Raw genomic sequence first — 141,833 nt, 5'->3', positions numbered from 1 at the left:
GGGGTAACTCCTGGCTCTGTGCTCAGGAGATCAAATCCAGGGATCAAACCCCGATTGGCAAATGCCCTGCCCGACTCATGGTACTGTCATTCCTTCCCTTTCATAAACGTGTTAAGAATATTTTTGTTTAAAATGAACGTATTTTAATATCTTAAAACTTTTCCTATTTGAATTCTGAGATACAGCAGCCTCGAAGTTTGAGCTTACTTTGAGTAAAACTGAGATATTTGTTTTTTCTTTTTTCCTGACACCATCAGAAACTTTTAGTATCTTTATACTTTATGGATAAATCCAGAAAGAAATTGTTTCTCTCTGTAATACCGTATTTGGAAATTGGCCATATTACCCAGGCGTTCCCTGGAATGTCAGAGACAAGACTGCATTAGGAATTAATATTGACCAAAGAGTCAATGAAGCAAATAACCTGATGTCTTGCTCACAGGGTTCCAGTCTGAGGAGAGGGCAATGAAGGGAGCCCCTGGCAGGACCAGAAATCCAAAACAGAGGTGATGCAGGCAGAGTGAGCCAAATGATATGATTCTGGAGCCCTGAGAGTTCATTACAAGCTCAATCTAAAATTCCTCCGTGAAAAATTCCAAGAAAGCAAATTAAAAGCATCTGCAGGGTCTGTTCTTCCGGTGCTTCTGCAGAGCACCCAGTCAGGCTATTACAGCTCATCTGAATTGTGGTGCGATCATTTGGTAGAACAGGATGGGAGCTGGAGGAGAAAAAAATCATTCTTAGTTGGTCTTCACTGATAAAGAATTGGGGGTTTCCCTTTCTAAAGACGGTGAAAGTGGAGATGAGGATGCAGAGACCACCAGGGTGTCTAGCCTTGGGTAGAACGTTGCTGGTTTTATGAACCCGGACCCCGGGGGCCAGGCTCATCTGTGCCCCTGCCCTTGCTTTCAGCCCCTCCTCTTGGACTGGGACACTCTTCACAGGCTCCTATGTCCTTCCTGACCAATCAGTTCTTCTCCTTCACACTCCCACCCCAATCCACTGGATCAGCTCCAGAGAACGTCAGGACTCCACAAGAACACTCCACTCCCACCCCATCTACCCCCGCACCCTCCAGCAGCGAGATGGCCCTCTTCTCCCCTAACCCTCCCCTCCACGGACCCTGGATCCCGGCTCGTAGTGTAGCAGGAATGTGGCCCGAACCCATGGGAATGTGGACTGTGGGAATGTGAGGCTCACGAGAGATTCCTCTGTGAACTGACTCTGAGCAGTCCCCAGCTGTGTCCAGCCAACAGCCAGTGAGGAGAGAACCTCCCTGTCCTGTCCCGTTCTACTTTCTGCTTCTGTGACCACTTGCTGAGGGCCACGATCATTTAAGCTGGTCACATTTTTGTTCTTGGAGCTCAAACTCTGGACATGACTGCGCCAAGCCCTGGTCAACATGTTTAATAAAGCTGCTTCTGGAGAGGGCTCTGGTGCCTCTCTCTCTTGCCACACTGTCTTGACACAGAGGAAAGAGGAAGGCGATTTCTATTACAGACTTGTCCTGTCTCAGAAGGAAGTAGTTTACCAGCATAGTAGCCCAGCATCCCAGAAAGTTCCAGAATGGAGGTCTCCTGGTCATGGGAAAAAATTCCACAATATCTACAACTGTAGATCAGGGTCCCCCCCCCCCCCCCCGCCGCCATTATCAGGGCTTGACTCTCTCACACCTTTACTATAAGGACATTGGAGTCCTGGAGCTGGTGACCCATATAACCCACCTGCATGGGAGAGACAGAAAATGATGAGTCCCACTATTGCCAGCCTTTCAGGCCCTTTCCCACCACCATACCTCACCAGAGCGTCTGCAGCCACTTCAAAATGCAGCTTATTAAACTGGTTAGATTTTAGGAACTTGCTTCATTTTATTACTATTTTTTGTTTGCTTTTTGGGTCACACCCAGCGATGCACAGGGGTTACTCCTGGTTCTCTGCACTCAGGAATTACTCCTGGCAGTGCTCAGGAAACCATATGGGATGCCAGGAATCAAAACCTGGGTTGGCTGCATGCAAGGCCAATGCCCTACCCACTGTGCAATTGCTCCAGCCCCGCTTTATTTTATTTAAGTGTGTTCAGATTCCAATTACATTCATTGGTTTCCTTTTCTTCTTTACTGTTTTTATTTCATGTGCCATGGTTCACAATACTATCGATGGCAGAGTTTTGTACCATTTTGTACTAAAAACAAAACCACAGCACGACACCCTCCACCAGAGGATATGCATTTCTCCAGCACTGTCCTAGTGTTCCCCGTGTTTTTCTCCCAGATACTCCTCAGTGGCAGCCTCCTACTGAAGACCAGTTTTCTGTTGCATTTGAACATCTGTTATTCCCTTACTATGTTTCTTTCTATCCTGCATCTGAGAGGTCATTGCCATCTGTCCCTCTTCTGACTAACTTCACACAGTCTGATCTCTCCAGATCCATCCACACACCAGAAAACCTCATGATTTCATCTTTTCTTACCGCTGGGTAGTACAACATTGTCTAGATGTACCATGGTTTCTTTATCCTATCATCTGTTCTTGGGCACTCAGGTTGTTTCCATATTTTTGACTGTTTTGAATAGTGCTGCAATGAGCAAAGGAGTGAAAATGTCTTTTCTGAATAGGATTTAGGGGCCCTTGGGGAGAAGGCCATGAAGTGGAATTGCTGGGTCATACATAGTTTAATTCCTAGTTTTTTGAAGTTTCTATGTTGCTTTCCCAAAAATGGTAGGAACTAGTCACACCCACTGGTTTTCACAAGCCAGTCTCCTGCCCCCATGCCTGGCTGTCCTCGCCAGGGCCCCTTGAAGGGGAGCGAGTTGAGTTTCCCTCCCCGCCCCGACAAGGGCTCCGGCAGCTGAAGACCTCCAGAACCAGCCACCACCATGCTGAGACCACTCTCTGCACACATGAAGGTACTGTCAGAGGAACAGAGGCATGCGGGTCCCGGGGTTGAGATCTCCAAGCCTGCTCGGATCAGGGCTGAGCAGCCTCCACCCAGATCCTCCAAATTCCAGTAGGCAGGGGTCACACCCACCAACTGGCCCCCTGGCGCTGTGTAATCCCATCAATGGCCAAGACCCAGAGACTATAAAACCCAGCTCCCGGAAGCCGCAAATGAGGCCGCGCGACATCTTATTATCTCATTCCTACTTTGGACAAACTGGCAGGCTACCAAATGTAACCTGCTCACACGGCAGAGTCTGGCAAACTCCTCGTGGCGTACCCAATATGCCAAATACCAGTAACAACGATGGGTCTCATTCTCCTAACCCTGAAAGAGCCTTGAATATGGCACTTAAAAAAAAAAAAAATCTCAGGGCTTGGACGAAGGAGACGTTACTGGGGCCTGATCGAGGCAATCGACGAACAACAGGATGGTCGTGATCATGATATAGTTTAATTCCTAGTTTTTTGAAGTTTCTATGTTGTTTTCCCAAAAATGGTAGGAACCAGTCACACCCACTGGTTTTCACAATGGATATTTCTCTTCTCCTTCAAAAAGCAGAAGATTAGCATCAACTTAGGGCAGTGGGGAGCGTTTTCCAGAGATGGGCAGTATCCTGAGATCAGATCTGGGACCCTTTTAACCCAGACCACCAGTACCTGTACTGTCCCAAATCCATTCTAAGCGGCAATGGCCTTTGGAGAGGCCTCCCAGTAAAGCACACCTGTGGGGACCTTTTCTTGGCCCGGGATGGGGGTTGCTGATGGACATGAAGCATTTCTCCTGGGGAAGGTTCCTGCATTCTGGCAGGAGGGAGGTGACCCCGAACCCTGGACTGAGGAGGTCTGAGGGCTCTTCTCCCACATGAAAGCCCTGGTGACAAATAACACGGAAACGTTCCAGCCCCAACGGGCTCTAAAGGGCCTTTGTCTCATCTGAGAAATCCCTTTATGAAACGCATTTCCCACCCGCTGGCTCCTTCCCTGTAGGTGGAGAGGAATAAGTTGACCATTGTGGGGAAGGATGGCTGAGGGGAGGGGGGGAAGGACAGAGTTGCATTCCCTCGCAGGTCAGTTTGCGGGGGGGCACGAAGGCAGCTGCGGGATGGGTGTGGCCAAGCTGAGGGGTGAAATAAAGGGCTGGAGAGTTCAGACAGGGGAAAGGCGTTTGCCTCGCATGCTTGGCGCAGACCCTGGTTTGATCCCCATCGCTCCATAGCGTCCCCCAAGCACTTCCCGGAGTAATCCCTGAACACAGAGCCAGGAGCAAGCCCTGAGCACTGCCAGGTGTGGCCAAAAATATGAAAACAAAGCAAAAAGCAATAAGATGAAAAGCCCACAAGATTCTTCCGAATAAATAAGGAGGGAATCCAGTAAGTAAGGGCTGGAGAGATGTCTTGACTCCCAGCATATGTGGCTCTGGGTGGGAGATATTTCACACAAATCCAACCCTGGGCACCCTTGGGGTCCCCAAGTACCATGAAGTCAATCCTTGGTGCCCTGCACACCCCTGGGTGCCAAGGGGAGACCAGAGAGAGGGACCATGCAGGAATGAGGAAGGGCAGGCTCGAAGCCTTCCCTCCATGCCTGGATCCTGCGTGAGTTGGGATGTGGGGAGCCCCTGTATTCCACGCAGGACTGGGGAGGTCCTCTCAGGAACATTGGCTTCTTCCTTCCCAGTGTGGAAGATCTCTCTCCACCCCCTTCCCTATTTCTCCACCATATTCAGCTCTGGTCCCTCTGGGCTGAATTCGCCCACAGTGAGCCAGAGCAGAGAACCACGCAGCTGGTCTCAGCAGTGCATTCACCGTCCCTCTCCCTGACCCCCCCCAGAGCCCAGCGGGTCATACCTTCCTCCTCTCTCCCTCCTCTGAGCGGAGCTGCACTCTCTTTCTGCTCTTCCTGCCTGCTCTGCATGGCCTCCCAGTGCCATGCACCTCCCTGATGGGTACCCAGCAGGATGCCACAGCACAGCCCCTCTGCTCCCTGCACCCCACGCTGCGGACTAGAACTGCTGAGCGCGTGGCTTCATCCTTGGAAGACAAGGCCGGTGTTGGCGAGTCTCCTTCCTGGGTTCCTGGCCCAATCCTCTGACGGACTCTGGGCCAGGACTGTCCCTCACGGCTCCAGGAACCACCCCTGCCAGACAATCCTCCGCCCTTGTGCCTGGCTCGTCCTTGGGCAGGGTCCCTCACTCGTGGGCACCTGGGCACCATGGGTCTCTTGCAAAGAGACACACAGTGATGACAAGGCCCTATAGGGCACTGAGAGGAGACCTCCCCACAGGCCCTTCAGCTTCGCCATGGAGTGTCCTTCCCAGAAGCCCCTCCCCACAGAGCTCAGAGCCCAGCTGGGACCCCAGGATGCTCTTCCCAAAAAGCCTCCGGAACCCAGCTGTCAGTGTGGGAAAACCCTTAGACCCTTAGAGGGCCTTCGTCAGAACTTGCAGAGATCAGGCAGCTCACAGCCCTCACGGCAGCCGCTGATGGTGTCGTGATGGCCCCCAGGGGTCTGGGTCATCTCTGCTGGGCTGGGTTCCTGGGAGTGTGAGGCTTCCCTGTGGCCTGCCTGTGCCCCTCCCGCCCCCCCACTCCTCTTCTCTGCATCCTCACCAGGCGCCCATGGTTCCTCCTCAGTGGGCGGCCCCTGAGCCACCAGAACAAATCAGAAACTGTTGCCGTCCTGGCAGCGGCCCTGCTGGAAGGGCTTTGAAGCCACATAATCAGGGCGCAGAGTTCCTGGCACTGGGGGGGGAGGGGTCCTGCTCCTCCTGTAGCAAACGGGGGGTGGGGGGGGAGCATGCTGGTTCTGACTCCCCAGCACTAGGGTGGCAGGCTCAGGAACTCTCTGACCTGGAGGCACTCTGGCTTCTGCAGCCCCCCACCCCATCAGCCCTGATCTCCCTACGCTGATTGGATAATCACGCTATGTCCCTCCTTTTTGCTCCAGACCCCACCTTCCACGTAGACACAGAGTCCACGTGCTGCAGGGATAGACTCCAAGGAAGAGGGACCTCAAGTCCTCCCAGACTTGCACTCCCACCTTCTCTGTCCTCTCCTTCCAAAACCTGAACTCCTGCAATAGTGCCCCCGGGAAGCGGTGTCACCCCAACCACATGGCGGGAAAGGAGGAAAGGGAAAGCTGGCACTGTGCAGCCCCCCCGGCCGCGTCTTGGCCTAGGCGGCTGCCATCCACCATCCCAGGCAACTCTGACTTTGCCGAGTTCCACTGACCTCTCGGGATACACCGGCCAGGGGGGAGGGAACAGAGCAAGAAGCATGAGCCTGGAGGCCAGTCAGCGCCTTCGAATCCAGCCCTTCACTGCCCTTTCACTGCACGCCTGTGCAGGGAGAATACGCCGCAGCCACCCCAGGACAGCCGCATAGACAGCTTCCCCCTCCCACTCCCCCCACTGGAGCCTGCTCCAAGCCTGGGATAAAGGACCAGCCACGGGGTGGGGGTGAACAGGGCTGGATCCCGGCACCTGCCAGTGTGTGTGTCAGCACAGCACCCCAGGGGTCCAACAGCCCTGGCCACGTGCCACAGGCCACACAGCCAAGAGAAGGACATTTAAAAGTGTTTAAACTCTTTAATGAAAAGAAGCCCCTGCCTACTCTGCACCAGACCCCTGGTGTGGGGGCTCGGCCGACCCCAGGAGCACTTTCCGCTCAGGGCCCCTCCCCCACGGCAGTGCAGAGAGGGGGTGAGTGACGCTAGCTGAGGACAGGCCAGTCACATCTTCCCTATGCTCGTTGGGGTCTGCAAGGGAGGGGCCCCAAGGTGGGCCTGGCCAGCCTGGCCTTGTGGACCCTTCTTCTCCGCCCCTGCACCATGCAAAGGCAGCCGGCCGGGGCTCCTCTGCACCCCCTCCTCACACCTGCCCCTGACTGTAGCCCCCTGCCCACCTGAGGGTTCCCTGGGGTTCCCTCCTGCACTGTCTTCATTGTCCTCCTCTGCCCCCAAGCCAACAACCAGCCACTTCCTGCACTGTCTACACTGCAGGCGCCACCCACAGCCATTCCTGCTTTCCCACCCGAGTCTCCTCACACCCACACTTTCACTTCCCAACACTCTCACCAGAGATTTTCTTGCCCCAATAGTTTCCTTTGAGGGAGGGGCACACCCAGCGGTGCTCAGGGTCCTGCACTCAGGGATCAGGGGACCATATGTGGTGCCAGGGGTCAGGCCGGGTCAGCTGTGTGCCAGGCAAGCACCCATCCGCCCCATGCTATTGGTCCTGCACTTACCCCGGATATATTTTAGCCTGATATTTTCTCATGCCAATACTTCCTCTCCCTGATACTTTTTCACCCAGCACTCTCTAGCCCGATACTTGTCGCCCCAATATTTTCTAACCCAATACTTTCTCACCTGATACTTTCTCGCCCTGATGCTTTCTCATCTGATACTTTTTCGCCCGACACTTTCTCACCCTGACATCTCACCCCATACTCCCTCTGGGCCCTGCTGTGGGGGGGACACCCAGAGGACTGGAGCAGAGAAGCCGCTTTCCTGCCTAGCCTGGGGCCAGCCTGGACTTTTCGCACCGTCAGGGGCTCATCCCGGCCACCAGGGAAACCACACGCTGGAGACGTGCAGGAGAGAAGTCAGGGTCAGAGAGGTGGAGGAGCCCGAGGAAGAGGCTTGCATCCACCCATTGGGCACCCCAGGACCTGGCAGACACCCAGCCTCACTGTGAGGCTCTGACCCACCTCCACAGCCAAAGCCGGAACAGGGAGCAGGGAGGGAACCAGGAGAGCAGAACGGGGAGGGGGTGCCTTGGAGGGCAGCGTGAGGAGGGTCCCTGAACTGCTGCGGGAAGCCAGGAGCCAGCCCGAGGGAGCGAGGGTGCGAGGGAGCCCGAGAGCCTCCAAGAGGGACCCCACCCTCTGCTTTCTCTTCTCTTCCCTCTCCTTTCCTCCTCCTCTTTCTCTCACTCCCCTGCCCCCTCTGCTCCACCTTATCCCTCCCCTCTCCACATCTCCTCTTCTCTCCACTCCTCTCCCCCCTCTTGTCCTCTCTTCTCCTTCCACCCTTTCTCAGGCAGGACAGGACTGGAATCTCAGCACCAGCACTGGGAGGACACACAGGAGGAGGCGCCCTGTGTTCTCAGAGACGGAAACCCAAGGCCTAGGACACGGAGGGACCCCCAGAGTCACCCACACCAACCAGATGTGAGGGGTGACTGGGGATGGGGGCCTTCCCTCCCCCTCTCAAGGAAGTGCTCTGGGGTCGCCACACCCCCCCCCCCCCCCCCAGCACAGCTCCCTGCGGGGACTGGGAGTGCTGTGCAGATCAGACCAGTCCCCTTGCCTGGGACTCAGGGCCAGGCAATCTGCATACAGGCATCCTGGTTGGTGCTGGGGTTGGAAGGGGTGCAGGTAGGAAGCTTCCATGCAGGGCGCAGGGACCCAAGACTGCAAGGAAGGGGCTGAGAGAGGAGAGGAGAGGCAGGACGAGCAGGTGTGGAAGTAGGTGTGGAGGAGGTGTGGAAGGAGGTGTGGGTACAGGTGCAAGAGCAGGTGTGGGAGGGGGTGCAGGAGCAGGATGGGGGGCCGGGCCAAGAGCCTGGGCTGGTCTGTGCTGGTTGGGGCAGGACGGGGCCCCTTGCTTGTCCTGGGTTGCTTCTTATTCGGCAAGAGAAGATTATTGGGAACAGAGTTGGCACCCAGTGCCTAGAGAGGGGGCCATGGGCAGGAGCCCCAGAGCCAAACAGCCAAAGCTCCCTCTAGTGCCTGGATGTGTCTGACTGCAGGCAGGCACCTGGGCTCCACAGACATGGGAAAAGGGACCCTCAGCAGGGGGGATGGTGAGCCTGGGAGGGGGGCCCACACCCAGCCCTGCAAGCTGGCCACTCTCTGGGCGCAGGGCTCTGCTTGACCGTCCAGGGCCCTGCCCCAGCCTCCAGGTGACTGGGGACACACCTCAGGGGACACTGTGGCTCCGCCCATCTCCTGCCCACCAGGGCTCCAAGTTCAACCATGGGCACCGCATGGTTCCCCACCACACACTGCTGTAGGGGTTAGCCCTGGAGACGTTCAGCACCACCAGCTCAAACATTGAGCTGCCCAGCCCAGTTGGTCAGGACTGCAGGGAATGCTCCAGACCCCTGATTACTGCTTAGACACTCCCGGCCAAGAGGCGGAGTCCAAAAGCATGAGCTCACCACCTTGAAATGGACAAGCCATGGAGGGGTACCTGGAAGGCTCCACACGGGAGAGGGGACTTGGGCACCTGCCTTGCATATGTAAGAACTGAAGCTTGATGCCCAGCACTGCCCATGTGATCCCTGGTGTCAGGAATGTGACACCCCCCGTCTCTGGGACTCCCCCCACGACAACAAAGAAGGCTGCAGACCCCTGAACACTGTGGGTGACTTTGGGATGGACTGGGCATGCTTCTCTTCTGTGTGCCTTTTTGCATTTGATTTCAGAATCATTTTAGGGGGGAAATGGTTTCTCTGGAACAGGACATGATGTTCTTCCTGAAGTGCTATAAAACTCCTCAGTACTCCTGCACCCAGGGAATTCTCTTCCAGGTTTGGGCAGAGAGAGTACAGACAGGAGACAGGAGAATCCTGGGTGCTGTGGGACTTCCCTTCCCCTCAGCTTCCTCTCTGCCCACCACTGCAGACAGACACACACACACACACACACACACACGCACACACACGCACACACAAACACATGCATAGACATACATGTACACAGTGTGCATGCTCATACGTGCACATACACTGTGCATACACAGGCACAATCACAATTACAACCATCCTGTTATTCGTCGATTGCCTCGAGCAGGCCCCAGTAACGTCTCCTTCGTCCTAGCCCTGAGATTGTTTTTTTTTTTTTAAGTGCCATATTCAAGGCTCTTTCAGAGTTAGGAGAATGAGACCCTTCATTGTTACTGGTATTTGGCATATTGGGTACGCCACGGGGAGTTTGCCAGACTCTGCCATGTGGGCAGGTTACATTCGGTAGCCTGCCAGTTTGTCCAAAGTAGGAATGAGATGATAAGATGTCCCAGCTTCCGGGAGCTGGGTTTTATAGTCTCTGGGTCTTGGCCATTGATGGGATTTCACGGCGCCAGGGGGCCAGTTGGTGGGTGTGACCCCCGCCTACTGGAATTTGGAGGATCTGGGTGGAGGACGCTCAGCCCCGATCCGAGTAGGCTTGGAGATCTCAGCCCCGGGACCCGCGTGGCTTTGTTCCTCTGCCAGTACCTTCATGTGTGCGGAGAGTGATCTCAGCATGGTGGTGGCTGGTTCTGGAGGTCTTCGACTGCCGGAGCCCTGGTCGGGGTGGGGAGGAAAACTCAACCCGCTCCCCACCAAGGGGCCCCAGCGAGGACAGCCACGTGGGTCCCGGGGCGGAGATCTCTACACCTACTTGGATCGGGGCTGAGCATCCTCCACCCAGATCCTCCAAATTTCAGTAGGCAGGGGTCACACCCACCAACTGGCCCCCTGGCGCTGTGTAATCCCATCGACGGCCAAGACCCAGAGACAACAAAACCCAGCTCCCGGAAGAGAACAGCGCAGAGTCTCCTGCTCCCGAGCCTGGCTGTCCTCGCCAGGGCCCCTTGGAGGGGAGCGGGTTGAGTTTTCCTCCCCGCCCCGACCAGGGCTCCGGCAGCCAAAGACCTCCATACACAGGCACACATGAACACAAGTACACATGCGTGCACACACATGACAGGGCCTCCTCCAGCTTCCCAGATGTACCTGCCTGATTGCCTGTTCCCCACACCCTCCGCTCCAAGGGCACCTCTGTGGGGCTGTGAGGAGGCCATGCCCCAGGCTGCGTCCAGGGTGGGGTGCTCACATTCCCCATGCAGTCTTTCCTCGGGAACCCCTTAGGTCCCTAAGGCCTGGGAGAGCAGCTCTGCCCAAGGCTGGGGAGACAGGACAGAAACTGGATTGGGACGTGCAGGGCAAGTGGGAGGAAAGTAGAAAGGGTGCCCCTCCGCTAGCAGATTCCGGCTTTGGCCTACATCTTCCTCCCCCACTAACATCCGGTCTGGACTTGCAGATCTCTGCTGACCCTGCAGGTCAATTTCCCAAGAGGAAAAATGCATGAACAGTGCAGCAATTTTTCATATGCATACTCTGAACTTCACCGCACTGCTTTCTCAAAACAGTCCCAGCAGGCGGTCGAGCAAGCAGCAGCTTGTAGAGAGAGAAACTGAGAGTTCACGGGGTCCCCTTTGGCTCAGCCCTGCAGTTTGGAGCTGGACATCCTGGCATAGCACACCAGCCCTGCTGCTTGAATGAGCGCAGTCACGCAGCTCTTATCCTTGCAGGCTTATGCTACAGGTCTCCTGCATCCCCCTTGAAGCGATTTCTTGATAGCACAGTTTATCCTACATGCGAAGGACAGCCCCCACTGAGGGACCCTGAGAAAAGAAGACAGAGTAACAACGGGATGGGGCAGCCTGGAGGGAATCCCTGCCTAGGAATGCAAAAGCCCCGCCCAGGAATGCAAAAGCCCCGCCCAGGAACTCAAAAGCCCCGCCCAGGAACACAGAAGCCCCGCCCAGGAACGCAGAAGCCCCGCCCAGGAATGCAGAAGCCCCGCCCAGGAACGCAGAAGCCCCGCCCAGGAACGCAGAAGCCCCGCCCAGGAACACAGAAGCCCCGCCCAGGAACGCAGAAACCCCGCCCAGGAACGCAGAAGCCCCGCCCAGGAACACAGAAGCCCCGCCCAGGAACACAGAAGCCCCGCCCAGGAACACAGAAGCCCCGCCCAGGAACACAGAAGCCCCGCCCAGGAACACAGAAGCCCCGCCCAGGAACACAGAAGCCCCGCCCAGGAACTCAAAAGCCCCGCCCAGGAACACAGAAGCCCCGCCCAGGAACGCAGAAGCCCCGCCCAGGAATGCAGAAGCCCCGCCCAGGAACGCAGAAGCCCCGCCCAGGAATGCAGAAGCCCCGCCCAGGAACACAGAAACCCCGCCTAGGAACACAGAAGCCCCGCCCAGGAACGCAAAAGCCCCGCCCAGGAATACAGTAGCCCCGCCCAGGAACACAGAAGCCCCGCCCAGGAACGCAGAAACCCCGCCCAGGAACACAGAAGCCCCGCCCAGGAACACAGAAGCCCCGCCCAGGAACACAGAAGCCCCGCCCAGGAACACAGAAGCCCCGCCCAGGAAACAGTAGACTTGACCAGCAGTGCCCAGCGACAAGATTAGAGGCTGCTTGTCATTCCCCAGGGAAGTTCCATGGCCTCCTGCCTTCCCAGGTTCTAGCTTCAGCATCGACGTGATTCAGCAAAATCCTGCAAGAACAGGAAGGGCTTCCAGCAGAGCTCACTGCCGAGCACACGGCCCAGAGGAAGCGTCTCTAGCCCCATCCTGCTCACGGAGAATAGAGGCTTCACAAAGCTAAAGGGAGCTGAATGCTGCTCTACCCCAAGCTGTTACAAATGGAGCCTGTGAAGTGGGGTCCTCGGAAGACAAAACTCTGGCTGGAGGCTCTTTGATTAAGAGTCCTCTGCAGACAATGGGCGTCTGTCCCCATGAGGTTCAGATTCAGGGTGATGTTGGGTCACGGTTAATTTACATACTAATGGGACAGATCAAGCTACAGAGACCAGTGAATAAAATACGGGGACATCTGGGCTGACAAACTATGTCTGGTCGCAAGAAAATGTGGTGTTCGCACATACAGTGCTCAGAAGTGAGTGGTAGAGCACCTGCCTTGGGTTGGGGTGGGTGGGGGAGGAGGGGTACGATTTGTGGGTAAGGAGCCCACTGGCACTGCCAAATATACATTTGAGCATAAAGTGAAATGCCCAGAAGTGAACTTTTTAAGTCAAGTTCATTTTGAGGAAGTATGTTTCAGAGAAAAATGCCAGACTCTTCTTCACCCCCAGGGAGGGGGCTAGAACCTTGCCTCCTGGGCAGGACCAGCTGGCCAGAACCCAATCCGAAGGTCAGGAGCATGAGTGGCAGAGACAGACCATAGAGGAGGATGCCACGGAAACCAGGACGGGGGTTGGGGAGACACACCTGCTGGGGGAAGCTCTCTGCTCCTGCCTTCTCCACATTTCCTCCCCTGTCCCCAAACAGAAGGTCTTTTCATCGGAGTCTTTTCACCTCCTGTGAAGTTGGGTGGGCTCTGAGCAAAAAAGGCTTTTCTGAACCTTAGCATCCCAGACTAGATGAACAGACCCGGGACCGAGGGAGAGGTCCCCGACCTCCTTGAAAGATCGTATGCTCAAACAGGGTAAGATTTGTATGTGGGGAGGAGACTTGGGAGCCGGGCACTGCTCTGTGTGTGAGAAGGGTCCTGGCAGCCGGGGTCGGGTGCAGCTGGCACTATGGCAGCCTTTGCCCGTGGCCTGTCCTGCTTCATTCAGGGTACGCATGAGCCCATGGGAAACTACGTTTCTCGACTTCCCTTGCAGGTAGTTCTGTGATGTGACCAAATCCTGACCAATGTGAAACAAGCTGATTTTGTGACTGGTGCAGGGAAATTCCATTTTTGCCCTTTTCCCAAAACGCGAACAAGAGCGGGAACATTCCCAATGGGCTTCTGTCACTGGTTTGGTCCCAGAGGAGACCTGAAAATGGGGCTCAAGTGGGTTTCAAATTCAGAACACAAATAAAACAGGAGCGTATATTTCTATCTACCTTGCTTACCAGGGTTTCTTAAATTTTGTGTAAGCTGCTGGTTGCAAATATTCTCCTCTTTCACTGGAAGCTGAATGTATGTTTTTGCGGGGATGGAGAGGAGGGGTTGGTGCCACGCCTGGCAGTGCTCCTGGCTCTGTGCTTACTCCTGGTGGTGCTAGGAGACCACATGAGATGCTGGCGTTGGATGTGTGGAAGGCAATCACCTAACCAGCTGGACTGTCTCTCCAGGCCTGAATGTGATTCTTAAAGATACAGGTTTGCTCTCTGTGAGTCTTGATTTCAGCATGGGGGTGCGGCGGGGGGAGGGGGGGAAGTCCACATAACCTACACCTGAGGCTCCGGGTAGGTGCTGCAGGCAGTGGTCCTGAGGCCTGGGCCCCGCGCCCCTGAACACTGAGCCACAAGGAGCCATTGGGCACATCCTACTCTGGCCACGCCCGTGCTTAGGAGGCTGCAGTGCCTCAAAGCCAGAGGCAGACATCGTCTAGAGGCTCAATCCACCCTGGGTCTGCTTTTGCTGATGCTACTAACCCCTTCACTAGCCCCCAGAGAGACTCGAGACACCAGGGCCGAGGCAGGGATGCTGGCATGAGCCAGGTGAGGCACAGCTGTGGATCAGCAGAGCGGGGGCAGCGCCTACTGCTTGGTTCCAGGAGAAGCTTCCTACTGCAGGGCATCCCACCCGACCCCAGAATAGGAAGCCACTGGGAGACCAGACCAGCGGGGTGGTTCGAAGGGCTGGAGAGAGGTGCTGCTTGGGTTCTGTCCTGAATACCACATGGCTCCCCCAAACTGTACCCCCAAGAGACAAACAGGTCACACGGTGGGTTGGCCAGGGGCTGTGGCGTGCAAACCCCTGGCCGAGAAAGAGGTGTGGACACAGAGGTCCTCCCTGCACCCGCTCCTCTCACCTCTCTCTGCTCTTCCCAGGGCTCTGAGAAGTAACGTCCAGCCCACATGTCCTCCTGAGCATTCCTGTCCCCATTTTCACTGCCGCTCAGGGCCCGACCCAGACGCCCATCACAGCTCTTAGAGCTGGGCCTGCCAGGCACTTCCCCACCACGCTCCATCTCTCTCCACCATCAATCTAGCCATCTCCCCATCAGCCTGGCTGTCTTCCAATCAGACTGCGTTGGGTTGCTGTGGGGGTTCTTGTCCCTCTCAGGGGTCCTGGGGGCAGGAGGGTTCTCAGGGTCAGTGATCCTAAGCCAGCTGAGCTGGGAGACTCAATATCAGGATGGGGTGCAGCTTGGCCCTGACCCCAGCATATCTGCCTGTCCCACTCCATGGACACTGACCAGGGTGCTGACCATGGGCACCGACCAGGGCACTGATTCAGGACAGGCTGTCGGTCTTGGTCATGAAGAGATTCTATTCCAGAAATCAGTTCAGAGTGAGGCTTAAATCCAGCCAGGCATCACCACAGTACCTGGAGGACATCACCGCAGAGCCCTGGAGGGTGTCACCATAGTATCTGGAGGGCATCACTGCAGTGTCTGGATGTCATCACCACAGTGTCCAGGATGGTATCACCACAGTGTCTGGAGAGCATCAACCTCAGTGTACAGGATGGTGTCACCAGTGTCTGGAGGTCATCACCACAGTGTCTAAGATGGTGTCACTGCAGTGTCTGAGGGCATCACCACAGACTCCTGTAGGGTTTCACCACAGTGTCAAGAACATCACTGCAGTGTCCAGAATGGTGTCACCACAGTGTCTGGAGGGCGTCACCACAGAGTCCTGGAGGGCATCACCTCAGTGTCTGGAGGGTGTCACCTCAATGTCCAGGATAGTGTCACCTCAGTGTCCAGAATGTTGTCACCTCAGTGTTCAGAATGATGTCACAACAATGTCTGGAGTGTATCCCCACAGTGTCTAAGATGGTGTCACCACAGTGTACGAGGGAATCACCACAGAGTCCTGAAGGTGTCACCACAGCATCTAGAAGACATCACTAAGACATCACTGCGGTGTCTAGGATGCCTCATGTGCTGCAGAGACAAAGGAACCAGCCCCAAGAGGGTGTCACTGCAATTTCTGGAGGGCATCACCACAGAGTCCTGGAGGGCATCACTTCAGTGTCTGGAAGGTATCACCGCAGTGTCTGGAAGGTGTCACCTCAGTATCCAGGATGATGTCACCACAGTGTCTGGAGGGCGTCACCGCAGTGTCCAGAATGGTCTCACCACAGTGTCAGAGGGCATCACTGCAGTGTCCAGGATGGTGTTCACCGCAGTGCCTGGAGGGCGTCACCTCAGTGTCCAGAATGGTGTTCACTGCAGTGTCTGGAGGGTGTCACCTCAGTGTCCTGTGTGCCCACATGCCTCAGGTCCTGCAGAGACAAAGGAACCAGCCCCAGGAAGGAAATGTCAAGTGGGTTGACTCTGCCCATCCTGCGTTCCCAGAGGTACGCTTCCCCCCTCCAGCACACCCCTCACTCTGAGAACATTCTAGTTCCAGGCCCCCAGACAGAGCAAGCCCCTCACACAGTGGCACCCCAGCTGACTCTCAGGGAGAGTCGGGGTGTCAGAGAGCTCAGATGTAATTTGTGGAGAACTGTAGTACTGCCCAGAATGAGAGGGTGCCCGACCCAGGATGCCCAGACAAGGGGTGCAGCTGCTCCTGACTGACCTAGGGGTGCAGGTGCAACCAGGAGCCCCCATAAGACACCTACCCCTCCTCTCCACAAGAAGAAAACATCCAACCCCATCAAAAAATGGGGCGACAAAATGAACAGAAACTTTCTCAAAGAAGAAATCCGAATGGCAAAAAGGCACATGAGAAAATGCTCTACATCATTAAGCATCAGGGAGATGCAGATCAGAACAACAATGAGATATCATCTCACACCACAGAGACTGACCCACATCCACAAGAACAAAAGCAACCGGTGCTGGCGTGGATGTGGTGAGAAAGGGACCCTCCTTCACTGCTGGTGAGAATGCCGACTGGTTCAGTCCTTTTGGAAAACAGTATGGATGATTCTCAAAAAATTAGAAATTGAGCTCCCATTTGACCCAGCGATACCACTCCTGGGAGAGGCAAAAGAGTCTAGTCGAAGTGACATCTGCACTTGTTTGTTCATTGCAACACTCTTTACAATAGCCAGAATCTGGAAAAAAACCTGAGTGCCTGAGAACAGATGACTGGTTAAAGAAACTTCGGTACATCTACACAATGGAGTACTATGTAGCTGTTAGAAAAGATGAAGTCGTGAAATTTACATACAAGTGGTACTACATGGAAAGTATCATGTTAAGTGAAATGAGTCAGAAAGAGAGGGACAGACACAGAAAGATTGTATTCATCGGGGAATATAAAGTAACAAAATAGGAGACTAACACCCAAGAATAGCCGAGATAAGTACCAGGAGGTTCACTCTATGACTTGGAGTCCAACCACACATGCTAGGGGAAAAGGCAACTCATATAGAGAAGGGAGCACCAAATAAATGGTGTTGGAAGGATCCTCCCAGGATGGGAGAAGCATGCTGAAAGTAGACTATAGTCCGAACAAGATTGCCACTCAATACCTCTTTTGCAAACCACAACACCCAAAAGGAGAGAGAGAACAAAAGGGAATGCCCTGCCACAGAGGCAGGATGGAATGGGGGGAATGGGGGGTGGGAGGGATACTGGGACCCGTGGTGGTGGAAAATGGGCACTGGTGGAGGGATGGGTACTTGATCATTGTATAATTGAAACCCAAGCACAAAAATTTGTAAGTCTACAACTGTACCCTTAGGGCTGGAGCGATAGCACAGCGGGTAGGGCATTCGCCTTACAAGCGGCCAACATGGCCGACCCGAGTTCGATTCCTCCGCCCCTCTCGGAGAGCCCGGCAAGCTACCGAGAGTATTCGATATGCCAGACACAGTAACAACAAAGTCTCCAATGGAGACGTTACTGGGCCCGCTCGAGCAAATCGACGATCAACGGGAGGGCCTTTACTTTTACTTTTACAACTGTACCTCATGGTGTTTTACTAATAAAATTTTTTTTAAAAAGACACCTACTCCCTCCTTAGCAGGCTCTGGAGAATCAGCCCAGCTCCCATCCTCAGGCAGGACTTGGGACAAGGACTCAGCCTGCAATTTGGACCGATCCTCCCCAAAGCCACAGCCCACCCTTGCTTGCACCCTCCCATGAAACCCTGACCATTCTCCAGCTGCCTTCGTTCGGCTCACCTTTCCTGAAGCAATCAGCCCCCGTGAGAAAGTTTGCGGATCCGACATCTCTGATCAGAGCCGCCCCCCCCCCCCCCCCCCCGTTTGCTCCCACACACACCCTGGGCTACATACAGAGGACCAGGGGGCCAGGTGGAGACTCCTGGATCTACCAAGTGCAGAGAGGTGCGAGGCCCCTCAGGCTGTATCCCAGACACGTGGGGTGCCGTGGCCCTGCCTGGCAGTGAGACAAGAAAGATTCGAGAATGGCAGCGCCTTGCTTTTTATGGGTCACGTTTGCGCTTACTGGCTTGTAGGTGGCTTGGTAGGACCTTCATGCCAGACATGTTGGCCTACACCAGACTCAGGGTCATGACAAATCTCCTGTTTGATTCCCACTGGAGGAAGTATGAATCTTTCTCTTGAGTGGTTGCCTTAGTAGAAGTCCATGTACCTGCCTGAGCACCTACCCGTGGGCCTACCTGGGTTCCCACCCATGGACCTGCCCATGGACCTGCCCATGGACCTACCTGAGAACATGCCTGTGTGCCTGCCTGTGGACCTGCCTGTGGGCCTGGGTACCGACCTGAGTGCCTGCCCTGGTACCTACTCACATAGCCTTGTCTTCTCCTCCTGGACCTCAGGTGTGCCCGGATGGGGAGCAGGGAGCTCCCTGCGAGGAAGCACTTCCTCCCAGCAGCTGCAGGTCTCCAGGACCCGAAGCTGCTGCTAAGAGTCAGAGGCCCCACCTGCCTGCAGCTGGCTCAGTCCTGGGCAAACACTGGGAACGGGAAGGGAGACGAAGGCAGCCAGCCTCTGGCCAGGAACACTCGCCCAGCTCAGTTTTCCATGTCCCTCGGACCCATTGTCCACATCATCCACAAACAGCCTGGGTCCCACTGTTCTTCTGTCCCCCCAGCATGACAGGAACCCAGGAACCCTCTGGTCAGAACCTTCTTGCACTGACTTAGTTTACTGAAGAAACTTCTGGGTTCATGGAGTCTCTTCCCCACCTGTAAATATGGGGCTATAGTGGCGGGCGGGGGGGGAGGTATGTCTGGTGTGTGTATGTGTGTGTGTGTGTCTATGCAAAATTATACATGTAAATGTATGGGTGTGTGCTGTATGTTTATAGATGTCTATGTGAGTGTGGTGAGTGTGTATGCTGCAGTATTTGGGTATGTGTGATATGAGTAATGTGTATGTTTTAGTGGTGTGTGTGTGCTGTGTTACGCCTCTATGTGTGGTGTGTGTAAATGTGCTATGTGTCTGTATGTGTGCTGTGTTTTTTTGTCTATGACCATGAAGTGAGTGTGCTGTGTTGTGTGTCTGTGACTATGAAATATATTTGCAGTGTTTGTGCCTGTGACATGAAGTGTGTGTGTGTTGTGTGTCTATGACCATGAAATGAGTGTGCTGTGTTGTGTGTCTGTGACTATGAAATATATTTGCAGTGTTTGTGTCTGTGACATGAAGTGTGTGTGTGTTGTGTGTCTATGACCATGAAATGAGTGTGCTGCATTGTGGGTCTATGACTATGAAGTGTGTGTGTGTGCTGTGTTGTGTATCTGTGGCCATGAATTATGTGTGTGCTGTGTTGTGTATCTGTGGTCATGAAGTGTGCAGGCTGAACATGCGGTGCATGGCACATGTATGTGGCATATGCACACACACTAACAGCACAGAAGGAAGGTGTGTGTCTACTCTCCTGGCCTGTCCCCCCAGCTCCTAAGTCAGCCTCGGGGCCTGTGGGGTCAGGGCTGCGTGTCCCTCTAGGTCAGTCGGCGGCTCCCCTTCCCGCCTGAGCACTCCCGGCATCTGAGGGACTCAGAGGAAAGAAGAGAAGCGGGTCAGGAGGACAGGACGGACCAAGCTGAGAGCAGGGAAGGCCCAAGGCACGAGCCTGCAGCTCCAGCCCCCGCCCGGCCCCTCGCCTTCTGCATCTCTCCGGAAGCCGAGCTCAGCACAGATGTCGGAGCCTGGGGACAGTGGGCTTTTGTCCATGGGTCGCTGATGCTGGACTCGGGGGTGCTGGGCCCCCGTGCCCTGCTCGGGCTGCTCCAGTCCTGACCCTCCCCACCCCCACTCCCCGGAGTCTTCTTGTTTCTCTCTTTAGCTGGAAAACAAGGGCCAGTTTCCTAGCCCCTCCTCATGCAGCTTCAAACTCAGTAACGTTTGGTGATGGAAACAGGAACTCAGGGCACCCCGACTTGATCGTGGGCAGCCTTGCACCCTGAAATGCCATGCCCCAGGCTCCCTATCTGTACCCCAACCCCTGCACCCTTGACCCATTTGGCTCCCCATTTCCTGTGCCCCATCCCCTGAACCCCCTACCCCATTCCTTGTTCTACATCCCCATGCCTCCATTTCCTGTAACCCCATACTCTGTCCCCCACAGCCCGTGTGCCATTTCCTGTTCCACCATTTCTTGCACCCTGCCCTGCACCTCTCCCTGTGCTCTCCGTGTCCCATCCCCTGCACCCCCATTCTTCCACCCAGCACCATCCCCTTCAGTGCTGAATGTGTGAATTGTTGTCAGTGGAGTGACAAAGACTCGATCAAAGCTGGAGACTGGAAGTCACAGCTGTCTCCTCTGAGAATAAGAGCTGACAGGATGAGGGGTGAGGGCAGCTCTGGGCACCGGGCAGAAACTCAGCCTCTGCCTGGCGTCTGCAAAGGATCCACTCAGCCCGACCACCCACAGCTGCTGCCTGTCCCTTCTGGGACATAGGGCACCAGGGCCAGGAGCAGGAGCACTGCCATGTGTTAGCGGCTGCTCTGGGCAATGGTGGAGCTGGGATACCCAAGACACAAAGCAATGATCTGGGACAGAGCCATGAGCCTGCTGACCTCCTCCGTGCTACCATCCCCACCAGAGAACAGCCAAGCAGGGCACCGGCCGAAGCAGGCACCAGCTGTCCGCAGAAAGAGCCCAGAACTCTGGGGGTCCGCACTCACCCACTGCTGGGCCCAGGAGGCAGCCAGCCCACTTCCTGCTCCTGCCACACCGTGGGGGAGAGGACCCCTCACTGCAGCCACACCAGCTGCCCCTCCACCTGTCTGCACCCAGGAGACACCCACTCAGAGCAATAGGGAAAGCAAAGCAGGTCACAACTGACTCAGGGAAGAGCACTGGAACAGGGCACCCACACGTGTGAATATCTGTGTATGGGTGTGTGCACACAGCATATTTGTATGTCTATGGGTGTGTGCCCATCTGCATGCGTGTACACATACATGTTTGTGCCCATGTGCTTATCGGAGTATATGTGTGCATGTGTGCACTGACTTGTGTATATATGTGTCTGTGTTAGTATGAGTGTGTGTGCGTGTGGGTGCACATATATTAGACCATGTGCATGCATTTGTAAGCATTCACACACATGAGCAGGTGCACGTATGTCAGCCTTGTGTGTGCACACATACCAGCATTTGCATGCATGTGCATGTGTGTGAGCATGTGACTTGTGTGTGTGCGTGCATGTGTTTGGGTGACCTGAGCTTCTGCTCTCACCCATGGCACCTTCGTGGTGCTATTGACGACCGCCAACTCCCCTGGGGCTCAGCCCTCACCTCGCCTGCTTGTACGACCACACATGTACATGTGCATGGCTTCTCCAAGGAAACAGACTGTGTTCTCATTCTCTCTTCCCTTACGCCCTCTCTGGGACTGCCCAGGCTGAAAATCCTGAGACCCAAGATGTGCCCGGAAGTGGGAGGCACTGGGGGAGCAGCCCTCCCCCTGCCCCACCCCCATGCTGCCCCGGGCCTCACACTCCCCGCTCACCAGCAGGAGAGACCACGAGGCCCCTTTAGAAGAGACAGAGTCGCCTATACACACATGCTGGCGTAGTGCTGGCAGAGCCACTGAGGCTCAGGCCTCTGGACACACAGCGGGGTCACAGAAGAACCAGAGGCCGTGCAGGGTCCACCCGGGTCAGAGCAGCAGGCCACATCAGTCTCCACCCCAACACTGCCCTGTCCAATCCTCGTCTCACCCGACCAGTTGCCCTCCACCTTGTCAGCAAGAGGCCCCACAGTGGGCAGGCATGCAGAGGCTAAGGGTCTGAAGGGGTGGACACCCCAGGGGGCCTCCCAAGGACCCTCAAGGCCGACTCTTATGGGGGCTTCTTCATCACTGCATCAATGGCCTGGAAGGCAAGTGGCCCTGGTTTCTTCTTACACTTGAATCACCACCGCAGAGAGACGGCGGATGGCGAGGCTGCTGGGACTCCAGTGAAGGGATCTGAGCTTCGCTGCAGAGGCCAGAGACCTTCCCTCCAGGCGTCCTGGGCATACAGGGGCACAGAGCATCAGGGCAGTCATGGTGACTGTCCTCCACCTGCCAGCGAGCACCTGGCTGGCCTGGAGGACTAGGAGACCCAGTCCCAGTGGTGCAGGCCGGTAGGCTGCTAGGTCCTTTGCTGGAGAGGGCACAGGCAGCTGGATGCAACCCTCTGCCCCAACCAGGTGGCAGAACCCAGGCCCCCGGCTGAGGCATTGCACAGGGGCCCATAGCGTCGCCCTCATGAGCTCTGCCTGCACCCACACAGCCCGCTGGCCTGGCTCTCGCTGAGGGTCAGGAGGCGCCCACATGCCTCAGCCAGTCCAGTGGGCGGGAGGCAACAGGAAGCTCTCTGGGGAGTGGCGGGTGCCACCCACAGCCAATAACCACCCAGCCCCTGCAGACCAGCTGGTGCCCCCCACCAGGGACAAAGGGGCCCCACGTAGATCATCCCCCAAGGGGGTGGGGCAAGAGGAGCTGGGCAGGGGGGACTCAACCCCCAGTAGCTGAACCCCACTTTTCATGGAACCCCCACACCGTGCTGAGACCACCTCAGTGTCCACCGGCCCCCCAACTCCCCACCCACTGAGAGTCAGGTAGAGGAAAGTGAGTCCCTGTTCTCCCCTGAGCCTCAGGCATGAGGCATCTATGCAGTGGTGCCCCGGAACCCCTCCATCCCCCTACCCCAGCCAGCCCTGTGAGCTTCCTGGAAGCCCTCCAACCCCAGCCAGCCCAGAAAGCATGCATGCGGAGTTCCAGGAATGGCAGGGGTAAAGACTGCCTTTCACCACATTTTAGGTTTATTTTTGCAAAAAGTGGGGCGCAACCACTATGTGTAGCACTGTAGCACTGTCCTCCCATTGTTCATCTATTTGCTCGAGCGGGTCCAGTAACATCTCCATTGTGAGACTTGTTGTTACTGTGTTCGGCGTATCAAATACATCACGGGTAGCTTGCCAGACTTTGCAGTGCAGGCAAGGTACTCTCAGTAGCTTGCTGCGCTCTCCGAGAGGGGCAGAGGAATCGAACTCAGGTCGGCCAAGTTGGCCGCGTGCAAGGCAAACGCCCTACCCGCTGTGCTATCACTCTAGCCCATCCGCTATGTGACGCCTTCTTAAAGGTTATGAAACAGTCTTGGCTTGAGAAAGCAGGAGATGGGCTGGAGAGACCAGAGAGAGGGTGGACTCTGGCCTCAAACACTTCCATCCCTGGCACCACACATGGTCCCCCAAAGGCCCTGGGAGTGACCTCTGAGTGCAGAGCCAGAAGTAAGACCTGAGCGCCGCCTGGTGTGGTGCTCCAGTCTGTACTAGAGTGATAGTACAGCAAGGGTGCTTGCCCTGCCCGTGGCTGATCCAGACTTTATCCCCAGCATCCCATATGATGCCCAGAGACAACCAGGAGTGATTCCTAAACACAGAGCCAGGAGAAACCCCAGAGCACCAGCGGGTGTGCCCCCAAAACAAAACAGCAACAACAGCAACAAAAGAAATGAAATTGGTTCTGTGACAATTGTCTCTCTGTCTCTGTCTCTATCTCTCTGTCTCTGTCTGCCTGTCTGTCTCTTTCCCACCCCCCTCTGTTACTACATCGCTCTCTTGGCCTTCTTTTGGGAGACCGAGTCATATGATTTATTCATTTTAAAATCAAACCAGCAGACATTGCTCTGGCCCATGTGAGTTGAGAAACCTTGCTCTGAGGGCGCGAGCCTGGCCCTGCCGGGGTTGGTCACCAGGACTGAGAGGGTGACCTTCAGGGGGGCCTGGCCCCCAAAGGGCAGGGCGCACACAGGAACCTGAGCTGCCCACACAAGAGAGGCCACAGAGCCCAGCTTCAGCACGGGGCCCTCAGCCTGTCCTCCAGGACTCTGGCTCTCAGTCCAGTGACCTCAGCCTCAGAACAGGCTCATTGCTCCTGCAGGAGGGGAGGGGAGGCCAGACGGCAGCTGCCCTGAGGTGTGGGTACCAGCATCTGGCTCAGCCAGCAGGGGACCAACCAAATGGGCAGGCCTGGGACAGGACATTACCCACACCTGCATCATCACCCTCACTTGCTTCCATCATCACCCACACCTACACCATCACCCACACCTAAGCATCACCCACACCTACAGTATCACCCACACCTGCAGCATCACCCACACCCACGCCCCCCACAACCATACCCCCTCACCTGCCCCCACACCTGGACCCTCCACACCTGTTCCTCCCACACCCACACACCCACACCTGCCCCCCACAACTGCATTCCCAAATCTGTACCACAAACACCTATACCCCCCCACCTGCACCCCCACAGCTACACACCCACACCTGTACCCCCACACCTGTATCACTCCACACCTGCTGGAAGCACAGAAGGGGGAACCAGGAGCCACACCCACCTCCCCTCCAAAGCCCGGAAAGGAGAACAGCACAGGGGGTCTAAGCTGCAACTCATCCTGCTTCCTTCCCTCCAGGTCAGGCTGGGGTCCCGTGCCCTCGGGACATGAGGCCTCGATCTCTCCGGCCACCTTGTCATGGGGTCCCCCACCCTGCTCTGGGTGATGCGCCCTCTCCTCTGTCCCCTGCCCAGAGACAAGTGTGGGGAGAGCATCAGGAGCCATACGCGGGGTGAGACCCAGACAGACCCGGCAGAAGAGCGTGGGCGGTCCAGAAGTTGAGCATGTCACACAGTCAGGCTTGTGGGTTACAACAAGCTCTTTGAGTGTTGTCTGCGTAGATTGTAATTCTACACACACCATTGTGACTACGTGGCGTGGATCCTAATTAGCCACAAGAAATGCACTGTTGAAGGCATGATGGATTGCGCTGGGGAAACGGTTCATACGGCTCCTGCTCTCTGGCCCCATGCAGCACCGAGCAGTGGCCATTGGAGACATGAAGCTGAGCCCAGGAGCCACAGGGGCCCCCTGGGTGCCCACAGCAAGGCCACCAGGCAGGCACCGAAGCATCACCCACCCCTGCAGCATCACCCGTCTCTGTGCCCATCCTTCCCAGCCCTGCGAGCACAGTCAACAGCGGTGACAGTGTGGTCCCTGGCATGGAACTATGGGACAGGAAAGGGCAGGGTTCATGAGTCACCGGCCTAACTCGAAAGGGGGTGCAGGGTTGGCAGACACCAAGAAAGGAGCTTCTCTCCACACAGGCTGGACAGGCCTGGGCCACCTGCCCTTTGCACTGGACACGCTGCACACAAAGTCCAGTACTCCATAACACAAGCTCACAAATCACAAATCACAAATCATCCTGTTATTCGTCGATTGCCTCGAGCAGGTCCCAGTAATGTCTCCTTCATCCTAGCCCTGAGATTATATTCAAGGCTCTTTAGGAGAATGAGACCCATCATTGTTACTGGTATTTGGCATATTGGGTATGCCAAGGGGAGTTTGCCAGACTCTGCCCTGTGGGAAGGCTACATTCGGTAACCTGCCAGTTTGTCCAAAGTAGGAATGAGATAATAAGATGTCATAATAAGATGTCACGCGGTTCCAGGATCTGGTTTTTATAGTCTCTGAGTCTTGGCCGCTGATGGGATTACACGGCGCCAGGGGGCCAGTTGGTGGGTGTGACCCCCGCCTACTGGAATTTGGAGGATCTGGGTGGAGGATGCTCGGCCCAAATCCAAGTAGGCTTGGAGATCTCGGCCCCGGAACCCGCGTGACTTTGTCCCTCTGCCAGTACCTTCATGTGTGCGGAGAGTGGTCTCAGCATGGTGGTGGCTGGTCCTGGAGGTCTTTGGCTGCCGGAACCCTGGTCGGGGTGGGGAGGAAAGCTCAACCCGCTCCCCTCCAAGGGGTCCCGGCGAGCGAGGACAGTCAGGCGCGGGGGCAGAAGCTCAGGCAGCCTGAAATCCCATCGCACTGTCAACAGATGATGCATTCACGGACAAAGAAAAAACACAAAGGATTATCTGAGAGCAGGCAGATTCTCCAGAGATGGAACAGGAGAGTCAGACTGATTGCACACAGCATCATGGAAAGCAGCTCAGCAGAATAGAAACGCAGGCAGTGGGGGCAGAACCTTCCAGAAAACACAGGATTGTATCATAAAGCCTTTGACTGGGGGACTGAGCTCTCTCTGCTCCCTCATTCTTTCCCCCTTTACAGTCAACTGTGAGCGTAAGCCACACAGTTGGAACCATCACTGCAATGGCCAGGTCAGCATTTGACCAAGAAGTCAACACCAGAAGGGCTAGAGCGATAGCACAGCAGGTAAGGTGTTTGTCTTGCATGTGGCTGGACTGGGCTTGATTCCTGGCATCCCACCAGGAGTGAGTCCTGAGCTCAGAGCCAGAAGTAACCCAACCATCACTATGTGTGACCCAAAAAGCCTACATAAATATTTTTTTTTCAAAGAAAGAAGTCAACATTGGAAATAGGCCCACCCTCAGCATAACATGTGGGCAAGAGTCCGATCCAAAGATGGCCCTGTCACAAGGCTGGCCCCCCGAGGATCTTCCAGGCTTTGTGACTTAGCTCCTCCTCTATGCCACCAAATCCAAGACACTCCTCCAGAGCCGCAGATGGTGGTGGTGGAGAGGAAGAAAAAGTAGGTGGAGGTGGGTGGTACTGATGATCCCCGTCATCAGTGGGGAGTGATGGCAAAGATAGTGTTGGAAATGATGGTGGAGCTGACGATGAAGTTTAGGGACATGGAGCTGAAGCTGGAGGTGACGGTGATGGTAGAGCTGGAGATGCTGGGGGAACCGTTTAGAGATGGAGATGAAGGTGGTAGTGGAGAGACTGGGGAGGGATACAGGTGGTATTATAGTTGGGATGGGGGTGACGGAGGTGAGATTGTTGGTAGAGTTGCTTGTAGCTGGCTGGATGCTGCTCAGGGCCCACCTCCCCTTCTGGGTCTGCATGTTGGTAAGGACAGAGAGACCCTCCCCAACCGGTGCAGACTGCCTGTCCCTCACAATTCCCCCTCTACCGCCACCATAACCTCCACCTCCTTACCACCACCACAGCGACCATAGGTGCTTTCATCCTGGCCACTGTCACCGCCACCTCCACAGTGTCCACCAAAACATCCTCCATCTTCACCTCCATCACCAACACCAGCATCACTCTCTCCACCACCACCACCACCACCACCACCACTGTCACCATCTGCATCACCATCGTCTCCACCCTCATCATATCCACCACCCAACCCCACCTCCATCCCTGAGACAAGAGTGACGGTGCAATTATCATCTTGCAATTATTATCTCCATGAACTCATTATTTGTGTCACTTTATACTTAAGAAATGTTTTATCTTGATGTATTGTTGATCTAAAAATCACCTCCCTGTGAGTATGGGAGCATAAGCCATCTAAGAAGGTAACTGGGAGCCAGACCTCAGAGTGGCTCATTCTCAGAATGGGGCAGAGACAAGTAAGTCATAAACCATAAGCTATGAGTAGGACAGAACAGAAGAGCTAGGCCAGCCTGCTTGCCCAGTAGGAAGGGGAGAGAGTGGTGAAACTCAGGATTAAACACAGAGACCCGGCAACAGGGCTCCTGTAAGCCCCATGCGGTACCCTTCCTACCAGTCATGAAGCTTCGTTCCTTTGCTCTTCTCTTTGTCCCACAGGTTATCTATGTTGCCAGAAATTCCATATACAAAGATCTCTGTGCCCTGCTCTGGGCCATAATTTCAAACCTGTTGCCTGATTAAAGTCTCTCCATGTTGATTTATTAAATCTCCTTGCTTTTCCACCTTAGGATTCACTCTGTGTACTTGATTAGAAGTCTGTTACAACACCACCACCCATATCTCTTCTTGGTACCATACCCTCTCTGACTCAGTAAATTCTAGGTGGAAATAGAAGATCTGGATTTGGAGGCTGGAATGTGATTGTAGGGATGGGGGGGGGGTCACATTGTTTCCGTGCCCTCCTGTTGAGTTAGGGTGATCCCATGTGCCCTCGCTACGTTCCTGGGATGTGCTCTGGGACTGAGGGACATTGTCGACCTCTGAAACCCTGTAAATGTGTTGTTGTCACAGTTTTCTACCATTACATGGACACAAGCTACCACAACCACAGTAAGGCTGTGACACAGGTGATGCCCTCCAGGACCTTGACCAAATGAAGGATCGGGACACAGGAAACTACTATCCACCTGTGCAGGATGGTTTCAGTGCATGTGGCACTCCAGAACATGAACCCCTGCTCTACCCATTTGCCCTGATGAACTCCCCTTCTCTGTGCTCAGGGTGATTCAGCTGCACCTCCTGCAAACAGAGATCCCACAGGATGGAGGCTGAACTTCCCAGCCTGTCAGGAACTCTTGGACACTATGCTCTCCTTTGTCTCACTTGCCCTGGCCCCCTCATCCTGATTCTTTTTAGTCACTGTCCCAATGCACAATCTACTCTGCAGTCCCTTCTTTCAGCCCTGCAGCAGCGAGAAACCAGGAAAAGTCAGAGGCCCAAGTGCTATGAATGTGGGCTCCCAGTGAAGAAAGACACAAGGCACTGGACTTAATGCATACTCGAGAAAAAAAGAGAGAGACAGCAGAAGAGAGCCCAAGCTTCAGGAGAAATTCTCACTGCTGGGCCAGACTGATCTTGACCATTTTAGTGAACAGTCTTCAGAGACAAACCAGGGCTCTAGCTTTTCTGAAGACTGAGTGTGACTATGGGGAAGTGAGGGAGAGGAGTGGGGGAGAGGCCTTGGAAACCCCCCTTTCAGATTCCATGACCTTCCAGAAATTGATTCTGCCGGGTGACCAGAGCAGGATCGTGCACACAAAGCAAGCGGGCAGAGGCTGGAGTAGGGGGCAGAGGGGACACAGACTACTGGCCCCTGGGACCCCCACAAAAACTTGTCAGCGTAGAGAAGAAGAGATGCAGCCCTGGAGGTAAGAAAGCGAGAGATCATGGAGAGGCTCTTCCAAGTATTGCCCACCTAAAAATCTCCAAGTATCACCCACTTAAGGAGTCCATGGACCGCCACCCCGAAAGCCAGCCCTCTGGGGGTCAAAGTCTGCCCTTGTCGCCCAACTCACAGCACCTCATGGCATGTCCCACTTCAACAGTGAAGCACATATGTGTCAGAAGTGCACATGTGGAGAGGAAGGAGAGGACATGAGAGCACGGTGTCTGTGCAAAGGCCACAGCTCCTTGCTGAGTTGTCTCAATGTCCCCCATCATCGAGAAGGAAAGAAAAATGTCCTCCAGTCCAACCCAGAGGGAGGAGGTGCGGGAGGGAGGAGGCACGCTGGCCATGGGGCGCTGAGCTAAGCAGGGGTTCTGCAGGGGGAGGTTAGCGGAGCTTTGAGCAGTGGCCCTGAAGACCGAGGGCCAGCAGGTGACTACACGGACTGCCACATGGCCAAGAGGAGCTTGACCTCAAGCATGTCTGCTCAGCCGCCCTCTGTCCTGGTGGATAAGCAGGCCCAGGAGAGGGTCTGTGTCCCAGTCCCAGGATGACAGCCTGGGGTTTCTGGCAGATGAGGAGGCAAAGGCCTAGATGTTCGCTTGACATCTGTGTGTGGCATGTGGTGGCATCCCAGACGCCACACTGACATGTGCAAAGCCGCTGTCCCCAAAGTCCAGACTTGAGAAAGGCCCAGGAGAAATTCATTTAGTTGGTTATAAGAAATCCCATTACTTTCGTTGGTGAAAGAAAATGACCATTTGAACCTTTAAATAGAATCTCATCTGTTATAAACTTTTGAGGGGTTGTTAAAATGGTTTCAACACTTTTATTGCTTTCAGGATAAGCAAAGTTTCTTGTCAGTGGTGCCTATCTATCAAATTAGGTACCTAATTATTAAATCTGAGTCATAAATTGCATTGTGGCTATGTTCTAGCCAAACAAAACTAGATAGATAGAGAATAGGAAGAGAATACAGATATAGATATCTAGTGGTGTTTGTAGAAACCAACCCAACTCTCTCATTTAAAAACAAAAGTTTAAAACGTTGACTCAAATCTATTAGTTCAACTTTGTCAAGCTAAATCTTTTACCATTTATCATCAACATTTTTTTTTTTTTTGCTTTTTGGGTCACACCCAGCGATGGCATTGAGTCTAGCACTCACTCATGGTGCACAGGGTACCCGCCACTTACTTAAGGTCGGTCTGTTTACTGCTAGCTTGCTAAGTGATTTTATACATGTTAAACACTGAATTGACATCTCATTTATATTGATTATTATGTCTGATCAATTTTTCTTATATCCAGAGATTTTTATTGCAATCTTTTACTTATTGATGCAGTCATGTAAGTAGTACCTATATTTTTGATATATAACCAATACTTTCTTAAGATAAAACACTGAAGTTTTATAATTATAAAAACTATTTATATTTTATATTTATTTTATATTTTAAAACTATATAAAAACTATTTATATTTTCTGTTAATTTTTTGTTCTCTTAATTCTTCTTAATTATACATTTGTATGTTCATGAAAACTCTAAAATATATTACCCCAAATTTTTTTTAAGAAAAGCTTTATAACAGGGGAGACATAATTAGCACATTACGGTCCAAGTACAAAATAAAATTTAATGTAGTATTTTTAGATGCCAGAGTTGAAAACTTAGTTATGTAAATGAAAACAGGCAGTATACTGTATTGTATCAAATAACTTAAAAATGTCTTTACTGTTACCGACTGGATTCCATGGATGTCAAAAGAACGACTGCCGCTCACCTATGAGGTGGTCGGACTTCTTCATCAAGACCTTGAATGAATGGTTTGATGTTCTTCGTGTTCCTGGAGCGAACAGATGCCACTGGGCTATGCTAGCATGCAACAGGGACGAATGGAGACATTACTGGCACCTGCTCAAGCAAATCGATGAGCAATGGGATGACAAGAGATACAAGTAATTACATAGGTTAAAATCATATAGCATTCAATCAACACAAATTGACTTTTACTGATTCATTTTCTGATAATTCCATTTTCCGTTTCTTTCAAGTTTTATTAGAGCAGGGTTGGCTGGGGTGCAGGAGGGGAGTGGGGGTGTTGGTGGTGGAATTGGTATTGGAACACTGTATGCCTGAAACAACTCTATTATAAACAACTTTGTAAATCACAATGTCTTAAAATATTTTTTTTCCAGATACTATAGTGTTTTATTTTTTTAAATATTTTTTATTAGTGAGAAAACATGAGGTACAGTTGTAGACTGACAAACGTTCATGTTTGAGTTTCAGTTATACAATGATCAAGTACCCATCCCTCCACTAGTGCCCATTCTTCACCACCAATGAACCCAGTTCCCTCCCACCCTTGGACCCCCTCACCCCACCCCACCTTTATGGAAGGGCATTCCCTTTTGCTCTCTCTTTCCTTTTGGGTGTTGTGGTTTGCAATAGAGGTATTGAGTGGCCATTGTGTTCGTTCTATAGTCTATTTTCAGCACACATCTCGCATTCCGAGCAAGTCCTCCAAATACCCTTTACTTGGTGTTCCCTTCTCTATTTGAGCTGCGTTTATCCCCAGCATGCACTGCCGGCTTCCAAGCCATGGAGCAGACCTCTTTGTACTTATCTCAACTACTCTTGGGTGTTCATCTCCCATTCTGTTACTTTATATTCCCCAGATAAGTGCAGTCTATGTCTGTCCCTCTTTTTCTGACTCATTTCACTTAGCATGATACTTTCCATGTAGTACCACTTGTATGTAAATTTCATGACTTCATCTTTTCTAACAGCTACATAGCACTCCATTGTGTAGATGTACCAAAGTTTCTTTAACCAGTCACCTGTTCTCAGGCACTCAGGTTTTTTCCAGATTCTGACTATTGTAAAGAGTGCTGCAATGAACAAACAATTGCAGATGTCACTTCGACTATACTTTTTTGCCTCTCTGGGATATATTCCCAGGAGTGGTATTGCTGGGTCAAATGGGAGCTCAATTTCTAATTTTTTGAGAATTGTTCGTACTGTTTTCCAAAAAGACATGCATGGGTCAAAGACACGCAGGGTTCATAAACACACAGGGATCACAGGCACACACGGGGTCACAAACATGCAGGAGTTACAAATGTGGCAAAGACACGTGCGGGTCACAGACAAGCAAAGGTCATAGACATGCAGGGGTCACAGTCACATGAGGGTCATAGACTTGTAGGGGTCACAGTCACATGAAGGTCACAGACACTCAGGTCACAGATTCAGGGGCTTACAGACACGCGGGGGTCACAGACACATGGGAGTCACATACTCATGGGGGTCACAAACACATGAGGGTCACAGACACACAGGGGTCACAGACACACAGGGATCACAGACACACAGGGGTCATAGACACATGAGGGTCACAGATGCTCAGGAGTCACAGACACATGGGGGTCACAGATACATGGAGGTCACAGACACACAAGGGTTCACAGACAGACAGGGGTCACAGACATGTAGGCACCAGGAGGGAATCGTCCGGGTCCGGGGCAGTTGTGGGCTCTCGCCTGCTGCTCCAGGGTGTCCAGGTGGAGGGGTGACCCTGCCCGGAGACTGGGTCATGGCAAGGTTGAGCAGAGTCGCAGCGGTCAGCAGGAAGAGGCTGTAGGTGTGCTGGAGACAGTGAGGAGCCCCAGTCCCTCACGGGGACCAGCTCTGGGCATCTGAGCCTGCAGCTTCACCCGGCTCTTCTCTCTGCTTACCCCCAGCTCCAGAAGGTTCAGTGCCCAAACGCCGGGCAGAGTCTAAGACGCGCCCCCACACCTCATCTCCCCTGGGAACGGCCCCACCCTGAAGCCATCACTGAGCCCCCAGAAGCCTCCGTCCATCCTGAGCCTTAACCCCCTTCTCACTAGTCCCCGCAGCTGGTCCTGGTGTTGTCCACGCAAGACGTGACCCCTGCCCCACTGGCATGTCCCCATTCTCAGGGCTATGTCTCCCAGGGCCCAGGGCCATTTCCTCCTCTGGGGCTTGGGGTTCACTTTTTTGGCTCTCTCAGGAGCTCCCCAAGTGCTGAGATGGGTCACCTCACCCCTACAATTCAGGGGTCAGAATAAGGGGCCAGGACGTGCCCAGTGTCCACTGCCCTGCCCTTCTCCTCCTCTGCCCCAGCTCAGGATCTGCCTGACTATCCCGGCCTGCTCCCCTGCCAACCAGATCCTCCAGCAACTTCTTGCCCAATGTCTGTGTCCCCAGGGTGCATCAGACAGTCAGGTTTCAGCCCTTTGTTCAGGCCCTGGTTCCACCCTGTGGCCCAGGGCTCTTCCTGCGCCAAGGCTGCAGCCTGGGCTGGGTCGCTGTCACCACACCCGCCCGATCTCCCAGACCCTGAGTTCCAACTCAGCAGCTCCCACATGCTCCCACAAGTCATGCCCCTCCAAAGTCCACCACCCCACGGAGGCTGCCAGGGTAAGAGCGTCTCTGTCTCCCAAAGGCCACCTCGCCCCAGTGTTTCCTACCCCCACCCACCTGCCATTGCTCTCTGGGGGGCCCCAGCACTCCCAGAATGCCCCGAGGTCTTCCTTTTCCACTTGGGCCACCACATAAACAAGGTCCACGAGGGAGTGGGCAGAGGAAGCATGAAGATGCCACAATGCCCTCACTGGCATGGGGTGTGGCCAGTGGGCAGGCCCGGCCCTGGGCAGGAAGAGGGGAGAGAAGGCCACATCCATTGACAGGGAGCAGGATCCCAGAGGGGGTCACAGAGGCAGCACCCCCAGCCCCAGAGAACCTACTGGAAGCCGTGGCCTCCTGCAGAGGCCCAGGTCACAGCAGCAGCTTCCCCGCCAGGACCTGTCACAGCCGCAAGGTGATACAGCTGCTGACCCCTCTCAGGGTCCTCGCTAAAGGCCACGGGCCACTCAGCATCTCGGCAAGGTTGGTCCCATAGCCCAGACCCAGCTCCCCAGCCCAGCGGCACGAGCCCTGCCTGCCAGCTGGCATCTGCTGCCTGCATGAGGGTGTCTGTCAGCTCGCACTCAGGCCTGGCCTCATCTCTCTGGGCGACACAGCCTGCACCACTGTAGGCCCACTTGACAGGTGGGAGAACCGAGGACCAGAGAGGCAGGTGTGTGGGCCAAGGCCGCCCAGCCCATCCATGCTGAGCTGGGTTTTGACTGTTGTCACTCCTCGGTGGCAATTCACCTTATAAATTGTGTCAAATTTAATACAGAGGGTTCATTAGACATTGATTTATATCTAACTATATTTTCAATAATATTTTTCAATACATATCCTAGGATGCTTTTTATGGCTTTCAGGATATCTGAGTCCCTACATTCTTTCTTGTAAAACTGGAACCAACTCTTTCCCCATCAATAATCCCAAGTTCTAATTTGCCTTGGGGGAATCAACCTTTTGTTTTATATTTAAAAACACCACAACAGCCTGCTGCACCTTATTTTTTGCCAAAGGTTCAATGCGTCGTATGTTTAGTCACTATGATGGGTGGGACACTCTTCCTAATTTGGACGGGTGATTTTTTGTTTCTATTTTATCTTTTGTACTCAAATTGCCTAGTATATTTGGGGGTTACTGTGTATCTGTTAGTTCACATTTCTATAAGCCATTCATAAATTTCCTCACAGACCCATCTAGTTTATATCCTGTGGCATATTTTGCAAGGGCTGAGTCTCCAATCGTCATTTTTCTGGAATTCCAGGGATTAAACATACAGATTAACCACAATGCACATGTTATGAGTATACTAATTTCAAGAATGGGGGGAGGGGTGGGGGCAGGAGGCCATTGGTTTTTGGGGGGTTTGGGGGGATTTTTTTGGGGGGGTCACACCAGCAATGTACAGGGGTTACTCCTGGCTCATGCACTAAGGAATTACTCCTGGCGGTGCTTGGGGGACCATATGGGATGCTGGGAATCGAACCCAGGTCAGCCGCGTGCAAGGAAAACGCGTATCCACTGTGCTATAGCTCCAACCCAAGGAGGCCATTGTTTTGTTCCGGGAAGGAACAATCCTTGAACGTCCTTCCACCATGCGTGGACCTTATTACACCGCAGGGCTGATAGACGTGGCACAACCACCCTCACAGCCAGCAGCACCCACTCCTGCCCCTGAGCCGAGGGTCCCGGGCCCCCAGGTGCTGACAGGGATCTGGAGGACACGGACCTCTCTGCCCTCATTCCTGGAGCCAGCAAGGGCCCAGATGTTTCCTCTGGTGCCTCCTGAGTTGGCTCTTAGGCTCAGCCAGGCAGGCGCTGAGGACTCAGGACTGGGTGGGTCCTTCCAAAGAGGGTAGCAGCTGTCTGGGTTTCTGCTCGGGGCCAGGAGAGAGACCAAGAAGGCCACACCGGCACCAGCCCTTGGCCTCTGTGCCCGTCACTGCAGCAAAATCGGAGCAGGCATCAGCCCGCAGGAGGCCCCCTGGGGCACTTGGGAAGAGCAGGAAAGCCTCAGGGGAGCAGAGAGACTGGGGTCAAGCTTGTTGACCTTGGACTCATCTGAGAAGCTCACCAACCCAGAGAGCTGGCTTCCCGTCAAGATTCAAATTCCAGACAGGAGACAGCCCAGCAGCTGAGCTTGGGCTGGGAGCAAGAGGCCGGGCTGCCCTTCCCAGTACTGAATGGTCCCCGCAGCACTGCTGGGAGTGACCCCCGAGCAAGAGCCCCCAGGAGCCCCAAAGTAGTGCTGGGTGTGACCCCCAAAGGAAAAGATTTAAAATCCCAGGAGTGCAGAGGCACAGAGGCACAGTCCCGCGGGCAAGGAGCCGGCCTCGCATGTGGCAGACCCAGGTTCCATCCCCAGCAAACTATAAAGTCCTCCGATCACTGTAATTTCTGAATGCAGAGCCAGGAGTAGACCCTGAGCATTACCACTGGGTATGAGCCCAAAACAAAACAAAAAGACTTAGAATTCCAGCCCCACTCCCACCCCACCCACCAAACGCCTCAGGGATCTGGGACAGGGGGCTTGCTCCCAGCCCAACTCAGCCCACGGTGCCCATGGAAGTGATGCAGTGCAGGGCCCAGGCCCTCCCCAGAGCAGGAAGTGGGGATCACACCCACCAAGTGGACAGCGAGGGCTGAGAGCCACGGGGGTGCCCAGGACATCACAGGATGAGACCACAAGGAAACTCAAGCACAGGGAGGAGAAATGCACCAGCTTTGGCAGCTGGCCGCCCTCATCTGGGTGACGAATGGCTTTGCTGCCTGCATGTAACGGAGAAAGGGGACAGAGGAGTGGGGTCCTGCCAGCCCAGGGCAGGGCCCATCTAGCCACACCTCAGATGACCTCTATGTCCACACCCCTTCTCTCTCCTGGCAGGCAGGCACGGGGGGGTGGGGGGACCAGGACCGAAGTCAGAATAGTGTGGGCTGGGAAACCCGCTTCCCAGCTGCCCCCCGCCCCCCCCCCCACACACACACACACACATCAGCCTGCTTCCTGCTGGAGCCAGACATCCATGCCCCGTCCATGCTGTGGGCTCTGCATTTCCTGCCACCCCCAGCCACCCCATCAATGCCACGCACCCTGTGCTTCCTGCCTCCTCCCGCCCCTGAGCCCCATGTGGGGCCCGACTCAGCCCCAGGTCTGCTCCCGACCCCTCCGGTTCCCAGCAGATCCACACCCGTCACACCTTCCCATAGCCAGGCCTGTTGGAGTCTGTGCCAAGCCTGAAGCTGGGGCCACCCTGGCCACCTCACACAAATGTGCTAGGCACACTCTACAACCCGGGCACCCAGGATGGCAGAATGTGGGAGACGCTCGTCTGACGCCTCAGCATCCCTCCTTTCTGCGAACAGCTTTCCCGGGGGGGTGGGGGGGGACATGGATGGCACAGATGTCACCCAGCTCAGCTGGAGATAGGACCCTCGGAGCTGCCCTTGGCTCCCGCTGTCTGTTCTCTGCTGGAGGCAGAGGCAGTTCTGTGGCCCAGACAGCACACTCGTGAGAGGGAGGGCAGGGGTGGGCTCAGGCCCCGTTGGGTCAGGCAAGGCAAGCAAGAAATGGAGGTGGAGGGCTGGAGAAACAGTGGGGGACCAGTGGGGAGGCACTGGCCTTGCATGCAGCCAGCCCAGGTTTAGCCCCTGAGCCCTGCCAGGAGTGAGCCCTGATTACTGCCAAAAAGGAAATGGTTCCACACCCCTAGAATGCTTTGTGCAGCCAATGGTGTCTCTGCTCCGAACACGGGCAGTGCCGCCTGAATGAGGACGAGCACTGTGCCCACCCAGGTGAGCCTGTTGGGTTCACAGCCCACCCGGGACCCAGGCCTCGCCCCTACAGAGGTAGGCCTGAGCCCACAGAGGAGCAGCCGGGGCCTAGGAGGGAAGAGCATCATGGAGCAGAGGTGGCACTGCGGGACAACAGGAAAGTTCAGAACTCCGTCCGGATGCAGATGGCAGCTGAGTGAGTCCCTGCGCTGGGAGTTTCATTGCCAGGGGCAGGGCTCCTCCCTGTGTTGCTCTGGCTCTTTCCCATGAAGCTTCACCCACAGGTCCTGCAACACCCTCAGAGCAGTGGTATCCACACACCAGCACAGGTCTGCTGGTGTAGACTCGCGGAAACCACTGGTCTAGCACCTAGGTTATAGCCTGTCATGGGTGGACGCGCACACAGAGTCTACCCACAGGTGTCAGAAGCTTGGAGAATGCGGCTCTTCATGACCAGTTACCTCTTGTGCTTGCTGGCCCCTGGCCCCTGGCCAGGCCTGTGGGACACCGGAGAGGCAGAACCATTGTGGAAGGATGGAGAAGGGTCCACTCACTTTGACAACATTGTTCTCAGGTTTCAGGTTCATCTGGCCATGCCCTGAAGTGCTCCCTCTTGCTTGTCGGTGAGACTCTCGGTCCCTGGGCTCACCTTCTCTTCCCGCAGTGCCAGACTGCTTCCTCCAGGAAGCATTCCATGAACACTGGCAGCATGGAGATGGTCATGCTCTGGGCTGCTGCAGAGACAGCTCTTCTCTCCAGCCTCACCGTCAAGACGCTCAGGCTTCTGAGTCACCTCAATATTTGCTATAAGGATAGACCATAAATATCACATGATTGTTGACATGAGGGCAGCGGTGGAGTCCACTGTGACCGCTGGACCCCTCTGCCTGGACTAGCTCCAGATGTAGATGGGGTTTTCTTTCTTTCTTTCTTTCTTTCTTTCTTTCTTTCTTTCTTTCTTTCTTTCTTTCTTTCTTTCTGGTCGCACCCGGCATTGCACAGGGGTTACTCCTGGCTCTGCACTCAGGAATTACTCCTGACGGTGCTCAGGGGACCATATGGGATGCTGGGAATCGAACCCAGGTCGACCATGTGCAAGGCAAATGTCTTACCTGCTTTGCTATCAAGCTATCAAGCCCCAACAGATGGGGTTTTCAATAAGTTTTTCTGGGTGAATGAATGAATCATTGGCTGAATAATGGTGGGTAGTTGGGTAGACAGATGAACTATGGAAAACAAATAATCACTTGGATAGAGACGTGGACAGAGGATGAACGTTGGGGATCTTTCTTTACAGACATCACATTCAATGGTAACATAATATTTGCTATAAGGTTAGACCATAAATATCGCATGATTGTTGACAATTCCTAATTGCATGTTGACTCATCTGCTGCCTGTCTGCCCCACAAAACTGTGGGTTTCACCAAAAGAACAAACAATGCACTTCCTAGTCACCAATGTCTACTACGATATTTGGCGCATAATGATTACTGATGATTAAATTATTTGAAGAGAAGATGAACATTCGGGTTAAGATTCTACTTGATCACGTGATCACTTGACATCCCACCACTCATTGATTTGCTCGAGTGAGTGCCAAGTAACGTCTCCATTCATCCTTGTCGAGTGCTAGTGTAGCCCAATGGTGTCTGCTCGCTCCAGGAACATGAAGAACCTCAAACCATTCATTTAGGGTCTTGACAAAGAAGTCTGACCATCTTGTAGAAAGGTCATGCGATCTTTTGACATCCCATGGAATCCAGTCAGTAACCGCTTTAGTCCAACGGTCGTCTCCAAATCGCATTATGTGTCCAGCTCATCTCATTTTCAATGCCTTGGCAAATGAGACAGCGTCCCTGATTCTCAATCGTCGACGGAGGTCAGAACTCTGGATTCCTTCTCTCACTTGAGTGAAACGTGATACTCCAAGCATAGCTCTTTCAATTCCTCTTTGGGAGACCCAAATAGTATTCTCATCCTGTTTTCATATATTAATGGAGTCAAAGATATGTTCCCGGAGCCAAAGCCAGAGGTTCTTTGTCCTCTTAGCTACTTCTTCGACACTCTTGAAGACATCCCAAGCCGCTCTCTTCCTCCTGCGCAACTCAGATGCCAGGTCATTTGTCATGTTCAGTTCTCGACCTAGGTACACATAACTGCTGCATTCAGAGATGTTCATTCCGTTGAGAGTGAATGGAACATCAGGAACGAGTCTGTTTCTCATGAACATTGTCTTGGTGAGATTCAGCTGCAGTCCAACCTTTCCACACTCATGGTCAAAGTCAGCCAGCATTTGTGCCGCTTGACTAATGTTTGGTGTTTTTAGAACGATGTCATCGGCAAAGCAGAGGTGGTGTAGTTGCCAACCGTCTATCTTCACTCCCATCCCTTCCCATTCCAGTCGTCGCATGACGTTCTTGAGGGTGGCACTGAAAAGTTTCTGTGAAATGGTTTCACACTGCCAAACCCTTCTCTTTACGTCAACGATCACTTCCTTATAGAATGGTGAGATCCTGGTAGTGAATCCATAATGTAGCTCATGGAGGATCCTGATGTATTGAGTTTGAATGCCCTGTTTGGCTAGGGCTTCGATGACCACTTTAGTCTCAACAGAATCAAAAGGCTTATTTAAATCGATGAACGTTAGACAGAGAGGCATCTTGAACTCTCTTGAAACCTTGGTGTGGATATGGTTGATTGTGCTGAACCCTTTTCGGAACCCAGCTTGCTTGCATGGTTGTCCTTCATCTGGTGTTCTGCCAATCCTATTCAGGATGACGCGAGTGAACAGCTTGTAGAAGATGAACAACAGGCAAGATTGGACAATAGTCACCAATGTCATGGATGTCTCCCTTCTTGTACAGTAGAATGATCCTGCTGGTTTTCCATTGGGACAGAACCTTACATTCAGACAGGTAGCGTGTGAAGAGCCAAGCCAGTGTATTGATGAGTACTGATGGCTGACTCTTGAGGTGTTTGGGTCTGACCTTGTCTGGGCCGGGTGCTATTCACTTCTTTACCGACGAAATGCCATGTTGGATTTAAGAAGGGAGAACTCTGGGAACAACATATCCATCCTGTAGAATTCTACTACAAAACAAAAATGAAAATCCTTGAGCTTGCACCTCAAACACAAAAGGAAAGTTTTGATCTTCGATTTGGAAGCCACATTTGGCTGTGCTCAGGGATCACTCCTGGCAGACTTAGGTTGCCAGGGTTGAATCCAGGTTGACCACATACAAGGCAAGCTTCCTACCTGCTGTGCTATTGCTCCAACCCACAAAGGAGCATTTTGAAATAAAATTATCTGAACTTCTATTCAGGCTTCCAGTGCCCAAACTCCCAAGTTGAATGTAGAGGCATTGCCTTATGCTACAACCAGCGATCAGAAAAACAGGAAACCACACTAAAGCAAGTCTTTTATATCATCACTAATTGGGTGGTGAAATTGTGTCTCATTTTTTTGCTCTTATGAATTTATTTGATTTCTTGGAAGAATTAACATTTCAATATCTCTTGGTCATTGGTATTTCAAAGTGCCCATTTATGTTCTGTCTTTGTCAATTTTCCTATTAGGATCTTAATATTTTTCTTACCAATACAGGCATGAGCTCTTCAGATCATTTATCTTTGATTACTGTAACTTTTTCTATTACATTTTTATTACTTTCCTTTCAATGTACAGTTTTTTAATATTGTCAAATGCATCATTGCTTATCCCATCACTTTTATGCCTAGAATATCCCTTTTTATTTAAAGGTGAGGAATTAAATTATTTAATTTAAAAAGTCTTATTTTTCCCTGTTAATACAGGTCTGCTTTGCTACAGTTTAAAATGTTCTGAGCTGTTTCTTTTTCCCAAAGACTGTGCTATAGTCCCAGCAGTGTTTGTTCCATCACCTGTCTTTCTTTCCCACACTGAGATTCACCTCTTCCATTCTCTAAGGTCCTGCAGCTATGCAGACCGCAACGCTCTCTCCCCTTCCTCAACCAGGGAACTGTTTTGGCTGTGGTGTCTGTGGCACATTTGAATAGATAGTAAAGTAAACACTCATTCCTCTCTGTTGCGATTCTCAGCTATTTTCACCTACTTTTTTTTTTCAAAAGATCTTAATATGTAGTCACCTGTCGCTCCTGAAGAACATCTGAAGTGACACTCATCCTAGGAATGAAGATGGGGACCGAGAGATAGTCCAGGGACCAAGAAGCAGGTCTTGCATGCAGCTAGCCCCAGATCAATTCCAGTGCTCCATGCACCCCATGCAAGGCCAGACCCAGCCCTGGAGGTCCCTTAAGCATCCTGGAATGGCTTTGTAACTGCAGCTCTGCAGGGCCTAGACTGGGACTGGCCATCAGCTTACCAAGAACTTCAGGGAGTGGGTCCCAAGCTCCCATCCCCTCATATCTGGGCTCTTCCTTCAGGCAGCAGATCTCCATGCAACATGGGAAATGTCCCGGCAGCTCTCCCTGGAGTGCGCATGCCCACGTGGGCTGGAGCTACCAGTAGGAGAAACATCTCCAACTCCTTTATAGCCCCAGCGAATGTCGGGATCTGAAACACTTTTGACAAACTGGGTCAAAATGCAGATGAAAAATGGAATTCAGAAAGTGACATCAAGGCTTATTTTTGGAAAATAAAAAAGCCACCCGGAGCCCTGCCCTGCGGTTCTGCCAGCTGTCCTCACAGGCCTTGGCTTGGCATCTGGGGGCTGAGTGTTTGGAGCTAACCGATCCTGAAATTCCTTTGCTCTCAGAACTCCGGCAGCAAACAATCCATCCAACACACCCTCAGCTGGGGAGTGACGTGGGCTCGGCCATGGGAGGGGGCCAGTTGTGCTGAGTCAAGGCCACTTGCCTCCAGCTTGTTTCTGGGACAGTCAGAGCCAGGCAGGCAGGTGGGGGCTGCCGGGGATGGACCCCCAGTGCCCAGTGCTGTGGAAGTGAGGCCATGCTGAAATTCCCCTGCCCATCCTAGCAGACACTGCTTGGCAGATCTGCCGGGTCAGAGCTGGCTGGACTCTGTGAATCTCATCACTCGCCTCCATAGGGCTCAGGAGCACAGACCTGTAGCATGTGAACCCTTGGAGCAGGGGAACAGCACCAGGAAAGGAGCCCATCATGACGTTAGCCTCAAGCCAGCAAGGGGATGGCTCAGTGGTCCAGGGCACACACCTCTTTCCCCTCCCCCTGCTGCCTTCTGAACACCTGTGGAAAATAACACCTCAATCCACACAATGGAATACTACGCAGCTGTCAGGAGAGATAAAGTCGTGAAATTTGCCTATAAATGGATAGATATGGAGAGTATCATGCTAAGTGAAATGAACCAGAAAGAGAGGGACAGACATAGCAGGACTGCACTCATTTGTGGAGTATAAAACAACATGACATGAGGCTGACACCTAAGGATAGAAGATACGGGGCAGAAGGATTTCTCCATAGCTGGAAGCCTGCCTCGGGAGCAAAGGGGAGAAGGTAGCTGGAATAGAGAAGGGATCACTAAGGAAACGATGGCTGGAGGAATCGGTCGGGATGGGAGATGTGTGCAGAAAGTAGATAAAGGACCAAACATAATAACATTTTAGTATCTGCATTGCAAACTATAATGCCCAAAAGTAGAGAGAGAGTCTGGGGGAGATTGTCTGCCATGGAGGGAGGGGGAGGGTGGGGAAGAGGGCGGTATACTGGGGAGATTGGTGGTGGGGAATGTGCACTGGTGGAGGGATGGGTGTTTGATCATTGTGCGATTGTAACCCAAACATGAAAGCTTGTAATTATCTCACAGTGATTCAATAAAATTAAAAAAAAAAAAAGAGCCCAGCAGCCCGCCGGGGAGAGGGTGACCGGCCCTGGACAGCCTATGCACTGGATGTCTGGGTTTAATTTGCAGACGCACAGAACCATGAGTAGCCCCTGGGACCCGCCCCGAGACCTCTCTGGGGATCAGCACTGGGGCCCCCTTAGTCTGCTGGAGCCAAGGAGCTTCTGGAAACTTCTGGTGCACCAGTTCCTTCCTGCCTGACTATGCCGTCCACCACGTGGCCATTCTGGCGGGGTCCCTGGGGACACTCTGCTGCCCCTTTCCAGAAATAGGCACCAAAGTTTCCACCCCCTCCACCACTGAGAATGCGGCCTACAGTCCAGGGCTGCCCCCGGGGTCCCAGGACACCTGCAGTTCCCATGGGGCTAAGGTCAGGGGTGAAGAGGATAGGGGGAAACTGGGGGCTCCAAGAGGGAAAGAAATTTTTGGAAATCTGGGTGTGCTGTCAGCAAGCCCCGGAGAATGTAGACAAGCCAGTCCCCTGGCCTAAAGATTCCTAAATCCGGGCCGGACTGATAGTACAGCAGGTAGGGTGTTTGCCTTGCAAGCGGCTGACCTAGGTTCAATCCCCGGCATCCCATATGGTCCCCGAGCACCGCCAGGAGTAATTCCTGAACGCAGAGCCAGGAGTAACCCCGAGCATTGCTGGGTGTGACCCAAAAAGGAATAAAAAAAGATTCCTAAAAAAAAAGATTCCTTAGTTCTGCTGACAGCACCCACATCTTCTAATCGGACCCCTGAAACTGAGGAGAAGATGCAGAGATGTGGGGGGTGGGAGGTGTGTGGCTGTGCCCAGCGGCTCCTTCCTGGGCTTGCTGTGTGGGCTATCCAGAACAGACACTGGCTCAGGTATGAGGGTCAGATTCCCCCCTTCCTCTGCAGCCCACCCCAGATGGGCTCTGTAGACGGGGCATGTCTGCTGTCTCATCTCTCAAACCCCATCTCAGTGGCCAGGCATGAGCCAAGTCTCCAGAAAGAACAGAGAGGCCTGGGGCGGGGGCAGGCCTCAGCTGTGGCGCCACATGGGACCACCCTCCGCTGGGTCCTGCCACCCTGCAACGGGGGCGTCAGCTTGTTCCACGAAGCCCTGGAGCCCACCTGCCCTAGGATCCTGGACCATGTGGAGACTCTCAGGACTCCCCACAGCCTCAGCAGCCCACCTCATGACCCTGTGACTCTGGAGCTCACCACACCTCGTGCAGGGCTGGGCAGACGGTGGCCCAGCCCAGCTCAGGGCCAGGCCCCACGCAGCCCCTGAACACGGCAGCGAAGGGGGTGACAGGGGTCCACACTGCATCCTCAGGCCCACATGCTGAGTCCCCTGCCCACTTGGTCACGTACCATGGGAGTGGCCAGAAGCCACCTGAGCACTGTTGAGAGAGCCCCCATCCCTCACGCAGATCTCTGTTGTAAGGAAACACATGCGTGGTCCACTGGGCTGGGTGGTTCCCTGCTCCTTCTGGTCTCAGGGCTGGACTCCACGGGGCAAGAGGGCCAGAAGACCAGGAGGACCCCATGCATCCATGAGAGGCTGACCAGAGGAAGCTTTCCTGGTGCTGTAGCAGGGAAGACCCTGCTCCTCGCCCCACATGGCCATCTGAGTGCCCCCTTCTCTGAAAGCTGAGGAGAAAAACTCCTGGAAGGGTTCCCGGAGCCTCCGGGATGCCCCTCCCTGCTGGCAGGAGAGAACATTGCCCCCTTCTTCTACAAAAGAAAGAGCCTTTCTCTGTTCCAGTGCTGGTGTGGTGTTCGACCAGTCTAATTGGGGAGAAAAAAAATATATATATACATATATAATCTTATATTATTATTATTAAAGGCACAGGCTCAGTCCTTATGGGTTCAGCCATGCAGGGACTCAGTGCAGCCAGGTATCCCCACTTTCACGGGCACCCCATCCTCACAGGAACCCCACTCGAAAGGCACCCTACCCTCACAGACACCCACCTCACAGACACCCCACCTCACAGACACCTCACCCTCACAGACATCCCATCCTCACAGACACCCCACCTCACAGACGCCCCACCTCACAGATACCCCACCCTCACAGACACCCCACCTCACAGACACCCCACTCTCACAGACACCCCCCTTACAGACACCCCACCCTCACAGACACCCCACCTCACAGACACCTCACCCTCACAGATACCCCACCTCACAGACACCCCACCCTCACAGACACCCCACCTCACAGACACCCCACCCTCAGAGACACCCCCACCTCACAGGCACCCCACTCTCACAGACACCCCCTCACAGACACCCCACCTCACAGACACTCCACCCTCACAGACAACACACCTCACAGACACCCACCTTACAGATACCCCACCTTCATAGACACCCCACCCTCACAGACACCTCACCCTCACAGGGACCCCCACCTCACAGGCACCCCCCTTACAGACACCTCACCCTCACAGACACCCAACCTCACAGATGCCCCACCCTCACAGACACCCCACCCTCACACGCACCCCACCTCACAGACACCCCACCCTCACAGACACCCCACCTCACAGACTCCCCACCCTCACAGATACCCCACCCTCACAGGCATTCCACCTCACAGACACCTCACCCTCACAGACACCCTCATCTCACAGACACTGCACCTCACAGAAACCCCACCCTCACAGACACCCCACCTCACAGACACCCCATTCTCACAGACACCCCACCTCACAGACACCCCCCTTCAGACACCCCACCCTCACTGGGCACTGCAGTGGTGCAGTGGTAGCAGCCCCCAGGGGCAAGTGCTAGCCCCAGCTCATGTCCCCCAACCCAGGATAGCCGAAAGATAGAGCAGCGGGGAGCTCTGCATGCAGGCAGCCCTGAGCAGTCAGTCCCCACGCCCTGACCAGTGCCTTCAGTAGCCACCAGCTTTTGGCACAGCCTCTGTGCCCACCTCCTCCGGGTTCTGCGGTCCCAGGCTGGGCAGCAGCAAGCTCAGAGCCTCCCTCTGTGCCCTGGATCTGCTTCGCCTATTGCTGCTCCTCTGAAACTGCTGTGGGGCTGCAGCGACTGCACCAAGTCAGCTCAGGGCTGCAAACCTCACTTCCCACCGCGCAGTGCCCCGGAGCTCACCAAGGCCCCCCCGGAGTTCCCCTGCCAGCCAAGGTGTGAGGCCACACCCGGCACACAGGGTCACAGGGACTGACTCGGGATAGGAGCCTGAGAGACGCCTCCACTCTGCATGCGGAGGGCTGAGGGTTGGAACCCGAATCCTGCCCACATGCACCATACTGGACCTGAGTGCCAGGACAGAGCAGCATGCCTGCTGGAAACAACCCTCAGTGAGAGTGGCAGGAGTGTGGGTCAGCAGGCGTGACCCCACCCTCCGTCACCACAGCAGGGAAGTGCTGGGGCCCAGCCAGCCCTCAGACCAAGCCTCACATACAGAGAACTCAGCACTGGCGAGAGTCTCGCCCCAGCTTGTCCAGCCAACCTCGGGGCTCCAACAATGCAGCTCAGAGGGGCAGTGACCTGACCCCGACCCTCTGGCTGCAGCTTCTGGGCATAGCCTGAGTGCTTGACCTAGGGAAGTGGAAGGGGCTCAGGGCTGAGGGGAGCGTTCTGGCCCCGACCAAGTGTGGATGGAATGTGGGTCCCAAGAGATGAAAGGAAGGTTCTGGAAACCACCTGCCACACTGCTGCCTCCAGTCTGCTCTGCGTGGAAACCGCTGTCCATTCTCAGAGCCTCGTGACCACAGCTCCACTCCTATTGGCCGCATGGACTCAGTGGCACCAAGCAAGGGGAGGGGAGAGGAAATTCACCTCTCAGCACCCCCACTTCCCAGGCAGCCCCGGGTTGGAGCAGAGCGCCCACGGGTGGGGGGACAGACGCTGCCCCAGGATGCCCAGCCGCTGAGGGGGCCGGGCCCCGCGTCCAGCCCACGAGGACAGAACGAACACGAGCTCAGCAGAAGGCAGGCACAGCCTCGCCCGGCAGCTCGCGCAGAGCTAAATGCCACGTAATTCAGTTAAAGGAGAAGGAAGCAAACCTCATCACAGCAGAGGAAAACATGAGAACAACAAATAAACAGCTGCGTGGCGCTGGGAACAAGGAGCCCGATCTCCTGTCTACACAGGAGGCACGTCCCCGCCATGCACGTGGAGTCTCCTGTCTACACAGGAGGTGCAGAGGCTGGAGTGATAGCACAGCAGGTAGGGCATTTGCCTTGCATGTGGCCAACCCGGGTTCAACTCCCAGCATCCCATATGGTCCCCTGAGCACCACCAGGAGTGATTCGTGAGTGCATGACCCCAGGAGTAACTCCTGTGCATCGCCAGGTGTGACCCAAAAAGAAAAAAAAATATATAGGAGGCACTTCCCGTGCACGCACGCGGGGTCTCCTGTCCACACAGCAGGGAGGTTCTGTCCTTGCGTGGCATCCAGCAGGGGCCATGCTTTGAGATAATGTGAGCAGCTGCGGGCACACCTGAACCATGCGCCTGGACAGCAAGCGCCACTGCCCACCAGAAGTTTCCTGAGAGGATCTGAGTCACACAGAGACTCGGAGAGACTGAGAGACACACACAGACACATATTCTGGCAAAGCAGAACTGTATAAAAATCCTGGGTTCTGCAAAGAAAAGTTCTGGTCTTGCGAGTGTGCCCTGAGCAACCCTGCCAGGACTGGTCCCTCCCCGGGCCTCGTCTGCCCCCTGCAATCGTCAAGGTGCCACACAAGCATGTAAGAGCAGCCCACCCCAGGGGGTCTGTAGGGGATCCTCTTGCCTGAGTCACTGTATGCACCCTTTGGCTCCTGCTTCCGGATGGATGGACTGTAGCCACGTCCTATGTCCAGGGTGGGGGCAGCGCCCGACAGAGAGACAGGAGCAGATGGAGACACGGGAAATGAAGCAAGAGCACAGGGAGATCTTGTACAAGGGGAACACGGGGTCTTCCACAGACAGACCCCCAGTCCCAGCAACTCACCACAACAGCTGTATCCGCCCAGAAGCCACCTCAGCCTCCCGCGAGTGCAGGCACTGCCCGGCTGAGTGACCTCGGCTCTTCCCGTGGCCACTGCACAGCTGCTGACAGGCAGGGCCTGAAAGCTTGGGAAGGGCTGGCCCCTTCCCCCGCTGGGTCCTGGGAGCTGGGGACTTGAGGGCTGGTTGTCCCTGCGCTCAGCATCGCAGAGCCCGCCACTTCTGTCTCACGGAGCAGCCTGGACGCCGGCTCCTTGGTCGCACTCAGGAGAGTCCGCACCTGACTGGGACCTCTCGGCTTCACGGAATGACACATCCATGGCTAAGGGCGGATCCTTCGGCTCGGGAGGTCCAGCAGTGGGACAGGCGTTCCCACACTCTGCCTGAGTCTCCACGCCCCCAAAGGCTGGGGGCTATAGCACCAGGCTCAGCACCACTGACCCTGTCCAGCCTGCTCTCAGCAGCCCTGCCAGCCTGCTGCAGAGAGCGCATGGAACTTTCTAGATACCCCAGCCTCTGCTGCTGGCTCCAGCATGCAGTGTCACCACATGGTGTCCTCCGTGGACCTCGAAGACCCTCTCTGTCCTGTGAGGAAAGTCCTGGCCCCCAGAAGGGCGAGCTCAGAGGCCCGCTCTCTGCTCTGCTGAACGGCCTGTCCACAAGGAACACATCTCAACCTCCACCCTGGGACAGCGGGTCCACTGCTCTTGGCCTCGTGTCGGGAACTCTCAGGCCCGTAACCCCAGCCTCCAACAGCTTTCCAGGTCCAGGGCACCAGCCTGACCCAATCGTTGACTCCAAACTTCGGCCCTGAAGTGACTGACATTGTTCTCGGTGTTTAAGGAGGTGCAGAGATAGCACAGAGGGTCAGGTGCTCACTGCACCAACCTGGGTTCGAGCCCCACAAAGCTCCAGCTCTGAGCAGAACAATGGACCCCCAGCCTGGTTGGTTATCGCTGGGTCAGCAACCCTGAGCCGCACTTGGGTGTCCCCCAAATCCCTCAGTGTCCTAAACAGCAATCGGGGTTTTCCCTAAGTAATCTGTCTGTCCAGCTGGCCCTGCATGCAGCAGACCGGGTCCCATCCCCGGCACCCCACCCCCCACCAGGAGTGATCCCTGCTCACAGAGCCAGGAATAAATCTGAGCACCACCAGGTGTGTCCAGAAAGCATACTGAAGAATCTGATTCTGCTGCACGCCCAGCTGTGGCCATCATCTTCGCTTCTTCCTCTTCCCTAGTTGCTGCCTCTGAAAATCAGAGTCCTTGGCCATGCCTTGGGTCTCACCACTTTCCTTTATGAAGATGTTTCTTGCCTCCTGAGATTCTCCTCTTCCACTCACACTCAGGTGCTCATGCCTCCTTTGATAGACAGAAACAGGGGCCGGGGGCAGCTCGGCCCAGCCAGGGATGCTGCATGCACAAGGACCAGGGTTGCACCCCAGTGCTGTGTTACCCCCCAGCACCCCAAGCACTGAGACGTCCAGTCAGCTTGACCAAGTGTCACCAGGAGCCCCTGAGCACTGCTTGGGAGGACCCTCCAAAAACAAATAAGAAAAGAACAATGGGTGGAAAGCACTGACCATCCACCAGGCCCTGGACTGGGGCTTTGTCGGGACTGGGGGGTGCATCCTGAGCCTGGCACTCAGCTGCCGTGACCAACAGTGGGAAATAAATAAGAAGCCGACAGGACGACCCCATGAAATAGGGTCCACTTTCCTTGGGATTGGGGGGACACTCAGAGAGCTCAGGGCTACTCCTAGTTCTGTGCTCAGGAGTGACCTCTGGCACTGCCCGGGCACTGTATTGGCACCAGAGATTCGAACCAGGGTCACTCCGCCCCAGGCCATGTTCTTCCTCCATGAGGAGGCCTGACCTCTTCTTCCTTCCCCACCTTCCTCTCTGCTCAGTGACCAGAGCACTGCCTGCCCCTTCGCCCCACCTCCCCGCACCATGCCGGGAGTGCTGGAATCCCTCCGGAGCTCCCTGGGGACCCCCTCGGCGTGCCCCTGCCATGCACAGCGGCAGAACCATATCTACTCCTGCTCCTCTCTGCACCCCTGGCTTCTGAGAGAGGAATCAGCAGAGCTGGGGAGGAAGAGCATCAGCCTCCGCCAAGCTCCCTTCGCCTTGGGATTCTCCACAGAGCTCTGGCTTCCCCGCAGTAGAGCTTCAAATAAAATTAGACCCACCCCCTATTGGAGAAGACCCGGCCCAGCAGACAGTCCAGGGCCTCATAACCCGTGTTTGCTCCCTCGGGGTGGGACACAGCTGTTCCCTGAGCTCCCCACTCCAGGGCCTCACCCCTACCAGCTTGCCTGCTGCATCCGTAGCATCAGCCCAGCTCGCGCCTCTGGAATCAGGAATCGGTTTCTGCATCCTAGCAGCGCTGGGAGACTCCTGAGACTTCCAATGGTGGTGGTGGGGGGGGGGGCACACTGTCCCAGAGCAGGGTTTCTCTCAGCCCTTGCTACTCACCACCCCTGAGCACCTGAAAAGCACAGCCAGGCCAAACACAGCTGGGACCACTGCGACTCTGCCCCAGGGGCCGCTGAATTGACTCTTTCACATCACACACTCGGAAAGCTGTTGTCACAGGGCCAGAGAGACAGTCCAGCAGGTTGGGTGTTCCCCTTGCTCGCAGCTGACCCAGGTTCTACCCCCAGCACCCTGAGGCTCTCCAGGAGTGAGCCCTGAGAACCGCTAACGGTGCAACTCTCCCCCAAATAAAAACAACCAGAGAGTCTTTGCCCTTTCTGGGTTACAAACCCTTCACTCCCCTCCTGGGGTGTGGGCAGAGCCTGGTGGGGTTTGGGTGCAGTGTGTCCCGTCCCAACACAGTTAGTGAAGATGTTCAAAGTCTCTCCCTGCTTCGGTTCTCAGGGCTGGGGTGGAGGAACAGGAAGAAGCCTGCCCCACACTCCATCCTAGGTTGTCCTGGAGACGTGATTACCGAGAACAGGAAGAGGCCATGGGCACCGGAGTCTCCCCGCCCCACCCACAGCCCCCGAGAGCCTCCCCGAGATATGCCAGGCGCCCTCACTCCTCTTTCCCACCTTCTCCCCCCATCTGGTGCAGACTTGGACTCTCAGTTCAGAAGCTAATTCTCGTCCAAATTAGTTCATCGCACAGATAGAATTAGAAGCTGGGCAATGATTTGGAAAGCACAATCAATTTAGTGCCATTGTTCTCCGTGTCAGCTCCACCGACGATGAAAAACGTGCCTCTGCATTCTGGGTGTCGGAGAGGCACGAGGATGCTGGGACCAGGGAAAGGTGAGTGGGACAGGGGTCATGCCCCCGAGGACAGCCCCCAGAGAGGGCAGGGCAGGCGTCAACTGAGCCTCAGTTTCCTCCCTTGGAAGTAGGGACTAGTGAGCCCCCAACTCATTGCAGGGGGCTCCTTAAGGACCAAAAGCCCAATTTATGTGATGTCTCATTCATTCACTCATTCATTCATTTGTTTTTGGTCTTGGGGCTACACCTGGCTGTGCTCAGGGCTTACTCCTGTTTCTGCACTCAGATCACTCCTGGCTATGCTTGGGGGACCATATGGGATGCCAGGGATCAATGTCAGGTCAGCCGGCCATGTGCAAGGCAAGTTTTCTGCTCTCTGTATTATCACTCTGGCCCCGTCATTCATTCATTTGAGCCCCAAGGTCACTCTTCCTGATAATCAACCAAGCTGATGCTTCAGTTCTCAGACCCTGAAGAGCTGGAGGAAACCAGAGAAATGTGAATATGCTTGTAGGCCCAGCAGTGCCGGGGACTGACCCAGTTTCCTATGCTGCAAAGCACGGGCCCCTGACTAATGTACTGTGCTATTTCCCTGGGTCTGGTTCATTCATTCCATGCTCGTACGCTTTCATAACACCTGATTTGGGTGAGGAATCTAGCTTGTGCCCAGCACTGTGCTAGGTGAGGAGGTTGATTTGATGAAGTAGATGGACACAGGCTGAACTAGAGAGTTCCTGTGAGATTCTCCACTGACCAAAATAAATAGCAGGATTGGTGGTGGTGATCGTGATAGTGGTGGGAATGAAAATGCTAGATAATAGTGATGGTGGGGGGGGGGCATAGCGACGGTGATTGATGATGGTGATACAAGTAGTGATGTTGGTGGCAATGTGGTGGTGGTGATGATGGTGACAGTGACCGTGGTGGTGGAGCGACGGTGGTGGTGGTGATGCTGCGGTGGTTGTAATGGTGATGGTGCTGAGAGATCCCCCACAGAGAACTCTGCCAGACATGCCTGGTTTTAATGCTCAGAGAGTGTTCCTCCCTTAGCTCATCTTGATTATGAGATACGAGAGATTAAAATGCTTTTATATGAAGCAAACAATATACATATTTTATGACTACACTTCTCTGCCTGTTTAATTGGAAGATCTCGAAGACAAGTAGTGAGATTCGCCACTCCACCCTGAGCAAGTGGTCTCAGGAGGCTCCGGTGGCTGCCCTGGCTCTCCCCTCCCTGGGATACAACTTTGCAGGACTGCTGAATCCCAGGAAGTTTCTTTCCTCCCGGCCTCACCATGCCCAGCTGTGAAGCCAAAGCGTCTACTTTCTCACTGCTAAAAATCCAAGTTCTTTTATCACAAATCAATCTGCAGAAATCCACCAACATTAGAGTGTTTTCCAGAGAGCAAGGATAAAGTTGGTCAGAAATGGCCTCACCTTGCATCTCTGTGATCTTCCCTATCTTTCCCTCCTCCCTTAATCCTCACCGGAATACAGACATCCCAGCCCTGCCCCATGTCCAGAGCATTAAATATGGCTTCAGATTGAGGGTAGACTATGCTGACCTTCCCATGCGACCGTAGGGTTCCACTAGCTTGTCTTTTGTGTAAACACACACATAAACAAAAAAAGCGTGCAAAGAGACGGCAACGGCCTATCTCTCCCACTGCCTGCGTTCGGTAGTCTCAGGCCGTTTCCCCACTCCAGGGAGGTCGATTGGCAATGGGCAGGCGAAGGAAGGAAACGAGGGCCAGGCTGCTTGGTCTTAGTAACAGTTTATTACAAGGAAGAAACTTATGTCATGGAGGGCCCAGGATCTCTCAAGCACGTGTCTTTCAGGTACTCTCAGGCCTGTGTTCCCCATTCACTCAGTTCTCTCAAATACGTGTTCCTTAAATTCTCTCAGCCTGTGTCCCCATTCTCTCAGACCTGTCTCTTCGGTCCTCTCAGCACGTCCCCCCTGCCAGAGCCCCGAAAAATCTCCTTATGTAGATCATGGTACCTCTAAAGGGCGCAATACAGTGATGTCATCAAAAGGAGTTACAGAAAGAACATTGAGGCGGCAAAACATACATTGTTTGTTTACATTTGCAGGCCAGTAATTTTGGCCTCTGGAAAGAAGATACAAAACCAAGACGGAAAACTTTCACAAGCACTTTCACAAACTACAAGCACTGGGATTTGCATCCTAGAGACCAGTCTGCTTGAGCTTGGAATCTACATCCCAAAGACAAGTACCTGAGCTTTGCTTCCCAAAGACCAGCCTGGCTAGAGCCGGGAATCTACATCCCAAAGATCAGCCTGGCTAGCACCTGAGATTTCTGTGAGAAAAGGGAACGAAACTGCCTCTTACAGTATACTGAAATTATTTACTGAAGGCAGTTTGAAGGGGAGAAATGTTCAGCCTCATCCAAACTAGTCAGGACACACGGGAAAGCCACTTCTTGGACAGATTCTCACTTAGCGGATCAACTCACCCTGGGGCGGAATCCCCTGGGCGTGTTTCTCCTCTCCTTACCTAACCAACATGTAAGCATACATAATATAAATCATTTTGTGTGGACACAGTAAGAGACACTTTAAGCTTATAGAATTGCTCTCCTAGGGCCATCTCAATCTCAGACTACAGTGCTCAAGCTAGTTTTTCCTATCCTTAGCAGGGTCCTAGTCTCGCTGTTACTTTTGGATCATGACAGCATTTGTCTATGATGTCTATGATCAAACTCCTAACTTATAGTTAAGAATCGTGGCGCTTTGGCCTGGCCCATCTCGATGCCAGGGTAGCACCTAGCTTACCTGCTTGCCCTGGTTCCATCCAGTCCCTCCTCGGGACCCTGCTTTTGGGGGTGCTAGGAAGTGAGGGCAACTGAGGCTTAAGTTGAGAAGGCAGATGCCCGGGATTGAATAATATTCAAAGCCAATTAAATCCTAAATTACAAGGCATAATATTAATTGTTTTCCTGTATCTATACAAAAAGGACATTGCATTAAAGTAAACTATTCAAAAGACATAAGGAGAGGAGAAAGGCAATATTAACTTCCAGTACAAGTTCAGTGTCCTAGAAGGATCTGACCTTACAAATTAACAGATTCTGATTAGGGGAAAAGCTGACTAACTGGTTGGGGAAGAGAGCATAGAAGTGGTTACAGATAAACAAAGGAATGAAAGAGACTTGGGAGCACTGTGATGGGTGTAACTTGATAAACCTAAGCTCCTTGTATTCCAACAGTCTCTGGGGAGTCCATTGGACAGAGCTTCGGGGTCACCCTCACTCCTTCAGCAGCGGTCACTTCTGAGGTGGGCTAGACCTTGGGATAGATGACCCAGGCCCGAGGCTGGGGCCAAAGAGGGCATTAGCGATAAGCCTTAGAAAACTTCCAGTGGCCTCAGCCTGTAGATCACAATGGACCTGAGAGAATAGATCTGGGGTCCCTTTAATCCAGGAATCCTTGGACCTTATGTGCCCCGATCATCCAGCCACTGTCTGAAACACTATTTTCGCCCCTTTCTGCTTTCTCCAACAAGTACCTCATAGGCACTCAGCAAACACTGAGTGATGGTTCAACTGAAGAGATTTTAATGGAAGAACAATGGACAGAAGAGAACGGCTAGAAGCTCTGATTTGTGAAATGATCGAAGAGGTTAACAGGAACTTAGTGCTCATCGGCTAACAAGAAAGGCTCGTTGTCACGTCTGCACGGAGACACACATGTGTGCACCTCACCTCCTCCCACCCACTCCAGGCAACCATCACTCTGGGATGTGCTGCTCACTCACCCACACTTCACACTGTCTTTCACTGAAGTGCAGAACACATTCAGGCGGAGGTCGCATCCCTGATCTAGTGGAGTCTCCCCATTTGAAACTGGGGTCCCAGTCGTTCTTCTCCAGTTCTCTGAAGAGCCCATCTTTGTCAAAGAGACACAGAGAAGAAGACCTGGGTGCAAGCATCAGCTTGGCTCCACCATGCCTCTCTACCGCCCCCCAACCTTGCTGCTGGCTTCTTCTTCTTCTTCTTCTTCTTCTTCTTCTTCTTCTTCTTCTTCTTCTTCTTCTTCTTCTTCTTCTTCTTCTTCTTCTCCTTCTTCTTCTTCTTCCTCTTCTTCTTCCTCTTCTTCTTCTTCTTCCTCTTATTCCTTCTCTTCCTCTTTTTCTTTCTCTTCTTCTTCCTCTTCCTCCTTCTCCTCCTATTCTTCTCCCTCTTCTTCTCCTCCTTCTTCTACTCCTCCTTCTTCTCCTTCTTCTCCTTCTCACTCTCCCTCTTCCTCCTCTCTCTCCTCTTCCTCTTTCTCTTCTTTCTTCTTCTTCCTCTTATTCTTCTTCCTCTTCTTCTTCCTCTTTCTCTTCTTCTTCCTCCTCCTCCTCCTCCTCTTCCTCCTTCTTCTTCCCACCATGAAATGACAAAGTTATTCATGATTGGGTTTCAGGTACACAAAGTTTCAACACTGATCTCTCCACCAGTGTCCACTTCCCTCCACCAATACCCCCAACCCCCTTTGCCTCCCACTTACCAGTCTGCTTCTACAAAAGGTGTCTTTTAAAAATATATATATATGTTTTTGCACTGTAGCTTACAATACTGTTTCTGATAAGTTTCGTACATAACACTACCAAATTTCAGCACCACCTCTTCCTCCATATTGAACACTTCCCTCCACCATAGACATTGGCCCCTCCCTGTCCTGCCCCCAACCCCCTCAGGTGGCATGTTTCCTACTGAATACTAGTTCTCATGTTCTTTGTTTCCACTGTCTTTGGGTATCAATTATTCCACCCCAAGGACCCAAAAACAAAATGAGAAAAGGTATTGGCACCCCCATGTTCCTTGCAACACCATCCACAATAGCCAAAATCTGGAAACAACCCAAGTGTCCAACAATAGATGATGGAAACTATAGTACATGCACACAACGGCCACAAGAGAAGATAAAGCCATGAACTTGCTGCCACTTGGGGGCCCGCAGTGTCTTGTGCTGAGTGAGGTTGGCTAGAGGAGAGCCCGGCACAGATGATCTCTCCTATAAAGCATATCCAGACATTGTTTCTGCCCGGATGTTTGTCTGGGGCTCCGGGGCGCTTCTGGCCACGGTGCTGAAACTCTGAGACCCACACAGGAGACTGTGAAAGCTCAGTAGTGAGGATTTAGAGTGTTTGCTTTGCTGAATGAGGAGTTGGAGACCCGAAGGCCCAAGATGGTTAGCTTCCGCTGGCAGGAAACAGAGCTGGAGAATTGGACCTGTCAGACTCGTGCTCACAGCCTCCAGGGGGCCCAGAGGCCAGCGGAAAGGCCACATGACCGGCCTCCCCACCAGACCCTGAGCGTGGGGAGCCAGGAAGGAACCCTGTTTCTTGCCTGCAGGTCTGTGTGCAGCCATCCGGGCCAGGGCACCTGGGCGAGCCACACTGACCGGAGGTGGGGCTCCCTCAGAGGCTGGTGCAGTTCCTCTCACTGCTGCCCCGGCTTCCCTTCCCCCCACTTCTCTGCGTCCAAGCTAGAGCCCTTCCTGTCCATCCATCCCACCTCCCTGCCCCTTCCCAAGCACCTCCTGGCCAGACTCTCGCTTATTTCACCCAACAGGCAGGGCGGGAAGTGACCTTTCGTCCTTGGCTTCCTGTGGTCAGTGAGGCTGTCCACGAGGGCTGAGAGTAACTTGTGTGCAGCGGCAGAGTCCACAGATCAGCAAACAGTACAAAGGGGCATGGACTCCAAGTGTGGACCCTACTTCCATCACCTTCTTGGCTCCAGGGCAGATAAAGGAGAGATAAGGATCCGGGGAATCTTGAGAGGGAAGGCCAGTGCCTGGCACCCTGGGCAGGGAAAGGGGGTCCATGACCTCAGTACCTAGAACTTTCCTTCCTTTGAGGGAGGGGTCATTCGTTTTGTTTTGATCCCCAGCTGTGCTCAGGGATCACTCCTGGCAGTACTGAAGGGGCAGTGGATCCAACCCAGGTCAGCAACATGCAAGGCAAATGCCTCAACCCCCAAACTCTCTTGGAAGCCCTTGCTCTAAACCGGAAGTGCCTCCACCATGAGGAGTCGTGGGAGCCAGACCCTTGGGAAGATGACAGGGACCATAGTGTAGGGTCCATGCCCCCCGCCCGCCAACCTCTGCACTCCACGATGTCCCTGGCCCTGGTCTCAGTCATCCCTGAGACAGCTGTCCCTCTGTCACCTCCTCATCTTTCAGTTATGGGCACATGGGGAAGGGGAACACATGCTCCATCTTCACCAGCACTGCGGTACAGAAAGTGGCTGGCTGGGTGAGGATGGGCTGGACCAAAGCAGGCATGCAGAAATGGAGAGGAAGGGAGGAAGGGAGGAAGGAAGAAAGGAAGGAAAGGAGGGAGGAAAGGAGGGAGGGAAAGAGAGAGGAAGAGAAGAGGAGAGAAAGAAGGATGGAAGGAGGAAGGGAGGGAGGAGGGAAGGAAGGGAGGGAGGGAGGGAGGGAATGGGAGGGAGGAGCTAAAGCCACCATGAGCAGATACCCTGATCTCCACATCCTGAAAGGAAAGGGCTACAGTCCAGGCAGGTTGTGGCTCCTACAGAAACTCTGCTGACCCCTAGGCACAGGCTGTGTGGCCAGCAGCGCACAGAGCTGGAGCAGCAGCTGCCTCCGTCAAACCGCGGAGCAGATGGGGGGAGGGGGGAGGGGAAGAGGGGCCCCCAGGTCAGCCTGCACTGACTCCCCAGCTCTGAGCAGAGCCTGTCTCACTCCACAGCCCTGCTCTCTCCCTCTCTCTCCCTCTCCTGGTCTGCCTCCCTCTCCCGCCTGCTGCAGCTCTCTCCCTCTCCCCCTCTCCCCCTCCTGCAGTCCTCAGCGGTTCCCCGCCCACTCGTCAAGCCCCCCCAGGCACCCTCCAGCCTGCAGCCTGTTGACTTCCCCTTCTGGCTCTCTCAGCATCTGTGTTTATCCTGCTTGTTTGCTCGCCCGTTCCATCCACTGAGGCTCTCCTCGCTCGGATGCCAGCGTGCGGCCCAGAGATAGACTCTGGCTTTTGGTGCCAACTCCTCAGTGATGAATGTTCGACCCAATCCCGTCCCCTACATGCTACACCCCACCGAGGGAGTCTACCACAGACCTCCGCATGCAGGTGGGGGGAGGGGCAACTGATGGAGCGTGGAGGGGGCAGAGGTGAGGGCACAGAGAGTCCTGGGAAGGTCAAGGGGCGCCCGGGGTCCCCCAAGGCCCCTATGAACACGGACAATGGTCTGAGTCTGCCTCTCAGTGCCCCCTCCGGAGCTCGGCCTGGCCCTGGCAGGCCTCCCTCAGCCACAGAGGAAACAAAGCGAAGCAGAAACTAGGTCAGAGAAGCGGACAGAAGCAGCCGTGTCGCCCCTTCCTGCGGCTGGGGGACTGGGAGGGCCGAGGAAGCAGGTCCCTGGTCAGGAGGGCCAGCAGGGGGCCCGAAGGCCTCCCCACTCGCTTCTGGAAAGGAGGAGCCATGAGTTCCCAGGTGAAGGGGAGACCAGAGGCGGTCTGTGGGCTGACCCCCGGAACAATGCAGGACCAGCCCCCCCCCCAGGTGTACTTGTGTTTCCTGCCCACCTGGCAGGCCCGACCTGCTGAGGGACAGGGACCCCTGGCCTGCTCTCCGAGTGCCTGTGCTCATCACCTGTAGGGAGCACACCTGGGCTTTCCCATGTGGGTCTGCAGAGCCCACTCCACATCCCAGAGGAGCAGCCCAGATATGGCGAGTCAGTCATTTTGGAGAACTGAGCCCCGGGTCGCAGCCTGGCCAGGAAGGAACCCTGCAGCTGTGCCATCTCCAGAGCGTGGAGCTACCAGCGGCGCATGGGACAAACCAGGAAGACAAGCTCCCGGGAACGGGGCCCAGGCAGAGGCGGGGAACTCCCACGGGAGTGGATGCCCGCTGCCCCAGGGTGACTCAGCAGGCGCTGGAGGACATCAGGCCCCTCTGGGATCCGCACGTTCACTTTGCAGATGGCTCGGTGGGACCTTCCGGGAGGCATGTGGGGGTTAGGACAGGGCCAGGACACCCCATCCACCCCGCGCAGCCACCCACACTCAGACACATCAGTGTGGGGGGTTCTACCCCACAGGATGCTTCAGCCCAGGAGGAACCGGCCCAGGACGGGGCACAACTAGGGGACAACTACCCTCCTGGGACATTCAGGGCTGCTCTGAGGCTGCAGCGGGGCCAGGTCAACCTGAGAGACAGATCCAGGAGCAGGAGGAGGGGACTCCCACAGAGCAGCGAGGCAGCAGGAATTGGAGCTGGGGACGGGCAGGCAGGTGTGCCATGCAGGCAGCAACGCACCTCTGCACGCACAGGTCAGGTGTGTAGGGGAAGTGCAGGTGTGTGTGCACATGTAGGCATGTGCTGAGAGTGTAGGTGTGTGTGCACGTGCAGGTGTATACAGAGAGAGCAGCTGTGTGTATCCTTTCAGGTGTATACAGAGAGAGCAGTTGTGTGTGTGTCCATGCAGGTACATTCAGAGAGAGCAGCTGTGTGTGTCCATGCAGATGTATACAGAAACAGCAGCTGTGTGTGTCCGTGCAGGTCTGTACAGAGAGAGCAGCTGGGTGTATCCACTCAGGTGTGTAAAGAGAGAGTAACTGTGTGTATTCATGCAGGTGTGTGCAGAGAGCATCTTTGTGTGTCTGTGCAGGTTTGTACAGAGACAGCAGTTGTGTGTATCCATTCAGGTGTGTACAGAGAGAGTAATTGTGTGTGTGTCCATGCAGGTGTGCACAGAGAGTGCAGCTGTATGTATCCGTGCAGGTACAGAGAGTCAAAGCTGTGCGTATCCGTGCAGGTGTGTAAAGAGAGAGCAGCTGTGTGTGTCTCTACAAGGGTGTACAGAGAGTGCAGTTGTGTGTGCACATGTTGGTGTGTACAGAGAGCGCAGCTGTGTGTATCCATGCAGGTGTGTACAGAGAGAGCGGCTGTGTCTGTGCACGTGTGTACAGAGAGCATGTGTGCACTTCTTCCACATCGATGTGCTTAGCTGTGTGCGTCCATGCATGCCAGCTTCTGCCAAAGCTCCTGCGGAAACTCAGGGCAGGCCGTCCTCTCTTCAGCATCTCCTCGTGCTAATTTTTATCCGACATTTTTGTTTAAATTGGCTCGAAAATTAATATTCAAAAAGCCGTAAACACAGCCTGGGGCTAAATCACAAGACAGACCCTAGAAAGGGGCTTTATTAGCCCTATTGTTCAGAGGAGCCCGGGAAGCCGCCTCCTCCCTGGCTCAACCTTCCATCTGCCTGCGGGGCCAGCCTTGCCAGAGGCCCGACACCTGCATGGCCAGACAGCTGGGGGACCCAGGTCGGGCCTCAGGACCGCCCTCTGCAGAGGGGTCTTCTGAGCATGCGCCCCAGGCCACAAGGAGCCCGAGCTCACCTGAGACCTGGCTCTTAATCCCCATCACCCATGCACCCCACACTGCCCCGTCCCATCACCCGCACAGTCCACACTGCCCCATCCCGTCACCCACACACCCCACACTGCCCCATTACCCACACACCACACACTGCCCCGTTCCGTCACCCAGACACCCTACAATCTGCATTGTCCTTGTCACCCGCACAACCCACACTACCTGTCCCCACCACCTGCACATAGCACAGACCCCAGGAGGGCCTCAGCTCTCAGATGCTGAGAGAAGGGTGGTCCCTGCTGAGGGTCCACGAGCCTCTGCCCCAGGGGATTCTGCCTCTGTGAGGCAAGACCTGAAGAGCACAGGGGCATGTGCAGGAGAGGGTCGGGGGGACGCTGCCTAAGACTCCTCAGAAGCCCCCTGAAGCTAACCACCAAGGCAGATTGGGGGTTCCAGTCATCCTCTGCACACCTGGCTCTGCACCCGAAGGTGGGCCTCCAAGAGCCTACCACCCGCACCACACCTCACCTGTACAGCAGGGCAGAAGGGCCTGGAAAAGAAGGGTTGTGTGCAGAAATGGTGGAGACCCTGTAGGGCCTGAGCACACAGGGTATCCCTGGACCAGGTCCCCCACTGCCCGGCTGATGGAGCCAAGGGTGGCGCGACTCTCCCAGACTGCAGAGGGAGCAACTGCTCATGCACCCCACACCCCTGACGCCCACGTGTGCACCCCACATCCCTGACGCGTGCGCGTACACCCCACGTCCCTGACACCCATGTGCACCTCACATCCCTGATACCCATGTGCACCCCACGTCCCTGACACCCATGTGCACCCCACCTCCCTGGTGCTTCCATGTGTACCCCAGAGGTCCTGACATCCACATGTGCATCCAGTATCCCTGATGGGTGTGCAACCCAGCAATCATGCCATCACCTGCACCTCACATTCCCAGATATCCCAATATCCCGGTTTTGGCACCCCAAAACTCCCACACCGAGGGGACAGACCCATGGCAACCCTGCTGCCACTGCACACACCAGCCTGGAATCTCAGGGGCCTGTCCATCCCCTCCCCATCCCTCCAGTCACTGCCCCCAACCCTCTCAGGATGGGGGAAGGGACCGGGCCGTGCGCTGAGGGGCGAGTGGACACCCACAGGCCGCAAGCCCTTTCCTTTAGGGCTCCCCAACAAGTGGCACGCCCCCCCCCTTCTCGGCCCTCCCCCAGCCCAGAGCCTCGAGGAGCGGCCACCCCGCCCCCACGCCCCGCCCCTGCCCGCGGGGACAAAGATCCCCTGTGAGCGAGGCCCGCAGCCCCTGGAGGAGGGCCGCGGGGGCGCGGGGCCTTGAGTCTCCGGCGACCCCGCCCCGCAGGGAGGGGACACGAGGAGGGACACGACGTGGGGGGGGGGGCGGGGGACCGCGGGACATCAGCCTGGGGAGGGGTGCGCGGGGCGGGTGGAACACCAACTCGGCGGGCACGCGAAAAGGGCCGCCGCGGGGGTGCGGAGCAGGGTGGGGGGACCCCGCGCGGCCGCCTCGGGCGCCCCCGGCGCTCCGGGTCCCGCGGACTGCGCGGGCGGGGGGGCGGGGGCGGGGGCGGGGCGCGGTGGGGGCGGGGCGGGAGTCGCTGTCACCGTCGCGGCGGCACCGGCGCATCCGCCGCCGCCGAGGGGACTCCGCGGCCGCCCGCTCGGTCCCGCGCGCCCCCGCGCGCCCCCCGCGCCCCCGCGCCGCCCACCCGCCGCCGCGCGCTCCGGGCTCGGCCGCCGCCTCGCTGCGCCCCGGAGAGCGGCCGGGCCGGGGCGGCAGGGCCGGGGCCGCGCAGGGCGGGCGCGCGGGGCCCGCGGTCATGGAGGGGCCCCCGGGGGCCCGCAGCCCGGGAGCCCCCGCGGGCCGAGGCGCGCGCGGCCCGGGCCAGCAGCCGGGGGCGCCGGGGCCGGGGCGCCGCGGTGGCCGCCGGTGATGGACCGCGCCGGGGACGCGCAGGACTCGCCGCCGCAGGTCAGTGCCCCGCGCCCGGCCCGCGCGCGGAGCCCCTGCCCGCGCGCCCGCGGCCCCCTGCCTGGTCGCGCCGGTGCGTGGCGCGCGCGTGTGCGCGGCTCTGTGTGTGCGGGCGTGTGAGTGTGCGCGCGGGTGTGTGTGCGTGAGCGCGGCGGGGACGGCTGGACCAGGGGCCGAGCACCCGGCGGGGCTGGGAGGCGCCGCCGCCCGCAGGACCCACGCACAGCCCGGCGCTGGCCGCCCGCAGGACCACGCACAGCCCGGCGCTGGCCGCCCGCAGGACCCACGCACAGCCCGCGCTGGCCGCCCGCCTGGGCCGCCGCGTCGGAGCCGCGGGTGTCGGCTGCCTCGAACAATCGCTTCGCTGGGCGCTGCCCGGCTCTGCCCTCCCCGCGGGCCCCTCTCCAGCCCCAGCAGGTGGCTCTCCCGTGGCCCGAGCAGGAGTCGGGCCAGCACCGGACACTCGCCTCTCGGGCGCGCATCCCCGGCTCCGAGGCTGCCGGCACTGGCAAGTTAACTCTCTTCAGGGGACCAGAGACCCGCAGCTCCGCGGGGACTGCCGGGCTGGGAGGAGGCAGGTGATGGAGGGTCCGGGGTACCTCCAGGAGGGGCATGAGCTGGGCCGCAGCAGCTCCCCGGCTCCCTCCCTCTGGCTCAGGCCTGAGGTGGGAGTGAACAAGTTGAGAAAGGGGGCTGCAGTCAGGAGGAAGCACAGGGTCTCACGGTGCCAGGAGAGGGGCTGACAGCCTCGCCCCAGGCCACTGAGCCAAGGGCTGCCTTTCACAACGGTGCGTGCTCGCACACAGGACACGCATGCACACACACTTGCACACAGCACACACTGACCCCCGCACTGGTGAGCCACGTCAGCCGTGCACTGTCCCGCGGGGTTCTTGCGCAGAGGCTGGTGCTAGGGGTCTTGGGATCTTCAGTGCACGGGCGGGGGCCCTCTGTGTTAGGGTTCCCTGCATGGGTGCAAGTCGGGGACCCTGAGCTCGCTCTGTGTGGCAGACGTGGCTTAAAGGGACTGGGGAGGGGGTGCCTGTGCATGCCCCCGGGACACACTCTGAGCCGGGACGGGCAGCCAGGGCTCCCTCCATGCCTGGCATCTGGCATGGGACCGGCACTCTCGGGCTTTCGGATGTCTGTCACCTGCACCTCCTGCTCCCTGATTCTGCTCCGGGACACACAGGTGCAGAATGCCCCTCGTCCCTCCCCTCAGTCACCTTCCCAGCCCCAGTGTCAAGTCCCTCCAGGTGAATGAAGCCCCCCGAAGACCCTCAGGGAAGTCTCCTTCTGCCCCGTGCATACGTGGCATCCCCCAAGGGCCTCACTGCCTGAACTTTCCAAGCTCTGCTCCCTTCCAGGGGAGCGAGGGGCGGGAGGGAGGCAGGGAGCTCTCTGGGGTTGGAGCACAGGTCTCCATGGTACAGGAGTAGAGCGACTGGTCCGCCTGTTTCTGAGCCCCGTCTACAGGGTTTGGCGTATGCCTGGAGTTCAGGCCCATGGGCAGCTCCCATGGTGCTGGGCAGAATGTGTCACCTGTGCCCCGGTGGAACTGGCCTCACTGGTGCTCCTGAAGCCAGGCTGGGCACAGGGCTCTGGTGGCAGCCCCCGTCCAGGGACTCGATTGAGCCTGTGACTCAGACCTAGGCCCTACAGGAAGACCCTGGCGTGACTCAGACCTCTAGAATAAGTTGGCTTTTCCCAGTGTGGCATTTGGGGTCAGCGACGCTGGTCGCCCTGTGTGCCGGCAGCCCGGGCTCGAGGAGTTGGGGCAGCGGGGCTCAGTTGGGCTGGACGTGAGGGCTGCACCAGCCAGGAGCTTCCCAGCAGGGCCAGACAGAGGCCGCAGAGCAGCTGAGATGGTGACACTGGGGTCCAATGGCTATTCGGAAGGCCCTGGAGCCCCACGTGGGGTGGGGTCCATCCTGAGGTCCTTGGTGAAGCAGCGGAGATTCTTGAGGAGGGTGTATCTGATCCCGATGAGCTAGGGAGGGGGGCTCACAGGGAGTCCCGTTCTAGGTCCCTCCATCCATCCCCGCAGACCCACACTGGGGAGCCCAGCCTGGAGAACGTGCGAATGACTTGCCTCCTGCACCCCAGGCCTCCAGACAGTCTCGGGGCCTTGCAGAGGAGCACAGAGTGTGCTCGGCTGCAGGCATGCGGGCTCCCTCGTAAGTTGGGGAGAAGCCCTCAGCTCTGGTTTCCTCCAGGCCCAGGAAGCAGGGGCCCGGTGTCTGGCGCTCAGTGATCACTGGTTCCAGGCCAGCTCTCCGTGTGCCATGTCCTCCTGGAGTCAGGGTGGTGCTAGAATCAGGGGAGCGGTCGCCTGGCTTCCTCCGCTCCTGCCACCATGCCCCACACTCTGTGTGGTCATCTCTCTGTCTGCTCGCGGCTGCCCGGGCCCCGGACCTGCCTTCCTCAGCACAGTCCTGAGGCCCCTCAGGGAACGTGTCCATGTTTAATGAGCGGCCCGTGCCCTTGCCACAGTTCATGGGGTGGTCCAGAGAAGCAGGAGGCTCCCACGCGTCCGGAGCCGGGCAGCAGACAGGCCGGGCTTACACAGGCCCCTGTTCTCTGGTGCAGCCCAGGACCGGTGTCCCAGGCACACGGCCAATGCTGGACATAGAACCCTCCGATAATAATCCACAATCAGGGTTTCTATTTGCTTCAGGAGGGTTATGTGGGTTGCTGGTTTAGCTTTTTTTTTTTTTTTTTTGCAGCCACAGCAAATTTACTTTTCTAATGAGGTCCAGCTCCAGCCAATATTAAAATGAGCCTGTGCTTCCTGGGTACGCTGGCTGGCAGTGAGGTGGACAGCCTTCAGCCAAGGGCCTGCAGGAATCAGGCCCTCGCCACCACACAGCCCCCAGGTGGAGAACCTGTGTGGCCCCATGTGATCTTCCCACATGCAGGTCCTTGGGTCCTGCTGTCATTGACAGAGCCCAGTGGCGGGGTGGGGAGAGAGAGGAAGCAGTAGTCACCCGGATCCAGGAGGCTGAGACCGTGTGGGACCTGGCTGTAGACAGGAGACCTGGCATCGCTGCCGGCCCCTTCTCCGACGAGTGTCCACCGCCTCCTTTACTGGCTGCTGGAGCAAGTCGGTGTGTCTCCCAGCCCCGCTCTCAGCTGTATACTCCCGCCCGCTGCAGCTCCCCTGCCCCGTGGCAGCCCCTCGGCCAGGTCAGCCACAGGAGCACAGACCCAGAAGGTTCTGTGGGCTGGAGACCAGAGGTGTCGCCACCATCTGTGTTACAGAGCTGGCCAGCAGTGAGGAGATCCTGGGGGATTTTTGTTTGGTGTTTGGGTTGGTTTTGTTTGCTTGTTTGGGGGCCACGCTTGGCAGTGCTCAAGGGTTACTCCTGGCTTTGCACTCAGAGTTACTCCTGGCAGTGCTGGGGGACCATCCCAGGGGATGCTGGGAATCGAACCCAGGTCAATCACATGTAACACAAGTGCCCTCCCCTCTGTACTCTCACTCTGGCCCCAGAAATTCTTGCTGCTTACCGCTAGGGCCCCCGGAATCATGTATGGGGACTCTGCAGCACTGTAGGACTGTCCTCCCGTTGCTGATCGATTTGATCGATTTGCTCGAACGGGCCCAGTAACGTCTCCATTGTGAGACTTTGTTGTTACTGTGTTTGGCATATCCAGTATGTCACAGGTAGCTTGCCAGGCTTTGCCAGGTGGGCGAGATACTCTCGGTAGCTTGCCGGGCTCTCTGAGAGGGTCGAGAGGGTCGGAGGAATCTAGGAGAGGGTCGGAGGAAGCTAGGGTCAGCCAGGTCCTGCATGCAAGGCAAATGCCCTACCCACTGTGCCATTGTTCCAGCCCAAGTGGACAATGACAACACATTAATATCTAAATAGCAACCTATTTTCTTTCTAATTAATTGTTTTTGGCTTATTTTTTGTTTGGAGGCCATACCTGGTAATGCTCAGGGACTACTCCCGGCTTAGTGCTCACAGGATAGCCTGATGGTGCTCTGGAGACCGAATCCGGGTTTCCTGTCTGCAAAATCTGTACCTGGCCCTTGAAGCTTCTCACCAGCCCCCATAAGCATTCTTATTATAAATGATGATTCCTATTTCTGCCGTAGTGGCCCAGGAAACATTCCTCCCCTTCTCACCAGTTTGCAGCTGAAAATGAGTCAAAAATCACTTCTTTCCCTCTCTCCTCTCTTCTCGCTCTCCCTCTCTCCCTTCCTCCCCCACTCCTGAATTTGGCTGTGTGATCTTGGGGAAGGACTGAACCTCTCTGGGCCTCGGCTCTGCCCTCTCCAAAACAGGACAAGAGCGTGTGTGTGAGTTGCTGTGAGTCACTGTTAATCAGTGTTCCCTGTTCATTTATTTCACCAGCCACAGAGCTGGTGCTGATGGAGCGGGGCCTGTGTGCCCATCACGCGGCCAGGGGCAGGGGTGTTTGCGATCAGCCTTCGCTCACATCTGGCTCCCCAAGCCTCCGTTTTTTTGCCTGGGGTGGGAGTGTGGCCGTCCCTCAACCTGCTTGCCCCTGAGATGAGATCACGGACGAGGAACGACCCTCTGAGTGAGCGGTGCCTGCCTTGGGCTGGCATGGCAGAGGGAGAGACACGGGAACTCTGCTTGGCTCCGTTCTCAGCAAGGAGCAATTCCTTGGGCCTCCTTGCTGGGTGCAGGTGGAGCAGGACGTGTGGGCGGGACCGGGGCTCCCCTGCCTCCCGATGGAGGGCCAGGAGGCCACCGTGAGCCCAGCAGGGCACCCTGGAGGGGGCAGGAATGCAGGTCAGGTCCTGGCTGGTGTCACTGTGCTGGAGCCCACGGGACCGCCCAACCCTGGCTGTGCCCCTGCGGACCCAGGTTCCACCCCAGCACCGCAGGGTCCCCCGCACTGCCCAGAGCCTTGGTCACTGCGGAGTGCGGTGAGAGCAAGGCAACCAGATCTGATCTTGGGAGCAGTGTGAGCCAAAGTGCCGTCCCCCAGCGCTCTCTGCAGACACGGCCTGGGGCAGGACCTCGGGCTGCCACCCATGCCAGCATCACCCGAAGCCACTTCTCCTGTCAGGCCACACAGCCCCGCTGCCCATCGGAGGGCCCAGGCTGGGATGGGCCTTCTCTGCCCTCCCAGCGGGCAGCCTGAAGGCTGGACCCCGACTCTCCTCAGACCGCCCAGGCCCACGCCAGCAGCACCCTGGAGGGTCAGGATGTCCCCAGCAGGGGCGGGCAGGCCCTGGGCTGGGCTGACGGACGCCTCCCGGGTGCTGTATTTCCTCTCCCGTCAGAGGTTCCCGAGTCAAGCTGAAGCACGGCGCGCCTAACTCATCACTTGTCGATATTAACGTCTTCTCCCTCCCGTAAATCTCTCTCTGAGGACGGTGCCAGCTGCTCTCGGCTGCACCCCTCCCCAGGCCAGGGCCTGAGACACAGACTGCCATATGCGCACATGTGCACCCTCATGTGTGTCTACGTGTGTGCTAGTGGATGCACGTGCGTCATTACATGTGTTTACATGTGTGTATGGATACACCCTCACTTGTGTGTTTGCGTGTGTGCAAGTGTGTACACACGCTCACATCTGTGCTTACACGCACATACATGCATGAACAAACCCTCACACCGGGGTCTTCACCTGCATGCATTTGTGTGTGTGTGTGTGTGAGTGTGTGTGTGTGTGCGTGCGCGTGTGCCCTTACATCCACCTACGTGTTTGCCTGTGGGCGTATGCGCACACGCACCCTCACACCTGCATATCCACATGCCGCCTCTGTGCTCTCCTGTTGGGGGCATTCTCATGTTTGCTGGTGTGTGGGCCTCATCCACATGCTCAGGTTCCCATGCACTGTGCTCGCATGTCTGTGTGCCAGTCACGTGTCCACACGTGTGGTGCCTGGACTCCTCTGCTGCTCCTAGGGGCCCCTGGGTACCCCTGAGCTGTGCTTCGGGGGCTGTTCAGCGAGGGGGCCTCAGGGGCCAGCAGGGGGCCTCCCAGCTCCTGGAGAGCTCACACAGGTGTGTCTACCCTGCAGCAGGGAAGCCTACTCACCCCTGCCTGCGCACCTCCCTGCTCACCCCTCCCTGCTCACCCCTGCCTGCTCACCCCTGCCTGCTCACCCCTGCCTGCGCACCTCCCTGCTCACCCCTGCCTGCTCCCCTCCCTGCTCACCCCTGCCTGCTCACCCTCCCTACTCACCCCTGCCTGCTCACCCCTGCCTGCTCACCCCTGCCTGCTCACCCCTCCCTGCTCACCCCTGCCTGCTCACCCTCCCTACTCACCCCTGCCTGCTCACCCTCCCTACTCACCCCTGCCTGTTCACCCCTCCCTACTCACCTCTGCCTATTCACCCCTGCCTGCTCACCCTCCCTACTCACCCCTGCCTGCTCACCCCTCCCTACTCACCCCTGCCTGTTCACCCTCCCTACTCACCCCTGCCTGCTCACCCCTCCTTAGTCACCCCTCCCTTGCCTGCTCACCCCTCCCTGCTCACCCCTGCCTGCTCACCCTCCCTACTCACCCCTGCCTGCTCACCCTCCCTACTCACCCCTGCCTGTTCACCCCTCCCTACTCACCTCTGCCTATTCACCCCTGCCTGCTCCCCTCCCTACTCACCCCTGCCTGTTCACCCTCCCTACTCACCCCTGCCTGTTCACCCTCCCTACTCACCCCTGCCTGCTCACCCTCCCTACTCACCCCTGCCTGCTCACCCCTCCCTACTCACCCCTGCCTGCTCACCCTCCCTACTCACCCCTGCCTGCTCACCCCTCCTTAGTCACCCCTCCCTGCCTGCTCACCCCTCCCTACTCACCCATCCTTGTGTGCTCACCTCTCTCCACTTACCCCTCCCTACTCATCCCTTCCTGTCTGCTCTCCCTTCCCTGCCCTCCGACTTCTCCCTACCTATTGGCCACTCCCTACCAGCTCACCCTCCCCTGCGGTGTCTGAGCCCTTGAGACAGTCAGTGTCTCTGCAGAGCTTCTTAACAGCCATTTTAAAAATGACACGTCATGGGGCAGCATAGTGCACAAGGTTCTTGTTCTGTGTGAAGCTGATGGGGGTCTGCACTAGACTCCCCTTCTGGTATCCACAGCCCTACCAGGAGCGATACCTGGGCACAGAGGCAGGAGCACGCCCTGAGCATCATCTTGACAGGGGCCCAAAACAGAACCATGCCACACAACTGGACTGTGTAAATGCTTTTGTTCCTCTGGCCACCCCCCTGCCCCCAGCCCCCTACCATCCCTCCTGACTCAGGACCAGCCCCTCAGTCAGCCTCATGGCCTGGCCTTCCTGCAGGCCCCAGCCAGCCAGTCAGGGCTGCTCCAACAGGACGAGTCCACACCAGTGCAGTTGAGGCTGTGAGCTGCCCCTGTCCTGATGGGCCCTAAGACCAGGCCGGGGAGCTAAGAGCAGCCACCAGGGTCCTCCCTAGGCAGCCTGCCGGGCCCCAAGAGGGACCCCTGGCCAGTCCTATAGAGGAACACCCTGTGACAAACCCCCACCCTTAGAAGTCTACTCCTGGGGAGTCAGGCCTCCTCACCCCAGCCCCTGTGTGTGCGCCCCTCACCCTGCATTTGCTATTCCTGCACCAGACTGCATGTGGGGTGGGGGACGCCGAGGTGGGGGGCAGTGGACTGGGGGATCAGGCAAGGTGCAGGCAGCTGCACAGTGCCCCAAGGCCGTGCAGTTCTGCCCAGAGCAGCACAGCACTGCTGGTGGCAACGGGGGCGGGGGGCACCCTGAACCTGGCCCTGTCCGAGGCTGGGAGGCCGCACCCCCACAGGGCTGAGCAGGAGAGGGAGCAGGAGCCAGGACCCCCTGAGCTGTCCCTGAGGACGCCGCTTTGCTCTGACGCAGAGTCCTAAGCAGGAGGGACAGAGCGCAGACGCAGCTCCAGGCCAGGGGACAGACTCTGAGCCCTGGGTTGTGTCCACAGGGCTCTACCGTCCCCCCTCCCCCCGCCAGGACCATGAAGAGGGGAGCGGATAGGCCGCTGCTGGAGGACAGTGCAGTCACCTTGGCTGTGCCACGTGGACGCCAGGCCACAGGAGGACTGTCCAGGTCCACACTGCAGATGGGGAAACTAAGGCCCAGAGCTCCCTGCACCTGTGGGTGTGGAGCAGGAAGGCGACAGCACTGCACCCGCCACCTGGTGCAGGCAGGGTCCAGCTTTGCGCTCTGTGGCAGAGGACACCCGATGGCAGAGGGACAGAGTAGAGCCCAGTTGGACCACTGCAGCCCCTACCAGGCAGCTGGGGAAAATGACAACCTGGCCAGGTGCCCATGCCCATGCGGGCCTCTGTCCTCACTTCCACTTTACAGGCAGGGAGACACCAGGGCACTGACCGAGCCTCTCCCCATGGCCCCTGTGTGGGCCTGCAAGGGGTCACATGGCACCAGGCAGAGGACCCGCTGACCCCAGTGGAGATCCTATGAGGACCCGGTTCCCTGCACGCAAGGTTGGGGTTGGGGGGAGTGTCGGGATCTGAAGACAGGCCCCGGATTCAGAGCCTCAGAAACCAGGAACAGCATGTCACTCACAGTCCCCCGTGGACACTGGCCAGCACTCGGGACCAAACCCCACGCTCAGCTCTGACCAGCTCACCCTCCCAAACCCATTTCTGAGAAACTCAAAGGGAAGGGAGAGGATGGAGCCCAGAGCAGCACCAGGCTGCATGTCCCGCTGCTGCTGGGCTGAGAGACACGCGTGAAAGGCCCCTTTGTGCCAGCTGCCCGGCATGCATCCCGCCTCCTGCCCAAGCCGAGAGCGGGCACCAGCCGGGCGAGATAGGAGAGCCCAGCCCCACTTCCGGCCAGAGTCCCAGGAGTGCCAGCAGGCATGGACAGCGTGCCTGCCCGCAGGGCCTGGGTCCGAGCTGTCCCTGAGCAGCTGGGTGGACAGGGACAGGCCAGAGCAAGGGGCAGGTGAGGCAGGGAGCTGCGGTGTGGGCGTTGAGGGCACACTGGGTATTGGGGCCCAACAGAGTCCAGTGCGACCAGGAGTGGACACTGACTCCATCCCCTGGACCTCCCCACCCCTTCTGTCCCCCTCAGCCTGTGAGCCTCAGCGTCCCGCCTCGTGCCAGCAGGACTTCCATGCCTCCTGCTGTGACCTGGGGCTGGGGACCCACGGGAGACTGACCGGCCTTCAGAGAGACGAGGTCTGCGGGCCTGTGTGGGGCTGGCATGCCCAGGCGGGGCACTTCACCTGCCCGGTTATGGCCCGGGAAGCAGAGGGGCTGGCTGGAGGCTGCTTGCTGAGGGTGCTGGGGGTGTGGCACGGACAGAGCTGAGCCGGGGGATGGGGCCACGCAAGGGGCCACGCTGCTGGGCTCGGAGGGGGAGTAACTGCGGGGGGACCGCACAGGGTCCACGCTGCTGGAGCTGGGTGGCAGCAACTGGCCCGGCTCGGCAGCCTGGCAGGGTCTAACCGGAGTGGCCGTGGACAGCAGAAGCAATACAGGCCCGGGCTCCCCTGGGCAGACTTGGCCTCCTCAGAGGGGCATCTGGCCGGGGAGCCCGGGCAGCTTCGCTGCACGATCTGCCTCCCACCCCCCAGGGGCGCTCCTGCCAGGCTGGAGGCGCCCGCCCCCACCCCCGCCGGGCTCAGGCTCCCACAGGACAGAGGCTGCTTGTTCCCGCCTGCTGCTCGCCCTCCCCTCCCGGCCTCCCTCCTGCAGGCTGAGAGCTGCAGTTCTCTGGGAAGAGAGGTGGGGCAGTCGCCCTGGGCCTGCCGTGCTGGCTCCCCTTGCAGCCCATCTCCCCTGAGCAAAGGCGGGGCCACCGGGCACTGCGTCGGCAGGGTGGGGCTGCTCCCTGCAGGCTGGCCCCCCCCCGGTGAATCAGGCATGGCCTGTGGTGTCAGCCTGCCTCCTGGTCCCCCACACCTTTGGCCCCCCTTCCCCTTAGCCTACAGCCCTAGCAATCTCTACACCCACAACCCTGCCCTACTCGACTCTGACCTCCGTTCCCTATGCCCACCTCCCTGCCCTGCTCACCCATACCCTCCACACCCCTCTCCACTCACCTCTGCCCTCCACACCCTGGCCTGGCTCACTCCTGCCCCATACCTCCCTGCCCCATTCACCTCTACTCTAAACACACCATCGCACTACACACACCCCTGCCCCCCTCACCTCTGCCCCACGCCCCTGCTCCACTCACCTCTGCCCACACCTTCCTGCCTCACTCACCTCTGCCCCCTCACCTCTGCCACATACCCCTGCCCCACTCACCTCTGCGACACTCACCCCTGCTCCACTCACCTCTGCCCTCCACACCCTTGCCTGGCTCACCCTTGCCCCATACCTCCCTGCCCCATTCACCTCTGCTCTAAACACACCATCCCACTACACACACCCCTGCCCCCCTCACCTCTGCCCCACGCCCCTACTCCACTCATCTCTGCCCACACCTTCCTGCCTCACTCACCGCTGCCCACACATCCCTGTCCCACTCACCTCTGCCCCACTCACCTCTGCCACATACCCCTGCCCCACTCACCTCTGTGACACTCACCCCTGCTCCACTCACCTCTGCCTTCCACACCCTTGCCTGGCTCACCCTTGCCCCATACCTCCCTGCCCCATTCACCTCTGTTCTAAACACACCATTGCACTACACACACCCCTGCCCCCCTCATCTCTGCCCCACGCCCCTGCTCCACTCACCTCTGCCTACATCTTCCTGCCTCACTCAGCTCTGCCTCACATACCTCTGCCTCACTCACCTCTGCCCACTCACCTCTGCCCCACTCACCTCTGCCACATACCCCTGCCCCACTCACCTCTGCGACACTCACCCCTGCTCCACTCACCTCTGCCCTCCACACCCTGGCCTGGCTCACCCCTGCCCCATACCTCCCTGCCCCATTCACCTCTGCTCCAGACACCCCATCCCACCACACACACCCCTGCCCCCCTCACCTCTGCCCCACGCCCCTGCTCCACTCACCTCTGCCCACACCTTCCTGCCTCACTCACCTCTGCCCCACTCACCTCTGCCACATACCCCTGCCCCACTCACCTCTGCGACACTCACCCCTGCTCCACTCACCTCTGCCCTCCACACCCTGGCCTGGCTCACCCCTGCCCCATACCTCCCTGCCCCATTCACCTCTGCTCCAGACACCCCATCCCACCACACACACCCCTGCCCCCCTCACCTCTGCCCCACACCCCTGCTCCACTCACCTCTGCCCACACCTTCCTGCCTCACTCAGTTCTGCCCCACATACCTCTGCCTCACTCACCTCTGCCCACGCAGCCCTGTCCCACTCACCTCTGCCCCTCTCACCTCTGCCACACTCTCCTGCCGCACTCACCTCTGCCACATACCCCTGGCCCACTCACCTCTGCCACACTCTCCGCCCCACTCACCTCTGCCCACACACCCCGCTCACCTCTGCATTGCTCTCATCTCCCCCACAGCACCCCCTGCTGGCCAGCTGGCTGCCTCCGGGGCTGGGGCTCTGCACTGCTTCTTAACTGCCGGGTAATTAGCTCCGAGCTGCTCGTATGCTTATAATAGCCTCCATTAAAGTTATGGGGTTTTCAAGCATAATGGCTTCCAGAGTAATTAATGCACAACTGGGTTTATTGCTAAGTTTATTTTTAGAGCTTTTTGCCCTCAACCCCCCCTTTCATGTATGTTTTGTCCAGAATGCCAGGAGGGATCAGAACGTAGCCTGACCCAGCTGGGGGCACCCCTCTGGAGCCGACACCCCAGGTGGGGATGGGTGTGGGGAGGAGGGTGTCCTGGGTTCGGCGCCAGCGCTGGAGCCTGGAGTCCCCCCCCTGCGCCTGAGAGGGTGGACTTGCCCACACCCACTGGGGATGGCCATGCGCACACCTTCCTAAGGGATTGGACATGGGATGGACAGGCCACGCCCACCTGCCCCCCTCCGCTGAGCCTGCTTTAGATGAGGGGCTGAGGCTGCCCCCAGGAGCTTCGCACAGGTCAGCCTCCCTGTCCTGGCAGGCAAGCCTGAGATCCCCCGGGGAGCTTGGCCGAGGCTGTCTCTGGGCTGTGTCCCCCTGGGTCCCACTCTACTTCCCAAGGGGACACACCGGCTTGGGCCCTTGACACTGGACCCAGGGATAGTTCCTAGGGTGTTCAGCAACCATGTGACCAGGGAAATGGGAGGGAGGCCCAGGATGGTGGCAGAGTGTGGAGGACATGGGCCCCATCCTGTCCGTGTCCCACAGAATCTTTGACTCACAGAAGGGGCACTGGATCGTTTCCTGCCAGGCCTAACATAGAGCTGTTCGTTTGCCCTCATCCAATGCAGCTAGCACCTCCATCCAGCCATCCAGGTGGCAGAAGGATGACTGGGCTCCATCTCAGGAGTGACCACCCGCGTCTGTTCCAAGACGTGCCGGGCTCTGTCTACATGGCAGGTGCTGCCCACGTCATCCTGAGTCTGTGCCAGACACTGTGTATACAGCAGGCACTGCCCAAAGGCCTCTGGCTGGTGCATCTAAATCTTTGCCGTGTCCTGCTGGTTCTGGGACAGCAGCACTGTGACTGTGTGGACAGCTGGGGCGGTTCAGATGCAGGGCCCAGGGGGACAAAGGCAGGGCCCAGGGGGACAGAGGAGGCAGAGGCAGGAGCAGAGGCAGGACCCAGGGGACAGAGATGCCGCAGGAGGCAGCTGGCCGGCAGCAGCCCTTGCAGCGTGTCCCCCAGGCCCCTGCCAGCCCCTGCCCCCCATGCTCTCTTGCAGGTGCTCTCCTCACCCGGCTCCTGACCGCCCTCCACAGCCCCGCACCCCGCCGGCCCTGCAGACCTGCTTCGGCAATGGGTGGGTTGTGAGCGCGCGGGCCTGCTGGCCGTCCTCGGCTCCCCGGCCCCCCCGGCTGGCCGGCGTGGCCCATTTCTGTTCTTTTCTCCCCTGTGCTGCCGCGGGCCCGGCCCCCCTCTCCCGACCTGCTGCTGCTCAGGGAATGAGGAGCTGTGGGCCCAGCCAGCTGTGGAGATGCCGAAGAGACGGGACATCCTGGCCGTCGTCCTCATCGTCCTCCCCTGGACACTGCTCATCACCGTGTGGCACCAGAGCACCATCGCGCCACTGCTGGCTGGACACAGGGGTGAGCCCTGCCTACCTGGTCCTCCTTGTCACCCACGGCAGGGTGGGAGGAGCCCTGGGGAATGATGCAGGCTTCGGGAGATGGCCTGTGCTGCTGCGGTGACAGAAGGCACCAGGTAGACCCAGAGTCAGCAGGACACTGAACTGTCACCCCCTGGGCCTGACCTTGCCCCACTCGGGAGGGTTCAGGCAAAGCTAGAGATAGCTGGGCAGGCTGAGCGTGTCCCCAGCCGCACATGGTGCCCTGAGCACCCCTGGACACAGCCCGGAGTCACCCCAAGGGCTGCTTGGTGTGGTGAGCAGACAAAAGAAGCACAGGCCGGAGGGAAAGGAAGGTGAGAAGAGAGCTGAGGGCCTTCCTGGGGCCATGGCAGCCCAGAGCTCTGCCCTTCTCCAGACGGCCCTGGACTGTCCAGAGGCCGCCACTGCCCCGCCTAACTCCTTAGTTCCTGTCACATGGTGCCCCTCCTCCTAATCTACTCATGCACACACTGGTAGACACACAGGGACACATGTTTACACATGTACACACAGGCAGGTGCACACAATGCACACACAGGCACGCACACACGCATGCACACACAGAGATGGGCACATACGCACATGCATATAGACATAGGGAGGCACATGCTCACACACATGTATACACAGGCAGGCACACACACACATGCAGGTATACAAGTACAGGTATGCACACAGGCAGGCACATATGCTGGTACACGCACACACAGGCAGGCACAATGCTCACATATGCACACACAGACAGGCACGCACACGCACACGCACACACATACACAGGTAGGCACACACATGCATACACACATGCAGATGCACTCACATGCATACATACACATAGAAAGACACACACATGCGTACATACATGCATACACGTGCATACACAGGCATGCATACCTGCACATAAGGTGTGCAGGCACACACGTATACACCTATTCACAGGCACAATAATATGCATGTGTATGCGGAGACATATATGCATACATATAGAAATACAGGTGCACACATGCACACACAGACCCCACACCCCAGAGCCCTCATCCCCCTGCAATGTGCCGAGTTGCTATGGGGCAGGATAGTCTGGGAACCCCAGTGAGCTGGACCCCAGCATGCTACATCCAGGAAGCACAGTTGGAGGAGGCTGCTCCAGCAGTGACCTTCTGGTCTTCTCCACACCCCTCCCACTCCCCACCTCTCCTGCTAGCCACTGCTTCCAGGAAGCCCTCCTGCCTAAGGAAGTCGAAGCATCTCTGCCCAATCCAGTCTGTCGCTTGAAGCAACAGAAAGTGCCTCAGAAACTGGCATCGGGCCCTCAGCCCAGTGCAGGCCGGGATGGCCTCTGTCTCCCTGGAGCACGCCAAGAGGGACTGGACAAGTTAGGGGTGCCCACCGGGGGGGTCTCTGACCTCCCAGCGCGCACAGAGGTCAGGGGAACACTCTTGGGGAGGAAGAGCCCCGTGTGGATGGCTCAGGGAGCCCCTCCACAGGTCAGGACTGGCTCTTTCATTCTTTCCCGCTTCGGATTCCGAAGCATCCCAGAGTGCAGGACAAGTGAGCCCCGCATCCCAGGCAGCACTCATGAGCCCCCCACGTCCTGGGCGGCACCCACGAACCCCCCATGTCCTGGGAAGCACCCACAAGGCCCTGCGTCCTGGGTGGCACCCATGAGCCCACCACGTCCTGGCAAGTGCCCATAAGCCCCCGCGTCCTGGGTGGCACCCACGAGGCCCGTGTCCTGTCCCTCACCCCATCTCCAGCCTGCTTGTCCCAACCTGGTTCCCTGGCTGCCCAGCCAGAAGTAGCCATTCCAGAGCTGACAATAGTGAGGAGGGTGGGGGACAGATGGACAGTGTCCACCCACACCTTAGGGACAGGACCCTGCCGGCCCTCCTTGTGGGAGGGTGAGGCTAGAGCAGGGCTCCCCTCCCTGGAAGCCGAGAACAGATCCTCCTTTGGCTGCTGTGGTCTGTGGCACTGGCTTGCCGGCCAGTTGAGTACATTAGAGGTGCTGACCGCTGCATGTCACAGTACTTGCAGTGACTGGGGCACCCCCATGGGTACCTGAGTCAGTAAGTTACAGAGCCGGAGGTTCCCAGCCTAGGTCCAGGCCTGTCCCTGCCTCTTCCCCTCCCGTGGAGACCACAGGGCCGGTCCTGTACGCCTGTCCTTCAGACTTTCCAGACCCCAGAGGACCCTTTCTCCCCTGACCAGGACTCGGACTCCCCTTGGAGTGTCCAGGGGCCAGGTCAGGATAGTCACACGCTGACCTGCTGCCTCCAGGGAAGAAAAGGTGGCTAAGAGGCCACCTTGCATGCCACCAAAGGCCACAAGGCAGTGTGCTCTCCAAGATGGGGGGGGGCACCACAGTGAGCACCAGGTACAGTGTGTCTCAGAGGTGGCCACAAGCATGTCCAGAATGTGCAGCTGAGGAGACCCGACCCTAGGAACCCAGCAGGTCTGGGCCCCTTCCTTCTCTGTGCCAATCTCCAATACCACATTCGGGCTGGTGAGGGTGGGGGGAATGCTCTGGCAAAAGCCAGGGAGGAAACAAAGTGAACGCAGAGCTGGGACCTGCAGATGGTCCTGCCACAGGTGCAGGAGACCCTTGTCATGCCAGACCCCATCCAGCTGTGGAAAGCAGGGCTGCCATCTCTGAGGGTAGTGGAGATGGAGGTATCTGGGGACAATCCGTGGCCACGACAGGCTGCACCCCAATCAGGAGAGGGAAAAGGCTGCCTGGGGCCTCTGCAGAACTGAGGCCGGCGCGCCCCCTCCCCCATGCCCTGCCCCTGCAGGTGACGCGGGCGATCCCCGCCGCGACGTGCCCCCAGGAGCGGACCCCAGGGAGTACTGCATGTCGGACCGCGACATCGTGGAGGTGGTGCGCACCGAGTACGTGTACACACGGCCCCCGCCCTGGTCGGACACGCTGCCCACCATCCACGTGGTGACGCCCACCTACAGCCGCCCGGTGCAGAAGGCGGAGCTGACGCGCATGGCGCACACGCTCCTGCACGTGCCCAACGTCCACTGGCTGGTGGTGGAGGACGCGCCGCGCCGCACCGCGCTGACCGCGCGCCTCCTGCGCGACACGGGCCTCAACTACACGCACCTGCACGTGGAGACGCCGCGCAACTACAAGCTGCACGGGGACACGCACGACCCGCGCATCCCGCGCGGCACCATGCAGCGCAACCTGGCGCTGCGCTGGCTGCGGGAGACGTTCCCGCGCAACGCCAGCCAGCCCGGGGTCGTGTACTTCGCCGACGACGACAACACCTACAGCCTGGAGCTCTTCGAGGAGGTGGGGGCTGCGCGGGGCCGGCTGCGGGCGGGCCGAGCACGCGGGGACGGGTCCAGCAGCCGAAGCGTAGCAGCCAGGCGGGCCCCGCGCCCGGCGCTCTGGGGGTCCCTGGGCCGGCTTCAGGCCCTTCCGGCCGCCCCGGGGCCGTGGGGGGAGGGCGGGGGTGCTGACCTGCGCAGGGCCCCGCCCCCAGGGCTCCGGCCTGCGCCCTGACCCCCACCCCGCTTGCAGATGCGCAGCACCCGCAGGGTGTCCGTGTGGCCCGTGGCCTTCGTCGGCGGCCTCCGCTACGAGGCGCCGCGCGTGAACGGGGCGGGGAAGGTGGTCGGCTGGAAGACGGTGTTCGACCCGCACCGGCCCTTCGCCATCGACATGGCGGGCTTCGCCGTGAACCTGCGGCTGATCCTGCAGCGCAGCCAGGCCTACTTCAAGCTGCGGGGCGTGAAGGGCGGCTACCAGGAGAGCAGCCTGCTGCGGGAGCTGGTCACGCTCAGCGACCTGGAGCCCAAGGCCGCCAACTGCACCAAGGTGAGCGCGCAGCGGGGCGCACGGGCTCCCCGCTGCGGCCCTGCAGAGAGAGAAGCGGGCGGGGGCCCTGAGCTGCCCCCGCCCCCAGCCCTGCTCCCAGGCAGCCCCTGGGTGGTCAGCAAAGCACGGTCAGGGTACCAGTGCTCCAGAGGCCGTGCCCCACGGGGCTTATGGCCAGCACGCGCGCTCAGAGGCATGTTGGGGTGGGCGTGGGGCTGCAGGTTAGGCAGGAGGTCGGATCCCTCCGGGACCCTCTGCTCTAGGGAGAAGCTACAGGCTTGGCTGGTTAGAGGAGCCAGCTCGCGCCTGATACACAGGAGTCTACTGGGAGACTGTTACACACAGGAGCTGGAAACTGTTGCAGCAGCAAGGAGACTTCTAGAGACACTCCAGACCCCTATGAGCTGGCCTCAGCACCGTGCCCTTTCCTGGGTGTTCATTCCTGTCCCCGTGTGCCCCTCGGTTCCACTGGGCCCAGTGATCGCCAGCCACCACCCTTGGCCCTCCCTGGGCCCTGCTTGTGCCTGGCAGCTAATCCTTGTTCTCTGAGTTTTGGGTGTTTTTTTTTTTTTTAACTCATGCTCGGCAGTGCTCAGGGGCTACTCTTGGCTCTGTGTTCAGGAGTCATTCCTGGCAGTGCTCAGGGGACCATGCAGTGCTGGGGATCAAACCTGGGCAAAGCTGCAGTCCCTGTCCACTAACCCTCAGTCCCCTTGCGGGGACAAGGTTTCTCTCCTCATACCCACCCCAGCTGGATGCCACCAAGCAGCCTGGCGACCAGGCAGGGCATGAGTCCCCATGGAGAGACTCTGTTGAAACTCACGGCTCCAGGACACACGTCTGCCCAGAGCAGCAACCCTTGGGGCTCAGCCCAGCTATCCCCGCAGATTCCAGGGCCCCTGTTGCAGCCAGAGCCGTGGCGTGGGCCCAGCTGTTGCATGAGTGAACACTGAACAGTCAGCTTCACTCCCGGTGCACAGCAACCAGTAAACAGGGTAGAAGAGCCCAGAGGAGCTTGCAGGGGGAGCAGGGGGCGTCGTGTTACTGCCTGGGCTCCCAATAGATGCAGGAATTCAGGACATGGTGAGGAGGAGCAGGTCGAGGGAGGAACCAGAGATCTCCCTAGGTGGGCAGGAAGCACACAGGGAGATGCCCATGGGCCGTGTCTCTGCGCACTCAGATCCTGGTGTGGCACACGCGGACAGAAAAGCCCATGCTGGTGAACGAGGGCAGAAAGGGCTTCACAGACATCACCGTGGAGATCTGAGCAGGTACAGCCAGGAGGGCTGGGACGGGGTAGTGTGGGAGGGCGGGGCTACTCTGTGGTGGATGGGGCCAGTGTAAGGGGCGGGGCTACTCTGTGGTGGGCGGAGCCGGGTGGGAAAGAGGGGCTACTTTGTGGTGGGCGGGGCTGGAGTGGAAGAAAGGGCCACCCCGGTGAGGACGGGGCTGGACAGGGCCAGGCAGCAAGGGCAGAGTGGGATGGGCCTGGCCAGGGCCAGTGCCCAGATAGCCACAGAAGACATCGGCTGTTTTTCTTTTTCCAAGCCTTAGGAGCGCCTCCTGGCTAGGTGCTCAAACCGTACAATTCCGGCTCCAACCCGGGCACCCACATGCAAGCCTTGCGCTCAGTCCTTGGAGTCACCTCCCCTCACTGCCTTTAGGGGGAGAGGGAGCTGAGCACGGAAGCCAACGCCCACTACTTGGCCAGCTGGGAAGACCCCCTTCCAGACCCCTCCTTGAGGAGCACTGAGGTGTACATGCTCGCGGTCCTTCCTCCCAGGCCTGCTCCGTCAGGCTGGGGTCCAGGGTGCGCTGCATCACCATCTAGAGCGAGGGTTGTCTCAGTCGTGACCTGTAGCCAGCGTGAGACCCCAGCCCCGACTGGCCCCCACTGCTCCCTCCTTTCTTTGATGTAAAATGGCTGAGAGCAAGTCTTGTATAGTCAGTGTTAGTGTTTTTTTTCCTCACTGAGTTTATTTTTGAGCTACACTTAGTGGTGTTCAGGAACTGCTCCTGGTTCAGTGCTCTGGGATTGAACCCAGGCTGCCTACATGCACTCAAGCACTTAGAACTACTTCCCCAACCCACTGTTTTTGTTGTTGTTTTGGTTTTTGGCTTTTGGGCCATACTCAGCACTGCTCCGGATCCCTCTTGATGGGCTTGGGGGACTATATGCAATGCCAGGGATCGAACCAGGATTGGCCGTGTGCAAGGCGTGCACCCTCCCTGCCATATTATCTCTCTGCCTCCCTTCTCCCCCCCACCCCCCACCCCACTAAGTTGTTAAGCTTTTGTGTTGGATGCCAGGATTCCATCCAGGGTCTCACACTCACTGCATCACCCCCGACCACGTGTTTCCACTTTTCTCTGAGTCCCTGGAGCCCTCACTAGAAGCTGGTCCAGGATGTGCATGTTGCCGAGCTAGAAAGGGCACCTGAGCTGCTTGGCACAGGGGGATCAGAACGGCCCAGACTTTCTCTGCTCACACTTCCTCTGCTTCACCACACAAAGCTTGCACAGTTGATTCAGTCTGGGAGACTGGTGTGTGAGCCTCACGGCAGGTCTGCATGCCAGCTTTTTGCATTTAGGAAACAAACAAACAAAACACAGTGTCTGGCGTGAGGTCTACAATTATATGGTGAGACCTGGGTCCACTCCTTACCTGTCCAGTATCTGTGCCCACTGCCTGCCAGGGCCACACTGGCCCACACTGGCTTGTTCTGTCTCTGACATTAACATTAGCAGCTAAAGGGTTGGGTGCTGCCGGGAGGCAGGGTGCTACTGGCACCTGCCACCCCCACCCCCATGAGGGACCTCCAGGACCAAAGTATGTGGCTCAAGCGTGACAGCACATGCCTAGGCCCTGAGGCTGACCCCCCCCCCCCCCAGCACTGTCAGGTGTGGCCCCAGAAGAGAATGAGGGACACCACTGGGGCGTGGCCTGACCACCCACTCGCTCTGCCTTCCCACAGGAGCCTCCCTCAGACCCTGCTCCTGGCCTCACAGTCTGCTCTATTCTGGGAGCCTCCCAGCTCCACTTCCTGCACACAAGGCCCCAGAGCACTGCTGGGTGTGGGCCCTGTCGAAAATAAAATGAAATAAAAATTAAGAGGTCCCAGAGAAAGCCCAGCCTGATGCCAGGACAGAGACTAGGACTCAAGCAGAGACGCCGTCCGCGGGAAGAGATCCTGCTGGCCCGGCCCGCCGTGCTGGGTGATGCCGCCTCTGTCTGTGGGTGACAGACTGCAGGGGCCGGAAGACCAGGCTGGCACCCTCCCACACAGGACACCAGGCCAGGGCATTTGAGGGAGCAGAGGGCACGGCCCCTCTGCGGGCGTCGGGCACACCCAGTGAGCTTCCCCAGCTGACCTGGGTCCTGCATCCAGAGCAGAATCTGGCTGGCCCTGACCCGCCTTGACCCAGGGCGCAGTCTTGCAGGAGCCCCAGGCCCTGGTGGGAGTGATCCCCTTCTCGGCGCACACCCCAAAAGCGTGTTCCTTGCTTGGGGAAGAGGGAAGCAGGAGCTGATCTCACCCCCCCCCCCCCGGGGGCTCCTGGAAACGCAGACCAGAGGGAGCTCGCGTGGGCCAGGAAGGGGCAGAGGCGGGGGTGTGGGGCGAGCCTACGATCCTGCCTGCCTTGGGAGGTGCTGGATGCGCGCCGGGTTAGGGGCCGGACTCGGGCACCGCACACCGCACAGAAATCATCTTTCCAGCTGCAAAACCGGGCGGCGCTTGTCCCGCTGCGCTCCCTGGTGGCTGATCGCTGCGTCCGCAGTCGGAAGCACAATTTCTCTCCTGGTGGACAGGCCACGGCAGCAGACTTCCGTTAAAACGGCCGCTCACCGCCCCTGCACCTCCTCACCAGGGCTGAGCCCATCCAGGGGCCAAGACCAGCCCAGAGACCCACCGTTCCTGCCTGCGGGAGATGGGAGCCTGGAATGGGCGCCCCCTCTCCATGGGACTCCCGCATAGCAGCCTGGATGCAGCCCACACACGGGGCTGCATGCAGGAAACGCACCCAGGGGTGCTGTCTCCCCGTTGTTTTTATTTGGGGGGCGCCCGTGCTAGTTCAGTTTTCCCCTAACTCCCTTAGCTGCATGAGTATTTATTTATAACTAGGGCCCGCGGCAGCTCGGCCGCCCGCTGGGTTAGGGCTTGGTCCCGACTCCGCCCGGGGCACCTGTCCTGTTCCCTCGCAGGGTGAGGCCGGGGCCTGGGCGTGGGCAGGTCAGGGGCCAGCAGGTCAGTTTTAACTGTATTTAATTTGTTTTGGAGATTAAAAGTCGGATATGGTTTTAACAGCCCTAACCCCCCTTCTGTCTGACTTCTTCACTGCCCACAGCACTGCCCGCCCGACCTCGCCGCATCTACCACTGTCCCAGGCAGAGGGCGCAGGACAGCCCCTCTGGCCCCTGCAGGGGTCAAGTGATGATGAAGGGGAATCAGTGTGGCCACAGGGGGCCCTGTCTGGCTGTGGGGGCCCCGTGTGGCCGTGGAGGGAGTGGCCGTGGGGCCCCGTGTGGCCAAGCACAGCGACTAGGCGCAGTCAAGGGTCTCTTGTGGGGGCGCCTCTAGGGGTTCCTGACATCTGTGGGAGCAGAAGGCTGGGAAAGGTGGGAGGTAGGCAGGACCCCCAATAGGAGCACTGATGCTTAGCAGGAGTCCGCTGGGGACCGTCCTGCCCGGGGGTCAGGGGGTGTGCACAGGGCTGGTGAGGGGTGGGCATGAGGGTGTCTGAGGACTTCGGTTGGGGAGTCACACCTTGAAAAAGAAGTGTCTATTCCAGGAAGATGGGCACCCCTGAGAGTCCCCAGGAACAGAACTGCCCCTGCAGGCCCTAAAACCTCCAGACCTGGAAACCCCCCAGACCTGGAAAACCCTCTAGGCCCAGAACCGCCTCCAGGCCCAGAACCCCCTCTAGGACCAGAACCATCTCCAGACCATGATCTCGGCTAGTGTCCCCACAGCTGTCCCCCCAAGCTCATGGCGAGGGGTCACAGCCCTGGGGTCAGCTGCTATTTGACCCCAACACGGAAGCTGAGGGCTCTGTTACAAGTCCAGAAGTGAAGGATCAGTGAAGGATGATCCCCAAGCCTCGCCTCCCCTCCAGAATTCTCTCCTCCAGGATCCTCCCCACCCAGGGCCCTCCAGCTAATCTCTGGCCCGGTGCACAGGGCAGTGACCCCAGAGGCCGCCAACATGGCTTTATTGCAATTCAAGGAATCCAAGCCCCACAGCTGTGAGAGTGGAGTGCTGCCGGGCCCGGGCGTGACCACGCCCACACCTGCCTTTTCCCACCAGCACCCTGGAGAGCGAGGTTCCTGTGAAGAGTGCCCTCCTGCCCCCCCAAGCACCCCGAAATCCTCCTGGAGGCGCGGGGCTGAGGGTCCCTGTTACTCTCGCTGGCCGGTACCCTCTGATGCTGGCAGAAGGGAAGGAACTGGGGGGCATGTCAGTGGGTGGGGCACCATGAGGACCAAGCACACGCAGTCCCCCTTTCCAGAAATGCGTAGGGGCCACATGCCGTCAGCTGCCTGCCTGAGTTCTGGGGGCTTCCCCAATGGACCTGCCGCTCCTCCTCCCAAGCCCGGAGAGGCGGGTTCCCAGCAGTGTGAGCTGGGCGGCGGGTTCTCCTCTAGACTCCAGTCAGAAGCAGGCGGAGTGCGGCTCAGCTGACGTACTGCATCCTGCCCAGGTGCGGGGTCTCGGAGAACAGCACCACGGAGCCCGCCAGCTTCTCCTCAAAGACCACCAGCTGCAGAAAGGCCCGGCAGGCGGGGCCCACGAGGGTTGCAGAGAAGGGAGGGGCCAGCCCTGCCCCCGACCGCCTCCCAGGGAAAGCCAGGACACAGGGAAGGGGCCCGGGGTGGGGGCGGGCTGGCCAGTGCTCCCACCTGGTTGGAACCCCGATATAACCAGGGCCCTGGGAGGTACAGGGTCTTCTGGGGCCCGACGTTCCAATAGCGCCCCAGGTTTTGGCCATTCACGAATACGACCCCTTTCTCCCAGTTCTGTCAAGAGGTGTGTGGGGGGAGATCTGTCAGCCACTGGGGTCGCCCAGTAGAATGGGGTGTTCTGGCCCCCCAGCTCTCAGCCTCCCAGGCAGGGCCCCCGAGCATGGCTGGGACGCAGGTGTGCACCCCGAAAAGGGCACTGGGGATCCTCCCGGCCCCCCACCCCTGCTGGGGGGCCATGCAGAGGGAACTGGACACGGGGCCCACCTCCAGCATCATGAAGCTGTCAGCGGGCGGTATCAGGACGGTAACGGAACCGATGAAGAAGGCGGGCAGGATGGGCACCTCGGGCACACGGGTCCACTTCTTGCTGAACCTAGGGACGGAGGGAAGATGGGCCGTCGCAGGGGGCACCCCCCTGAGTGGGGCCAGAGGCCATGCAGCGGGCACCCACCTGGGGAATAACTCCTTCTTCATGTCCAGGCTATAGATTCTGAATTTTTTCAGGGGAGAATGATTGAGAGAGACGTTTCCGATGATGCCTGTGGGAAGGATGCCAGGAGCTAGGAGGCAGGCCACCGAGCGGGGGACAGACCTGAGGTCAGCCACCCGCAGACATGGGACCTTCTAGAAAGCTCCAGAGAGGCTCTCTCCTGATGCATACACCTCTCAGGGGTGAGGCTGCAGGGCACCAGCTCTTCCCAGCAGCCCCCAGGGAACACTGAGAATGAGTCAAATGTTGATTTGCCAGGCCAGGACTCATAGGGAAGGCCATTCCCTGGCCACGGCAGACTGAGCTCCTCTGGCACCCCTGGGCGCTCTGTAAGGGGGCGCGTCTCCAGGAGCTGTTCTTCAATGAAAGGAGCCTGTGGGGCAGAAAGTCAAGAAAGTGTCCCAGTGCTTCCAGACACAGAGGATGGAAGAAGCCAGACAGGAATTTTCTGGGGTCGAGATGGACTTGCACCGTGTCAGAGCACATGGGGGCTTGGGGGTGGTGCCCGGGCTGCCAGCCCACTACAGTCGGGGCAGCACACTCTGCCAGCAAGCGGGAGGAGGCTGAAGCCCAACAGGCCCAGGGAGTGGACAGGAGAGAGCCAGGGAGACGTGAGGAGGCCGGAAGGTTCCAGAAACTGCTCTGAGATTGTTCCCGAGGGGCCTGAAGCCCAGAGCACATACAAACTCAAGCTCCCTCATCCCAAGGGCCAGTCAGCACCCCATCCCCTCGCCAGTCAGGCATCTGTCTGTCCTTCCTTCCTACATCACGGTGACAGACAAGAAAGGCACGGTGGTTCTAAGAGAAAAGGCTGAGGAGGTCAGGAAAGTGTAAGATGAGTCTCTCCCACAGAAGAGAGAGATGAGGATACCCCACAGGAAAGAGACAAGGATATCCCACAAAAAAAAAAAAAGATGAGGATCTCCCACACAAGAGAGATGAGGATAGATACACCACAGGGAGAAGAGACAGTGCTGTCCCACAGGTAGAGAGATAAGGATATCCCAAAGGAAGAGATGACAGCATCCCACAGGGATGAGAGACACAGCGGATGGAAGGATATCTCACAGGGATGAGAGAGACAAGGCTGCCCCACAAGAAAGGGAGAGTAGAGACCCAGAGACCTCAGGAGCTCAGTGCACACCAATGTGGCCCTCACACGCTGCTGGCCGGTGAGCCCCCAGGTCAGCAGGCCAGATTCCTTCTCGGTGGGGACCGGAAGGCAGGGTCAGGTCTGGGATTTCTGGAAGGCCCTTCCCTGCCCCTCAGCCATGCACCCCCACGAAGGGAGAGCCCCTCCAGAGCAGACAGCTGTGAGGGGGCCTTGAGACACAGGGCATCCTGAGCGTCCGGAACACCTGTGGCCAGCACTGAGCTGCTCTCCAGGAAGAAGCCAACGGACCCAGGCCTTTGTCCACCTCCCCACTGCCCTCAGCACCACCCCCCCAGGAACCCCCTGTCCCGTGCGCTCAGTTACTGTGTCCCACTCCCAGGGACCCTTGTCCCACCCCCCAGAACCCTGTCCCAACTCCCTCAGTGATCCCAGTCCCCCCCTCAGTGACCCCTGCTCCCAGGGGCTCCTCTCATCCCTTCAGCCCCCTGGGCAGTGTCCTCAGGCAGTCCTGCCACCCGCGGCAGCGCCCACCCCCAGGGACCCTTGTCCCACCCCCCAGAACCCTGTCCCAACTCCCTCAGTGATCCCAGTCCCCCCCTCAGTGACCCCTGCTCCCAGGGGCTCCTCTCATCCCTTCAGCCCCCTGGGCAGTGTCCTCAGGCAGTCCTGCCACCCGCGGCAGCGCCCACCTTTGCGCTGGTCGTCCATCGGCCCGTAGTTGACCCGCCCACAGTTCTCCACCAGGATCCTCAGCTTGGAGTATCCCTGCCAAGGACACGGGCCACGCGGCCACTTGATCTCCAGCACTGGGCTGGCCACAGGGTGCCCCCTCTGGCCACCCCCACCAGAGCCGGCCCCGCTGTGGGACCACACACCTGGACGAAGGGGATCAGGACCTCTGGGTGGTCGTAGTCGAGGAAGCCAAGAGACATGGAGTCCAAGAAGACCTGCCGTGGGCAGACAGTGGGCTCAGCAGAGCCTGGCACAGGGGGCAGGGGTGGCCAGCCGGGGCATTGCTGGGTGCAGAGGGCAGGGGAGGGTCAGGCCGGGGGCATCGCCCACCTGCCCGCGGTCGCGCACGTCGGCCTGCAGGACGCCGGCGGCATCGATGGTGGTCTCGTACAGCGTGTACCCGAAGGCCTGGCCGTTGCCATTGTTCACAGGCAAGTTCTCCATGTTCATGGGCCAGTCCGAGGTCACCGGCTGGACAGAAGAGAGGGAGGCGGGAGCCCGCGGGGGCTGGGAGCAGATGCCTGCCCCCTGGGAGGGGCCGACCTCGGCCTGGATTCCACGGCACAGACTCCAGGTGCCCGTCCAGTGCACAGCAACTCTGGGGTGCCCAGGGCCACGAAGCAGCTCCCCAGACCACACCACCCTCTTGAGGGCACCCGGAGCCCCGAGCTTGGCCTCTGTGTCCCCACGTGGGGGCCTCTACTGAGAAGGGGTGACTCCCGCCCCGGCCCCTGCTGTGTCACCCACCCCGTGGGCCCTCACCTCGCCCAGGTGCTCAAGGGCATCCCAGAGGGGCAGGTACCAGGAGAAGGTCACAGGGTCGTAGGCAGCTTTGGGGAGGAGCTCAGGGGGCCGAGGCAGGGGTCTCTTTCCTGCACAAACATGCCAGGACCCGTCACTGCCCCGCTCTCCCTCTGGACCTGGGAGCCACCAGGTGTGCAGACCCCTCCTCGGGTGCTCAGATCCCATGGGAGGGCCAGGGGCTTCCCTGGGGCGGCCCAGGTGGGCCCCTCCCCAGCTGTCCTGGTACCTGCCACGGAGGAGAGGAGTCCCCGTAGCTTGTTGTATTTGCCCGTGTAGTCCCCGGCCTCCGTCAGCACCGCGTCGTAGTCTGCAAGAGGCAGGGAGCCGCTCACATCCAGCCCCGGGATGGACAGGCCCCCTGGGTGGCCACCCAACCCTGCCCTGCCCAAGCCGATGCCCCAGGTGCCCCTGGCGGGCGTGGCCACCGCAGGAGGACGGGGGGCCCCCTAACTCTGGCCGTTCCGGGCGCTGGAGAGTGACCACGAGGCCCCTGGACTCGCCGTAGCTGGTGACGTCGGCCTGGTACTGGCCATGGTGCGTGGCCCCGTTCATGAAGCCAAAGTTGGTGCCGCCGTGGAACATGTAGAGGTTGAAGGAGGAGCCAGCGTCCAGCAGGCCCGTCACGGTCTGCAGCACCTCTGCAAGGACACACGGGGTCTGAGGGGTCAGCCGAGGCCCTGGAACCGCCCCTCCCCCACTCACCAGCGCCAGGGCACCATCTCTCCCCCCTCCCCCCTTCCGCAGCCAGGCCAGGGCATTGCCCTTCCCCCCTCCAGCGCCAGGGCACCAGTACCCCCACCCGTGTCAGGGGACCACCCCCCACTCGGACTTCCCTTCCCAAACCAAGCAGAGACAAGCCAAATGCACTGTCCTGCTGGACACCCAGGGTCACTGTGTCACCCTGGGCCTTCTGCTGGGGGCACTGAGGGTGGAGGACTGTGGCGCTCAATCTCCGCGTCCCTGCCAGCGACTCTCTCTTAAAATTATTTTTTTAAACACTTGACTGGAAGACCCTTTCCTTTCGACTGACTTTATTTACCTGTTGGGGGCCACACCTGACAGTGCTCAGGGCACTCCCCAGCACGGTATCCGGATGGAGCTGCAGCCTCTACAGGAGCAGCACCAAGTCGCCCACAGCCTCCTGGGAGCGCGGCCCAGATGACCCCCACGCCACACCCCCTCCCACAGTGCCGGTGGAGCACAGGCCAGGGACAGGTCCGGCGCTGGGCACACCTCGACTGTGCCAACACGGCTGTAGGGTAGGGCTGTGAGTGGCCCTGCAGGCCGGGCAGAACCTGGGCTGTCTCATACAGCTTGATGGCCACTGTCTGCGTGGCCCACGTGGCGCAGGACAAGGCTGGGGTTCGACCCCAAGCATCTTCCGGGGGGTAAGAGCTGAGGCTGGGGAGGGGTGCGGGGTGGAGGGAGTACAGGGTTTGGCATGAGCAGAGCGTGTGCCACCAATCTGGTCGAGTCCCATGCACTTGGCCCCGCAGGCTCTGCCTGGCCCCGGGGACCCCTGACACCACCCCAGACCCCTGTACTGACCTGCCCACCAGCTCAGTTGGCCAAGGAGTCCCAGAACCCTGAGCACTGTGTGGCGAGCTCCCCCAAATAAACACCAGAGGGGACAGTTGTGCTGGGGCAGTTCCACGGAGAGATACCAGTGGCAGACCTGGGCCAATTCCAGGGTCACGAGTGCAGGGAAGGCGCCAAGGCCTGGCCACCAACTCCAGCCTCAGTGCTCTGGGTGCTGGAGGGTCACTGCGCAGGCAGTGTCCATGCCGGCCACCAGCCAGCTCACTGGCCCCAGTGTCTGCGCAAGCACATGGCACCAGCACCCGCATGTCAGGGCGGCCCAGCTCTGCGACCCTGAGGGCAGCCCGGGCTCGCCCACCCTGGTGCCAAGGCAGGTGACCGGCCGTGGCAGTGGCTGTCACAGGCCCAGAGACCGCCACACTCACCTGCAGAGTCCCGGATGTTGTGGGCACTGCCCCACGAGTCAAACCAGCCCGTCCAGTACTCCATCACCATCTTGGGCTGGACCACCTGGGCGCGGGGAGAGGGGCTGCTGCTGAGAGCTCAGCCTGCTGCTGCCCACTCACCCTGGACCCCTAGGCCGCTGGAAGCCCTGCATGGCTCAGCCCGCAGGCCAGAGGCAGCTCCTGTCCCGGTGCCCGCCTGGCTCTGTGCCCGCATCTCACACTCAGCCTGCAGGGGGCGGGCAGGCCCCACCTCTCCTCCCCCAGGAGGATGATGCCCCTGCCTGGACCCCCTTTCACAGGGCTCTGAGCCCCCATACCCAGAGCAGGGCCCAGAACAGAAGGTTGGCCTCAGCGTGGGCCGTGCCCTAGCCCCTCAGCACCCTCTATCCCGGAGGGTGGCAGCGCCCCCCACAAAGGGCCCCTTGAACCCCAGCAGGACACTGAAGAGAGGAGAGGTCTGAGTCCTCTCACTGGACAAGGCAGGGAGGGGCGGGCCAGAGAGTGGGCACTAGGCACCGCAGGCCCAGGGCTCCTGAAACAGCCCTTTGGTGTTTTTCCTTTTTGGGGGTCACACCCGGCGATGCACAGGGGTTACTCCTGACTCTGCACTCAGAAGTGACTCCTGGCGGTGCTCAGGGGGCCATATGGGATGCTGGGAATCGAACCCGGGTCAGCTGTGTGCAAGGCAAACACCTGCCTGCTGTGCTATTGCTCCAGCCCCGACAGCCCTTTTCTTTAGCGTGCTAGGGAGGAGGAAGGAGCACAGGAAGCCGGGAATCCCCGGAACCCCCAGGCCTCCTCTCCTGGGCCTGAGCCGCAGAGGTGGGGACGGGAGGCCGGGCAGGTGGGGGAGGAGCACAGGCAGTACCTGGGAGCTCTGAAGGAAGTTGTTGAGCACTTGCAGGTCCGCCAGCGACTGCAGGTTGATGGTGGCCAGAGCTGCCGAGAGAAGAGCCCACTCAGTGGGGGACGCCGGGCACCCCGCAGTCACCACCTACCACCACTGGCCAGCCCACACAACAGCCATTACGGCAAGACGTGCGGAGTGCAGCGCTCCCAGGCACAGGATCTGAGTTGAGGGTGTCCTGGTGGGCAAGTGTGGGGTGGTGGACGGGAAATGAGTGTGGGGTGGCAGGTTGTGAGTGTGGGGTGTCAGGCGGTGGGTGAGTGTGGGGTGGTGGGTGGTGATTGAATCTGCGGTGTCCGGTGGTGGGTGAGTGTGGGGTGACTGTTGGTGAGTGAGCGTGGGTGATGGGCGTGCAGTGATGGGCTGATCCCCACTCTCCTTCACCCATTCAACCAAAGTTCTGAATCAGCTTTGGTTGCCGTGGGGGGGTGGGGCACAGGGCACTCAGGCTGACTCCTGACAGCTCAGGGGTCACTCCTGGTGCTTGGGGACCTTACGTAGTACCGGGCTTGAACCAGGTCACCCACATGCTAGGCCAGTGCCTTGCCCTGTGCTGCCTCTCTAGGCCCCAAACCCATCTCTGAAGTGGCACCCAGGCCCCGGCCTGCCACTGGCACGGGACCTGGAATAGAGCCCAGCCCAAAGCTGCCCACCCCTCCTCCATCAGCCCTGGGGCTTGGAGCTGGGCCAGATAGGCCCCATCTCTGTCTCAGGGACCCATGGCAGGGGGCTACAGACGCCCCTCCTCGCTGGGAAGCCCCTGCCAGGAGGCCAGCTGGAGAGGCATCTGCAGGGGCAGGGCTGTAAGCACGCCACATCCTGACACCCCACCTGGTCTAGGGAGGGGGGAGGGGCAAGAAGGAAGGGGAAGGTGCCGGGGGCCCTGGGTGCAGTGCCTGGAGCAGACCTGGGGAGAGTATGGGGGTTGGGTGAGCCGGACATTCCCCACTCACACCCCCAGGACCTGGGAATGTCCCGTGGTCCCAGTTTGGGCAGCAATCAACCCCAGCTGCAGACGCATCACACGTCCCTTCTCGAACGCTGCGAGCCTGGTAGGTGCCACCAGGCCCAGCCTAAGCAGTCCCACCCCCTCCTCCAGCCCAGCAGCTCCCCAAGTCCTGACAGAGGAGACGCCCCCGCCCACGAATCCCTCCCCTTGGGGGGCACGTTCCCCCACAAGCTGAGCCCCAGCCCTACAGGTCTGGCAGCCAGTGCAGCTGAGGCAGGATCCTGTGGGGACACGGGGTGGGGACACGGGGTCCAGAGCCCTCTGGCTCAGAGATCAGGGGTCTGTGTGGAGACGGGGGTGGGGGTGGGGGCCTGCCCTCGACACCGCCTCCAGCGGTTTCGCTCCAGAGCCCCCCTCCCAACCCCGTCCTCGCACCCTCCTGCTGAGAGGCCCAGGAGGAGCGGAGAGGAGCACCCAGGCTGGACCCTGAGAGGGAGGACGGCAGCAGGGCAGCAACACGTGTCCCGAGAAAGCGGTTTCTGAGCAGCAGCCTGGAGGGCAGTGGAGAAAATGCCCAGGGAAGCAAGAGCGTGGGGAACCGGGTGGGGGCCTCCCAAAGGCCCCAGAACCTGATCAATCGCCGAGTGGGGGACAGCGCCCCCCCAAGTCACCAGACCGAACAACATCGCCCTCCCTCGGGGACAGGCCCCTGAGTCAGCCCCACACAAGCACGTCCCGCCAAGAAGCCGCCCACCAAAGCTCTTCTCTGGAAAAGGCCAGAAACCAAACAGAAAAGATAAAGTCACAACATTCTAGAAACGACAAGGGGGGTCTGGGGAAGTACCAGCCACAGGCCTGGGAAGCAGGACACAAGTCCAGGGGAATAGGTCCACTGCTGGACCCTCTGGGCAGGCCACCGAGCTGGGGCCCTGAGGTTCAAAAAGCAGCTTCGAGGGGCTGGAGCAACAGCACAGAGGGGAGGGTGTTTGCCTTGCACATGGTCAACCCGGTTCACTTCCCAGCACCGTCAGGAGTGATTCCTGAGTGCAGAGCCAGGAGGAACGTGCAAGGGCCTGGCTCAGGCACTGTTCAGCCCATCGCCTGGGAGCGCAGCAAGCAGGACACATGCCCAGGACAGCCTGAGGTCCCTGCACAGCGGGACAACCACGGGAAGGGGTATGGGCAACGCACAGGGTGCTCTGGGCACTGTGAGTGCGTGTGTGAGTGTGTGCACGCGCGTGTGTGTGTGTGTGGGGGGGAGTGTAGCCCATTCTTCACACGCGTCCACTTTAAGACTTCCAAAGGCCTCACTCAGTGAGTTTGACACCACAATGCCAGACAAAAATGCCAGACTGCAGGCGCCGCAGCTCTCTCTGGCCAGGAAGGAGTACGAGGGGGGACAGGGGCAGTACTGCAGGGCGGGGAGGGAGAGATGGATGGGTGGACCTGCGGATGCTGGTGGGGTCTCCGGGCTTGTGGGCTGTGGCTGGGGTCCCCGGATCTGTGAGTGGTGGGCGGTGTCTGTGGTGGGCAGGGCCTGCGTAGACCGGTCTCAGACGCCATGCCCACCGTCCACCCACTCTGAAGGCGCTGTGTCCCCCGGAGCAGAGTTCTTGGGACTGAGTGTCGGGGGACAGTGCCACCATGTGGAAGCCATGGGAATCGCCGCAGACGCCCAGGCTATCCCGGGGCGGGGCTGCAGGCCCAGAGGGTGGGGGTGTGCTGTGGCAGAGGCAGCGGGCACAGAGCTGCCAGAGTGATGGTGCCTCGTCCTTCCAGGAAGCATGTCGCTGCACAGGACCAGGCCCCGAGGGAGCGCGCTGTGCGGGACGCCCCTCCCACCACGAACATTAATCCCGCAGGCAGGAAGGCAGCAGCCGGCACAGGGCTGGGTGAGCTCCTGGGCGGGAGCACTGGGGCGCGAGTGCGGGCACGGCTGCAGAGATCCCGTGGGCAGGGCTCTGTGCGCCCGGAACCAGCATGCTGGGGGCACGCACAGCTGGCAGGGCCCGGGGACTGGGGGAGTCATATGACCACGATGTGCCCAGAGGCACGCACAGCAGCTATGGGACACCAAGCGGGAGTACAGGGACAGGGGAGTGACAGCGGCTCAGCAACAGGTCCGCAAAGCATGTGCACTCCGGAAAGATCCAAGAGAAAGCCCCAGGGCACTGGATCCCCTTTCTGTCCGGCAGTCTGGACACTGCAAGACATACCGCTGTGAGTTGCAAAGAAAGCGTGAGGCAGGTCCCAGGAGGGGACTCGCGAGTTCCCTGGCAAGCAGCCTTCCTGGCATGTCCAGCAGGTGGACGCACCTATAAGGCAGGTCAGGGGACATGGACCACACGTACGCCAGGTTCATCCACACAGAGACTCTGGAGAGTTCAGCAGGGTGCTGAGAGTTCAAAGAGCAGGGGGACTTGTCGAGGCAGTTATGAGTAGGAGAGCGAGAGAGAAGTGACCAGCAGGGGTGAAGTCACCAGCAGGGGACAAGTGACCTGCATGGAGAGAAGTGACCAGCAGGGGAGAAGTGACCTGCATGGAGAGAAGTGACCAGCAGGGGTGAAGTCACCAGCAGGGGACAAAGTGACTAGCAGGGGAGAAGTGACCTGCATGGAGAGAAGTGACCAGCAGGGGAGAAGTGACCTGCATGAAAAGAAGTGACCAGCAGGTGGGCCCACGTGGAGGGGAAGTGACTCTCAGGGCAGAGGGCAGGGGCTGTCCTCTCCTCTCCTGAGTGGGGGGAAAAAACAGTATAAGTTCTGGGGGGCAGGTGAGAAAAACAATGATGGGGGCTGAGAACAGCAGCAGATGGGCCGGAGGCACCAAGTTCAAATGGGAGGTCTCAGGGCAAGGCTGGGGGAAGGGGGTGGGAGGCTGGAGGGGAGAGCAGGGCAGCGACATGGACACGAGGGAGGTGCCCACAGAGAGCTGAGAGGCACAGGCAGCTGTGGCCCTGGTCCAGGGTGGGGAAGCAGCACGGGGAGCGGTCGGGGAGGGCAGGGCTGGGATACCTGTGTGTGGGCAGCGTGTGGGCAGTGCCCGCAGGACAGGAGAGGCGAGGAGGGCATGGTGAGTCCCACCCATGACCCATCTCCAGCACCACATTGCTCACTCACCAGCCACGATCCAGAGACTCATAAACAAATCTAGAAAGAGATCAACCAGCTGCAGAGATTCTTGGGACCCTGCCCAAGGCTGGGTCGTCTCGGACCTCAAAGGAGCAGGTGAACACAGTGCCTGCTCAAACAGAGCCCGGCAATGGAAAACTGCCACACTCCACAATCACTGCCATGCTCCCAGCTGGACTCCACTGCTAGGGAAGAGCCTCACCCAGAAATTAACCTGCTAAAAAACTCAGTTACGCAGGCTCTGTGACTGAAATCTCCAGGCTTTCGCGGAGTCGGGAATGGCTACCTCCCCGCATCTCCCTGCACTTCTGGAAGCCCTGGCAGTCTCACTCTCTCTCTCTCTCTCTCTCTCTCACACACACACACACACACACACACACACACACAAAGCCACCACCCAGTTGAAAATTTAACTCCAGCTCTATCACTGCATCTACAACGCTGGTAAACCAGGAGTAGCACACCAAATTAGAAGGGATGTATGAAATGAAGGAGGCAACCAATCTCAATTAACAAAATACAGACACCGAATGTTTAACCTGTAACACCTTAGTAATCTCTTACATGAGTGCTTACTAGCTCCATGATGAGTTACAATCTTCACTTTCTTTTAAGAAATATTCTTTGATCATTCTGTTAGCAAATTATTGATAGAAAGCAGTATAAATTACTGACGGCAGCTTAATGAGAGGTTGCGAAAATTGAAGACAATGGTGGAAGGAAGGTATAATGATGGTTGGATTGGTGCTGGAATATTGAATGCCTGTAACAAATGATCATGAACTTTGTAAACCACAGTGTCTATAGAAAGTGTAAGGGGAAAATTAAAAAATTAATGTTTTGGAAAACATAGATGTTAAACCTTCTTTCCTCTCCAAGGAAGAGAGAAAAGCAAGAGGGTTTATGTGTTTTAATCACAATAAACACTATTTCAATAACAAAATAAATTAAAATTTAAAAATAAATTAAAAAATAAATAAAAAGAAGAGCACAGTGCCCTGGGCCCGAAAGGCCCACCCGCACTGGCCAGCCAACTGCCCATCACAGTAACGGCCTGGCCTTGGGGCATGGCAGCCACATGCTACACACGGGTGGGCTTGGGGTCAGTCGGCCTCCTTGATCTAGGGGTGTCTTGGGATGCCCTGCTGAGAGGGCAGGAGACCGGGACCGAGGCTCTCCCGCCTGACCCAGGCCCCAGCAGGCATCCTGCAGCCTCACGGGTGGCCTCCGCACCCTTCCCCACACGGTACCTCCGTCCACAACACCCTTGCTCAGGCCATCCTTGTTGTCCGAGGTCAGGAGTAGTTCCACAATTCCCCGGTCCTCCAGGGCCTGCAGAGGGACAGGGTAGCACAGGGGTGGGGCCCTGCCCAGGTACAGGACGCCTGTATGGGGCCCTTCCTGACAGCAGTGCCAAGCCCCCCGGGCACGAAAATACTCTCGCTTGTCCCTCACTGCAGGGACGAAGCTCAGAGCCAGGCACGGCCCTGCCCCACGCCTTCCCCTGCAGAGTGACCATGGTCAGCCCTGCCCTCCCCAGGACCACGCGCTGCAGCTGGGTCCTCCCGTCCTCACCAGCACCACAGCGGTAAGCCTACCATCCCCAAGAGACTTTGCTGGGGGAGGGCGCCACCCAGTTATGCTCTGACGGTTCCCAGTCAGCCAGGCCAGCAGCGCGGTCCGAGGAAGCAGGGCTGTGCTGGCCAGGAGGTGCCAGGCATGAAGCAGCCTCGGCCACCTGCAAGGCAGTCCCTACCCGGATGCTGTCTCCAGCCCCCTTCCCAGAGAGTCTGATAGTCATGTCTGGGGGGAAAGGGACTCAAAAACTCCCCAGAGGGCCGGAGCGATAGTACAGCAGGGAGGCCGTTTGTCTTGCACGCGGCCGACCCGGGTTTGATCCCGGCATCCCGTATGGTCCCCCAGCACCGCCAGGAGTAATTCCTGAGTGCAGGGCAGGAGTAACCCCTGAGCATTGCTGGGTGTGACCCAAAAAGAAAAAATTCCCCAGAGGAAGGACCTGGGAAGGGAACCCAGGAGAACAGCAACCACCTCTCTCACGCAAGGCCCTGGGTTTGACCTCTGGCACCCGGGGTCCCATGCCCTGGGGAGTCCTGGTGGCTCTTGAACACTAATGGGCCTGAGCACCGCCAGGAGGAGCCCCAAAGCCCCAAGCACTGTCCCCACACAAAAAAGTCGCCAACACAAGAACAAACCACGAGGCACTTCTGAGCTGCAAGCGGGCGAAGGCTTCTCGGGAAGCATTTGCATCCTCCCAGCCAACCGTCATCCGACCCCTTCCTCCTCAGCCCGACCTTCTGGTCACTCCTGAGCCCAGAGACGCAGCAGAGGCATCCGACGCGGCCCAGCTTACCTTCCTGACGTAGGGCATGTAGGCGGGGTCCCTGTTGTAGGAGCCGTACTCGTTCTCCACCTGCACTGCGATGATGGGGCCTCCGTGCTTGTACTGGGGACAGAGAGGCTGTCGGGGCTGTGTGTCCCCACCAGGGGGCAGCAAACCTCTCGGCTAGGGACTAGGAGGGGCCTCGGGGGACGGGGTTCCCGGGCACATGTCGCCCCAAAACAGCACAGGAAGGGCTGCGGGCGGATGCTGCTTTCCAGGTCCAGGCACGGTCCAGAGTGAGACCAGGGGCCAGCGGAGACTCACGGCCCTCCAAATGCAGACCATCAGGAGTGCCTCCCCCACAGACCCACATCCTCCCTGGAGCACTACAGAGCTGTCACAAGGGAACACCAGGGCCTTCCCCTCCTGCAGGGACCCGAGTCTGGGGAGCACACCCCTGGTCCCAGCTGCCCGAGAACGTCCCCAATTCCGGCAGGCTATAGAAGGCGCCCCTGACCCCAGCGACCTGTAGGAGCACGTCCCCTGACCCCAGCTGCCTGCAAGACCACCAAGACCCACCCACCAGAATTAGATCTTTTCACGTGTAGTGGGAGGAGAATAGGACATTTCCATGCTGACAGAGAGAGAGAGAGAGAGAGAGAGAGAGAGAGAGAGAGAGAGAGAGCTAGGCCCCATCTTGCGGCCATCTGTGAAAATTCGCTGATAAAATAATCATGTAATACAGAATGAGCTTGCACGATGAATATAATCCTTGGAAGAAAACATAAAGGAGAAAGTTCACTATCCTGGATTTGGCAGTGAGTTCTTGGATACAGTACCACGGGCAACCAGAACAAAGGGGGAAAGTAGTTGTTGGATTTAATTAGAATTTTACAGTTTTCATCAAGAAAGGACACCGTGACAACGCAAATCTCCGAGTGAGGAGAACTACCTGCTAAGAGACTGATATGGGAGGGGCCGGAGCGGTAGCACAGTGGGTAGCGCCTTGCATGCGGCTGACCCGGGTTCGATTCCCAGCATCCCATATGGTCCCCCGAGCACTGCCAGGAGTAATTCCTGAGTGCATGAGCCAGGAGTAACCATTGAGCATTGTCGGGTGTGACCCAAAAAGAAAAAAAAAGAGAGAGACTGATACAGGAGTATTCAAAGAACTCCCAAATCCAGCCACCAAGACAACGATCTCAAAACGGGCCTAGGGGCCAGGGACAGGGACACTGGGGAAGGCCTGGCACAGAGCCGGCCTGGGTTTGGTCCCCGACAACCACAGGGTCCCCCAGCGGCCTGCCTGGGGTACATTCGCTGCTCACCCCTGACCACGCAGTCAGCAGCAAGGTGGCGAGTGGCACATGAGAGGCCAGTTCCACTCAGTTACAGCCAACACAGGTTACACGAACGACCCACTCTTCCTTGGGGCAGGCCCCAAGCACACTCTGAACCTGATCAGTCCTTACTGTTCCTTATCCATCTGAGCATCAAATGTCACCCAAGGCCTTGTTTTCTGTTGACTGGGGGCTTGGGGGTGACTCTCGGAAGTGCTCAGGGAACCGTGGGTGCCGGGGATTGAACCCAGGGCCCCTGAAAGCAAGGCTCAGTCTGATCAACCATCCTCAGGCCCACTGTGTCCTGGTTCTGTTGCCGACCTCAACTCGATCAACAGCCCCTCTGGCTGCTGATGGGAATACTTTGCACTCTGACCCCTGGGCACTTCTCTTACTCCACAACTGTGCCCTCCCTTCCCTCTGTGGCACCCCTGTACGGTGGGAACTGCATGCGTGCGTGGTGTGGCCCCCACACACCGAGCCAGGGCACTCGCACGCTCAGCCCTGAGCGCCTGCCTGTGGACTGCGGCCAGGAACCTCCTTTATGGACCGACTCCTCGGCATCACGTGTTTCTCTGCACAGTCACAGCTTCTATGGCGGTTTCTCTGCAGTCATCACACGGAGCACGTGACAATCGTGCCATAAAGGAGGGCACCTTCCTGGCTGTTCTGAGCACTGGGCTCGTTACTCCCTCCCCTGCCTCTTTCCTGACTCGGGCATTCAAGGCAGTGTTAGGAGACTTTCCCCCCGCCATGTGTTGGAACCCATGTTCTGCAGCTTCTGTAGGTGCTAAAACACAGCTCTCAGGTACCAATGAGGCGTCAGGTGCTATCTATCAACAAGGAAAGTGCTGCTCCCAAGGAAAGCACCCAGCGGGACGCAGGGGACCCCCGGGTTCAATCCCTGGCACTACCAGGTGCCACAAGAAGCTCCTAAGACTGTCAGCCTGAGCCCCAGACCATGAGTGAGGCCCCCACGCCCAACGGCACTGCTGAGCACTGAGCACCGAGCGCCAAGCAGTGAGCTGCAGGCATTTCCCATCTCCATCTGTGAGCCTGCAGCTTGTCTGTCCCATGGTAGAACACAGCTGCAGGGGACAGGGAGGACGGCGGGTGACGAGAAGGCGGCCCCACTGAGCGGGCGGGAGGAGGCCCTGCTCAGGGACCCCCGGGTGCCCCGGGGAGCCGAGCGTCACCTGCAGAGGGACCACCCTGGCCATCAGGTGATCGAAGTACAGGTCCACAGCACGGGTGAAGCCAGCGTAGGTGGTCCGCAGCATCATGTTGGAGTCCTGGAGCAGCCAGCTGGAAGGAAGGGGCAGCTCAGGGAGACGCCAATGGACGGACAGACAGACGTCTCTCAGTGCTGAGTCCTGACTCGGCTGCAGTGCTGGGATCACCGTGTCCTGGCAGAGAGTGTGGGTGGGGCGGGGGGGAACGTGCAGGGACCCTGGCAGGAGGGATCACAGTCTCCCAGCAGAGCATAAGGGTCATGCAGGGACCCCAGAGGTGGGGGTCATGGTGTCCTGGCAGATCGTGGGGGGCTATGTGGGGACCCCAGGGGTGGGGGCCGTGGTGTTCTGGCAGATCACGGAGAGCCCTATGGGGACCCCGGGGGCGGGGGTCACAGTGTCCTGGCAGATCGTGGGGGGCTATGTGGGGACCCCAGGGGTGGGGGCCGTGGTGTTCTGGCAGATCACGGAGAGCCCTATGGGGACCCCGGGGGCGGGGTCACAGTGTCCTGGCAAATTGTGGGGGGGGCTATGTGGGGACCCCAGGGGCGGGGGTCATGGCGTCCCAGAAGAGTGGGGGGGGGCTATGCAGGGACCCCAGGGGGCAGGACTGTGTCCCAGCAGAGCGGGAGTCCGTGCAGGGTCCCCAGCCTTCAAGCTTTCACTCCAGGACCTCAGCTCATGGGGCAGGGGCTATGCCAGCATCTCCTGGGCACCAGCATACTTGGGGCTCAGCACAGGGCCCGCGCTGGGAGCTGGGGGTAGATGCAACCAGGCCCAGGGGCACGGGCAGCCGGGGCAGCTCGGGAGTCCTCCAGCTCGCGTGAAGCCTGGGGAAAGCGCCCGTCTCCTGACGCCGGGCTCTGCTGCTCCTCTGGGCCCGACACGGGCCTCCTGAACACACTCCCACACAAGTGTGGATGCGCCACCCGCGCTCGCCTGCCTGGCCCCTCACTCCAGGAACCCCACCTGGTGCCAGCCCCCAGTCCAGCCCAGCAGATGCCCAGGACCCACCTCTAGGGAGCAGGACACCACAGGCCCCCAGGAGGCCCGCCTACAGCTCCACAGCTCAGAGGCGACTCACAGGACTGACCCCGGGGCACAGCCGCAGGAGGTGACCCTGAAGCCTCACCCCCAGGTGCAGGGAGCCAGAGGGAACAGGCCGCTGGCATGAGAGAGGGAGCCACGTCCCACTGAACCATGAGACCCCCTGCCCTCGCAGGGGCTGGCTGCAGGGCACTGTCAGGCTGGGCAGAGCGCTGACCAGCAACCTTCCATGGGCAGACCACAGTACTGATTGGTCTGAGTAATGAGGGGAAACTGATCATGGTACTGAATGATCAGAGTAACAATTGGAAACTGATCACACTATTGATTGATCAGAGTAACAGATGGAAACTAATCACACTATTGATTATCAGAGTAACAATTGGAAACTGACCATGGTACTGATTAGTCAGAGTACTGATGGAAACTGACCATGGTACTGACTGGTCAGAGCACTGATGGAAACTGACCATGGTACCGACTGGTCAGAGTAATGAAGGAAACTGGCCATGGTCCCAAGGTGGGAGCAGAGAAATGCCAGGACTTGGCCCCACCCTGCGGCAGTGCGACGCCACCAACCTGGCCATCCCTGCTCACTGCTGTCCAGTGGAGCAAGACTGACAGCTGTGACGTCCCCTACAACACAGCCCTCTGGGCCCACCTTCCTTTTCTGGTTTTTCGTTTTGGTTTGATTTGCTTTGGTTTGATTTTATTTGCCACATCTGGAGGTGCTCTGGGGGTACTCCTGGCTCTGCACTCAGAAATCACTCCTGGCAGGGCTCTGGGGACCATATGAGATGCCGGGGATCAAACCCAAGTTGGGTTCACGCAAGGCAAGCGCCCCCCCTGCTGTACTATCTCTCTGGACCCCAGGTCCTGCGTGGCCCAGCAGAACTTCACAGAGAGAAAGACGGCCTTCCCTGGGGAGTCAGCTCCACCCTGGCCAGTGTCCGGCACAAGTCGGGGGAGGTTGCCATCATGCTCACCTGGGCAGGCCCCCGAGGTCGATCTCGCTGCAGATGTAGGGGCCTGGACGCAGGATCACCCAGAGCCCGATCTCCCCGGCCATCAGGACGAAGGCCCTGCAGGGACAGTGTCAGCGCTCGGGGCGCCCGTGCCCGCTGCCCCCTCCTAGTCCAGGCTCCCCCCTCCCCCCGCTAGGGCAGCAGGACCCGCCCCAGAGCAGGTCCCCATGGCACCAGCCCAGATCCTGCAAGGCTTGGGCACCCGGGGGAGGCAAGCGTCCTCCCCACTGTACTATCTCTCTGGCCCCCACAGGCCCTGAGCTGACCCACAGCCCCAGACCTGACCCACAGGCCTGCTGTCCCTTCCTGCTGTCCCCATCCCGTGGCTGCTTCCACTGCAGAGCAGCTCTGGGAACTGGGCAGCGCCAATACCCTAGAACTGACGTGGGCCACGTATGAGGGTGCAGCCCGGCTCTTTTTGGATCCCAGAGGTCCAGATCCCTCCATTCCTAGTGCCCTGGGCCTGCTCCACTGTGCTGCCCAAGCCCCCCTGGAGCATGGCCCCCTGCCCAAGTATCTGCAACCTGCCTCCTGCACCCTGATTCCCCCAGGCCCTGCCCCTGCACCCCCAAGTGCCCCTGCCCCTGCCCCTCTGTACCCCTTGAGTCCCTGTGGGCCTACCCCTCTGTCCCCCTCACCTCCGATTCCCTGGTGCTGCCCCCTGCACCCCTGAGTGCTCCCAGCCTGCCCCCTGGTCCCCCTGAGTTCCCCTGGGTCCTGACTGCCCAAACCCCAAACACGCACTGCAGGTCCAGGTTCCCAGAAAAGTCAAATTTGCCTCTTTCTGGCTCATGCAGGTTCCAGGGCACGTAGCTGTCAGAGAGAACCGAACAGAGGGAAGATCATGCCTGATCTGAGCGGCACACTGCACGCCCCCTCACCTCCCAGTCACCTTCTCTGCTCTGAGTCCCTGAACCCATCAGGAGGCTGCAAAGGTCCTTCTTAGGTCACCATCAGGATTAAGTGAGGAGCCCTAGGGCCTGAAATCCAGGGCGAGTCTGCGGTATGTGTGTGTGGGGGGGGTCTCCTGAGGTCAGGGGACCCCAACAAGCGAGGGTGAGTGCCCCCAGCCTGCCTCCCCCTCTCTCCCTCTCTCTGCCTGAGAAAACGAATCCACGCCCCAGGGAAGACACTCAAGAGGGGAGAGCAAACCACGGGACGGGTTCCTCAGAGCACCCCAAAGCCAGGTGGGGATGGGGCCAGCTCTGTGAGGAGTGGGGAGGGGTTGCTGTCATCCCAGATACCCCAGCTGCTGGAGCGCCCTCTGACCTACAGTGTGGGGCCTGTCTGAGTATCCCTGGGAAGCAAAACTGGATCTTCTGCTTTGATGGGGGGGGACCCCTCAGGCTCCCCAGACAAGCTCGAAGCTGTGGGGCAGGGCAGGAGCCCAGGAGCCTGGGCACACAGGGAAGGGCTGCGTCCCATGGGTCCTGTCTGCAATCAGGACCCATGGCCTCGGCTCTGCCCACTGGGATGCACTGGGGTGAGATGCGGGCACCTGTCTGGGCCCATGGGGCTGAGCAGCAGCTTTGCGAGGGAAACTGGGGTAAAGGAGGACAGCATCAGATGGCATCTAGGGTGACCACTGTCCTTACTCATGTGGACACTGTGGGGCATCCCTTATAAAAGCATGACTGACTTGGGTGGGGAAGCTGGTGCAGTGCACAATAACGGGAACTTCGTCAGTGCATTCAGGGGGCTCACAGAGTACACTTAGCAGAAGCACCTGGAGTGTGAGTACACTGCAGTTCCCACAGATGGTGAGTACACTGCAGTTCCCACAGATGGTGAGTACACTGCAGTTCCCACAGATGGTGAGTACACTGCAGTTCCCACAAATGGTGAGTACACTGCAGTTCCCACAGATGGTGAGTACACTGCAGTTCCCTCAGATGATGAAGACACTGCAGTTCCCACAAAGGATGAAGACACTGCAGTTCTCACAGATGTGCATCCCACAGGGGTGTACACCTGATGCCTTGTAGTGCTATAATCAATGCTGACTGAAACCCTGGGTTTTGGGGCCACACCCAGCAGTGCTCAAGGCTTATTCCCTACTCTGAGCTCAGAGATCATTCCCAGAGGGGCTCCTGGGACCATATGGGGTGTCAGACCTCTGAACCCAGGCTGACCTGATTTTGATTTCTCAAAAGAGGGCGGGAACAAGCTGAGGTGGCAGACCACAGGCCCGGCACCCTGAGTTGGATCCCTGGCACCAGCTGGCTGAATACTGCCAGGAGTGATGCTGGGCCAGGAGCAGCACCCGGAGTGGGGCCCCCTGGAACAGTCTGGAAGCTTCCAGACTGTTGTGACACTGCAGTGCCCACCCACCACCTGGCTCCTTGCCAGGCTCCTCTGCCCACTGCTGCCCTTGCTCTGTGCGTCCCTGCGGATGGGGTGCTGCGGGGACAGAGCTCTCCTGCGCAGCCTCTGTCCGGTCACGCAGGTCTGGGCTGCTCAGGGCTCCCTGTACCCCTGCCCCCCGGACAGCCTGGCAGGCACTCACGTGGTGAGGGTGTTCAGGCCACAGGCCCGCAGTTTCATCAGCCGGTCCACCCAGTACTCCCTGGGCACGCGGAAGTAGTGGATGGAGCCCCCTAGGATCCGGAAGGCCGAGTCCTCCAGCAGGAAGTGCTGCCCGACAGCCCGCAGGCCCCTCTGCCGGGAGCCCAGCCACGCGGGCAGCGTGCTCGGCCAGTTCAGCCTGCAGGGAGGAGAAGCGTCAGGGAGGGCCGGGCATCTGCAGGTGCCCATGCGCAGAGAAGCCATGTGGGCTCCACAGGGCTCGGCCTTCCCTTCTGGCGAGGGGCACTTGGAGGAGAGACCCTCCCCACACACGCTGCCCCCACGGACGGCCCCTCCAGGTCACGCAGGAATGAGCAGACAGACACACTCAGCACAGGGACCCACAGCTGGGGGCACTGTGGGGGACAAGGGGCAAGGACTGCAAGGAGCCCCTCTGACCTCTGTGGCCGGCCAGCAAAGGGGGACACGAGTAGAGGCAGCTTGGCTCAGAGACGCATCAGCGTGGCCTTCTCTGAAGGGGGGTTGGCTGGACAGACACAGGGCACAGACAGAGGACAAAAGGGACATGGGAACTTAGGACCTTGGGTACACACAGGGACACAGGACACGGGGACACAGTGGGGACAGGACACATACAGGGGACATGGGAACACAGGGACATGGGGCACTTACAAGGAATGTGGGGACACGGGGCACACACGGGGACATAGTAGGGATACACAGAACATGGGGCACACTCTGCCCAGAACTGACCTGACTGGAGCTCAAGGGAGGTCAGAGTCCTGCTCTCACATCTGTCAGCAGCCAAGTTCTCACCCCACGTGCTCCCTGCTCCTCCACAGTGCTCCCTGCTTTTCCACAGTGCTCCCTGCTCCTCCCCCATGTGCTCCCTGCTCCTCCACAGTGCTCCCTGCTCCTCCCCCACGTGCTCCCTGCTCCTCCCCCATATATCCCCTGCTCCTCCCCCATGTGCTCCCTGCTCCTCCCCCACGTGCTCCCTGCTCCTCCCCCATGTACTTTCTGGTCCTTCCCCCACATGCTCCTCTGTTCCTGCCCGGAGGGTCCCCCGGTCCCCCCAAGTGCTTCTTACCAAGCCTCTGGCCACAGTACAATTCCAGCATCTCTGCAGGACCCCTGCGAAAGCACCGTGTGGCCCGTCCCTCACCTACCGGGTCCTGCCGGGGTGCCCACCCCAGACCACCCATGCACACTGGGGTTTCCACTGGTCAGTGTGGGCTGCAGGTAGTATCAGGCTGGAGACCTGCCCTGGACAGAACCCATGGCCCCTCTCGCCCAAGAACCAGGACAGAACGAGCACTGTAAAGACTCTGGCCCACGCTCAGTCACTAGGCCACGGCCAGGGACACGAGCCCTCGAGGCCCCCCAGTGTGTTTCAAGGGGCCAACCAGTACCTCAGGGAGGACAAAAGAGGGAAAGAGGAATGGGGGGAGGGAGGATGAGGGGGGTGAGTGAGGGGCATCAGAACAGAAATGAACGTGCTCCCTAGGTAGATGATGTTGGGAAAACTGGCCCCCACCTCACACCGAACACAAGCTCATTCAGAATGGATAAAAGGCTGACAAGTTTGGCTCAGGTCATAAAATACATTCAACAAAACAAAAGCTACTCGCTGCAGGAGGGGTATCAGCTGGAGATGGCTTCGGTGACATAGCTCCACAAAGGAACCGAAGCCACAGTGACCAAAGGGACTGCACCAGCTTCAAGAGCTTCCGGATCATGAAAGAAGCCAGCAACTGAGGCAGAAACCGCAGAGCGGAAGAAACGGTCTGCTCCACACACACCTGACAGAGGGCGAGTGTGCAAGCTACATGAAGTGTTCACAACAAAAACGCGATCAAAAACTGGGGAGAATGGCTACACGGACACTGCCCCAAACACGCCCAGGCCCAGCACACGCTCGACACCATGACCAGGGAAGTGCCAGTCCAAAGGCCAATGGGTCGCGGCGGGGAGAAGCGCATGTGTGAGAGAGGCACAAGCAGCCAGTTCCCGGGGCGCAGGGAGAGCCCCTCACTCGCGGGCAGTGGACACTGGCCAGCCCTGCAGAGACAGCATGGAGACGTCTCAGAAACCCAACACCAGAGCTGCCTCTGCCTACTGGCACGCCTATGCTGACTGCGGCGCCACTCACAACACGACAGCTGAACGCAGCCAGGCGCCCGAGACCTGGGGATGGTCCCAGGGGGTCGGTCTGCATGCAGCCTAGGGAGAGGAAGCCTGGGCCCAAACAGCATGGGCAGGACTAGGAGGCACGTCAGGAGGATGGAGAACGAGAGGGCGTCACACAGCCTGGAGCAGGGCAGCAGGGAGCAGGCTCGCGGAGGACAGACCTTCAGACTCGCCTCAGACTAAGGGGCCACGGAGCAGGTGCAGGGCCCAGGGGACCACAGGGGAGGGTGTCCACACACTGGAGGAAGGCGTGGGGTGGTGTCCCTACCCCCAACATCGATACAACCCACTCTGTGGCCAACATTACTTCCAAACATAACTTAGAAAAGTATGAGGCTACAGCACTTAAGCTAAAAACTGGAAACATCAGAGGCCCACTGAGAATCCAGTGGGACAACATCCCCCCCACATGCACACACACACCTGCATATGTGCACACAGACATACACACACCTGCACAGCTACACATCTGCACACATACATATATATGCATATGCACATATACACAACAGAAATACATACACAGGCCTGCACACATACATCTGCAAAACCTGCACTCACACACATGCTACACATACATACACACACCACACACACCTGCACATATACACCCCAGACACCTGCTCACATATGTACACATCCCACACATAGACAAATATACACACTACACACACACCTTACACACATCCCACACACATGCACAAACCACATACAGACAGACACCACACACACACACACACACACACACACACACACACGTACAACTTGGTTTCTGTTTGGTGGTTTTGTGAGTTTGGTTTTGTTTCTTCATTTTCAGACCACACCTAGCATGCTCAGAGGTTACTCCTGGCTCCGCACTCAGGTACCACTCCTGAATGTGCTCAAGGGACCATATGTGGTGCTGGGGATCCCACCTGGTCAGCCATGTACGAGGCAAATGCTCCATCCACTGTACTATCATTCTGGCCACTGTCACATAAACAGTTTTTAAAGACAATGAGAACAAAATACAGCAACCACCACCCCGTAATGATCCTTCTTCACGAACCAGAGCCCCAGAGAACAGTCTCCAATGTGTGCCCTAGTGCAGGCGGCAGGGAGAGCCCACTTCCTGGGACAGGCACACATTCCTGCGGGGGGGATCTCACCTGCCCCAGCCCTGAGGGGTGGAGCCTGAAGCCCCGCAGACATGCGGATGCCCAGTAAACACTGGGATCACGCAACACGCCCTGTCCCCCTGCAAACCTAGACGGGGCTTTCCCACAACCAGGAGAAGGGCAGGGCCATTTCTCCCCTCAGAGCCCCTGTCTGCTCCCAGGAGCCCCGGCTACGGCACCAAATTTGGGCAACAGCTGTGGGCAGGTGAGGAGGAACCCGCCTGGACAGCCTGTCATAACCGGCCACTGGGCCAAAACTGTCAATGCTGGGAAAAGCAGTGTGGTATAGCGCAGTCCTCCAAGGTGGGACCCACCGAGTCATAGCTGGCAGGGCTGAGAGTCAGGGAAGATGAACTGGGTCCATGATCCTACAAGGCAGATCACTCAGTAAACCCTAAACAAAGCCCTTAGCCTAACCACCGAGGCCCCACTCACACCTGAGTGCCCACTCACCTGAATCCCCAGTCACCCAAGTCCTTACTCACCTGAGTCTCCATTCACTCACCCCTCAGTCGCCACTCACTGCTGAGTCCCCACTCACCCCTGAGTGCCCAAATCACCCCAGAATCCCCACTCACTCCTGAGTCCTCACTCACTTCTGAGCGCCCAACCATCCTTGAGTGCCCATTCACCTGAGTCCCCACTCACCTGGCCCCACTCTCCCCTGGGCCCTCACTCTGCCCTGAGCTCCTGATTGCCCTCACAGACACTCTCTCCAGGTGGTGCTTACCAAAAGGCACCAACAACTTTTGCCTCTGTCAGTCCAGCCATTTCCAAACTCCAAACTCTGTGGAAAGCCTAGTCTCCCTCCTAAGTCTCATGCCGCGGTGCTTGGACTGTCTCTAATCCTCAGGAGACAGGGCCACACAGTTGCTGTCAGAGGGACCCACCAGAGAAGGAAGTGATCCCTGCTGGAGCTTCAGAGAAGCTGAAGCTGGCTACAGATGGCCATTAACCCCCTCAGGCCCTCAGCATGAGGCCGACCATTACTCAACTCCAGGGCTCAGGCAAGAAGCTCAGCAGCATAAAGACTGAAGAAGGGACATGACTAAGGAAAGTAGGTTACTGAGGGAAGGAGGTGATTGTGGAGAGAGGTGACTGAAGGAAGGAGATGGCTGTGGAGGGAGGTGACTGAAGGAAGGAGATGACTGTGGAGGGAGGTGACTGAGGAAAGGAGGTGACTGTGGAAGGGGGTGACGGAGGGAAGGAGGTGACTGAGGGAAGGAGGTGACTGTGGAGGGAAGTGACTGAGGAAAGGAGGTGACTGTGGAGGGAAGTGACCGAGGGAAGGAGGTGACTGTGGAGGGGGGTGACTGAGGGAAAGAGGTGACTGTGAAGGGGGGGGGTGACTGAGGGACGGAGGTGACTGTGGAGGGAGGTGACTGTGGAGGGAAGTGACTGGAAGGAGAAGTCTAAGGAAAGAGGGGGATGCAGGAAGGAGGTCACTGCCAGAAAGTCAAACTTGACTGTTCTGTGGCAGGGAGCCACCACCCAGCACTGGGAAAGCCCCACAGCCTCCACTGTCCCAGCAGAGACCAGGCCTCTGCCTCCTGCCCTGGGGCGCAACCTTCCTGCCCCCAGTTGCCCACATCCCCAGCTCTGCGGTGAATGGGAAAGGATATTCTCCAAATACACATCCAACAAGGGGTTGATATCAAGGATATACAAAGTACTGGTTGAACTCCACAAGAAGAAAACATCCAATCCCATCAAAAAATGGGGCGATGAAATAAACAGAAACGGTCTCAAAGAAGAAATCCGAATGGCTAAAAGGCACATGAGAAAATGCTCTACATCATTAATCATCAGGGAGATGCAGATCAAAACAACAGGAGATATCATTTCACACCACAGAGACTGGCCCACATTCAAAAGAACAAAAGCAACCTGTGTGGTGCGGATGTGGCAAGAAAGGGACCCTCCTCTGCTGGTGGGAATGCCAACTGGTTCAACCCTTTTGGAAAACAGTATGAACGATTCTCAAAAAATTAGAAATTGAGCTCCCATTTGACCCAGCAATACCACTCCTGGGAATATACCCCGTAGAGGCAAAAAAGTATAGTTGAAATGACATCTGCACTTGTTTGTTCATTGCAGCACTGTTTACAATAGCTAGAATATGGAAAAAACCTGAGTGCCGGAGAACAGATGACTGGTTAAAGAAACTTTGGTACATCTACACAATGGAGTACTATGCAGCAGTTTAAAAAATGAAGTCATGAAATTTACATACAAGTGGCACTACATGGAAAATATCATGCTAAGCGAAATGAGTCAGAAAGAGAGGTACAGACATAGAAAGATTGTATTGATCTGGGTAACATAAAAGTAACAAAATAAGAGACTAACACCCAAGAGCAGCTGTGATAAATACCAGGTTGTTCACTCCATGGCTCAGAAGCCAGCCGCACATTGTAGGGGCAAAGGCAGCTCAGATAGAGAAGGGAGCACCAAATAAAGGGTGCTGGGAAGATCCGCCCAGGATGGGAAATGCATGCTGAAAGTAGACTCTAGACCGAACATGATCGCCACCCAAAGTCTCTTCTGCAGACCACAGCACCCAAAAGGAGAGATAGAACAAAATGGAGTGCCCTGCCACAGAGGCAAGGTGGGATGGGGGATGGGGGGGTGGGAGGGATACTGGGATTGGTGGGGGTGGAGAATGGGCACCGGTGGTGGGATGGGTACTCGATCATTGTATAACTGAAACCCAACAACTTGTAAGTCTACAACTGTACCTCATGGTGTTTCATTAATAAAAACAAACAAAAAAAATTAAAAAAAAAAAAAAAGAAGAGTAACTGGGTCAGGTCACGAGCCCTACCTGAGCCTAGGTCTGTTCTGCTCCAAGCCATGTTTGGTCTAGAACAGAGACCCCAAGTGGTGTTGCCTCCCACCCCGTTTTCAGGAGAAACATCCCACACAAGCCCCTGTAAATTTAGCGTCTTTGAGGGAACAATCTGAAAGTGCCCAGCTGCACCCAAGGTTACTACGTCACCCCCCCCAACCCCCACCCAATCGTTCCAGCATCCCCTGGAAACGTTGTACTACCTACTCTGTGGAAGACTTCCAGAAGGCTCCAGAGGACTCAGCAGAATTTCTGAGGAGCCTCCACAATTCCCATCACACCTGTTCCCTTTTGGGCCAGGGGGAAAGAGACTTGTGGGAATAGTGGAAAGGACCGAGGCAGGAGGCCCCGGTGGCCGACCCCTGCCACTGCACAGCCCCCATCTCCTACCACAACACCGGCTGCTCCACAGGCCGGGCAGACCCAGGCAGACCTGCAGAGACCACAGGGCCATGGAGACACATCAGCTCACACAGTGGCCGATCGGCCGAGGGTGGGGATGAACCGGGCCTGGGACAGAGAAGCTGCAGGAAAGGTTCTGGAAATGTCAGCTCCCAGACCAGGCATCCCTGCTGCTCCTGACTCCGCATGGACTGGCCTGAAGGCTCCCAAATCCCACCAGCGGTGCCCTGGGCCAAGGCACAACTGAAGGCTGTGGAAGAAGCCAAACCAGAAAGCCAACGCTGTGGTGACCCTCCCGAGGCCAGCCTAGTCCAGGAAGTGCCTTTCTGGCACCTATGCACATCTCCGCCCACAGCGGGGAGCCCAGCACCCCGGCACTTGCAGGCAGGCGTCCTCCCGCAGCCCGGCCGCTCCCTGACCCAGGTGTCTCACCTGAAGGGTGCCCAAGCAGTCACTCTCTGGGGCCCCCGCACTGCAGCTCAGGGAAGGGCGGCCTGTCCCTGCCTGGCCGCACTGCCTGGATGCATCTCTGGCAGGGGTCCAAGCTCTGTGCTCTGGCTTTGCGAGGACAGCGTGAAACATTTCCATGGGGCTTGGACCTGCAGTTTCAAGAGCAGGTGCACGGTGGTGTGGCCGTTTCTACAGCCCCTACAGTCCAGGTACCCCTGCCTCCGGGAAGGCAGAGGACCAGGCCCCCAGACTGGGACTGGCTGGTCACTGCGAGGACAACATTTGCTAACTGGTGCAGGAAGGGAGCTCATGAAGAAGCACAGATGAGCCCTACCCCAGGGCCCTAGCAAAGAAGGACAAACTCCTACTACCCGCAGCAACAAACAGGAAGAATAACAGATGGGCAGCAGCAGAATCAAAAGGCCTCCAGCCTCCAGACAGACAGAGGGAACAGTGCTCATGCTGCCGTCCAGCCCACGGCGCCTGGTGGCTGGGCCGCCACCGCCACTGCCCCTGTGGAACCCGAAGGAAATGGCTAGGATACAGAGGGAAATCCTCTGCCTGGACAGGAGTAAGGGAGACTGGCTTTCACAGGGCGCAGGTACGGCCCGGGCCTCACATACTCAACTTTCCCTCTGCCGACCGACCAGGGCCTCCTGCACTCTAGCAAAGGGAGTCAACTTCCTCTGACCCATTTCCACTCAACTTGCTCTCAGCATCTAGTGAGATTCAAAATAGATGTCCCCTCGGGTCAGTGACTGTGGGAGCAGAACTGAACTGGCCAGACCCTCGAAGACAGGGTTTGTACTACAGGTGCCTCTTGGGCCCCAACACACGCAGTTGTGGCTGACGTGGCAGCTGGGGTGACGGACACCCCAGCTTCGAGGGCGTGGAGAACCCCCTCCCAACAGTGGCCTCCCAACAGTATGGGGTACAGTCTGTCCTTTATGTCCATGAAAATTTCATCATGTCCATGAGCCGCCAGCTCAAAGAAGCCCTCTGCACACCCACTCACCAGCTGCTGTCTGAAGGAACAGTACAGTGACAGCTGTCGGGCAACAACTGCCCACGTGCCCAAGCCCTCGGGTCCCAGAGAAGTCCTGCCTGGGATGGGGTCGGAGAGGGGGGGTGACATCAGAGGAAGAGGCCAAGGCCAAAGGCCATGGAGAGGAGAGAAAGCAGACAGAGCTGGAGGGGGCAACCCAAGAGTCCCAGGGAGATGGGCAGCTGGTGTCCAGGCACTGAGTTCTACAAGATCTGGCTCTCTGGGCCCAAACCATGGCTCTCATGCCAGCTCTCGCCTGCGTTTGATGCCTGACAATGCACACACATGCATACATGTACGCAAACAGAGGCATGCACACGGACATGCACATACAAATGCACTCAGCACACACATGCACAAGCAGGCATGCACACACACATGCACAACAGAGGCATGCACACACACATGCACACAGCACACACACGCACACAGGCATCATACACATGTGCACATAAGTACATGCACACGCACACGAAGACCCCACAAGGGCCTTCCCTCGGGGCATACAAGGACCCCAAGTCCTCTCGCTACAAGCTTGTAATCTGTACCTTTTGCTGTCCCCAGACTTGGCAGAGAAGGAAAGAGAGATTTCTGGATGTCATGCACAAAGCCAGGATGTCATACAGTCCTGTTCCCGGGTCCCCAGGGCCTCCACCATCGACTGCCACAGCCTGGTCTGGGAGAATCCCAGCCCTGCGCAGGGCAGTTCCAGTCCCTCCTGGCCTGCAGTGACCCACTGCCCCAACACTGGGTCAGACACTGATAGAGTGGTGGGGGGGGGGGGCTTTTTGTGGACTGGTTTGGATTTGGGATCCACACCCGGCTATCCTCAGGGGTCACTCCAGGCAGGGCATGATGGATCCTGCATGGTGCCAGGATCACAAGCAGGTCAGGCTCCTAAACCCCCACAGCATCTCTGGCCCTGGGCCAGAGGCACCGAACACGGCTCGTGCCAGCTGCCAGCACTTCAACCAGGACATGAAAGGGAACATTCCAGAGACCATGACTCAAGCCTCCAGCAGGGCCGAGCCTGGCACCAGCGAAGCCCATAAAGAAAGTGGCCTCCGGGGCCAGAGGAGACGCGCAAGTGGCCCGCATTCCCCACAGAGGCAGGGCTGGCCTGGACGGGGCGAAACCCCGTCCTGCTGCGTCACCCACCTTTATCACGGAGGCTCTGCGGGCTGGGCCCGAGAAGCCAGAGAGTGACGAGAGCACCTGGGGCACCCACCTCCTCCTGGTCTGCTGAGCCCCAGGCGGGAGGTGCAGGTGGGCCCTGATGGGGCTTCAGTGAAGCTTCTCACCTAAGCAGGTGCCAGCCCAGGGCAGCCAGCAGGCACCATGCCTGCAGTTCACGCCTTCTCCATGACATGCTTCGTGGACTCCACCAGACCCGCTGGCAGCCAGACGGGAGGGTGGCCTGGCTGTGACACTCAGAGGTGCAGGTGGGGGAGCAGAGGGGCCACGAAGCCGTGGGCTGATGGACGCCTGCAGGCCAATCTGCAGGATCCTGCAGGGGGGAGCACGTCCACCCGCAGTGCTCTGCAGATCAAGCTCTTTTGTGTCTGCGAGACCCTCTGGGCAAGGTTTCCATGCTCCGCAGGTCCTGCGGTTTCTGTGGTACAGCGCAGGCCTGGTGTGGGGTGGGGAATCTCAGCCTGACATGGCCAGCCTCTCCCCACTGCCAAGGGATGCCAGCACCTCTGAGCACCTGCGGTGCTCATAGGGCTGACACGGCGGGAAGTGACCTTGGGTGCCTGAGCACTGCCAGTGTGGCCCCTATGCAGAGAGGGGTGAAGGGAGCCAGCTCAGGGTTACAGCAGAGGCCCCACAGGCCTGGAGTCCAATTCCCGCAGCCGCGCTGACGCCAAGCCCTAAGCCAGCACGTACTGCTGGGAGAAGCCCCAGCACCATCCGGGAGCCAAAACCGAAAACCAAGAGTCATCTTGGCCCCTTGCTTTTCTCGGGAACAATGTGATCGATCAGTTCTGACTGACATAAAGCAGCCCAACACAGTGTCCACAGGACCACTAAGGACACAGTCCAGTCCCCATGCCCGCCGCAGGCATAGAAACGGGGTGCCCTGAAGGCCATGGCCATGCTCACAGCCCAGCCACCGCCACCAGTCCCGCCATGCCCGATGATGGTCCCGGCTAAGGTAAAGCTGTCCCCGCACGGCCGTGTGCCTGGCCCAGTAAGAGAAGGGTCTGGGCAAAAAGGGTCTGTGAGGGTGGCCCAGGAAAAGACACTCAAACACTGTCTCAAAGACGATCCTGAAGTGGCTTTGGGGCTCCTCTGGCTTCTGCCCGCCCAGCCTAACGGAAAAGCCAGAGCAAAAGGGCTCCCTTGGCACACAGGTTCGGTTCCCCTGGCCTGTGCAGCCACTCCAGACTCTGTGGTCACTCCCCGAAAGGTCCAGTCATCCCCAGGGGCAGCTACTGCGGAGGGACTCAGCGACCACCAAAAACAAAGTGCAACCGAGGGACTCAGTGACCACCAAAGACAAAGTGCAACCATATATCGTTGCTCTGTCCGCCAACTCCGGCTGGGCCCACCTGGGTCCTCCCCAGCCCCCGGGACACCCCTCATGGCCTGAGTGCCTGTGTGAACTGTGCCAGCCTTTGCCCCACCCACAGGCATGCCACAGGCTTCTCATACGCCCTGGGGTGCCTATGGCTTAGTTCATCTCCTGGGGCTTGCATCAGCGCGGCCCAAGGGACAGCACGCAGCCCCCAGCAAGAGTCTCCAAAGAGGAGGGGCTGGAGCACACAGCCACGGGGCAAGAGAGCTGCAGGACAACTGAGGGACAGGGACACCATCTCCTTCTTCCCAAGACCACCAGGACACTGTCACTATTCCCAAATCAAAGAAGGAACCTCAGTCCCTACAACAGGGTAAACCAGGAAGGGCTACTGAGAGCCGGCCTGGGGCAGCCACGCAGAGCCAGTTTACTGATCTCCATCGAGAACCCACTGACCACACCAGAAAGTTCAGAAAAGGGGGAAAACAGTCCCAAAAGTAGCGCCAAGGGGTGCTGGGCCTGCCCTGGCTCAGAGCTCGGCCTTCAGCCTCTCCAACATCAAGCCTCCTGCCAAAGCATCCGATATGCGCTGTGCTACCCATGCTTTGAATATGGAAAGTGCCAGGCATCGACCTGAAAAGCAGGGTCAGGGCTGTGTCTATTTATAAAGAGATACACCATTTAGAAAGTTCTGGACTAGACTCCTACCTGGGCGATGGGTGAACCATTCTACCACTTTTTTTAAAAAAAAAAAAAAAAAGAGAGCGAGATGGCTCAGAGCCAGCTGGGGACTGACGCACAGGGAGAAAGTTCTCCTAGAACCTAAAACACAGAAGAAGAAAAAAAGAATCCAGGGCCAGGACTTAGGATGCAGGGCTCCGGACTGCCCCGAGGAGTTGAGACCCAGAAATCCAAGAGGCGCCCCCAGGCCCGGTGGGGAGGGATCTGAAGACTGGCGGGTCACCCTCCCGCAGGGAGAGCAGCTGAGGCCTCCCTCGGGGAGCTGGGGCGCAGATCCGGGCGCTGCAGCCGCCAGGGGCCGGTCTCCAGGCGAGCAGCGCGCACGGCGGCAGCCGCACCGCGCGCTGCTCGGCGGGGAAAGGCGGGTCGCGGGTCGCGCCCGGGTGGACCCCGGGGCCGCGTCCCTCCGGAGGGGGCGGAGGCGCCGACCCACGTGGGGCGGGGTGCCCGGGGCCAGGCGGGGCGCGCGCGGTGGTCTCACCTGCGGAGCACCAAGAAGCTCAGGACCACCAGCAACAAGAGCCCCAGCGTGCGGCAGGGCCTCCGGCCCAAGTTCCACGCGGCCATCGCGGGTTCGGAGCGCGCAGGACCCCGGCCGCCACCTCCAGGCTTTCCGAGCGCCGCGCGGGAGGCTCGGCGTGGGGGCGGGGCCTCGCGCCGGGCGCCTAGGCAACCGGGCGGCGTCCTGCCCGCCCGCCAGCGCTCATTGGCTGCTGGCCGAGGCTCCGCCCCCGCGCGGGGAGGCCGGGCGCAGGGAGGCGGGAGGGGCGGGGCCTTGGCGTGGGGGCGGGGCCTCGCGCCGGGCGCCTAGGCAACCGGGCGGCGTCCTGCCCGCCCGCCGGCGCTCATTGGCTGCTGGCCGAGGCTCCGCCCCCGCGCCGGGAGGCCGGGCGCAGGGAGGCGGGAGGGGCGGGGCCTTGGCGGGGGGCGGGGCCTCGCGCCGGGCGCCTAGGCAACCGGGCGGAGTCCTGCCCGCCCGCCGGCGCTCATTGGCTGCTGGCCGAGGCTCCGCCCCCGCGCCGGGAGGCCGGGCGCAGGGAGGCGGGAGGGGCGGGGCCTTGGCGGGGCGGGGGCCGCTCCGGGAGCCCGGGGGCCCGGCGCGCACGGAGGCGGGGCGGGGGTCTCACGGGGCGGGGCCTCCCGGGAGCGGGGCGGGGCCTCGGCGGGGCGCTTCCAGCAGCCTTGAACCCCCTGCTTCCTCTCCCCAGCCTCTGAGAAGCTCTCTCCGTTTTGGAAACTGTTTTCCTGCACAGAAGATGCAAACAGGTGCAGAAATCCTGAACACGAACGAGCTGCCCAGCCCCGGCAGTCTTTGAACGCTGAGAGTCACCTTCCTCCCCACGCGGTTAAAGTCAAACATCTCTTCTCCTAAAAGCCAATAAGCAGTTTAAAACAATTTTTGTTTTGTATCTTAATGCTGGACCAGAGAGCACAGCGGGGAGGACGTTTGCATCGCACGGGTTGACCCGAGTTCAAGCCTTTGTACTCTGTGTGATCTCCCAAGCACGGCGGGGAACGAGCCCTGATCACAGAGCCAGGATTAAGCCCTGAGCACCGCTGCATGTGGCACACAAACACACACACACACACACGCACACGGTGGTAGTGGTCTCTCATGTGTGAAGCCAGGACAGCCTGGAATTTCCTCTCCACGTACTTTACGGCTTAGTGCACTTCGCAGTTGAATGGGGGGAGAAGAGGGAGGTAAGGTTGGCAGGGAAGAGGAGCTGCACTGAGCAGGAGAATCGAAGTATTCTGGGCTCCAGGAGTCTCCTGCTGACTCCAAGACCTCCAACATTTCACTTTCTGAAAGTTCTCTTCGAGAAAGGCAAATGGAATTCTGAAAAGACTAATGTTCATGGAAAATGCATCTTTTTTCAAGTTGAAGTTGCCGTTTGTTACAACTTCTACAAAGTGAAAAATTCAGGTGTGGATCATTATATACACTTGGGGCTGTAGGGGGGACCCAGAGTCGGTTCCCCAATACCACCGCCCTAACCACATGCTGTGACCTCCCCTTAAAAATAAACCAACATCTGGCCAGAGTGTCAGACAGCACAGGAGGTAGGACACTTGGCTTGCCCACGGCCAACCTGAATTTGGTTCCTGGCACCACTTGTGGGCCCCTGAGCCCCACCGGGAGTGATCCCTGAGATAATGTGCCCCCAAAAGGTCAATATCTGGACAGGACTGGTGGCTAACAGGGTGAACACCTGCTCTGCGTGTGGGAGCTAAAGTGTGATCCCGGGGACCAGGGTCCTCCAACCACCACCTAGAGCAACCCGAGTACAGACAAAGTCCTGGTGTCTCAAGTATGGCTGGGTATGTCCCCCAAGCAAACAAAAGATTCACATCTCTGCTTATTACATTGATTTCTCCGTGCAAAATCCAATTCTAGGAACCTGGAGATAGTACAGGTGTTAAGGCATGTATCAGCCCTGGTTCAATATTCAGCACTGCACGGTACCCCAATCATCCCCCCCACCAAAGAGTAGGGGTAGCCCTTGAATACCAAGGGTGTGACCAAAACCCCCACCAAATAATAAAATAAAATAAAATCTGTATTTCACCACAGATTCAATCCCTTTAACCCCTTCCCTTCTGCTTGCCTCTTATTCCTTTTTTTTGGGGGGGGTCACACCTGGCGATGCACAGGGGTTACTCCTGGTTCTGCACTCAGGAGTTACTCCTGGCAATGCTCAGGGAACCATATGGGATGCTGGGAATCGAACCCGGGTCGGCCGCGTGCAAGGGAAACGCCCTACCCGCTGTGCTATCTCTCCAGCCCCTGCCTCTTATTCTTCTTATGGCTTAAAATTTTGTTTTTGTTCTACTTAGCCCATTTGTTTCATTTCTGCATAGACCACATGTTAGTGGGGGTCGAGATTTGAGATAAGCTTCCCAGTCATCACAAACCAATTCATTTCAACAACAAAACTGAGATTTTTCTGAAAGAAAATCCGAAGCATTTCCTCCACTTGTATGTCCTTTTGAATTTGTCAAGCTGATAGAAACATAAACATGCAGAGCGTAGTGGGGAGGTCTTTTCCTGACATTCCACAAATGTTTACTCAAGTAGCAAAACTAAAGAGGCCGAAAACAAAACAGATAGGGTGAGAGGGAGACTACAGCAGGTAAGGCGCTTGCCTCACATGGCTCACATTGAACCCACCGGGGTTCAATTCCCTAGCTCCCATGGGATCCCCCAGTCCCCAGGAATGATCCCTGAGCATAGAGCCAGGAGTAAGCCCTGAGCATAGCTGAGTATGCCCCCCCAAACTCAAACCAAACAGAACTAAATCAAGACTAGCAAGCTCCTCTTCCAGTGCCCCTTCTAAATTACTCCTAGGGTTGGAGTCCCGAGGTCAGTGATGACGTGGGGTCTATGACTGGCTGGGAGATAATGAGAACAAAGCAGTGCCAGGTGCAGGGGATGCTCCTGAACTCCTGGGACAGGTGTCATGGTCCTCGCAGGCCAGGAATCCAGAGTGGGGTTCGGCTTGAGACAGTCCCCTCTCTGGGTGAGAGAGCACTGAAAGCTAAGGCACATGCCTTGTGTGTGGTAGGCCCCAAGTCTGAATTTGGGTTCCCAAATACAGTCCTAGTGGCCCCTGGTGGCAGCTGGGTGGGAGCAGTGCAGCACTCCGGGGCCTGAACACAGCACTGCCGACCCTCACTGCCAGGCCCAGCACTGCCAGGAGCAGCTCCTCCAACCCTCTGGGCGCTGCTTGGGAACCCTCCCCCCAAAAGAAAATATGAAGTTTATACTTGACGCAGGGAGAGGCCAGGATGGATACTAAGGAGACCCTGTGTCACAGCATGTCTCTGCCAGGACTCATGACTCTGCAGCAGGCAGATGCAGGGGCCTGGGGATGAGATCTTGGGAAATAATAAACTAAGAAATCACCTAGGCCTGAAGCAGAGCACAGGCCTGAGGACCATATCACTTTAAGATGCACATCCTGGGGGCTAGAGCGATATAGCATAGTGGGTAGGGCATTTGCCTTGCACATGGACAACCCGGGTTCAACTTCCAGCATTCCATATGGTCCCCTGAGCACCATCAGGAGTAATTCCTGAGTGTAGAGCCGGGAATAACCCCTGTGCACTGCCAGGTGTGACCCAAATCCTGATGCAAATCCCGAGTTCACTAGAGATGGAGAAACCAAGGCAGCACCCAGGGAAGGGTGCAGTCCTCAGAAAAGGAGAAGCCACAAGAGAAGCTAAAGGGAGGGAAGACGGGCTCAGGAGCTTGCCTTGCAGCGACCAATCCCGTTCAATCCCCGATACATGTGGTCCCTGGAGCACCACCAGGATTTACATCTGGCTGGTCCCAGGCCTGCCAGACGCTGGCACCTCTCTGAGGTCCCAACCCACACCTGCACAGTCTCTACAGCCTAAAGATCACCTGGCACTGGTGATCTTGAATCTGGTCAATGCCCAGAATCTTGAACTAGTACGTGCCACTGCTGTCGGTGAACCCCATGGGTGGCTCACGTGAGTTAGGGAGAGAAGGACGGATACTTTCTCCCCATCTGCCTCTGCCACCCCGGACCCAGGGTTACTGGGTTCTTGTCTCACACCTAGAAAAGAATTTCAGGAGTAGGCAAGCAGTGAAATAAAACATTTTATTTGGAGGGTTTTTGAAGGTGTGGATGGGAAGAGAAGGAGATAGAGAGCGAGAGCGAGAACGAGAGAGACAGAGAGACAGGGAGACAGAGAGACAGAGAGACAAAGACAGGGTAACACATTCAAGAAAGAACGCGGGCTTTTCCAAGAGCAGAGAGAGCCCCTACATGCATCCCAGCATTAGATAGGAAAGCATAAAAGTACACTTCTCAAGATGGGAGGTGCGGGCGACACATGTGCTCAGGCACCACATGTACTTGGCCACACAGGTTCAAGCAAGCACACGGGCTTGGGCAGCATACCTACGTCCTTCCTTTGTTCAAGGTGTCTTTTATAGGCTCTTCTCAAGTTATCTTGATCCGGAAGTTCTGGAGTCTTTCTCTGGGCCAATCACTAAAGTCAATTGGATTAAAGGAGAGGTCCGAGGATTTTCAAGGAGAGGAACTTCATGGAGAGGGGTCCAATCTCCACAGAGTCTGCTGAAGGTCTTATCAGGTCTGTTTTCTGTATCCACAGGGTAAATAAGTCTTAGGATTTTCCTCCCAGAAGTTCTGTTGACCTAAGTTGTTTTTTTTTTTCACCGAGGGCCTTTCCCTGTCTACATCCCTACAACACCACTACTGGCGACTCAAGACCATTCATCCTTGTAGCTGTCTGAACCTACCCAAACTTGGGGCTGCCAGCCTTGCCAAGCACCCAGCCCTGGACACCATGCAGATCTGGTTGACCTCAGGTTAGTGAAAGAGGAAGCTTCAGTTTACCCTGGCCAGCTGCTGTGAGCAGTTCCATTTTTAAGTGCCCCCATCCTAAATGTTTAACATTCTTGCTCTTCTGGGCTCTTTCTGATAAATAGGAAATTAACATTTGTCCAGAATCATAGATATTCTCCAGAGCATGGGCTCAAGAAGATTAAGACAATGGGATCTAAGGCCAATGGCCAAGTAAAAGGTAAGGTAAAAGTAAAGGCCCTCCCGTTGATCGTCGATTTGCTCGAGCGGGCCCAGTAACGTCTCCATTGGAGACTTTGTTGTTACTGTGTTTGGCATATCGAATACTCTCGGTAGCTTGCCGGGCTCTCCGAGAGGGGCAGAGGAATCGAACTCGGGTCGGCCATGTTGGCCGCTTGTAAGGCGAACGCCCTACCCGCTGTGCTATCGCTCCAGCCCTGTAATTCTACAACTGTACCTCATGGTGTTTCACTATTCAAAATTTTAAAAAAATTTTAAAAATCATCATACCAAATTAGTTTCTATGGCTGTTCAACTTTTTGTTTATTTGGGGGCCAACCCTAATAGAGCGTGGGGCGTGCTCCTCCTGGCTCTGAGCTCCTGACAGTGCTCAGGGAAACCGTTCAGTGGTGGGAAGTGACCCTGGGCCTTCTGCACCTCCGATTCTGTGAGCCATCTCCCTGATCCTTTCTGTTCTTATTTACTGGCTAGGGGCAGGTGGCAGGGTCACGCTCAGCTCAGCAATACGCAGGTCTCACCCTTGGTTCTGCTTGGAGGTCATTCCTGGTAGTGCTAGGGGCCATCTGCAGTGACAGGGATCAAACCTGGGTTGGCTATGTGCAAGGCAAGCACCCTCATCCCTGCCCCATCACCTCAGTCCCTGACTTTGAATTTTCAATAAGTAACAAATTGGTTTATAGATCCACTCATTCACATCTTATTACTAAGTGCACTGTGCCTTCAAAAGAGGATGTCTAAAACCAAAGAGATTACACCACGGGGTGACATGTGGCCCGTGTAAATGGACATCCACTGGCCACAGACGCCTGCTCCTCAGACACAGACTCCTCCAGCTGCCTCCTCTCCCCCCGCCATGCCTTTGCTCAGGGACCCTTGAGAGATCCAGTTACCATGTCAAGATGCCTGAGAGTGGCGATTAGAGAAATTAAGAAACATGGTGAAATCTGGCGAGGGGCGGGGGGAGCGAAGGCAATTTTAACCAACCCTAGATGAAGAGAAAAGAGAATGTCCTGGGAAGGACTGTGTATGGGTGGGTGGGTGTCAGAGTAGGGATGGGCACAGTGCGTGCAAAGTCTTGAGAGTCTCCTTAGTCCTGCTAGTCCAAAGATATCACTTTAGGGGCCAAGAGGTAGCACAGCAGTTAGGGTGCATGCCTGGCATTCGTCTGACCTGGGCCCAATTCCCAGCGCCACATGGGCCCTGAGCACTGCCCTGGTATTCCCAGCACCACATCCTTGGGCCCTGGCATTGAACAGACGAATTCTGGTTGACCGAGAATCACCAGAGGGCCACCCAGGCCTCCTAAGCACTGCATGGAAGGCACACCACCCACAAAAAAGAGAGGGGGAAATCACAGTATAACCATTACAAGGCTGAACAAAGATTAATCCAAGGACTATCTTCTTAAGAAGGAATAAACAGGGCCAGGGGCATAGCCCCAAGGGTAGGGCAGGAGCGTAATCACTCCTCCTACCCTGAGCTCTGCTGGGGGTGACCCTGAGCACAGGACAAGAATCAGCCCCTGGACACACACAGGTGTGGTCCCCAAACTAAGAAATAAAAAGGAAGTAATCAACAAACGTTTAATAATCCTGTATACTGATCCAGGGGCTCGGGACACACCGGGGTCACTGGCCAAGAGCACTTCCCTTCCAGAGAGAGGGCAGTCAACCTTAGCATCAGGACTCAGTGAACTGGCCTCTGTCCACAGATGATCCATTCCAGAAGAGAAAGGAAGCAGACAAAGGGAGAGAGACCACGTGTACGGTGGAGAGAAAGACACTTGTAGATTTTTATTTGAGCAGAGATCTGCTGGAGGTGGGGAAAACCCGGTGCAGCGGGCTGAGGAGGGTTCTCTAGGCCAAAGACCCTGGGACAGGAGATGCTGATAGCTTCCAGAGTTACAAGGAGGAGAGTTTCTAGAAGGGGCGAACGAGCAACAAGGAAGACAGAAAGGTGGCGCTGGTCCCTGGGGCCTGTCTTATTAAGGCAGTGTAAGGGGCCTGTGGCAGGTTCTGGTTGGTGTGAGCCAACCAGACTTTAACCAGAGGGCTCTTGTGTTGAAAGTTGCCAGAAAGGACCAAGAGTAGAAAAAAATGGAAAAGAGGATACAGTGATAGCCTGCTTGAGAGAGGCAATGTTGACTCAAAGTTGGTGGCAATGGAGGAGAAGTGGGAACTCTGGAAATATTCTGAATCAGGGACTGGTGAGTAGAACAGCAAGCAGGGCACTCACCTTGCACGCAGATAATCCAGGCTCAATCCCCGGCTCTCCACATGGTCCCCTGAACACCGCCAGGAATAATCCCTGGATGTAGAGCCAGGAGTAAGCCTTGAGCACCACTGGGTGCAGCCCCAAAAGAAAAAACTAATAAATATTCTGAAAGCAGAGAAAAGAGGCTTGTTTTGATTCTCGGAGTGTTTCAGGAGAGAGTTGAGGAGGACAAAAGATTCTGGAAAGTGCCAGCGTGTGGGGTTGGCCTTGCCCTGGACTGGCGTGATGAAGGCTGTGAGTGGGTGGGCCTTTTCAGACTCAGAAGCTGACGTGGGGCTGGTTCAGTATGAGATATCTCTGGGACCTGCAGAGCGAAGCCCAGGGTCCAAGGGAGCAATCTGGCTCAGAGTACAAATTCATGAACTGGCAAAAGTGAGCCTGGTCTTAGTCAACATCCCCAGAGGGGTAAGTGTGACCACAGAAAGAGGACCACGGGGCACCCTGGGTACTGAGGACTGAGAGAAAAGGGGAACCAACTAAAGTGGGGTTAAAAGATGGCATCGGGGAGAGAGAAAGCTCAGAACAGAGAGACCAGAGCATCCGGAGGAGGAAGCCCTGTCTGCTGAGTTCTGTGCTGCTGAAAGTCAGACCAAAGAAATGGGCCAGGGGCCAGAATGATAGACACAGAACAGCAGGTAGGGTGCTTGCCTTGCACGCGACCCACCCAGGCTTCCCAGGTGGTGCCCTGAGCGCCACCAGGAGCGATTCCTGAGAGCAGAGCCAGGAATAACCCCTGAGCATTACCAGGTGTGGCCCCCAAACAAACAAACAAAAAGGGAGAATGGACCAAGCTGGGAGATCCCACAGTGGGGAAGGCACTTGTGTTGCACACGGCTGACCTATAGATCCCCGAACACCTCTGGGGTTGCTCCTGAGTACTGCCAGATGTGCTGCCCCCCCCCCCCCCCATGGAAATTGGACCAATAAACTGAATATGCAGAGGTGTCGCTTAGCACAATGGAGGCAGAGCTAGGGCTGACGAGAATAGCTTAGAGGGAAGGAGGAAACTCACTCTCTGGAAGGGACTAAATCAATGTGGTGGTAGCTGGACGCTCTGACTTCCTGACAAAACCTGCCCTGCTTTTCCAGTTTGATTTGGGGTGAAGAAGCGTGAGCAAGGGGTACACTCTGATAGTGATCAGGAGTAACAGAGGCGTAAAAACCACCCATGTAGAAGAGAACACAGAGAACACTCTGGTGCAGGTTGGGGTTTGGCGGCAGATGAAGAGATAGGCTTGGGTATGAATGAGGACGTCATCTGAGGTCAGAGTGGCAGGTGCAAACAGGCGAGCAGCAGCAGAATGGGGACTTGCTGTGTAACTGGAACTTGTCACTAATACATTTGCCCCACGATGTGACAATGAGAAGTTCTGGTTTGGTATTAGTTGGAAGGTTGTTCTGAGGGTCTGCAGAAACTCGTAAATGTCCCCATACAGGAGTCAAAGGGGTAGTACAGGAACTAAGGCATGGCCAAGCCTGGTTCCTTCTCTGGCATTGTATATGGTCCTCTGAGCACAGAGCCAGGAGTAAGACCTGAGCACTGCCAAGCATGGCCCCACACACAAATAAACAAAAATGGTTTCACACAAATTAATGAATTATAGTGTTCCTAGACTCCAAAACTCTATCAAATAGAAGTATTCTTCTTTTTGACAGTGAGGAAATGTCTTACTTACTTACTCTTTCAAACATGTACTTGCATTTGGGATATCACAGTGAGACATTCAAGCTTTACTGACAAGTTAAAATCAAACAAAGTCACAATTTATGAGTATTGTGTTATGTTAGTGCATTATATTATTAACTATTAATACAGTGCAGAAGAACAATTATTTAAAAACTAACAAATAGGGGCTGGAGTGATAGCACAGTGGGTAGGGCTTTTGCCTTGCACATGGCCGACCCAGGTTCAATTCCTAGCATTCCATATGGTCCCCTGAGCACCACCAAGAGTGATACCTGAGTGCAGAGCCAGGAGTAACCTCTGAGCATCGCTGGGTGTGTCCTCCCATTCTTCACTTTGCTCAAGCGGGCCCAGTAACATCTCCATTGTGAGACTTGTTGTTACTGTGTTTGGCATATTGGCATATCAAATACGTCACGGGGAACTTGCCAGGCTTTGTCGTGCAGGCGAGATACTCTCGGTAGCTTGCTTGGCTCTCCGAGAGTGGGGAGGAATCGAACCTGGCTCAGCCAGGCCAGCCGTGCGCAAGGCAAACGCCCTACCGCTGTGCTATCGCTCCAGCCCCACTGGGTGTGACCCCCCAAAAAAATACAACAACAACAAAAAAAACCGTAACAAATAGAAGTTAGAGCAATAGTACAGCTGATAGGGTACTTGCCTTGCATGTGGCCCACTCAGACTTGATCCCTGTCATCCTAAATAGTACCCCCAAGCCTACCAGGAGTGATTCCTGCAACACCAGGAGTAAGCCCTGAGCATCACTGAGTGTACCCAGACTCCCCCCGACCAAAAAAGGCTCTAGAAAATATTTAAACCCATTGGTAAATAGTCTGACAGTGGAAAGATATGGTTGAGTATTATTTGGAAAACTATTAATAGATCCACTGTCACTGACCACTGCCCTCCCATTGTTCATCGATTTCTCTCAAGCGGGCCCAGTAACGTCTCCATTTTGAGACTTTGTTGTTACTGTGTTTGGCATATCGAATACGTCACAGGTATCTTGCCAGGCTTTGCCATGCGGGCAAGATACTCTCGGTAGCTTGCTGGGCTCTCCAAGAGGGGTAGAGGAATCGAACTTGGGTCGGCCATGTTGGCTGCTTGCAAGGCCCTACTTGCTGTGCCCTACTTGCTGTGCTATCGCTCCAGTCCATTAACAGATTATACTAGCTTTTTAAGTTTAAGAAGAATATGCTATTGCCTTTGATCTAACAAATGAACACAAATCTATATTGTTAGTATAGAACACAACATGGATATTAGATGTATATACTTATTAAATGATTTACGTATAAATGTAAACATATAAATATGTTAACAAAGATCATTATATCCATTTTATAATTTTAGAATTATCGCATGTTATTTATGATATTAAATAATCAATCTTTTGTAATCTGAAACTAATTCTATTTTTCAATTTTATTCCTGTCAAATCTTGGAAGGAAAGAATTTCCTTGGAAATTCCTGTTACTTCAAAGTTTTACAAGGAGGAAAACACAGTGAGTACACTGTATGCAGCCACATCTGTGAGCGATCACTTTTATTCATTCACTTACTTATTTGGGGGATTCATGCCTGGCAATGCCTGGGAGCCCCCCAGAATAATAAACTAACAATATTCTTGAGGAGCATATGGTGCTGGGGAGGGAACCAAGACTCCTCATGCAGAGCAAAACCTTTGAACCATCTCCCCTTTTAGAATAAATCCTTCAAGTTCAACGAAAACTGGCCAGTTTTCCTCTTCACACATCAAAGTTCTTTATTTTTTTGGTTTTTATCTTGGATCCACACCCAGTGTTCCTGGCTCAGTGTTCAGAGATCACTATTGGTGAGGCTCAAGGGACCATATCATCATACCGTGGTGACAGGTCTTGAATCCAGATCTGCTGTGTGCAAGGCAAGGACCTTCCTTGCTGTACAATCACTCCCACTCTGATCCAGGTTCTTTAAAAAGACAAATTTAAAACAATATTCTAAGAAGACAACGTTTCTTTTCTTTTTTTTTTTTTTTGCAGCTTTTTGTCTGTGTAAACGAAATAAAATATTTCTCCCAACAACTGCTATTTTCAGTTGCTTTTCAAGTCTGGAATGATTTTAAACTTCTGTCAAAGGAGTCCTCAGATATAAATTCCTTCCACAAAGCCTGTTACAGAAAGCCTACTTCCTCGATGGCACTTTGCTCAGTGTCAGTACAGGACACGTAACCTATTCAGATTTGGATCATCAGAGGTCTGTCCACACATAGACATTTTCTTAATGTTTGGCCACATAAAAGATGATGAATTCCGTTCTGCTTCTGCTCCTTTTCCTTCCTGTTCCTTCATGACCAAGATTTCTGTGTCTGGCTGGGCAAGGTGAGAAATATTTATAAAACGAAATATATGGGAATGTATTGTTCATGTCATTGTCACTGGTTAAGACTGTAGCACTGTAGCACTGTCCTCCCGTTTTTCATCAATTTGCTCGAGCAGGCCTAGTAAAGTCTCCATTTTGAGACTTCTTGTTACTGTGTTTGGCATATTGAATACATCACGGGGAGCTTGCTGTTTAAGACAATGACATGAAAATTATTTAGGAATAACAAATGTTTAATGTACTTATAACCTTCAGCTCAGTAGTTAGAAAATCATTTCAGCACAGTATATAGAAGAAAAACATTTTCTTTTTTTGTTTGTTTGAGTGATAGCACAGTGGTAAGGCGATTCCCTTGCACGCGGCCAACCCGGTCGACCCGGTTTGATTCCTCCATCCCTTTCGGAGAGCCCGGCAAGCTACCGAGAGTATCTTGCCTGCACGGCAAAGCCTGGCAAGGTCCCCGTGACGTATTCGATATGCCAAACACAGTAACAAGTCTCACAATGTTACTGGTCCCGCTCCAGCAAATCAAAGAACAACGGGAGGACAGTGACAGTGACAGTATTTTCTTTTGGCTTTTTTGGGGTCAACCCCTCAGCGATGCACTGGGGTTACTCCTGGCACTCAGGAATTACTCCTGGCGGTGCTTGGGGGACCATATGCTGGGGACAGAATCCAGGTTTGCTGTATGCAAGGCAAAGGCACAAAACCCAATCCTCTGACATACAACATATTTGGAAATTTTCTGTCCCTTTATACAGTGAATTCAGAAAGATTGGCCTGCCATGTATTAGATAATACATGCTTCTAATCACTTTGCAAAGCTTTGGTGGAGAAGTCGAGAAAACGTTAATGCGACACTTTACAGTCAATCAAAGATACCTGGAAAGTGCAGCCAGCAAATGGTTTCTTTGCTAGGCTGCTCATCCCTGTGCTCCCACAGCTGCCTTTGCTTCTGTGTAGTGCACATTTCGGACTTAAGCTCTGCCTGCTGACATGGGCACATCAAACGGGCAACTATGTGGGAATGGAGGTTAGAGCATCTTGCCTGCACGAGTGAGGTGAGCCTGGGCTACTGAGTTCTTCAATAGATTCTGGCCGATTTAGCTAAGTGCCCAGTTTGGGATGCCTTCTCTTTTTCCTTTCTCTCTCCCACAGTTAAAATTGCTGCTTTTATGGTTTAAATATATCTTAGAGCTCCCTCCTACCCCTGTATTGACCCTTACACACACACACACACACACACACACACACACACACACACACACACACCTTACTCTGTGCAACTTTCAGGTCTATGAATAAAAAACTATTTTTCTGGTAGTTATTGCCAATGAGCATCTTGCAATAATAATAAGAACCCTAAGGGCCAGGCCAGTGACATAAAGACTCCAGTGAGGAGTCTCTGGGAAACTGACTGCAGGGTGGTAGGGGGAAGAGCAGGTGCACCCAGGCCATCCCCTCTCAAGCATGAGTGAGCAGAGACAGCCCAATGTGAAGAAGCACTGGACAGGCCCTAAAGAGGGACAGTAAGGCTGTAAGGACACCTGTGGAGGGACCCGGGACAAAAGCTGAGCTGCAGAAGCAATTCCCATGGTGACTATTGTTCCCCTAAAATCTAGTTTGGGGGCCAGGCCGGAGCAATAGTACATTGGGTAGGGTGTTTGCCTTGCATGCAGCCAACCTGGGTTTGATCCCCAGCATCCCATATGGTCCCTTGAGCACCGCCAGAAATAATTCCTGAGTGCAAAGCCAAGAGTAACCACTGAGAATCACTGGGTGTGACCCAAAGAGAGAGAGAGAGAGAGAGAGAGAGAGAGAGAGAGAGAGAGAGAGAGAGAGAGAGAGAGAGAGAAACTCTTCCCTTCCTCCATTGCTACATTTTCAGACTCAGTGTCTATATTATTTCCTTATACCCCATTGCTTTGCCCCAGCTCAGTAGGATAGAGGTGGAGCTAGGACTGACAAGAACAGTTTAGAAGGAGGGAGGAAATCCATTCTCTGGATGGGAATAAACCAATGTGGTGGTAGCTGGAGGCTCTGGCCTCATGACAAAACCTGCTCTGCTTCCAGTTTGATTTTGGGTACAAGAAAGTACTTTTCCCCTCAGGTAACCTCAATTCTGCTGTCAATGTTCACTGTTTTATTTGTACTTATTTCGTTTTGAGTCAGCCCCAGCTGTGCTCAGGGCTTACTCCTGGCTCTGTGCTCTAAGGTCATGCCTGGTGGTGCTCATGAGACCATATGCGGAGCTGAGGATTGAACCAACATCAATTGTATGCAAGGCCAGCGCCTCACTCATTGTACTATCTCTCTGGTCCTGTCATTGCATTTTGTGAATGCTTTATATGTCTTGGAAATTAGCCCTTTGTCTGATATATGTTGTGCAAATATTTTCTCACTCTCAGTGAGGTGCCTTTTTATTTTGAGCACTCGGTAACATCAGAACATTTATCCCAGAAATATTGCCATACCTAAGTTCATTGCAGCATTATTCGCAAAGGTCAAGGTCTGAAAGCTACTGAGTTCTCCATAATAGATGAGTGGCTTATGTGGTCATTTATGCTTACACAGTGGAATACTATACTGCTATAAGAAAAGATGGGATCAAGCAATTTACTGCAACTTAATGGAATTGGAGGGTGTCATCTAAGTGAAGTGAATGAGAAAGAAAAAAACAAATGCCAGATAATTCTGCTCATGTTTGGGATTACAAAGAAACAAAGAAATGAACTATACCATCCGCAATGGAAACAAACTCCAAAATATTGCCCAAAGAGGAGCCAGTTGGGGCTGTAACTAGGGAAGGGAGAAATCCTTGTGCTCATGGTGGAGGGTTATTTGTACTGATGGTGAGGAAAGTGGAGTACCATTGCAAGGATAAAATAATAATATGGAAACAGTTATAAACCACATCTCTTCAATTTAAATATAAGGACAGCATTGAAAGACTGGAGAGATAATGCAGGGGTTAAGATACTTGTCTTGCATGCCACTAACTCCATTTCAATCCCTGACACTGCATATGATTCCCTGAGCACCACCAGGAGTGATCCCGGGCATAGAGTAGTAAATTCTGAGTACATATTGTAAATCCCCCACTGACAAAAAAGGTGGAATTTTAATTGGGATCACATTAAATCTATATACTGTCACTGTCACTGTCCTCCCGTTGTTCGTCGATTTGCTCGAGCGGGCCCAGTAACGTCTCCATTGGAGACTTTGTTGTTACTGTGTTTGGCATATGGAATATGTCACGGGGAGCTTGCCAGGCTCTGCCATGCGGGCGAGATACTCTCGGTAGCTTGCAGAGCTCTCCGAGAGGGGCGGAGGAATCGAACTCGGGTCGGCCATGTTGGCTGCGTGCAAGGCAAACGCCCTACCGCTGTGCTATCATTTAAATTTCATTTGGCTGTATTAATGCCTCCTTCCATGTCCACTAGCCTCTTCATGTCTTGTTCTACATCTTTTAATGGTATCTGATAGTTTCCATTATATAGGTCTTTCATCTCCTTTGTTAAATTTTTTCTAAGTATTTAATTCTTTTAGATATAATTATAAATGATATTGCTTTCCTAATGGCTGCTAATTGTAATTTGCATCTAGAAATACAATCAATGTTTATATGATGATTTTGTGACCCGACACTTTACTCATTTGTTTTTCACGGTTTTTGCAATGAAGTCTTCAGGGTTTTCTAGGTATATTATCTTATCATCTGAAAATAATGGAAATTTCATTTCTTCTTTTCCATTCTGACTTTCTATTATTTCTTCCTGTTGTCTACTTGATATGGCTAATACTTCTAGTACTAAATTAACAGGAAATGGTGAGAGTGGAGACCTTCTAGCTTTTCATCTTTGTCACAGGTGTTAGATTGTCTGTAAGTTTGTAGCATGTGTTGTGGGTGTTTAGACCTTCCCCACAGGTGCTCAGAAATTAGTCTTAGCTTTGTGGTCAGGAGTGATCCCTGGCAGTGCTCAGGAGACCATCTGCAGTGTCAGCAATTCAAACCAGTGTTGGCAGTATGCAATTCCAGCACCTGATGCCCTGATTTTCTCCCTGAGCTCTATCTGATACTCTTTTTCCAGTTGCTACTGTAACGGCAAAACTGACGCCATGACAGGTGGCAGAAATGAGAAAAATCAGGTAGGCCTCAGGTTCAGTTCCTGGAACTGAAACAGATTCAGTTTCCCAGCAATAAAACAATGTGTAACTAGCCAATCTGAACCAACCTGGTAAAGTTCCTGGGTGGGCTCAATTAATCAATCTCACAATGCCCCAGAAGTTGCTTTTTGTTAACCCTAAAAGAATGAGAAGTCTATGTAATCATAAAAATTGGTACTGTTACTGGAAATTATTGTTTAACTGTTGCCTAACCACTGTTACCCTAGACACTTGCCAAAATGCTTTTGTTTAATAACTAAGATTCTTTTATTTGAAACAATAAGGCATGTATTGCTTATGTAATCAAACCCTATATAAACTGCTTGCTGCCTGAAGTCAGGGTCACTATCAAGAGACCACTCTGTGGGTGAGATAGTTGACCCCAGTATACTGGAATAAAACTCCTACTGCTTAAAGGGTGCTAGGAGGGCCCGCTTGGTATGGAAGATGTGGGCTGAAAGTAGACTATAGAAGGAACATGATGGCGATTTAATACCTCTATTGCAAACCACAACACCCAAAAGGAGAGAGAGAGAGCGAGAGAGCAAAAGGGAATGCCCTGCCACAGAGGCGAGTGGGGTTGAGGGACGGGGTGGGGGTTGTGGGAGGGATGCTAGGACCGTTGGTGGTGAAAAATGGGCACTGGTGGAGGGATGGGTACTCGATCATTGTATGACTGAAACGCCAGCACGAAAGTTTTTAAGTCTGTAACTATACCTCACAGTGATTCACTAATAAAAAATCAAAAACAAACAAAACAAAACTCCTACTGCTTTGGCATTATCGAGTTCCTGTCTCTGTCTGTCTTGCCGCTTGAGAAGCCAGAATCCTGGACTTAACACTACAACAGTAAAGTTCAAGTATTTATGATTTTTCTTATTTCTTTATGAAGGCCTGTATCACTATTCATTTCGCTCTTATCACTATCGACTTTTCCCACCTAACCACCGGCTTCAGAGGCCCTTGGTGCCAGGTACCACAGGGAGAGAAGGGCCCTTGGCCACAGCTTAGGAGGCTTCCAAAATAAATAATAACTGCCTAATGCACTTTGGTGCTTCTTCTGGTGCCTATATTATTAAGTATGGTATCTTCTTGCTGTCTTAAGCCCTTTGTCACTAGAAAATGTCTCTGTTCCTGCCCCTTTCTTAGCTGGAAATGAGTGGTCCAAAAAGAATGTGGCAGGCCTATGCTTACTTTAGTGGTGGTAGGGGGCACATACCTGATGATGCCAGGAGTCACTCTGCATTGCTCGGTCACTACACAAGGCTGGGGGCCAACCTGGGCTCCTGTTTGCAAAGCCTGTGCTCTGAGCCAGCACCCCTTAGACCCCTGTTGGTGCTTCCTTTTTCTAAGTTACCATCGGCTTGTAGGACTGTCTCCCAATCCTTTAACTTGAGCTTATATTTCCCCTGGGCAGCAAAAAAAATGACTTTTTTTACTTTGATCCACCCACCCAGCCATCCTGTGACTTTCCATTAGTGAATTACAACCATTAGCATGTAAGGTAATCATTGAACTATAGGTCCACTGTCACTGTCCTCCCGTTGTCCGCCCGATGTGCTCAAACGGGCCCAGTGACATAGTGAGACTTGTTGTTACTGTGTTTGGCATATCGAATACAGAATACATCACGGGGAGCTTGCCAGGCTTTGCCATGTGGGTGAGATACTCTGGGTAGCTGGCTGGGCTCTCCGAGAGAGGTGGAGGAATCGAACCTGTGTCAGCTGGGTTGGCAGCGCCACGGCCCTACCTGCTGTGCTATTTTATTATTTGTCTTTTAGGGTTTTCCTTCTTTGTCATTATGTTGCTTTTTCTCCTCTGCTTCTTTTGTCCTTTAATGTCAGCCTTTTGGCTTGTGTTTGCATTTCTCCTTTAGCTTCACGCTTTTCTTCCTAGGATTCTGTTTTTAGTCTGTGCTGAGCAGGTAAACTGTGTGCGTGTGTTCTCCTGGGATAACCCGGCAGACTTTCTCAGTGGAGGCCAGGCTGCATTTCCCCCCTCCCACCCACATTGTATAGTTGTTATGTGTTTGTTACTTCTTGATAAGAATGCTTTTTATTTTATGAGCCTCTGTAATATTTCTTGCAAGACCGGTTTGGTGATGATGAATTATCTCAATTTTGAGTTTAAACTCCATAGCCTTCCTTCTACCCTGAGACTCTAGCAGGGGGGAGCATTTGGGTTAAAATCCTTCCCTTCGGGACTTTGATTCTCTCCTGCCATTTCCACTTGTCCTGGAGGATCTCTGCTGAAAGATGTTCTCATAGAGGTGTGATTTGTTTCCCCTGAGATGCTTATGATAGTCTTATCATTAGTTGTTCTTTTTTTAAATAAACTTTCGTGGTACTATGTCTTGGGATGTGTCTGTTTGGATTTATTTTGTTGAATCTCTAATATTTGGATGTTGAATTCCTCCCCCAGGTTAGGGATGCTGTCATCTATTATTCTTCCAATAGATTCCTCCCCTCTCTTCTCCCTTGGGGACCCTCCACCACAGACACTCCTCCTAATTATTCCCAGGGGACTCTTACACTGCTCTTGCATCTTCCAATTTGTCTTTTGTTTGCTATTCTGTTTGGATACTCTGATCCCAGGCCCTCCAACTCACCAGCTTTAGCAGCTACTTCTTGTCAACTGTTATGTTCTTTTGCTCTTGTCACTGGGAGGGGCACCCCCCACAGTGCTCACAATTTACTCCTGGCTCCTTGCTCAGGAGTCCCTTATGGCTGTGTTCAGGGGACCATACGCAGTGCCAGGCCAGGGAGATGAGGGTGGAGGGCCAGAGTGGGGGGAGAGGATAGAACTCCAGAAGCTGGGTCAGGCCACATCCAAGGCAAATGCCTTAACCCGTATGCTATCTCTCCAGTCCCAGCCATTGGTTTCTGGGGTTTGCGGTAGGGCATTTGCCTTGCGCACAGCCAGCCCGGCCGAGCCAGGTTCGATTCCTCCACCCCTCTCAGAGAGCCCGGCAAGCTACCGAGAGTGTCTCACCCGTGTGGAAAAGCCTGGCAAGCTACCCGTGATGTATTCAATATGCCAAACACGGTAACAAGTCTCAAAAAAAATGGAAACGTTACTGGGCCCGCTCGAGCAAATCAATGAACAATGGGAGGACAGTGACAGCTTTTTTGGTTGGGGGGATGTGCTCAGGACTTACTCCTGGCTCTGTTCTCAGGGATCACTGCTAGCAGGCGCAGGGGCTCATATGAGGTGCTGGGGAATCAAACCTAGTTCCTCCACATGCAAGCCAAGTGCCCTCCCCGCGGTTTTCTCTCAATTCCCAGGTATTGCATCGTTAAAGTCCTTCCTTTCTATCTGAAGTTTACTCATAGTTCCTTGTTCCTCATTATAAGTCTTATTGTTTTTTTTATTTTATTTAACATGATTTTAATCAGAGTCATTATATTTAAACTTCCTACCCACCCCTCCCCCACCAACCCTGGGCCGGTTTACACTGCCTCGGCATTTGTGGGAAATTCCTGTTTCCTCCTTTGTGGCCGCTGTGAGCTCGTGTGTGTGTGTGTGTGTGTGTGTGTGTGTGTGTGTGTGTGTGTGTGTGTGTGTGGTTTCCTTGTCTGTGATGCTGTGAGCTCGTGTGTATAGAGTTGTCTCATCTGCAATGTTGTGAGCTTGTGTGTGTGGAGTTTCCTCATTTGTGAGGTCATGTGTGTGGAGTTTCCTTCTTTGTGAGTTCACGTGTGTGGAGTTTTGTGTCTTGTGGATCCTCTTCACTCTCCAGCAGCAGGACTTGACCTGGGTAACTTATTCAGGTGCTGTGGCATCTGGAGCTGTGTAGATGACATTTCTGCACCTGGAGGTCCTGTGTTCACACGGGAGAGCAGCCAAGTAGCGGGGAGCAGCAAATAATGTCGCAGGAACCTCAAAGTTGCTCCTCCTGAGGGCTGAAGTGTCTGAGTGCGGGGGGTCTGTAGCCTGCTTCCGAAGCTGGTTCCACAGTTGCTTCACGCCACCCTGCCTCGGGGTGGGTCCTGATCTGTGGGTTCAGGCCGTCCCTCCTCAGGGCGGGTTCTGATCTGTGGGTTCAGGCTGTCCCTCCTCAGGGTGGGTCCTGATCTGTGGGTTCAGGCTGTCCCTCCTCAGGGCGGGTCCTGATCTGTGGGTTCAGGCCGTCCTTCCTCAGGAGGGTCCTGATCTGTGGGTTCAGGCCATCCCTCCTCAGAGTGAGTCCTGATCTGTGGGTTCTCCCCCCAGCTGTGTTGGGGTACACACATAGGTGTAGACAGGATGATCTGGGAGCTGGTTGGATGCAATTAGTCCTGATTGACACAAGTGACAGAGGGTGACCCTCGATCTCAGTGTGCTTCTGTTCTGCCACTGCAGGCCCTCGGGGTACTCAGTGCCTGCCTGGCACAGGTGGACAACCCAGCTGGTACCTGCCAGGTCTTACCCACTGGAAGGCCATGAGCAGGGCTGGCTCCCACCCCAGCAAGCCACAGAGTGGGGACCATCCAGCTGAGACGACGGTCACTGTGCTGGGCCACAGACACTCCCAGTCCTCATACTGGGCTCACACTGTGCTGTGACCAGGGCTCCCCCAGCAGCAGGGGCGTGGGGGTAGATGGTTCCCCTTATCTGGGGTGTGCAGCTGCCTCTGTCCGTCTGTCCCCTGTCCCCCTACAAGGAACTCGAGTTCTGTGGTCTCTACACTTGGTGACGGGGATCTCTGCATGCCAAGTCTAGTGGTTCCCCCACATTCAACGAGGAGCTCTGTCCCCCGAACACTACAGCATCCCTGCACCCCGCGAGCAGGAAGTCTGACCCCAGCCCCACGGCTCCCCTGCATCCTGAGGAGGAGCTCTGAACTCCAGTCCCATGGCTCCCCCACCTTGATGAGATGCCTTGCTCCCCGGGTCCAGAGACTCCCAGGTTCTCTTCTGCACAGTGCACTGTGGCAGCCCCACTCACAAGACCCCAAGGTCAGCCTGAGCTGAGGTGCAAGCCCTTGTCTCAGCAGTTTTGCTCAGCTCCCAACACCTTCCTCCCTCCCTAAGCCCCTCCTTCCCTCCCCGTGGTCCAGAACCCCCAGGTGACCCCAGCCCCTCCCTCCTCTCTGCTCCTCTACTCTTCTGTCCCTTCTTAAGGCCTCACAGACACTCGTCTTGTCACTGAGTTGAAGACAATAAAGCTTCAGCATCCCTGGGGCCTGAAAACTCATCCCGGATTCAAGGTCTCAGAGGCCACATTCATAGGGGTTGCAAACCAGAATGTCAGCAGCATCTCACACCCCCGGGACTGGGGCTGGTGGGAGAGAGGACCTCATTGAGCACTGGCACTCCTGAGCACTGTCCGGATGATCCCTGAGCACAGCCGGATGTGGCCTGAACCCTCCTCGCTCCAAATTCTAACAGTGACTTAAGGCCCCAGAAAACCAGAAAGAATGTCCTAGGAAGAAGCTACTTTGATAGAAGAGAGGGATCAGTTAGGTCCAGTGGAAATGCAATGCCTGTGGTGGGGACATACTGCTGAGATGGTCAGGGGCAGGTCACAGCGCTGCTTCAGGGAAAGGCAGATGAAAATGACAATAACCGGGGGCTGGAGTGATAGCACAGCAGGTAGCACATTTGTCTTGCACGCAGCCGACCTGGGTTCGATTCCCTGCATCCCATATGGTCCCCTGAGCACTGCTAGGAGTAACTCCTGAGTGCATGAGCCAGGAGTTACCCCCATGCATCGCTGGGTGTGACCCAAAAAGAAAAGAAAATGACAATAACCCAGCCACCCCACCTTGGCTTAGCCTGTGCCTTCTGGGCCCCCTGGGTCACACCTCGGAAACATGAGGACTTTCCATCCTCATACAAAGGATTTCTCTGATCTCCTCTTCTGGGAGGAATTCTATTGGCTGCATCAGTTTCTCAGGCCCTGGCCAAGCCGAGTGAGCTGTCAACCACATTGGCCTCGTTCAGTTTAGAGACTCACGCGCTGCGTGCTTCCTTTGAGGGATGTCAGCTGGGACCCCCCCCCCCCCCTCCCATGGATGCAACTGAGACCCAGAGTGGGAGACAAAGGTTCACGTCTAGGAAGCTGGAACTCTTCAGGATCAGAGAGCTAGTCCAGCAGGGATGGCGCTTGCTTTGGTCCCCAGTATGGCATATGGCCTCAGAGGCCCACCAGGAGTGATCCTTGAGCACAGAGGCAGGAGTCAGCCCTGAGCACCACTGAGTGTGACACAAAAGCCAGAAAAAAAAAAAAGAAAAAGAAAAGAAGATCTTGGTGACAGCCAAGGCTGCCTGGACTCTGAGCCTGTCTGAGAGCCTTGAGGATGAACCTGTCCCGTGTGAGCCCTTTCTCTTCTGCAGCTACTTTTCCACTGAAACCTGATTGCTAGTTTCCTTAGAGAGGTGTGCTCTGGTCCTCCCCACAGGGTCCGGATCTGGGAGGAAGTCCCTGAGTGGCTGTGGAGAGCACTGGAGCAAAGCTCGCTTTCTTTTTCTTTGTGGGTAGGGGGGTTCAAATCAGTGCTCAGGAGATCTGGGGGTCCCCTGGGAATCCCAGACAACCAGGTTCTCAGTTCAATTCGAGGGCCTAGGCAGAGGATGTGGTGCTGCTCAGGCCCCACCAGTGGTCCTGGGGGCTCTGGGGCCACCCTGATGTTGCTCAGGGACCAGGTGGCTCCAGGAATTGATCCTGGGTGGGACGCAGTGCTCTAACCATTGTACTCTCCCTCTGGCCCCGAGCTCTTTCTTAGACCCATACTCCTCCATGCAGACAGAGGTTTTCTGTGGGCCCTGAAGGAGGCTCCTTAACTCCCTCTCTCCATTGCAACACCCCCAGCACGTGCTCATGGCTCTTCACACAGCCTGTCTTCTTCTCCATGTTTCCACAGCCCCTACAGTCCACCCTCCTCAAACCCTCTCCACTCTCTCTTCCGTCCACCTTCCCTCTGATAACCTCAAGTTAGTTGGCAATGTGCACTAGTTTGTCTTGTTTTGTTCATTCTTCGGTTTTATTTCACACACAGGTGAATTTATACAGCATTTTTCTTGCCTGTCTCATTTATTTTGCTTTCCATGAGTCCCCGAAGTTTGTTCCATTTGCTCCAAATAGCAGAATTTCATCCTGTTTACAGTGTAATAGTATTCTACTGAGGTTATATATCCAATCTTAGTATCAACTACCAGTGGACACTTCAGTTGCTTCTATATCCTGGTTATTATAAATAATGCTTCAATATAATAGGGATGCATCTTTGTATTAATAATTTCATATTCTTTGTATTTATCTAAATAATAGAAGTTTTATTCTGTTTGTATGAGAATTTATATGACAATACAATATTTACCTTTTTTGCACAAGCTCCATATTGTTTTCCAAAATTGCCTCACCAGTTTACATTCCCACAATCTTTGATTGCATTTCTCTTTTATTATACTTCAATACCCTTGGCCGTGATTATTTCAGTTGATATAAATAACCCTTGCTAAGAAAGTCTGCTTCAGAATTCCCCTTAATGTGTGGATTTGGGGGTGATAAACTCTCTTGTGTTTTGTCAAAAGGATTTCTTTTGCCTTGTTTAATTTTCCTTTTTTTTTGTTTTACTTGAAATAGAGTTTTCTGGGTGAGAATTCTAGGTTGTGAATATTTTCTTCTAAGCGCACCAAAAGCCTACTCCTGGGTGCATTCATACTTGGAAAAGACTGACATAGATACGGAAGTGAGGAAAGAACTGTGAATCAGAGATACAGGTGTCCAGACACTTTTTGAGCCTTAAATATTTTATCTGTCAGATGGGTCACCACATCAATGTTAAGTTTCAAAGAACAGTGCATGTTACATCTGAAATATAGTCAACGCATAATCATAATCTTCACAATCACTCTTTCCATTTCTCCTTTGATCTACAGCACATTCCTATAGATCAAAGGATCTACAGAAAACAGACACTTTGATCCACAGGATCATCCTGGCTGACCTTGTTCCCTCTCCCCCCCTCTGCTGGCCCACTGCTTGCTCCCTTTCCCCCTTTGATACATTTTTCACCTGCACACCCCTTAAAATAGCCTGGGGGCTCACAAGGGATCACAGCATCCCTCATTGAGAAATGCTGGTCTGTAGTTTATTCTAATATCTCATCATTTGTTTTCAGAGCCGCAGAGAACAAAGTTTTATGCAAGATATGTGTACAAGCATGGAATTCTTCTGCAGGGAGCCAGACATTCCAATCAGTAAGCGTGAAGATCTCTAACTGCCCCCGCCCCCTCCACCCCGTGCTCATCCCACACAGAACATCTCCTATTTTAGACTCTAGATTACTTGCTCTATTTCGTTTTGGTGTTTGGGGCTATTTTTGTCTTTTTTGTGTTTTGTTTTGTTTTTGCTTTTTGGGTCACACCCAACAATGCTCAGGGGTTAACTCCTGGCTCTGCACCCAAGAATTACTATTGGTGGTGCTCGGGGAACCATATGCCATACCAGAGATCACAACTGGGTCAGCCGTGTGCAAAGCAAACACCCTACCCGCTAAGGCTCTGGGTCCATACTTGTTCTATTTCTTGAAGGCCTGAGACACTACATCTGTCATATGATAAAATTCTGTTATAGTGCAATGGTTTGGATTTGGGCCAAATGCTTTGATTGAAAGAATGTGATAGATTTAGGGGCCAGAGAGATAACACAGTGGGGAAGGTGCTTGCCTTACACACACCAACCTAGTTTAATCCAGGCACCACTGACCCAGCACCATCAGTAGTGATTCTGAGCACAGAGCCATGAGTAAGCCCTGAGAACCACCAGGTGTGCCCACACCCATTCCTCTGAAGAAAACGAGAATGTGGTGGATTTCTAAAGCCCTCACTTGAGAAAATCCGTTGGCTTACTCATCATGCCCAAGTAGCTTGTCTCTCTGCTCTCTGTCCATTCTCAGTGAGAGCTCTGAGTGGAATTGTGGGGATGTGGCAGGGCTGAGTACTCCAAATGTGCTCTCTTTGACGCTATAACCAAATGACAAAGCTGCCGCGCTTTTCTTTCCCTGACAAGATGTGAGTATCAGGTCACCTCAGAGACACAATGGATGTAGGGAATGCCTGAAAACATCCTTCTTTGTCTCATTTACACACACACACACACACACACACACACACACACACACCAGGAGCTTCTGGTCAGTATATACATATACATATGTAATGCTCTTTCCAGCATGGAAAGAACCATCTCTGTCTCACATCTGAGTATGGGGAGAGTCAACAAATTTTTTAATTTTGTTCATATTTGTCTCGGAATATTTGATTTGAGAATAAGAACCTGCTAAATGTTAAGCATTTACTTAGATAAATCAGTTTGAAATCTTTTTAAATTTTTTTACTTATCTGCGGTACTCAGGGATCACTCCTGGTCTGTGCTCAGGGATCACTCCTGGCTGGACTGGGGACCATATAGGGTTCCAGGGATCAAATTCCGGTCAGTCACATGAAAAGCAGGCGCCCTACCTACAT

The 141,833-nt window shown here is 56.2% G+C and overlaps 2 protein-coding genes across 3 annotated transcripts; one reads left to right on the top strand and one right to left on the bottom strand.

Annotated features, from left to right (window-relative positions):
- Nucleotides 1-62,255: 62,255 nt before the first annotated feature.
- B3GAT1 (beta-1,3-glucuronyltransferase 1) lies at nt 62,256-80,632 on the top strand. Of its 2 annotated transcripts, XM_056116649.1 has the most exons (6): nt 62,256-62,455; nt 75,156-75,233; nt 75,373-75,519; nt 78,329-78,837; nt 79,069-79,365; nt 80,546-80,632. In XM_056116649.1, exons 2-6 carry the CDS (start codon nt 75,230-75,232, stop codon nt 80,630-80,632), a joined length of 1,044 nt encoding a protein of 347 aa, XP_055972624.1. In that variant the 5' UTR covers nt 62,256-62,455; nt 75,156-75,229. The 2 variants fall into 2 exon arrangements, with proteins under 2 accessions (XP_055972624.1, XP_055973368.1); XM_056117393.1 differs by lacking the exon at nt 75,156-75,233.
- A 4,406-nt stretch (nt 80,633-85,038) lies between these two features.
- On the bottom strand, nt 85,039-116,900 carry GLB1L2 (galactosidase beta 1 like 2). Its single transcript, XM_056121374.1, has 19 exons — nt 116,783-116,900; nt 104,931-105,128; nt 103,169-103,237; nt 102,386-102,481; nt 100,317-100,425; nt 97,811-97,903; nt 96,690-96,771; nt 91,321-91,391; nt 90,432-90,516; nt 88,968-89,105; nt 88,694-88,774; nt 88,426-88,535; nt 87,994-88,134; nt 87,807-87,878; nt 87,621-87,696; nt 85,779-85,866; nt 85,592-85,700; nt 85,265-85,381; nt 85,039-85,125 (listed from the first exon to the last, which is right to left on the bottom strand). Exons 1-19 carry the CDS (start codon nt 116,866-116,868, stop codon nt 85,039-85,041), a joined length of 1,908 nt encoding a protein of 635 aa, XP_055977349.1. The 5' UTR covers nt 116,869-116,900.
- Between the last annotated feature and the right edge of the window lie 24,933 nt (nt 116,901-141,833).

Source organism: Sorex fumeus, unplaced genomic scaffold, assembly GCF_029834395.1.
Source record: "Sorex fumeus unplaced genomic scaffold, SorFum_2.1 ptg000001l, whole genome shotgun sequence".
NCBI classification, from domain to species: Eukaryota; Metazoa; Chordata; class Mammalia; order Eulipotyphla; family Soricidae; genus Sorex; species Sorex fumeus.
The sequence above is the reverse complement of the archived record's forward strand: the minus strand, read 5'-3'. Positions and strand labels throughout refer to the sequence as shown.

Excerpts from the sequence above, each read along its gene's own strand:
- GLB1L2 (XM_056121374.1), bottom strand. The coding sequence starts at position 116,868 with ATGGCCGCGTGGAACTTGGGCCGGAGGCCCTGCCGCACGCTGGGGCTC. Across the intron at positions 102,482-103,168 it reads TCTGGGAACCTGGACCTGCA|GGCCTTCGTCCTGATGGCCG; the intron begins GTGCGTGTTTGG and ends CTGTCCCTGCAG. Across the intron at positions 100,426-102,385 it reads GACCTCGGGGGCCTGCCCAG|CTGGCTGCTCCAGGACTCCA; the intron begins GTGAGCATGATG and ends CCTTCCTTCCAG.
- B3GAT1 (XM_056116649.1), top strand. Across the intron at positions 75,520-78,328 it reads ACTGCTGGCTGGACACAGGG|GTGACGCGGGCGATCCCCGC; the intron begins GTGAGCCCTGCC and ends CTGCCCCTGCAG. Across the intron at positions 79,366-80,545 it reads AGGCCGCCAACTGCACCAAG|ATCCTGGTGTGGCACACGCG; the intron begins GTGAGCGCGCAG and ends CTGCGCACTCAG.